Source organism: Cygnus atratus, chromosome 5 (genome assembly GCF_013377495.2).
Source record: "Cygnus atratus isolate AKBS03 ecotype Queensland, Australia chromosome 5, CAtr_DNAZoo_HiC_assembly, whole genome shotgun sequence".
Lineage (NCBI taxonomy): Eukaryota > Metazoa > Chordata > Aves > Anseriformes > Anatidae > Cygnus > Cygnus atratus.
In genome coordinates this window covers 5033231-5177409 of record NC_066366.1, presented here as the reverse complement: position 1 = coordinate 5177409, position 144179 = coordinate 5033231, and the positions used below count along the sequence as shown (strand labels likewise).

At 37.7% G+C, this 144179-nt stretch overlaps 1 protein-coding gene across 1 annotated transcript; it reads right to left on the bottom strand.

The window, feature by feature from the left end:
* Positions 1–33853: 33853 nt before the first annotated feature.
* Positions 33854–143339, bottom strand: OTOG (otogelin). Its single transcript, XM_035550201.1, has 57 exons — positions 143288–143339; positions 143144–143204; positions 142958–143012; positions 139100–139190; positions 130527–130619; positions 130159–130313; positions 129653–129771; positions 129050–129255; positions 127320–127450; positions 126371–126477; positions 125374–125483; positions 124426–124551; positions 123324–123432; positions 122403–122449; positions 121333–121478; positions 116509–116641; positions 115355–115532; positions 113759–113883; positions 112122–112334; positions 110487–110652; positions 109952–110026; positions 107617–107660; positions 106052–106205; positions 93033–93140; positions 87561–87699; positions 87172–87306; positions 85964–86110; positions 85215–85334; positions 84274–84390; positions 82667–82823; positions 81567–81593; positions 77989–78147; positions 75540–75818; positions 65985–66102; positions 65012–65091; positions 62733–64590; positions 60746–62471; positions 59963–60131; positions 58819–58955; positions 57276–57365; positions 56700–56883; positions 53650–53870; positions 52594–52732; positions 50807–51001; positions 49728–49940; positions 48875–48979; positions 48403–48513; positions 47059–47160; positions 46521–46619; positions 45824–45864; positions 44599–44674; positions 43462–43640; positions 42250–42354; positions 41707–41826; positions 40096–40141; positions 35339–35418; positions 33854–34054 (listed from the first exon to the last, which is right to left on the bottom strand). The coding sequence occupies exons 1-57, from the start codon at positions 143337–143339 to the stop codon at positions 33854–33856; spliced, it is 10479 nt and encodes a 3492-aa protein (XP_035406094.1).
* Positions 143340–144179: the final 840 nt, after the last annotated feature.

Below are 144179 nucleotides of genomic sequence, written 5' to 3'. Positions count from 1 at the left end.
CAATTTCCCTGAATTTCCCCTTTGCCTGGATCACGCTTCAGTTTACCTTTGTGCTACCTCAGTAGGTCAGAAGTGTTTCCTATCAGCTTGCTCCCTTGGTGTTCTTAAAAAACAACAACAACAACAACAACAACAAAACTAAAACAACAATGCACAAAACATCTTTCATAGAGCCCTGCAGAAAGTTTTCCAACCAAGCCTTTACTTTTTTGTTGTAAAGCTATGCAAGAGCTTAACGTTCGACTCCTCATATTCCCACTTAATTTTTAAAAATGTGGAATTCCACTGTTGTTGAAGTAGAATCACTACAACATAGTCTGAATTTCAGAGAAAAAAAGGAAATCAACTAGGGATTTAGAGTACAAGTGTTAGGGCTTGTCTGGAAAGTCATCCTCATCCAGAAAAGAATTTGAATCACAGGCAGGCAGTGCACTTCTAGTATCCTAAGAAAAGGAGACCGGGAAGTTTGTTCTTGCCCCACTATGAGAAAGAACAGACTTCAGCACAGGTTTCTCTGCTCATAGTAACACAAGTCTGGTTTTCCCTCCCACAGAAAACATTATGGAAAAAAATGGATTCACAGACAGCTACAGAAGTGGACCAAACTAACAGGTTACATATCAGCAATAGGAGACCTCACATTTCTTATGAAACATGGTCTCCATTTTATTAAAGATATACAGTTACAAGCTAGCATAGAAATAAGGATACAGGATGCTCTGCTGAAGGCTTAAAATCCACTGTAATCAATATACTGGCAAATTACAACTTTAGCAGCAGCAGTTTGGTATCTGGCTTGCTTCCTAATCCTTTAATCTTGCCTGCTACAACCAAGCTGATACTGTCAACAAATGCCATGCCATAAAAGGTGGGTATTCTCACATACTTTCCTATGCTTTGCATGATTAGAGCTTAAATCTACTCATCATGAACTTCCTGAGTGATAATGGGATTTGGGCAAACAGTCAAGATTTCATGGTGACACTCAAACTGTAGTCAAGTCTTCATCTAAGAAGCATCCCTTTAAGCATGTCAAGAATCAGAATTCCCCTTTTTCCTTCCCTTTTCCAGTTTGCAAAATTTAGCTGTCTCACTTTGCAATGAGTGATTCCTGTTCTATATTATTTATGCAATGCTTTGTGCAGCTAATAGAGCTGAGGCTGCGAGCGAGCAGTCAGAGAACTGGGGCGACCCACACGTAAGATGACCAACTGCTTGCCTAGATCTATTTTAAAGAAATCTGCAACAACTTTCTCGTATCCTTGTCCTGCAAGGTATCAATTACATATTTTGTTTAAGAGGAAAGACATCCTAGGAACAGGCTACTGTCAGTTCATGCCTCAGGAGCTGAGCCAAAGCTTCTTGTATTTCCACTGGAATTGACATTCAAAAGGAAAACAAGTTGGGAACAAAAAAAAAAAAATCCCCTTTGATTTAATCTGATGCAATTCCAAAGCTGAGAAACAAAATGTACAAGGGAAGTAGGAGAGATGGGGGGAAAATAGAGAGGCAGAACAAACACAGATCCAGAGCTGTCAGATTTAAGAACCTTTGAATATAAAATCGAGAGAGACTTCCTATCAACATTTCAGCCTGCCATCTTGGACCAAATCCCCAACTGGCACAGATCAGTGTAGCTTTGCTGAAGTCAGCACCTATTTATAACAGACCGGAGCCTGGCGCTGCAGTCACGCAGAAATTAAGAGCTGGTTTGTACCAACATGGCTTCTACTGATCCCACAGCCGAGAAGGGGACAGGAGGCAGACTTCACATACTGTCATGGTGTCAAAAACCCTTCTCTACTTCTTCCTAAACCACTGTAGCAAACTGTCTGGGATAATCCAGAGAAGCATATCATTTCCTCCTTCACCTCTTTCTCCTACAGCCTGCATACTTGCAAGGACGTTTTCGGAACAACTTCCCAACTGACTGAAGATTAGAAATTGCTCTTACCCAGCAGCAGGAAGATAGATGCATCTCCTTTTCCTCTGGCGCATGGTTTGACTATGAACACAATCATTTGTTCCATCTCTCCAGGGCTAGGCTGGGCACAATACAGTCTGTCCCACTTTAAATCAGAAGACACTCCATAAACTTGCTTAGCATATTTGCTTTTGTTATGTGGCTTTAAAGAAAAACACTGTGTGGGAACAACAGACCAGTGGAGTTTAAGGTAAACAAGCAAGTTTCTTCCCCCAGCACTACCCAGACACCATCAGGACAGTGGAAACTCAGCCCCTTGAAACTACTTGGCTTCAAGGGTTGTAGTGAAACACAAACCCAGCACTGCAGTCTTGGAGTGCACCTTGTTCCTCTTCATACAGCTGATCATCTGAAAATTGTGCTGTCATAACCAAACACTATTGTTCCCAACTTTACATCCTAAACTTTATGGCATTTTTCCCCGTGTTGCTAATGGATTCCCCTTTTCCAACCAGAAATGGCTTCCTAAGCTCATGACCCAGTAAGACCTTATTTAAAAGGAGGCCCTAGGGAATGTATGGAAGAACACAAAAAAATTCACAACAAAAGCTATATCTGGAAACTTCCCAAGTGATGAGCTGAAACTTAGTTACAGGAAACATGCCACTCCCATTCAGCAACAACCTTGGCACATTTAGATTTTTTTCCCAGAAATCAAGTCTCATGTTGCTGTGAGACTGAAGTAAATAATGACTCATTAAGTGATCCTAGGAAGAAAAGCGAAGGCTTGCTCCACTCAAAGGTATTTGCACTAGGAAATCTGATAATGTCACCAATCACAGCCGCAAACATGACTTTTCTAGGTGCACCCACATCACTGAATCAGCAGGCGGCATGCTGAAATCACCCCCCTATATGCACAGTCACCTTCATGACAAAGCTTTGTTTTTGCTTCCTCAGAGAAGGATCGATACAGAAAAAGGTATACATCAGAGAGGCTGTGTGAAACAGCATTGAAGCAGTGCCACTGCTAGTCTCACCAACACCAGGGACGCTGAGCCTCACACACCAACTCTCACTGGAAGCCTTCTTCTAATTCTTCTTCATTTGGAAGAGATAGTACAAACAATTCTTTAAACACCCATTATCATTGTGCTCACAGCTCGTTCCCTACTAAAAACTTAGGCAAGACTCTCAAAGACAAGATGCACCATATTCATTTAACAAATAGAAAAGCACAACACATGAAGCATGATACAGAGAATAGATGAGAAATGTCTGGTTTTACACAGCAAGCCTGTCACAGAGAGGGAGCTGAAGCCAGATCCAAAGCCAGAATTAAAATTAAATCTTCCCTTCATTTTGGAAACAGTGGCAAGACTGATTTGTGCACTGGCACAGGTTAAGCAGGCAACGCATTTATTCTCCCTCTGCTGCCTCACGCCTAGGATGTTGGCTTGGTTGGGATTTCAGGGGGAAAGACGCTAACACCTCTGCAGTAATACTGTTCTTAGCAGCCTCTTTAGCACCTGCAAGAATGGTGTCCTGACCTTTGACTGACTATGGTAACAAAAGGTCATATATACTAGACTCAGAACTAGGAAAGTTCAATTTAAGAACAAAAGAGACCCTTCTATGCATTTTTGCAGCTACTGATTTGTGGCATATTCAAACCATAACCTGGAGGTTTAGGCAGGTCATTAAAATGCATAATACTACTACTAATAATAGAGAGAGATGTAGCTGTCTACAGTATTTGGGATATTTGTAGATTGGCTCTTAACTGCCTTTAGATTTATTACTTTTCTTCCAACTTAGACAGTCCATCCACAATCTTCCTGCAATGATTCCTTCTCACTGCAGGTCTACAACTACATTATTTTTTCTTTTAATGGTCGTATTTTCCTGTGGGTGTTCCTCAGGCATGCACTGGCACTACAGGGTGCCATGTTGTCCAGGCCTTGAGCAGTACATTTGCCAAATGCAAAACCTGGCTTTTATCTGATTTTCATAAAACATGAGATATTTAGATTTAGGACTGATCCTACATAATAAGGATGTTTTTTGCTTTCATATGCCTTTAGGTTTCTAAACTTTCTGAAATACTTTAAATCCCATGCCCAAAGAGTGATCTTGGGCTGGAGCTTTTGGTTTTCTCTTCTCAAGACCAAACTGCTCATCTTCTCTGTGTGGCTGCCTTGGGGATGTTTAACATGTGTTTGTACACTGTGTTTACTGCAAAAACTAAGTGGTGAGGTATTCATTGGATTATAAATACGGACATGCTCTTTAAAAGCTTTTTACCTTTAAACAATCTGATCAACAAGCACCATGGTGTCACACACAAACAGATTTTCTGGACTCGCTCAACCAACTGCTTGTCAGCCCTACAAGTGGCTGCACTTTCTTGCAATTTTTTCCCTAACTCTTCCCCGTTTTACAGTCACTAGATCACAAAAGTCCTCCTGATAATTTAAGTGACTAAGCACTGAATGTTGCCAGTGCTGTGACCTTATCTATAAACCAAGTTGCTGCTCTTTTGTGGCTCCCTGACACTTTTGCAAGCTGACTTTATCACCACTGCAACCTCTTGAACATATTTTTGCTCAAATCTGCTACTGTCAGTAGTGCAGACAGTAGTAGTTCCTTCTTTAATCCAACATTTAAACTTGGAGAAGCTCTGGTACTACCTTCTCTTAAGGAGGTAGGCAGCCATTTACAGAGAGGAAATGCTCTGCCATTATCAGCGGCTTCAAAGCAGTGCATTTTGTGGCTGTTTCCATCTCAGCAAATATTTTCTTTAAAAAAGCTGCATAAGAAATATTTGTGATATTTTTATCCTGTTTAGGTTGGATAACATCAGTGGTGTTTTTCTCATCAGTTGCGTGCACAGGGTTTAAAGGCAATATTGTGGGCATCACTTGGCTTTGAATGTTTCTTCTAAATGAATTCCATTGCTTTTTCTCTTTTCTACTCCCCAACTTCTTCCCCATGGCCCACCTCCTGCTTTCTCACACCTGGCTGACAGGCACTCAGTATTCTGGTAAGGGGAAAATTTTGGTAATGGGAAAAAAAAAAGTAAAATTTGAAGAGGCCCTGAATGTCAGAAACATTTTCCTGACATACAAGACTTGTCTGCCAAGACAGTATGTCTTGTGCATAGCATAGCATTCTGAATAGCATTTCCTGTCAAAACAGGTTGTGCCCAGATCCACATTCCTGTCTCACTTCTAACCCCATCCTTCCAGCCAGGCTAGCGAAAGCTGGAAGATGCTGTCCTTCCCTCCCTGCACATGAAGGGCAATGCCAAGCACCTCCAGCTGGCTCCTTGTACTGCAGCCATTTCGTACCCCATGCCACAAGTAATCCATGATTGTTAGAGGACAACCTTCCAAGGGGAAATAAATGGGTGGCTGTGCCTGCTGCTGTTGCAATCATGCTCAACAGGTACCATACACTGCACAATCCCTAACACAACACCAAGCCACAGTGAAACAGTCTTCAACCATGCTAGTCATCTCCACTGAGGTGCATGGGTTGGTGACAATTATCTCCACCTGAGAACCTGCTTCAAAGGACATCCTGCTGGAACAAATGAGCTGCTCCAAGCTAACATCAGCAAATAAATTTCAACCCCTGTACAGCCAAAAGAAATGACTCAAATTCTCATCGGGGGCTGCTCTGGCTAGAAATACCTGGTCAGGAAAGGTTAGAAGGAGGCACGCGGCCATCTCTGACAAAGACGCTACCAGCAGTACTATTAAAAGTTTAACAACTGATCTTTCCGCTTCGTAATCCCTCACTTTCATCTGCAGAATGCTGTTTGAGTGGATTTTTCCTGAGCAGTTCAGGCACGCCCCTGCACTGCCCTTCTCCCAGCGAGCTGTTGTCCTCGGCGGCGTAAGGGAAACCAGCTCGGCCCACAGCAGGGTGGAACTATTTTAAGTAATTGTGTCTGATACTGGAGGAGCATGAAATTCAGTCCTGTCATAGCTGAGATGCCTAAGCCCCCCTTGGAAAGGAAAAAAAAATATTGCAAAATCCCTCCCAGAGGCTCATAAACTGAACGCTGGAAATTGCTCTCAAGCTGTAAGCCAGTAAGAGTTTAGTTCTGTGTCTCATAACTTACTGTTTAAAAAAATAATAATAATAGTAAAGCCACAGCTATCCACAGCAACAGTTGCACAGACATTTATACATCTATTGCTTAATGATTTGGTGGTGAGATGAGTTTTCTTGTCTCTATTTCAAGACCTGGTGTGTGCACGAAAGCAGCCCCCACAGCCACAACGTGCACTCAGCAGTACTCCTGGCTGATTTTCCAGTGCAGCAAAAAAGGCAGGGAGAAAAATGCTCAGTCACAGCAAGTATCTGCAGGCATACAGCCCTACACTCCCCCCTCCCCATTCTCTAGTACAAAATCTAGGACCAAAGAGTGCCATTGACTCAGTTTTAGTCAAATCCTAAGATACAGCGTTCCTTCTAGGGAAATTAAATTCAACTAAACCATAAAGGAAGAATAAGATCCATAATTGCTCTTAATACCATCTTCGGCATCCCACATAAGCAATGAGAAAAGCCTCTAGTAAGAAACACTCTATGTCTGCACAGTTTCCCACCAGTAATCTTCCCCCTCCCAAGAAAGCCAGAGACAAAGCAGCCGCGGGCAGTCCAGATCATCCCAGCTTTGGTGTATTCCTTTAATTTTTGTTAAACCATCACAGAATTGAACAACCAAACTAAAATGGCGCTATCAGGCCAAGGCAATGATGAAGAAAAAAATATATCATTTGCTTCATCAGGATAAACCCAGCACTGAAGTACCCCAGAACAATAATCAAGCCTATGGCTGGCACAAGACCAGGTATTTTTGTGCCTGGCCCCTTTCTCCAGCTTCTTGCATCATTCTTCCTGATTTAACATGCAATTTTAGGTTCCTGTGTCATGGATTATTGGCACACTCAGCCATTGTTTAATATTCTAAGTGATCTTTACTCTCTGTCCTAGCTTACTAATTTCCTTAACAGATATCCTAAAATATACAATTAAACACATTTCTCATTCACTGAAAATAAGACAAGTAAAAATATGATTGAAGCTTTTTTTTCAGAGCTGCATTCAGCTGATGTTACTAATCCTAATTTGCTGCACTTTTCTGTTGCAAACAAAATGCTTGGTCAATGTAATCTGAGAGTTGTGGAGGAAAGGGCAGGCCCTTTGCTGGGATAAGCAGTCAGAAATCCACTGAAAGACATAGAATTGTAGTGAGACACACCAGCTGAGGATTTGCCCTTAAACACCACCTCATCCATAAGCATAGAAACAAAATCCTTATACTGAACGTGTCTTTGCATAATACTGTTCCCAGTCTTCAATATTAATAAAATAGAAGCAGACCGGGTGCGTTTTGGAACATTATGGAGAAGCAGGGACACTGCTGTGGTTCAGTGGATATTTAGCAAACACACTGCAATTCGGAGCAGGAGGGAAAGACAATTCCTTCCATCAGTCAGGGGTATAAACTTCTACTCCCAGTGACAACCTCAGCTGTCAGTTCACAGAAGAACAGACCTGAAAATTCTACAACCACGTGAGAAATGAGGAACATCATTTCCTGGGACACTTATTCCTCTTTTGAAAAGCTCACATGATGTCTAACACACTCAGAGGCAGATGTGTTCACAAAGGCAGTGGCAGAGAAGAGCAGCACTGCTGTAACTCCAAGCTGCTGAAAACATTTTCATGTCTTCATCTTAGTATACAAGTTTAAGTACCTGTAACACTGTTGTTCATACTCAAATTTAAAATACCTCGGTTTAAACTTTGCAGTTGTCTTAAAGATAAGGAAAGGCAGAAATACTGGTAGTAGCTAATGGGAGAGGACGAGTATTATTTCGAGTATTATTTCTAAACGTTACTGTAAGGAGGTACGTTGCTACTCCAGTCATAAAACCAATAGCATGATAAAAACAATAGCATGTATTGCTGTTATTCACTGCAACCGAGGCACAACTGAAGGCAGGTTAAGGCAGTAACACCATGCTTAGCTTTTAAAAACTTTTTAAAAACTTTTAGATTAGTATTCCATTTTTGCTATTTCCTGCTTATAGGTCTTGACACATGAGCAGCTCTCTCCTCTCACACCCAGCATTTACCCTCCTCACCACGTTCAAGGGTCAGGCAAAGGCAAAAGAGGCCACCAGCAGAAGAGCAAAATGCACAGCTCCAAGGACCCATGTTAGCACAACAGCAAAGAGTCATTTTGCAGTCCACAGGCTGTGTGTAATATTTTGGGATTTCTGCCCCTATATGCCAGCACAGACTTTAAAACTTCCATGTTTAATGGAAGAACGATGAACACAGGCACCTCAAAAGGTCACGAGGGAGAAAAGCCACCTTCTTCAAAGTGTAAAACAAGCTGCTCTCCCTGCTCCATCAAAGTGAACCTAAATACTGGTGGCTCCTACCTACCCAGAAAGGGATCAGGGGACTACTTTGCCAGACGCTGTACAGACATGCTTTCCTTAGATTTCTTATGAATGAAGAAGCCCTGTTTAAAAAAAGCAAGAGCAGCTGTTAAGCTGAACACTAGGCTCTTTGAGAGTTATGTGACATCTTTAGAAGGAAAAAGCTATAACTACATCCACAGAAATGTGCTGCATATGTAAGTGATGAAATAGAGAAAAGAGTTGGAGGATTTTTTTTTAATTGTTTACGCTTTGACAAATGCAAGTCCCTTTTTAGTTACTTTCCACTGAAACAGAGTGTAAAAATCTTACCCACCTATTTGGTGTCTGTTGGAGTAAGTCACTTTGCCTGTGCCACACTATAAATATTAGTGGCAAGAAGTCAACTGCTCGAATCCTAACAGACCCCCAGCACTTCACTTGCTTCGGCAAGGAAACACCAACTCCACACATCTTTTGAAAGAGCAATTGCTGGACACTAAATATTACATTAATAATTTTTGTGGTTTTGGTTTAAGAGTTTTTCAATAATGCAGAGGGAAGAAGAGAATTTCCCATAAGTTTTTTTTAACCAATTCATTTTCTTTCTGAAAGCTTCCCTCCAGCTTTCTCATTCTGTTTTGTTTCATAATACTTTTGCAACTTGATCATAGATTGAAATAATTTATTGTGCCAAGCCTGTAATAAGAAACTCTAGAGTGTTAGTACTATGAGCACAACCAGGTCAAGTCCTATGGAACTAGGAAATGTTGAAAAAAACATTTTAGGAACTGCCTACTGTTGGCCAGTTCTCTTATAGTGAGGGAATATAAAGGAAAAAAAAGGTTTTGAAGGTGTCATGCATAGCCCAGTGTTCACTGAAGCTACATGTTTAACTAAGATATTACCTGGATTAAGATAAATAATGGTGCACTCATTTGCAAAACTAACTCGACAATGTTTTTGCCAAGAGCTGCAACATGACCCTTTTCTCTATCTGGGAAGATATGTTAAGTGAGAGCTTTAGGCCCCTGGGGCATTTCTGCGCTTCTGCTTTGAAGCAGAGAAGACACTGAGAAGCCGCAGAGTGCTGGGCAGCACCAGTAGTGAGCAACAGTGGCCCCTGGCATCAGCCAGAAGAGTGCTCTGCCACCAGACACCTTCAGTCAAGTTTCTCCTCTGGTCCCCCAAGTGCTTTTTTCTACCCAACCACATAATACAGGTGCCACAAAAAAAAAAAAAAAAAAAAAAAAAAAACAGGGCCTTTGCTGCTTTCTGAGCCTGTATTTTATCTTAACCTGCATCTGTGCTGAGCAGCTGTGTGATAGTAGCCACAGCGAGCCTCTGCTCTACTTACAGCTGTGCTCTGCCACCAGCTGCGCACCCTTATCCGCAGGAGACCCGACTTGGTGCTGGTTTTCCACAGTGCTCCCAGACAAACATTTCATAACACGGATGCAGTTCTTCATAAACTGATGATCTGCCAGAGCCAACTGCGGGATGCAGTTAGATTGTTGTTAGACAACAATTATAAATCAATATATATTTTTTCTAAAATCTGTTTATATATTTTAGTGATGCTTTGAGTTACATAAACCACTTCGGATTGCAAGCCTCTGGACGCTAATCCTTCACAGAAGGAAAGGTGCCACATTTGACTGGTCTAATATGTACACTTCCCTTTGCCACAGGTGAGGATGCATTTACACTGCACAGCCTTGAAACTGTCACCACTCCTTGACTAACAGAAAAGTTTCTTTTTCAGGCTTCACCATTTAAATAACTTTTTTTCAAAAAGGATTTCTTTTTTCTTTTTTCTTTCTATATAGCAGCTTGGCTACCTAAAATGCTATAAGTGGGAGGAATAACATGCTTGAATGGCACATATATCCACTTCATACTTAGATTCCCCCCACCCCGACTCATGCAAACAGAAGGAGACTTCACACTGCCTTTGGCTAGTCCCTTTCTGTAGTCCCTGCATTTGGCTCTGAATCCCTAACCTAAGAAAACCTCTTAATACCACAATTTCACATTTCACCTCCATCATTGCTCATTATAACAGAAAACAAAACAAAAAAATCAAAAACACAGGAAACCCATAAAAACAAAACAAACAAAATGCACAAACCAAGCAACCACAAAACCATACACACAGAAAAACTAGCTTCTATCCAAAGAAGTGACCTAACCTTAATAGTGATTTTTATCTGAAGCTGCATTAATTCACAGGGATCAGTTTCATAAAGCTCATTGTTTTAGATGGTACTAGTGTTTTGGAAGAAAGAGTGAAATATGGCTATTTTTCTCCTTCAAGCTGCAGAAAGGGAATTATGGGAGCAGATTAAAAAGTGATCTCAGCGAAAGTAGTTTTAGTTTTCATATTGAACTCAAACTGCTGTCTTCATTGTTTAAACATCACTTATGAAAATCTGAGCAGGCAGACTTGAGGTGAAGTTGCCACTCACCCATATTAGCTATGTTTCTCACGTGTTCGTTTATTTTTCCATTTCGGAAGAGATTTTAGATATGTCACTATCTGACGTCCTAAACAATGTATCTGTATTTATAAACAAATCCAATGGATTTTTTAAAATTAAAGGATTGCTTTACATATCTGAAGGATCACGAAAAAACACTGCAAAGTGCGATAATATTCATTTTGCCTACTAATGGATAATACGGTGGTCTGAAGTTTCGCCATGCCTCAGGATAAATTAAAAATAAATCCATTGGTTTCTAAATCCATTGGTTTCGGCCTACAACCACACGTCTCCTGCATTTCAGAAGTGCCTCCCCCTAGTCAAGAGGAATTAAACATTTTTGTGGAAAACAATCTGAAGTCAGCCTTGGCCCCATCTATCTAGCAAAGCGCAACACACACCCATGCCACCTTCTGGAAATGTAACCAGAGAGCTTTGCTGGGGCAAGAAGCGGCGGTGTTTCGCTGTCCGTGGTGTGTGGAGGCACCACTCTCTCCTTGCAGCCACAGGGAGGCCCCAGCAGGGAAGCAGCTCCTTTGCAGGGCTGACACGGAGACAGAGCTGTGTACTTTCCAACAAGTACACCCTTTCCCATCAGGCTGTGTTCAAGTCCATAATACCTTCCATGGGTTGAACTCCCTTTTTCACAAGGCAAAGTTAGGAGACATCTCATTAGGTAGACATCTCAGCATTAGATAGACATCTCATGGTGATAGCCATGAACTCTCCTGTCATTCACAACCAGCCTCCACCCCTCGCACTACCGCTGAGCACTCAGCTGCGAGGCGCTGCCACCCGCCGAGCACTGATCAGCTCCACCAAGAGTACAGCCCAGCTTCCTGCCACAGGGCTACCTGCTGCTCCCTGTTCAGCGCCCATCGGGGGCCCGCCAGGCTCCACAGTGTTTCACAAACACTTACAAAATGAATAGAGTGAATTAAGAACTTCAGGCAAAAAATCGAGGCTTTTTCTATCCCCAGACTTCTGAAAATTATGTTTTGACCAGAGGTTTGTAACCAAATCCTGGAGGCTGCATGTTAGGTGATACTCAGAAAAAAAGATCTGAGAGCATCTGAAGTAGTGCTAGGAGAGGTACAAATTTACATCAAGAAAAAAAGTAAAATAAAACAAGTGTTATTCTCAGACTAGCTGCAAGGCCAGTAAATCCTTCACCCACGTGTTTGCAGAGATCACCCAACTGGACATGCAGACACAAATAACAATGGACTGAGAATTATTCAGCCTAGTTTTTTCCACCTCACTTTTTATACTTAGGTCAACTAAACAAAAGCTCTTTTCAGAGAGTATTTCTAAAACTTCTGCCACTTCCCAGTCAAGCTCCAGTAAGAACTGAAGGTGTGGACAACTTTTATTTTGTATGTCTATCTTGCAGACCATGAGCATTCATGTAAGCTCCTTCTTGCATTCATGATTTAGCTATTTCCACTCAACAACAAAGACCTGTAATTCTAGCTCTCACATAGCTGAAGGCATACAAAGGAAGCAATGGTCAAATAGGAGAGTATAAAAATGTTGCGCGAGTTTGAGTTTTAGTCTTGAATATAATGGAAACCTGATATGTGAATGTGTACATAGTGTAGCTTTCTATACATAACTTTTCACACCTAGAAATCTAATTACATGGAAAGGAATTCTGAGAAGGCCATATGTATTCTAGCAGTTACAGGCCCATGGTGCCAATACGCCTCTGTGCTTTTTGGTAAATGTGGAGCATGCTAGTAGTTCTGCATAAACAGTCAAGGAAGGAAGGTACAAATAAGTAAATGGATTTTACCAGGTGGAAAACATTAACATTGTTATGACTTCTATTGAAAGATTAACCTTGACTCTCAAGAGAACGTTTCAGCAACATAGCCTTTCACTCCAGCACAAAGCTGTAAAAGACTACTCTCAACCTGAACATTTTAAACTACCTCAGCACTAGTTTATGCCCCATCTGGGCATAGGAACAGTAACAACTTAATTCTACAACATCATAATAAACACTGGTTACTATTCTAGCAGTTAGCTGGAATAGCATCTCCATAGACATAAGAAGTACTACTGATGTGAATGCCTGGGAGATTACTGCTTCCTTCATTCAAAAATCCTGCCATCAGGAAAGCCCAGCACACACCCCAGGTCACTGCCACATGGTAAAGGAAGGACACCAATGCTGCCACCACATGAGCTGCCACAGGCTCAGCTGGAGGCGTCCTGACCACAGCCCATACACCCTCCAGGCAGCCATGTTGCCTGAAGATGGTCCTCTGCCGTAGAGGTTCAAGGGGCATTTGTAGGGGAAAAGACAACACCTGAGCTCTGCAGGCAACAGAGCAGGTGAACGGGCCTGTTCTCAGGAGATTTTTTAGTGGGTGAAGTGAGAGAGGACCTTGCAGGCTCAGCTGGTGAGGAATTAAGCACCATCGCTTGGGGAAAGTGCCATGACATTACCAAGAGGGTTTAGGAGTATCCAGAAGCACCAACGGTGAATGCATTTGCATAAATGCATTACTAAAAATTGCTTACTTTCAAGCTATGAACAAACCAAGAGCTACCACAGAGCTTCTGTGACCACGCTGCCAGACCCAGGTAATAAAAAAAATACGACAGTGTAACCACTATCCAGGGTAACAACAATTTCCTGGAAGACAGTGAGTATATCATTACTTCCCCCCCAAAGAAAAAAAATGATTGGGGATTTAAAAAGATAAAGAAATCAGTAACAAAGAATAAAATTATTACTTCTCAGTATTTGCTAGTGTACAGCATTATGATAAAAAAAGTGTCCTGAGACTGGTGAGACTGCAGGCACATATGGAGGAAACAAACAGAACCCCTTCCCTAACTTACGAAATCTAACCCCTCTTCCCCAAAATCTAGGGCACACCAGATCAAGTCAAGAGCACAAGTCAAGTACAGCACTGCCTGATCCAAAAAGCACTAACCCAAAATAACAAAAATACCAGAAACATTACAGCATGATTTTTACCATTTGTTCCTCAGGTCTATCGGGAACTGGCATAGGGGAAGGAGTAGCTTTAACAAGTATAGTGCACCTTTAGCTATTCCTTTGACTTGTGTGTTACAAATAATTAGATTTGTTCTTCTATTGATGTTAATCCTAAGGATATTAACTATCATGTATTAACTAAAAATTAAGAAGGGATATTAAACATTAGTTAAGTATTAATTTTCCAACAATAAAATCTGTATTACCCTTAATTTAATTTACCCAAAATAATAAAATCCAAGAGCCTTATTTTGGCAGTATACCATACTTTGGAATAATTTAATTAATCTGGTCTTAGTAAAATTTAGAATCAAAGTACAGCTGTTGAGCCATAATGATTCCCGAATCCCTGGTATCACGGTGAAAACTCTTCTTCTCTCGCATTACTACAAGACGGTCCGACATTGCAAAGTTTAAACAAAAAAGAAAACAGCAGTCAATATTTGTCAAGTCCCGTTGCTCTTTAACATTGATAATCAGGACCAGAATATGCTGCCTTCCCCAGTCAGACACTCCAGCAATCGAAGCAGTCCCCTTCAATTGAAGCAGTTTCTTTTAGCGGGCACCCAGACAGCAACTTCTAGTGCTAAGAGCTTTGAAGGGGCATTTCAGTCAATGGTCCCTGATTCTCTTCCCCTCCCTGTTCCCTCTTCTTGCTGCTGTTTGCTTGTGCCTGATGCCCATGTTCCACACCACCGCCAAAGACCCACGCTGGAAACTAAAAATCACCCACAGCACACCCAAGTGCTGAATGCCTGTGTTTGGCACTTAAATCCTCTCTGCACAACCCCTGCATTACAAGTCCATGCAGCAATGTGTTTCCTTCACAGCGGCTTTGAAACAGCCTTCACAGTTTATCTTTACGCTCAATTCTTCGCAGCTGTTGGGGCCGGCAGCGCGCAGCAGCCACGGCTGCACGCGGGACCCAGCGCTGCAGAACCCTTCTGGCATCTCTGCCTGTCCCCGCCTAATCCCCTTTGCTGGCCGCAATCCGACGAGCGCCTCGTGAAAAAACAGATGGCAGTAACCGATATGGTCCGTAATTGTGGCTGGTTAATAGCAGAGGATAAGAGTGAGATAAGGACCAAGCCTTGTGGCCAGCTGCTGCTGCGTTAACCCTTCATAGAATCACCTCAACAGGGCTCAGCTGCTTGCAAAATCCAGGGATGAATTGTAGTAATATCCACACACACACCCCTTTTAACTTGTTTGTTCATTTCAGGGCTTTCGCGCACATCAGGATAATGATATTAGAACTTAATTCCTCCCTCCCATCTTCCAGTACAGGATCGACAGCCCCTACCACTTCCAAATTCCTTAGGGGTGCAGGTAGCCCTCCTTCCATCTCAAAGAAGGGAGCTCGGGAACAGATTTATGCTGACATATGCCCAGCAGAACGCAGTTTGAAACACAGAGCAAACTACTGTGTTTAATCACAAAATTCAGCCCTCTAAGTAATTAAATATATAAACAGACCTTCCTTATTCCATGCTGTGAAGGCCAGGCTGAAAAAAAAATACTGGAAAATAAAGCTTAACACTGAGCTAAGATACATGAAGCTCGACCATTTACTGCAAAAGCAAGCTCTACCCTAAGTCAAGAGGCTGGGCTATTGCAACTTCAGTTTCTAGTCATGTATTCCCACCCAACAAACATGTACAACACCTTACCAGGTCCTCATCGTGCACTGCTCATTTTGTCAGCTTCTCACTCCAACGACAAAAGCAGCAACAGACCAGCTATTGCTAAAATTTATTCAAAAACAGTGTGTCTATCTCCCATTTAAACTCACAGATACTTTAAAGTCAAAACTTTTGGAGAATCTTACTCAAAAACAGCACAGACAAGGTGCTGAAAATCTGATCACAAAATCTTGTTTCAACTTCCTGAGAAGGAGAAATATCTAGTTTTATGTGAGAGTTACTTCCAGTGTTACTGATATATATGGTGCAAACAAAAAAACATTACTTAAAATACAGTTCTTTATTTTTCCTAAAACAATATGGTTTTAGTATCTAATTGGAAATTGTCCTTCCCAGGAAGTTGAATTATTTTATTTCACTAAACTAAAACAGCGATTTTCCAAGACCTTTAGTCTATAAAAAAGAGAAACCCTACTGAATTTCCATATTATAATACAAGTCCACAATAGTCCTATTTCAGTCATGCAAAAGGGCAGTGCTGACCACATTCAGTGGGAGACTGCTACATACAGCTTGTAACCATAAACATACAGAGGTTTACAGATTTGATATTCTAATTAAGAAAAATTTTTCTGTTAAAAGAAAGAGAAAGAAGTAGATATGAAGTCATTTCATCATATGACAATGTCACCATTTTAGTCTAAAGCCTGCCATTTATCAAACTTCTTCACCTTTTATAACAAATGAGATTGAAGTATCTCACTTGTACATAGCCCCTGGGCACCCACAGACTGCATTCCAGTAGTTCCACTGTATATTTTTGTTTGCTACTGTGCATATTCTCCCCAAAACTATTTTTCTCAAATACTTGAATGCAGCCTGCTACTGCCATTTTCCTGAGTTCCTGCTGAAAATGCTGTTTGATCTCTCCACTGCAGAAAACATCATGCAGAAAAAGTCCAATGTTACTACCATGTGAGAAAGACTTTCAGAATATTTTACAGTAGCGTTGAACACTACTCAGTGATTTTAAACTAGTAAAGCAACCATATTGCACTAGTTGGTGATAAGGACTGAGCGCTCATGCTACCTCTGTCCCTACTGTGGGCCTACTCTCATCTCCTCCTGCACACTAAATGCCCCCAAGCTGTCAGACAGCATTTGGTGCACTCCTACAGAGCATTTTCCCTTTCAATTTGTCTGAAAGGAAACCAGGCGGTGCACTCTGTGACTACACCCTTTCACAACCAAGACAGTATATGGGGACAGTCAAGAGATTTGCTCTAGAGGCACATTCCCAATCCCACCACAGTTAGTACACTAAGGTAGGTGCACCCCTTATGCAGGCAACATCACCTTCAGAGTTATCTTGTTTTTGAGCACGCCTTAAAAGGGATTAGAAAATCCTTTCCCCTGTACTACAAACACTGATAGATGAATCCCTTCATATCTTCTCATGTGGTCTGTATCTCCCTACAAGTGAGCAGCACTCACTGTTTTTGAACATCAAGAGCAAAACCCAAACATCAGACCATGTGGACTTCCTATGGCTGCTCTTTGGGATGTATAGGGCACGTACAGCCTCCCATCTCAGCAACAGTATATGCAGTGACATATCCTATTATTATTACCACCAGCATTCAGGAAGAAAACAGGCCCCAGCTCAAGCACAACAGACAGTGTGATTGTTGTAATACAGGTCAAAGGAGAAATGACAACACAGAGAGAACCACTGCAAAAAGTATCACCTACAATTTTACCCAACATCTTACCAGTCTAATGTTCCACCAAACATTTTCATTCACATCACTGAAGCACTCTGAAAGCATTTCAAAGATTTCAACCACTCCTGCTTAACAGGAAATTCCCAGAGGGTTTTTGTCTATTAAGCCAGCCTTTTACTGATTAATTAGATTTCAGTTAATACCGAGAATCAGCTCCCAGAACATAATTTTTGCACTTGCCTTGTGCACCGTGGTGGCTCTCTGCAGCAACACAAAGTAGCTCCTGAAAATTACTGAGCTAATTTCTGCAGTGCCATAGAAGTGTTTCTTGGGTATAACATCCCAATGACTATGGTATGAGCCACATGGAGCACACAAAGATTTTGCCCAAGCACTCGGTGGGATTAGGCCAACTATGAGCCACACGAGCAATAGGAGAGCAACCGTCACTTGAAGCTTTATACTGCAGGGATTGTAACGATTATACATTTTCTAATCCTGCTTCCTTCTGGCGAAACAATAGATTCACTATGACTTTATAGCCACCGTATGTCAATCAGTTGGGTTTCCATCACCAGCATTCCTCCCTTACCGCTGACATGTTGCTTCCACTTGGCTGTAAGCCGCACACTAAACCTTTTCGTGCCTTGCAGTTTGATTCAGGCAGGATGAACAGCCCAGGTCACGTGTCCCTCTTGCAAGTGCAGAAGGCTGCGGCTGAACATCTTGTTTTTTCATTTGCTACAGACATTTGTTCTTGCAGCTGACCATGTGCAGGAGAATTTGCTCATGTTCCAGAAAAGGACAGCTGCACCACAAATTACCTTAAACCTCCTTGCTCCAGGGATTATCTGGGTACAGTGAAGTGTGTGTATCCGAGGGCAGGGGTCTTTTCTTACTATAAACAGAGTTATTAACCTCTTATTTACCAAAAGCACTTATAAACTGAGTAATGGAGACCGTTTTGATATCACTTATCACTGCTGCCTGGTGGTGTTTGTTAGGACTGTCCATCAGTCTATGCTCAAGAACTGATTTTCTTGTCTACTTTTTTAGTTTTCCCTCATGAAATGAGTCTTCTGCTAGCTACCCGTACTTAGGGGACAACACACACCTCTTTGGTCTGTGGACATGTGTCCTTCTTTACCACATCCTCTCCTTCATGAGAAAAACCGTGTTACAGTAATCTGTCTGAGCTCTTCCACCACCATTCCTGAGCAATCTCTATGGCAGTTACACCAGCCTTGGCTCCCAGCACACGTCACCTTGGCATTTACAGGGGGAACTACAGGGGGACCTCAGGAACAGAGGTAGTGTCACTAAACCCAACAAACATGTCCGTCTCTAAATTTGTAAGCATCACTTCAGCAATGCTATAGAAGAAAAACTGAGTGCAGGCGGCCTGCTCTGTGGTCAGCAGGATATTGCTCAGCCTCAGGTGAGAAGCCAGACGGGGGCAGTCAAAAAGCAAAGCCACTGATGTGGGTCCAAAGAGACTACCAATTTCAACTTTTGACAAGTTGGAATAATAATGAAAATATAAATGTATGGACCTCCAAGAAGTAGCAACGTGCTGACTACTCAAAATTAATTCTTTTAGTCTTGGGTTTTATTTTTTCCTTTTATGTTTTCCATTCATGCCAAAGTTTTCCATATAAGGAGACTTTACATGTGTTTCACATCAAAGTGTTCATACTCCCTCTGGCTGAGATCAGCCTACTACCTCTTGACTCCTGCTCTAAAACCAATACCTGCACTTTGACACTGCAGCAAATTCTCCGCTACTGCAAATAACTGCAGTGAAGCCCTATCCATTTCTACCAACAGAGGTCTTGGCTCACTCCCCTGCCAACTCGCAGCTCTTCTTCTTGCTATTCAAAGGTTCACAATGGACAAGGCTGACATATTTAATAGATGTCTGCTTTACAAAATGTCAACTTGCAAGTAATGAAGCTAAAACAAGAATGAAAAATAAGTTAGAAATGGAGCTTAATGAGACCCCTCATATAGAGCTCTGTTTTTAACATCAACGATGCAAACGTGCAACTAAAAATGTGTCTTCAGTCTAACTTCAGACAGGACTCAGACAAAAATCCTGTACATTCCCCAACTCTTCATTTGTAACTGGATGCCAGCTAAGAGGTGTGGAAACCAAAAACTTGGACCATCAGAGATAACATGCAAATAAGAATAATATAAAGAAATACCCAAAAGCACACTGCCGTGTAAGTGCTTTCTCCAATTAAAGAGTTCCTGCTTTGTTAAGCACAGCAGCCCAGATGACACAGCACCCACTGACAAGCTATGAGGCCCAGTGGCTTCCAGCTCTTGTCACTAGCAGCCAAGTGGCTACGTCGTGGCTTCAGTGCGCGGCTTGGCATTAGCCTACCTGCAACACTATTTTCTGCTGCACTTCCCAGGTGTTGAACCTCTGTGCATGAGGCAGGGAATATACCTGCAATTCCACGAGGCACCATGAACCCCCAGGCCCTGACCCAACAGGAGGGCACTGTCTCTTGAGACAATTCTCAAGGGAAAACTAAAATTTTGACTTGATCCAAAATTTTCCCATGTTTCTAGAAAATAGCTTCCAATTTGAGGCATCCGTCTTAGTGTTCACATTAAGAAAAGTCAGGTTTTTATTTCTTATGACAGGATCTCACATGTAGATCCAACAGATTTGGACATGGAATATATTTAGAGAGACATTTTTTACATATAACAAAACCAGTATTGTCGTCAATTAACTTATTATGTTCCAATAGTCGAACAATTCACCACAGTTTTTTAAATTTGTTTTTTAGTTTCATTTTTTTAAAGGTACTCAGCCTCTCACCAATAGAATAAGCTCTCAAAGAGTGGTTTTCAACAGTCTCTTAATCAAACCACTCTGACATGAGATCTGTGACCCTCCATCTTCCACATCATGATGTGATATGGCAATACACTGGCTGTTACTTCTCAAGCCAGTCAATCACCATATATTTTTATGCCACCTCACAATACTTGGTAGCCACAACTTCGAGCTGTTTACATATATATATAGTTTGAAGATCTTCTTTAATGAAGATATGAATAATATCTCTATATATTAAATATTCATCAAAGCTTTTTCAAGTACATACTGTAGCATCTTTCTAAGAAATGTTACCATCTATGCCAAAACTTTGAATCTGAATCCAAGTAGCATTATCACTGTGAGGCTTTTATCAAGGACGTAGATTGTATTACACTTCTAGAAGTCAAGGGTTAGATATTGCTGGGAAAACTATGCAACATGAATTCCTGAAGTGTATTAGCAGCCCACAGCCACATCAAGACCAGTCTAAAAATAAGTTAATTTGCTCTGGTCCAGAAAGCAGAGTAGCAACACTGGCTCCTTGAAATCGTCCTCCTTCTGCTGTTACCAAATAAGCCAGAATCACTGTCAAACAAAGAAATCCTGGTAGGAAACACAAACCACTGTTCCTTCATTATGGTAGTAAGTTATGAGCTTCAAGGTACAGTTGAAAAAGAAAATGTCAATGGTGCTTCTGAAATTAGATTTCCAGGCTGTTTTCATTTCATCACACTGACCGTTCTCCCTCCCAGCATCTTGTAGACCTAGAAGAGCGTCTTTAGGCTACATATAAATTTCAACCTTAAGAGGTCGTAAAAGTGCTCTAGCAAGCAAAGAGAAAACAGAAAAGACACCAAGAAATTTGCACATTTGTATCCAAGGCTAGCATTCTTCACTGATTTGTGCTGGAGAAAAAGCTCCAATTTTTCTATCACTATTTTCCACTGTGGCATTTAGACAAGTCTAAGATAACAGAAGCTCACAACCTTGCTAGCATTTCTTTCTAATAGCTTCCTTTTCGCTGAGTTTATAACACCAGTTCTTCTGACCTAGTGCACACACCCCCATGACAAATCTGCCAACTCATTTCTTCTAACAAGGCAGAACACTGCCACAGGAAAGCGAATTGTATCTTATTCTGGCTTTCACCTTTTTAAGCCTTTTTCTCCTCAGTGGAGTTTCAGTGATGTAACATGGAAGAGCCATTGTTTCTGCACCTTTTCCTCAAAAAAAGCCTATTCCTTACTTATTTATTATAAGCCAGCACCTGGGGATGGGGAGGAGAGTAACTGCAACCTGCCAATCCTGCCTTGGTGGGTATGACAATTAGGAGGGGGAAGAAAGAAAAAGCAATGTTTTATACTATGGATACATCTGAACTGGAATTGATAGGGACTGCCAAAGAAAGTGGATGTTGTTTGTAATGTATATTTTTGGACTATAAAAGTTTTTATGAAGCTTAGAAGCCAGGAAAAGGCCCCATTTTGGCAGCAAACACACTATTTCCTCCACCCAATCCAGAAAGGGAGAAGAGCTCAGCAACCATGGGCAAGTCCTTGAGACTGAAAGAGACAGACAAACCTAATGGGAACGGACGGTTTTCCCCAGAAAGTCTTGTGGGTTGGGCAGGGAGAAGAGGTAGGTCATTTTTCTTCTTTCCTAGAAACTGGGGAGGTAAGAAAAAAAAGAGTTCAACTGGGATGCTAAACAGTTCTAAGTAGAGACTGCAGGTGCATTTATTTCATTAACAGGCAATTTCACGGTTTAAGGAATAGAAGTTACAGGACGTGCATTGGCTTTTGTTCCCAGGAAGGAGCCAGGTGGTACCAGGATGCTTATGTCCCACATAGATACTGCCAGTGCAAAGAGGTGGTGGAGACTTTTCCCACATGAACCTGTGCCCAGGTGCCCACACCATGTCCCCACACTTAACCAGGTCAGCCAAGGACAGACTTTGCCCCTCTAATCCACCCTGTGGTTGCAGCAAAGCAGAAGATGTGCCATTTATTGCTTCCAAAAGAGCCATTTGAAGGCAACCTGAAGCACAGCTTAAAGCTCATTATAAAATATCTTTCTACATGCAGTCACACCATTGCTACAAGCACCAGCCAGGACCTTCTCAACTGTGGGACCTTTACGCAGAGCATCACAAGGTGTCATCCCAAAGTTTCAGAGCACATCCAGTGCATTCCAGCAAGAGAGACTGGCTGAGGCTCTTCCCCAGCACTCTTAAAGGGTTAAAAAAATAAAATGAAAGCTCACACTTCTACAGTACAACTACACTGTTTGATACCAAAAGAATAAAATACACCCCACTTGCTTTCAGTCTTAACACGTGTTACTTAAGGAAAGAAGGCAACATTACTGAAATAAGTAACTAGTTTTTACACAAAGAAAAAAAAAAAAACACCAAAGATTCCAACCTGGATGTCTTTTCATCTATGGATGCCAAAAAAATGTCTTGGATTTTTTTTTTGGAGCATCCTCATTTTTCACCTGGGGAAACTGAGGCAAAGAAAAAATGACAGTCAAGCGTCAGGAAAGGTGCACAGAGTAGACCATGGTTTTCCTGGCATCTCAAGTCATGCTCCATATTGTTCAATGACTGACAGCACCTTTGTGTTTGTGTATCCTCAACAAAGCACTTGAAACCACAAGCATATTTGTATCTAAATATTCTCAGCATAAATCTTCCTGCCAGCATTAGGTCTAAAGCTAAGGTCCATTTTTGTGTTAGATTCTCCGAAGAAAAAAGAATAGGGCTGAAAGAGTTAAAGAGTTTATTGTGCTTTTACACATTTTAAGAGATCATCTTTCAACAATGGCAGTAAAATCAGCATGTAGTCTTAATTTTCTATGGTTGAACCTTGAACGTGAATCATTATATTACAATGTACTTATTGATTTCAACAGGAAGAGGATTAAGCCCAGAAAATCAGGTTAGGAACCTGAAACTGGACTGAGGAAAATGGAATTTTTCTGGTACTAAAAATCTCTTATGTTATGTAAAATACATTAGAATTTTAAATATGAGATTTGACCATTCAGAAAATATTCTTAACATCTTGAAATCCAGAGATGCGACAAGGTCAATGAACTGAAAATCTAATTAGTAACTAGTGCTTTGAATAAAATTGAATAAAAAACCTGCATTATATCACATTATACAGTGATATCTGGCTTGACCTACTTGTATAAACAGATGCATATATAAAATGAAAGGTGTTTTAATGAAACATTCAACAGGTACAAGGAGAAAATATCTGTGACAACTGAGCGGTGTTTGTTGGCCACCAGTACCACTTCTCCCTTGTGTGCCTATACATATACATACATTGTACTACACATAGTGCACACACATTTGCAGTATAATCAGAATATCAAGCGAAAGCTGTTCCAGTTACCCGTTGACTGGAAGCTGACCAGGCTGACCTAGCCCAGGGTGTGGGCACTTGCTCCTGCTCCCTCCCACCATCACTTGCTCTTTGTGGAGCAAGTAACAGGTTTCAGCTAATTTTTTCCTAACTTTGGAATTTTATGGTTTTGACAAGTAATTCAGACAGCAGTTTCCTGTAAGGGAGATATGCCTCTCTGAATTTACTGTGAGTGCTGTCGAAGATCTCAGCTGAAACAGTTATTTGCATGTCCTGTATTAAAAAAAAAAAAAATCTGAGTCATTTCCCTGGGAATTTCTAACACTTATAAGGCTTTGGAACAGAAACTTGGCAAAGGCCAGCCAGAGGACAAAGATGGTCCCTTCAGCCTGTAAAAGTTCCCCTGGTTTGCCTAGATCTAGTTGCTCCCCTACAATCCAGTTCATCCAAGCTCCACCATTGTGTAGCTACTACGTGCCAGCTGGATGATGGAATAAACAAAGGCATAGAGGACAAAGAAGGAGAGGGGGCAGAAGCAGAGAAAGCTGGTGGAGGAAAGCTGTTATGATTACTTGGGGGCTTTTTCATTATTGTCTGTACTGCAGAAGCTTTCAGACTAACCACAAAGGAGACTGGCACATTGTGGCACCACAGACAAAAAAAAAATATTATATTCCCTCCACCTTGTCTGTGTTTGTCTAGCCTCTGCTGACAGTGGGGGTCCAGCTGCCTGGAGATGGGGCGCATGGCTTCAGTGGATCTGCACACTGGCACAGCCTGGCTCCATTTCCCAGCCAGTCCCCAACCACCTCTCATTCAAATTATTCAGATGAGATTTTATTTGAATTCCACATCCTATAAACACTTCTTAAGACATTCTGGATGAGCATTTTTTTTCACAGAGAACAGCAGCATCTTATTTTAAAGAATATGTTGCAAACATCACCTACTTGGGACTTCAAATGGCACGGTAACAACAACAGGCTCAGTGAGCAATGAGCAGGTCACATACTTCAGTGAGAAGCATTCAACTCACTGAAATTTCCAGCTTATTACAAATACCCAGGTCAGAATCAGTTGTGTCAGAAAAGAGGGAAATGAATACATTCAACTTTCACAGGAGATCAGGGATGCTGCTAACAAACAGGTGAAAAACATTCCTGTGGTGCTACTACTCATGTTTATTTGAAGAATCTTAGAACAAACAAAAGAGGTTAATATTTTTTTTTGTCTGTGCCAGGTGGACTGAACTAGAATATGGAAGTAATTAAGTGACAAACATTTCATCAAGAAAAAAACAAACAGCAGAAAGGGTGGGAGAAACTTAGGGTAAAAAATAAGTACAATCTATACAATCTATTTTGTTCAATTCCACATCAGTAGGTTTTATTAAAAAATATTACTATTAAAGTATTAAAGTCAGGATTTTTTCTTTGTTTCACTAAAGCCAAATATGAAAAGAAATGCATCTATAAGAAACGTATGGCCTAAAAAAAAAAATAAATAAAAAAAGGGAATGGTGCAAGCCCAGAGAAAATGACACTACTGGATCGCTCCCTCCCTGTTACAAGGAAAAGGGGAGATTTCTTGCTAAGCTGCAAATCTTATCTTGTAAGTGACCAGATGGCACTAAGCTGGCGCAGATGACATGGAATTGTTTAGGCTGAATTGCAATCTAAGGTAACTCTGGGCAAATACTTCAATTCTGTTTTAAATAGTTCAGTTGTTATTGGAGTTAATGGTTTCATGATCACTTGGGAATAAGCCCTTTGCACTGAAGTCTAAGGTTAAAAAAAATCCCCTTGTGGAAATAAACACACCATTTCACCAGTCATTTCTGCCAAGCCATACTCTAAGGTTTTCCAACGTTATAATGACAGCATAACCAACAAAAATGCATTTTTCATTGGATTTTGGCTCTCCAAGTGTAATGCGGCATGTTCCAATGCTCTAACACACCACATCTCCCTTGGGAGCCGACACTGGGCAGCACAGGAGGAACATCAGAGAAGCACACCAGGACCTGACACCTCTGTGTTAGCTCCAGTGTGGCCAAGAGCAAGAGCAACAGAGCAAGAAAATGGGTGAAGATCAGGAGTGTTGTGTCTGACCTGGGACAAAAGTCACCAAAATGAAGCTTGGTATAGACAGTCGAATGTTCAAGCTCCACAAAGGTATGCCCTGGGTGCAACATGGCCATCCAGCCTTTGAGCTTTCCAGCATGCATTACCTACCAACAGCATGGCTTCCACTTAAAGTAAAAGAAAGCAATAATGGAGTTTGCCACCAATTATTCAGTCATGCATGAAGCAGAGCATCTGAAAAAAGTTGCTGTGTTCTGGAAACACACTGCCTTACTTGATATTGCTGTATAAGCAAACTATTTTGTTTTAAAAGCCATGGTAAATTTATGAATGAAACTGTGCAAGAGGGATTTCATAAGAGATCCATAGCAAGTGTTCAGTGGTCTGGACATTGCCTGCCACCAGGGTAGCATGAAATCATTTGATAATTAGGCCATGGCTACGCAGGATTAGCATACCATAAAACTATAGGGCTGCCTTATTTTTATTTATATAACAGATGGATCTTTAAAAGGGTTGTGCATTTTTAATGAATGCAACGTCACGCCAGTGTTGACAGAAGATTTAGAAGTGCTATGGTACAGCCAAACAAAGCCTAAGGAATCTACCTTCCCTCCTTCCTGCCCTCCTCCCCCTCACCCTCCCTCCCATTCCTTCTCTCCTGCCAGCCATGGAGCTGAGAAACAAATGTGAAACAGTTCTATGAGTTTAATTCCAGAGATTAGTTTAAGTACAGTACTTACAGAGTACTAGGTCTAGGGACATAATTTCTTTTCATGTCCGTCATAGGTAATTACAGGACTCCCACTACCAAAGCTACCTGAAGGTCCCATACTCCTTATTTAAGCCCACAACATATGGATGGGACAGTGGCAAGACTACCAACTCCTACTGAACATGCAATGAAGTGCTAAAACTGTATTTTGAAAGCAAAGCAGCATTTGGAGAGCTTTCCATTAAAAACAGGTTTGGAAAGTATTTCTCCCCTTCAAAAATAAAATAAAATCTGATAATGAAAGAATCAGTTTGTGATTCCTTAAGTGACATGATGGAAATCACATCTTCTAACTGTAGCCTACAACTCTATTTCGGTGGGCAGCTCAAAGCTTCTCACCCAGGCTGCTATAGATATTGAACTTTGTGGGTGCCCGCAGCCACACAGACGAGTCCCAAACCACATCCCCAAGAAAGCACAGACACAGACAGATTTAATTCTGGCTATATCTGGCAGAAATAATTCAGAGCCAGAACTCTACATCAAGAATTCCAGAGGCATTCACTGGGGGAGAACAGCAGGAGTCTCCAGCCGCTTCCTTTCTGACTTGATCTGACCAGTTGCGTCTTATCCTCGTGGCACCAGCTAAGCACATGGACAGCAGGGACTGGATACACATGGTAAACCCACATCAGTGTTACAGTAAGGGCTGCACTCAGGCCCATTGCTACCAGAAATACACATATGTTGCTTTACCTCCATTATCAAGGGAATTTTTACCCCTCTCTCTCTGATGCTCAAACTCACAACAGACCCTTTAGACGCTGATTCTCACTTTCCCCTGTATAACATGTTCATGGGAATTGGACTTGCCAGTTCCCTTTGAAAAGATGAACTTGAAAAGTTTGCCTCAAAATCTCACACCTCATCTTCTTCCTTCCCCTGTTCCAAAGAGAGGGAAAAGGGACAGGGTGCCATGATCTAAAAATACTGGTATTCCAACAAAATAAGGGAGTTGTTGGAAAATTGTTGGAAAACCACCTTTTTATTTAAATTAAATAAAGTGATAAATTGCAGATGAAGCTGCAAGCCTGGAGAGGCAGACAGTATGACAGGGAGCCTGTGCCACATGCTGCTGCATAGATGGAGTGAAGCTGAAGAGCTCCTCTAGGCTGGCGAATGTCTCCCTGTGGTTATCATAGTTGCTTTGGAAGAGAATGGGAGAAGATATTCCCCATTAGAGAACACCAGAAATTCTATCTGTACCATCATGGCCATCACTTTCAAATATAAGGACAGACCACAGTGACAGTATCCAGTTACACATCAGAAAAGGAGTGTGGAAATTAAGCTCTCAAATCACACTACTGTCCATATGGCAAGGTGAGACAGCAGGTCTACTAAGCTTCTTGATCCCCCCCAGTTCAGTAAAATAAAAAAAAATAAAAAGTCAACATGGAGCTCAATAGGGAACTTGGTCCAGAAGAGACTGGGAGGATTAAAAGCAAGTGATCAAGAGCAGGCATGCTCGTGACATTAAGCATTACTCCAGCTATTCTGCCTTTAATGTTTCATGCTTAAGATCAGACTTCTGCATTATTAATCAAAAAGAAATCTTAATAAAGTGCTTAGGCTCTGCTATAGTTTTTTTTTCTCCCATCTTTCCGGTTTTCTACTATACAAAACACATTTTTGACAAATCTCACATATTCAGTTTATGAACTAACATCAGTCTTTAAAAAAACAAACACCAAAACTGATGTTCCTTTCAAGCATGTAACTGAGATCTGAAACTGCTCCTTGGCAACCGTATAAATGAAATGGTCAGTAAAGGCCTGGGTATAGAAAAGCCCTCCTGCTACCTAGAACTCAATTCCAGACACTCTGAAGAGCTAGAACACAAAGACACTTTGTAAACAGGTTTCATAACTTTATAAAAAATCACATTAGCTTAAACATATTGGAAAACACAAGTTGAGAATGCAAGATTGCAAATAATTTCTCAAGATTCAAGACAACACCTACACAACAAAAGGTCTCTAAAACAGAAGTTCTTTAAACTTCACTCACCTCAGAGATCTCTTTCAGCTAGTATAACACCTTGTGATGGTGATAAATGCATCACATCTTCACAAACATATCTGGACAGGTAATGAATACAGCTAGCTGTACCTCCTCATCTTGAAGATTTGGCATCAATGACATCTTTCATGGATGTCGTTTTTCTTCAGCAATATAGACACAGGTACAGTTTAGGTACAGCTGTCATAATAAATGAGCATAGTTAAAGACATACAGGAAAAACTACAGAAAGCACATTACATTATATTCAGATTTATGCAATTCAAGTATTTTCATTCCTCACCACCCATCAGGAGGGCAGATAAGATACATCATATATACTTTGAGACTAACTTATGAGCCTACCATGTCATCTCGGACCATTAGGGATGAATTTCATTCCACCTAATTTTAATGACCTAAAAATAAGGTGCCTAACTACATCTTGCCATCCAAGTTCTCTCTACAGCAAAAAGGAAAGTTGGTACATCTGAAGGATGATTCACTAAATCCATCTTAGACCCTTATTTTAGGATGGGATGAGTCATTCCCTGGAAGCACCTCTCTTTATTTGGTGATGGATGGAACCTAGACAACTGAGTTAATTCAGATATCTATTTTTTAAACAGCTGAAGTCAGCTGACATGATCAAAGCCTCAGTCAAAAGTCTGCACAGAAAGCAGACCTGAGGGGATGTCAGTCTGTCAGGTACAATTTCTAAAGAGGTTAGATGTCTTCATAACACTGAGAGGGGACTTTTCCCCAAAATCACCATCTGCATAGCAGCTGTTACCTCATTTTAATTATTCATGGATAGCCACTTGCACTGGGGAGAGAGATGATGATGTGGGCAGAGATAAAAGTAAAGATGATTTTTTTTGAATGTTATTTGTCTGACTTCATGGACTGCATACTTGCAAGGCCATCTGAGGAGAATCAAGTTATTTAACTTGTGACTAACAGTTCACATTAAACTGCAGACCAACAGATGCCAATATTCTAGGTTAATCAATTTACCAGGCAGCAGTATCACTAATTACAGAAAGCATTACTCAAGAGGCTGTTACTCTAAGACCAGATCATGTACTAATAACCCAGACAATGAGAGTTTAGATAGCACAATTGATATCATTATATTTCTTTTTAAAAGGTCTTTCTTAATGGCCAATATTCATCATACTCAAAGTTCCAGCTGCCAAATCATTTATATTGTCCTGTGATTCATGGCTGAGTAAGCTTGCTCGAGGTAACGCAAGTAAAGTATTTTTTAAAGGAGGTACAAATGAGCAATCAGCACCAGAACAAACAAGCTATGTTTTCATATGCAAATCACTGATTAAATGTTAAACAGAAAGTTCTTTATTATTATGCTAGAGATCAAGAAGAAAACAAAACCAAAAAATACTGCTGCCAACTTTTATACCCCACCCCTTCCAGAAAAAGAGTCCACTGCCTACCTTTTTGTTTGTTTCCCTTGTTCAGGACAAACAACTTTCCAGCACACTTAGTTGTATCTGTCAAAAGCCAAAAAAATGTTAAGAAATCATTTGTTCAGAGCAATCACTTGAGCTTCATTTCTGAGTTAAAGCTAAATTAAGCTGACTCTAGAAATCCATTTCTGCAGATAGCCTTAAAAATCAAAGCTCTACAAGAAAACCAGAGGACACCAGGGGCTGGCAACTGTCCTCGCATAGTAGCTACCACAGCTCCAGACTTACAGAAGCAAGTAAGTCTGCTCTCCCACCGAGACTGACCTCTCCTAGAAGATTTAAGAACCTAAGAAGCTACACCAACATAAGAAGCTACACCAACAAGCTAGTAAAATTCAGTACAGTTTTAAAAGCAGACTTCACAACACCAACAGCATTTTCATTTACTTACTGCTTTCACCTCTTGAAGTTAGCTTTTACAGCATGTTACCTTCTCAAATCTTTCTCCCAGTCCCAACAGGATGGACCAACCCTGAGGAAAGCCCTTAAAACCCCCACCAGAGCCTTCTAAGGCCACACTCCTCCTCTCCCCAGCTTTACATCCCCCTGGCCCCATATCAACAGTCCACTCGTTCGCTTCCAAAAATAGGGTTAGCTCAAGAAAGTAACCCCCACACAGCACCCTCTATTCTTCTCTTGATCACAACACAGCACCCACCACCTCCACCCTTTTTGTGGCATCAGAAGCAGGCTTCATCTAGTGTAGATAGCATTTTGGGAAGAGGCAGGCCCTTCCAGGCCACAGCCATCAGCGCCTACCTCTCTGAAAGGTGGCAAGTCTATTATAGCAGCACAAAGATGTAATCCCACTTTATCCTGCCATTTGTGAGGGAGCAAGCTCCTTCTCACAGCAGTGTGCTCTGCTTGAGCCTTTGTCCTCATTGCTATCCCAGTAGTCACCCAGATGAGGTGGCTCACCAAACTACCTAGTATCTGCTGGACAGACACCTGGTGGATTAGTACTTTTTTTTTTCTTTTTGAAGTCCAGTGCCCCTCCCTACAGAATCACTTGGTACCAATGCACAGTGCTGCTCCCTCACAGAGGCAAGGCAAGGCTACAGCCAAGGTAGAAAGCCCTGTGGGTGGAAACCCCAGTGGCAGGCACGACTAGCCTGGAAAGCACAGGCACCGCTTTCCTGGAGCAGTCCAAAAGCTCAGAGGGTGCAGACACACCTCCTGGTGAAACCTTCCCCAAGTCCACTGCCAGCAGGGCTGTGCAGGGCTGGCCACAGCAGAGGCAGCCCAAGCCTTTTAAAGCCAAGCTTGCTTTTTCTTTATTATTTTATTTTCTTTTATTTTTTCTTTTAGATCCCTAAGGAGACACTGTTCTTCTACAAAATATTACAGGGCATTTTTGCTGAATTCACTGGAGGACCCAGTTATGGTTTCATCTCTGAATAGCATGCAGCACCCTGCTGTAACACAAACAACTCTAACAATGCAGTATGTTGCTGTAGCAATACTTTTAGAAAGTGATTTTCCTTCCACTGACTTTTTTATGTGCCAAATGCAGGATTAACTTTCATCACTGTGAGAACTTATGTAGAGGCTTTGGTATTTTATTACAGTCAAGTGCTTCCTTGCCTTTAAGAGTAATACAGCCAAGACTAATAGCATGATGGTAGAATGTATTTATCCTAAAGTGCAAAATTTCAGTGCTATATATCTTTTATATTTCACCTACATAACCAAACAGAAGGCAATTGACTTGTAAGAAGGAAAACTAAAGTTGTTCTAGGACTCAGATTTTGGTGCAATCCAAGTGCCTCCTGCAGGGAAGGTCAGATGAAATCCACAGAAAGTTACGGCCTCCTTGGCTTCTGAAGATGTGGAAGTGCAAATAAGGCCAAATCCTTCTCCAGCTGAGTTGCTTTGTGCAAACAGAGAGTAAGGTAAATACACAAGAAGGGCTTGGATTGCTTTAAACTAACCACAGACAGACAGGCTAAGCATCTGTGAAGGAATTCAACACCAATCACGGGATAAAAGTGGCTTCCTCTGTCATAGGCAGTCTGGATCTTTCCTCCTGTTTCTCTCGGCATAAGCCTAATGTTTACAAAACCAGAAGCAGGGACTTAACACAATGTTTATTATTTTACTCCTGAAGTAGAAACATATCAGTATTTGATTATAGTTACTGGATATGCCACACTCTTCTTCCTGTTCTCGCTGCATGATAGAAATCGGTATTAACTTGCTCTTAAAACCACGAGTTGAAAGTCTGGAACTTAAATGGCTTTTGAAGTAACTGCCTTGTGCTGCTGGAAGCAATGAGCATTTTCACATTAGCATGAGTGGCAAGAGCAGGGAACATGGCCTCAGCTGAGAGTAGCATAGCTGTGCTAATTCCTGTCTTGTTCAGTCCCTTAATACGGTGGTTGACACTTTGCACTGAAAACCATCTTGCCTGAAAGCAAAAGAAACAGCTTTCTATTAATTCCTCCTCTCTTGGATGACATCTGCCAGCTGGTATAAAGGGCAGCTGAAGTTCACCTTTGCAAATACAAAAGCTTGCATTTTAGGCACTTGAAGACTTAGCTCGGCTCAATGTCTTGTAAATAGCACTTTTTTTTTTTTTCTGCTCCTCAGTTTGTAGTTTTCTGAAGCATATGCACTGCTGAAAAACAAATTAGTACACATCATGCATGGAATCACATGACAGTAAGCTGCTTCGACAATGACAGCAAAATTAATTGTAACAAAATAAGACTCCCTGGTGTTTATTAGATATTGTAAGAATGTAATGTACAGTATACAAAATTAGTATCAAAACTGTTCATGGCTGATTTTAACAACACGTTTTTCTTTGGATTAACTGCACACAAGCAACTTTCAAACAAGTTATGCCAAGAACTATTTTTATATTTTAGGGCCTTAAGCATATATCACTATCTTTAGTTTTGATCTACAAAATTAAAGCGACAATTTTCACTGCATCTTGGCATTAGTGAGGAAAGAAAAGGACAGCAACATTAGTTTAGAGGAGAAAAAGTATTAGTTCATTGCAACAAAACGTTAATTAAGTTCATAAACAAAATTGCTTTTGAAATTCCAAACCTTACAATTGTACATTGTCAATATCAAATGCTTGACATAAGAAGTTACATTCTCTTATATGGATGACAAAGATTTTCAACTTACGTTTTTCTTTATACAGATTCATAATCCTGGTTTTGTTTATTCCTAATGAATTTTCACATCTTTAGTAACAGTGTAAAACAAGGTTCATTCTTCTAAAGAAACAGTTTAACTGTGGTGCATTTCATAAGATGACTGTGTTCATATTATCTATATAAAGGAGTGTAAAGTGGTTTTCGTTTGTTAGATCACTGTATTGTCAGTTCATTACATACTGTTTAGCAGAAAGAAGTTACTACTAATGACTAACCTAAAGCAGTCTATCTGTCCTACACATTGCATGTTGGCCATAATGCTTTCCAATACAATATAAAATACACTACAAAAGCTGAAATTATTACCAGGGAATATTCCATACAGTCATTAGTATTGACAATGTTTCCCTGATTAAAAAAAATAATAATAATGTGTAACTTAATTTCCCATTCATATTCAGCTTTTCTATAGGAAGTAGATTTAAACTGAAAATTCTCATATTATCCAAACATTTTTTCTTAATAGACCCCGAATGTATTTGCACAATTACAATACATTCAAAATAATAGACTGCATTGATACATCTGTGTATCAATGATTTAAAGGAGGAATGGGTTCCTGACAAAGACAGAACAATGAGATGGTGTGCTTTCTTTTGTGGTGTGTCAAACATAAATCATGTTTTAAGCTGTCACACATCACAAAAAGTTTTAAAACAATCCCTGTGAAATAAACAGGAAGACAAACCACAATAAAAACAATGCAAAGCCATTCTTTAGAAATTTAGAAGAGTCCAAAAATATTTTTGTTCCTTTATCTTTTAACATTAAGCTATTAAAATTCAGTGGGTTGGATGTTTTATTTTTAACAGATAAAGTATTCAAATTATCTTATGCTGGGAACAGCTGGGCTTGCTGTTTTCTTTCCTTGTATTTATTTATTCTTAAGACCACTGGCAAGAACAGTCTGTAGGCTCTTGGATTGTATAGCTGACCCAGGTTGAATTACTGGTGCAATACAATTGCACAGTTCGTCTCTGTAGTCCGAGCTCCCTGCAGCATTTGCAGAATCTTGCGTATGTGTTGATGTTGTAGTTATAAATGCTTGCAGATGGGCACTTTCCATCACAAGAAACAATGTTCACCTGGTAACAAATATGAAGAATAACCGGCAAATTTAAGCAATTATGAAAGAAAGTTAGGAGAGTCTAAAGAAATTAGACACCCAAATCCAATTGCAAAGCAATTAAAAATGTGGGGATATTTATTCTAGCCCCTTACAAAATTCCACTATGTTTGAAAAATAAACACTAAAATATGTTGCCTAGATAAGCTTCAGTTGTTATCTTACTGAGCTTAATGATGACTTTCCATTTTCTCTTCAATAATACAGCAGGTTTTCAGTATTAATAGACACACAGAAACAATTTTGGGTTTGAATTTTCAAGTATTCTTAGCAACCTTGACTTGAACATAACACTGAATGTTCCAACAATAACTCTCTAGTATTAATTTCAGTGGTATACCAATGCAGTGCTACTATACTGGCAACAATAATATATTATTGGAAGAAAATGACGAAAAAATCCTTTGGAAAGCCAAGGATTGTTATTAATAATTATATACAAAAACTAATACAGACTGTAACAGAAACAGGCACAGAAACTGACAATTTTTTCAAGTCAGGTTTTGCATTGTTTGATGCATTTCTTATTGCTGAAGCTAAATTTTCTGGCTGCACAACAATTCACCCTACAAAACGTACTCAGTGTCATTTTGCAGGTTACAGCTGTTTCCCTATACTCTTCTATTACAGCTTTTTCAGGTGCTCTTAGACATCTCACACCAGACATCTGCACTGTTCTTGCTGCTCACACTGTCTTACTGCCCAGCAGGACATTGCTGGTGTCTTCCTAACGTAAATCATTCAGCAGACATACAGATAGTGTCTCATTCTTCTTACACATTTCAACATTATCCTGCTGCTGTCTAAAGACAAATTTCTGGACCCACGATTATTTTCATGTTGGCATTTAAATACTTTCCCTACACAGACGGAAAATTAAACACATCTACCGTAGTTTTAGCTGCAGTATACCGTTGGCAAGTGTCTGTCATATCAAAGTTAATTTGGATATAATACACTGTAGGGTGAACTAAGAGCTTGGATTTGCACTAAATTAACACGAGCCTAAATGCATTCAAAAGCAGGAGTCGCATCCTCATCTATCTTATTATTTGAAAAGATGATTGCTGAGAATATAGGGAAACATTTAAACAGTTCTATGAAGCACAGAGACTTCCATCTCCGGGAGAAAAAGAGAAATGCAGACAATACCATTGTGGAATTTTTGTTCTCTTTCTTCCTTTTTCTTTTTCTTTTTTTTTTTTCTGTCTATTAAAATAAATTGTGGTAATTGTTTACTTACTGGTGTGTTACTCCTGCAGTCATTCTTGCGAATAGTCATCCGAACAGTCACCTTTTTACAGAATTTTCCATCTTCCTTGCCTGCAAAATGGGCATTGATTGAAAAATATCAGTTCAAAACTCTAAACATTTCAGAGGCAAGAACATTCCTGAATGTTTTATGGGGTCAAGAGGCAAAGAAGAATACACCCAATACCATCAATAAATACACAAATCGGCTTTGACAAAGTGACATTTGCTATACGATCCATTTAAGTGAAAACATTCTTTTAAAACATTCTATTTCATGCATTAAAGTATCTGTCTCCTTGTATCTCCAATAACAATTCTAAAAGGTTCATTCTTCATTCAGAAGCTTTTTAAGAGTAAGCCCCCTCTACCTTTCATAAAATTTTGTAAAACTGATCAACCACTTTGGTGAGACAGCTTGTTAAAAATGTGTAAAATGTATTTTCTATTAAATAACTGTAACAAACATTAATAGTAATAACTGAATTCCAGTTGTATAAGTACTTTTTAAAATGAACACAACACCAGGATCTGTAGAAAACTAGACCTGGGGGGAACGACGACTTTGTATTTCTGTACAGCTTTATTCAATAAGAAAAAGAACACAAATAAACAATATAAAATGTTTTATTTACATTTTCATTACCATTATGCCCACATTTTTTTCTCAGAAAAGTATGTACAAAGTATATGGATGAAATAAAAACGATAAAAAATAATTCATGAAATAAAGTAAAAGCAGTTAAACTTGATTTAAGGAGAAAATCCTGGGCATTTTGATGAAAAGCAACAAAGGTCAGTCCAAAGTTCAGTTGTTAGAGGTCAGAAAGCACAGTTTCTTCTTAAGATGATCCTCTGTATGCTGAAGAAAACACACCACATTGAAGATCTGTAAGAAAACCAAACCATTCGTTCCCTTATAACTGCTTCCACAGTTTCACGGATTTTACACACAATGATGCAGTCCCACATGACTCTCCACTTACAGAACTGCATTTTCTTTTAGCCAAGAAATCCAAAGATGTCTACAAAAGGTGAATAATGTTAGCTCCCAAAAAGGACAACGAAAGACTTACTGTTTTGACCAGTATCTAACACTGAACTGTGACAGAGGTTTATTACATCTTAATGCTCAATATCCACTTCCCTGTTTTAATTGCTGTCGAACTTCCCTAAAAGAAGCTTTTTTTTTTTTTTTTTTTAAAACAACATAAGAGTCTGCTACTGACTCTGGCATAGCAGAAGTTTCTAGAATATGAAAGAAAGGACAGCAATGAATCTGCTTGTAAGCAAATAAAAATCTACAGTCAGAAATGGCTGGCTATTGCTTAACTATTATTGAATTATGTTTGCTTAGGGAAAAAATAAATTGAGAAAAGAAGAAAAGATTGCTTTCGAAAATAAAAATACTCACCATTCTTTCGTGTTTCTCACAGTCTTATTCATGTTCTTTCTTCTTTTACACAACGTGTAGGATGGGGAATTCAGTGCAACTGTGGCTATGACGTCATCTGGGCTACATTGAAAGTACATCACAACTCATAAAGAAATGAATATATGAAGTATTTCCATGTATGTGCTTTAATGTCCAGTGGCTTTTAATGAGCTCTACAACATGGTGTGCTTTGCCCTGAACAGCCTTACAAAGCATGCGAGCATCTTATATTGGCCACGTTATAATGAGATTCTTTTTCACGTTCTGCATGGTCAAAAATCCTTGTGTTTTTTGTGTCGACTCACAACACCCCTGTCACTTGAAGTGATGTCAGTATGAAGGAGCAATCTAGACTTCACAGTAGTATTCCTAGAGTCAGGAGTGAAATTTAATGACGGATGCATCACTCAGCAATGTACAACATTACAGTCAACATTATTTCTCTTATAGAAACATGGAGAGGTGTTTTCACAAAATAAATGCCAAAACAACTGCATTCATACAATGTTACAACTGCAAAAGTTATCATGCTTGATTAAAAAGAACAAAGAAAAATCTCAAATTTTCATGGAGTAAACACAGGCTTGCTATTTTCAGTATACTGTCCTAACTATAGCAGGGAAGGGAAAGAGCCACTTCTACTGAATATGCCACTGGAAGCAAAACTATATGATACAGCATTTGCAAAAACACTATTTATTAAATAAGCTGCAACAAGCAAAGCTGTTAGTCTCTATGTTCTACAGCATTGTAAACATCATGGAATTAGCTTACATTTTTTAAACACAGCAATTTTACACATGCAGCAAGCTAAAGACTACGCAGGTGCTTACTACCAACAGTATATTGTTGGCTAACAACAATGCACTGCCCACGCAGTGCAAAATGAAAAATAAAACCAAACCACAAAGTGAGTCATTCTGAACCATGAGCAAGTTGTACTACACTGCAGCTTTTGGCAGAACTGGACAACGTAAAGCCTGATGCTCCTATCAGGGAGTACATTGTTGAAAATCAACAATGATGCTGTTTGGGTTGATCCTACTTATTTACAGAAAATGTACCTGTGTTACAGTTAGCATAGGCTGTAGGAGTGACTGGGCTAACAAGGAATGGGAGGAACATTGACACTGAAGAACCTGGTAAGAATATTACATATTGAACAGTGTGTTACAGAGTATTCCCTATCACTATGAAACATTTTGGAGCTATTGGATTTCAACATACTTGAGAAATGAATTCAACCTAAAAAAGTCTATATTACTTGCATTGCATAATGTCAAAATCAGGAAGAATTCAAACATACTGCTTAGGATGCTGCATTAGATTGTGGGCCAATTATTTTAGTCATTCTTTAATTGGTTCAATCACAGATGTCTTCAGAAAATTATTTCTAACATTGATATAACTAAGACAATCTGGTACCCTAAATTCAAGTTGTTCTTTTGGTCTGAAAGAAAGAAATAGTATAATTTTTTTCTCTGAGCAGTGCAGGTAAAAACTCTGGATTTTCAAGGAACTCCTGGGGCTTACACAGACGACTTCATTTTAAAAAATAAAGCAAAAAATCACAACTGTTTCCAATGATAAAGTAAAAAAGAAAAGTTCAAAAGAAAATGACATGCTGATAACTGTTCTCATAAAATGTCTCACACAAATTACAATTGACCGATAGCTCTCACGCCAGATTTGTTCTGAGTCAGACTGAACTACATGATTCACTGACCATGCTATCTATAAAGAGCTGTGAAATCAATGACATGAATGTACTTGTAAATGCAAATTGCAGAAGTCATTGGGTATTTTTAAGTGTTTAATTGTATTCTGCGGTGCATGTCCTACGTTAATAATTTTATTTTGTCTTGAATAATTAAGAGTGTGATTATGATCTTTCTCTAAATATAGAAGCAGTATCTTCTGCCTTGCTGAAGAGGAGCTTAATAGATTTTAAACCATCTTAATAAAAATTTGTTCAGAAACTGGCTTATAAGGCTGTTAAGGCATTGAACAGTAATGTCAGATAATCTCAAAAACCAATCTCAAAGAGCCAATGCAGAATTGGCTACAGAACTAGCAACAAGTGTTTATAACACAGGTCCATTAGAGTGAAAAAATCATGAAGATATTACCATTCCCTCACAGTGACAGGGAGCAGAAGAAAAAAAAAAAGAAAAAAAAAAGCAGATCTTCCACAGTTTCAAGAACCTTTGTACTAAAATGTGTAGTAAGTAATGCATAAAAAAATAAAAGTTACATCCTGGCTGGCAATTTATATCGCACTGCAGTAACTCTACAAATGATACCGTATCTGATAGTCATGATTGTTCAAGTGCCATCCCACCCATCAGGAAATACCTGCACCTTTCTCCTGCTCTCTTCCCTACATATATCTCCTACTATCAATAGCTTTTAGCTCACTGCTGCACCCACTTATGCAAAGAGAGTGACATTTTTGCACCTTTTTGTCTTAGATAATATGATACTGCCCAGTAAATCCTCCTTTTCAATTGCTTGTAATGTTCTCAACTTCAGGTATTTGAGCATAAATTTTTCAGGTTAGATGTCTGCCTTAGGCTAAGTTCTACACTGAATCAGCCAAAATGTTTCAGCTAAGTACCAGGATCTTAAGAAAAAAAATGTACTTAGCTCATGATGTATATTAAGAATTAGCATATTTAGAACATATTCTGTAGAGAATTATTTTATTTTTTTCCAGAGCACCTTTACTAGCTCTCACAGATGTCAAAACACATCTTGGTAATCAAGTAAAAGTGGATTTTTTCTTTATAAGTTATTTTAAAAGAAGTTTCCTGAAAGCTTTTTAACTATGTTTATAAAGAGAACCCAAGATAATATTACAATTAGTTAAGTATTTATGGCATTCACTTACAAACCGCATAGATCAATCTCCATTTTTATCAAATACAAAGATATGAATGTAACTGAAGCATGTTTTAAGGCACCTTCCAAAACACAGTAGCTTTTACTATATTAAATGCAGTAATTAATATTTTGAGGAGACTTACGTGAGAACTACACCATTCTTAAGGTAGCAATGTTAGTGACTTTGACAGCCACAATCTGTATCAGTGTAGTAAAACCGTCAATGCTAAATCACTTTTTTTCTGGTTTAACTCCATTAGCTTCACTAGCATTCACATAAGTGAGACTGAAAAGAACATGTCCTTTGAGATCAGTGAGGTCAGAATCAAGCTTCCATGCAGTAAAGCATTAAACTTATTTCTAAGGTAAAAACCAATCAGACAGACCTGTTTTGATGAGTGGAAACTTGTGAATTTCATTTAATCACTTACATGTTTTGCAGCATCCTTCCAGGAATGGTACAACATAGCCTCCAACCTGACCAAGATACACATAAAAAAAGAGGAAAAAACACTTTTTTTTTTTTTTTTTCAAATATTCATTCCTACATATCTGCACTATTAGAAAAATCTTCCAGATAAAGCTCTGCTATTTACGGTTACATCTTTATAACTTTATTCAGGCAAATGCAACACACCAGTGCATTGATGAAGGTTTACATGTAAATGAACTAACTTGCCGGTTTTAAATACAAATCAGTTATTAAGTAGCTGTCACTTAATACCACTATATGTCACTAGCTAACAAAATGCCAAATTTGGAAAGGGAATTACTTAGTTAAGTTTGACACCATGGTGCTTAGAGCAAAACCTTGACTTCTTGCAGAGGCTATATCAGCAATCACAAAAAAAACGGATTCTGAATTCTAAACAGAAGTCTCATCTAAATGAGAGGCCATTCGCTTCTCATTGTGGAGTGTCATGGCTGTCTTCTGTGCTGTAGCATTAAGCACTTGACAGAGTACTGCAGGAAGAACAGCAGTAGTCTTTGTAAAACTCTCTTGGGATTACATTGAAGAAGAGTCCGATTTTTGATGTCCAACTCAGTATCTCAAGCCATGATGATCACTTTGCTTTAACTCTTCACCATGTCTTTCCTATGCAGAACAAAGAATAATTGTCTATTGTGCCTCAAAGGACAGCTATTCAATTTATTATCATTATTATTATTTTTTTTGATACGTATCTACCTTATTGCAACAAAGAAGGAACAAACTTTTACTGAGCTACTGGGTCCCAGCAGTACACATTACTGGATTCTGGGACAGGAACAAACATGAGAAACTTTATGAGAAGACAGCAGAAACTTTTCTTTTTTAATTTGCCTAGAACAGGAATAAAAAGCATTTAAGCCAGCTGTGTGACTGAGACTCTCCGAAGAACCAACACATTTTTATCAGTGAGGAAGAACTACAGCTACCTAGTTATTTTAGAACTGTTCCCTGCTTGTGTACCGTCGTTCATTAAGGAAAGTATACTCCCACCTGCATGAAAACGTAGAACTAGACAGAAGAATATGAGATATGCTTCTTGCATACATTCGCTGGTACTTAGTCTAACTTCATTTTACAAATTCAAAGCAACAGAACCTTTGCTTTTCCTGCAAAACTAGTCCACAAAGCCTTATGTCTCACTGTTGAAAAGATTTTTCTGACATTTGGACAATCTTTCATTTTCTTCAATGTTTTTGACCATCATGATAAATCAAATTGCCATACACAGAAGTCAGTTATAAAGATGTTATTCAACCCAGAAAATCTTCCAAGTTCAGACAGCTGCTTAAGGAACTATCTTGATATTACAAGCCTCCAGGAAAAGAGAAAATACTTTCTGAGAATAAGAAGTGGCCTCTTCATCTGTGTAACTGGGCAGTCTTGGTGGCACACTATACATGTACAGGTAGAGCTTTTCATCTTCAAAGATCAGGCACTGCAAGAATTTGTAATTTCTCCTTCTTGAGGTCAGAAAGTATTTGGTCAATGTCAATCTTTTCATGCAATCATAAATCATAGGTGGAATGTAAACAATGTATTAAGCACTGACCTTCACACATTCTGTTTCGTTAAAGGGTGGGCAGCCAATTGAAGATGCAACTAGAACTGGTTCTATTGCTGTGTTAATGCATTCATATCTGATGCAGTTTGAAATCCATATAGTACCAGGCTGTTAAGAATTGTAAAACAGAATCTTTACACAGCAACTCAGGAAAAACAATACTACAAATATTTGTTATACAATTCCCTTGAATGCAATCTTGTTTGTAATACTTAGAGCAAAACATGATTTAGATGCAGCTTGAAGTTCTGTTTAAGTACAAAGCTTAAAGTCTACTAAATCACGTAAAGAGGTTATAAAATAGTCAGGTTTACTATTATTCTCTGGTATGTCAAAATCCTTTAATCCTCGTAGACAGCTATATAATTGACTCTCCAAAAAACAATGTTGTATAAATGCAAAACAATTCCTAGTATTTGGCCAAATAAAGATCTTACTTGAACAATTTATACAGCAATGTATGTAGAGTGTTACATGATTTTTTCCTTTACTTCTGAATATTTTGACAGAATAAGACATTTACAAATTTACCTTAAAATTGGCAACTGTCCCATTGTTGAAAGTGTGGAGACATGACACGTTCTTACAGCTACCACAGCAAGTTGTTAAATCTTTTGGAGGTTGATAGACTTGGTTCTGCCAAAATCAAATATATTAATCCTTGTATGACACCATTGTGCAACTTGACATTTTATTAGTGTAATGGGAATTTTTTTTTTTTGGGGGGGGGGGGGGATCTGATTTTAGGGACAGTTTTTAAGTAACTTTCAAAAGCACGTAACTAGCTTTTTGTGTGCTCTGTATGTTCAGGAACCTTTTATAAAATACCTTTGATCTTGATTGAAGTAAATGGGAAGGAAGCTCCAACTTGGAGAATGAACTGGTCTTTCTATCATTTTCAAATGTTAGCCTGACAGGTTATATCAACAACCACTGAAATTTTGACTTTTTACACATTAGACAACACATACATAATTTAGAAAGTAAACCATATCATATTCCTATGATTATGTATCATATTTTCTAGAAAGACACCATTTTCTTATTTAATTAATCTGTTTTCTCTTCCCAGTTCTTACTGACCTCTTATTGAGTCTACCATGTCTGGCACTTGTGCTGGTTTACAGTACAATGCAGCTAAAGCTACAGATGCAAAGTGGCAGTATGCTATTGGTCCTTTAAGGATTAGCACTGTACTCTGCATGGGATCCTGCTGAGCACTGGCCCCCTTCAGTAGATGGTTCAAATGCATGAGATGGTACCGCAACTTGCAATCTGATGCACTGTAGGGGAGAACAAATCTGTCCAGCCCTTCAAACCATCTCTCTATCAAGCTAGTGCAAAACCCTCCCTAAACATGATCTCAACTTCAAAAAATTTAGATCAAATAAGGTCCACTTGTCTTTCTAAAGGGAAGCAATAGTAGGGTTATTACTGACTTTACTGTTAGTAATACTGTTCTGTGTAATACAGTAAACTGTTCTGTGCTCCAGTCACCCAAATTCAACCTTGTATTTTCACAGCAAAATGAGTAATTTTTAGGGAGAATAGATCACACAGTGAAATACTTATGAATTTAAGGCTTTACGAAGAGAGGTAGCACATCATTAGAGGGGGGTCTCATAGTTCCTTTTTCTATCTTGTTCCCATGACTATAGTCTACTAAGGAAAAAAAAAAAGAAAACAAAATGTAATGAAGACCAACAATCACAATATAAATGTCTAAAATCCTGAATTTCTTACAGCTTTGCACTTGACAGCACAGGCTACTGATGATGTGTTTATTTGGTAGTATTTAGTAGAAGGATCAATCACATTTGTACAAGAAGAAATACGGCAAATGCCATCTGGACTGTGTTCCACAATTTTCTGTCCAGGTAGCAGCACACCTCTCTCATTACTCAGGCAAACTTTGTCTCTCACTACAAGAAAAAAAAATACATAAAAAAATAAACAGCTCACTCAGGACAATTAGCTTGGTATCAAAATATTTAAAAAATATTTCAAACAGTAAAATGGGAATGGAAAAATCTACTCTAACTCTTCAAGAAATATAAGTCAGATTTTCAAATGTAAACTGTTAATAATAATGAACTAATGCTTCATTACAACTGTCAAATTACTTCAAAGATAACCATGGATGATGAAATCTAAGTAAATAAAATTCTATCAGCAGTACCACAAAAATGACAGTGCAGACTTCAGCTAATTTGAATTGTGCCTAAGGATAAGAAGTGTGCCTAAGTATAAGAAGTGTGCCTGAGAATGGCTATTGCTCCCCATCGATTTCTGAGGGAGCAGAGGATAAATAGCTCAGAAGTATATACCTTTGCTGTAGAGATCTATGCAAAGACAATCCCAACTTCATTGGCCAACTGAGTGCCCCCCAGGAATTATTTTTTCCTGAATTTTCTCAGACACTACTGGGCCAAGATGAATTCTGCATGGTGCTCAACGCTACCTCCTTGATCACGTAAAACACGTAAGCATATCTACCAGCTCCTGAGTAGTCTCATAATGGGTTAGTGGGACTATTCCTGGACATCAAGTATGGGTTTTAGTTTCTTGCTGGAGTCTTCCTTCCAACTCATTAAGGCTTAGGCTGTTTAGTCAACACTTACCAACTTCTCCTAAACTCTGTCTTCTATTTCCCTGCACAGACCTCCTGTTGTAGGAAATAACAGAATCCAAGGACAAGCTATAATCAACCAAATATTTAGAGAGCAGTCCTGTTCTCCTGTCTTTTCATATGCTATCTGTGAATTATCAGTCTTATCCTCTTATATACCACGTTCAAAGCTCAAATGTACAATTTATAGTTAATTACAATTACCTTGCCAAAAAGGGTGTTTCTTTCAATCAAATTGTTTTCAGACTTACCACATTTGTATTTAACACAGTTACAGATATTTTCTGTACTGTTCTGAAACTGTTCATCCATCTGAAGTTTCTGCCCCTATGGGTATAAAACCAGGAAAAAAAAAAAAAAGAAAAAAAAAAGATAAGTAAAATGACAGTGCTTTCTCATTTATATTGATCTTTTTTTTTTTTTTGTAAACACCTTTCCTCCAGGATTCAAATAACAGTATCTCTTGCCCCTAGAAGTCTACTTTGGTTTCTATTTTGATCACCCACAGTGGCATTAAATTTAGTAATGACAACAAAATGGGATTTTTTTTTTTACACCTGAAAAATAGCAGCAGTTGTTGGTGTCAGTACAGGAGACACATAGAACAAAGAAGGCTATGGCAGGCCAACAACATGATGCAATGGCTTGCCTTTATACAGAACTCTCCATACAGTGTGGAGTGTATTTTTTCATGGAGTAACTTAATGGATGTAAATAGTATCGCAACAGTATAGATGTACTTTTTAATTTTTCCTTTCACAGTTTACATGCATGCGATTGAAGACTTTCCTCCCATTCCTGATTCCTTGTGCCTAAGTTTCTTCATCTATAAAATGAATTAACAACTGCACTTGCAAAGCCATTTGAAGTTTACTGACTAAAAAATCCTCAATGAAAACTGAGTACTATTTTCAGTTCCTTCCTAGGGTTTCAAGTTAGAATTTTTATTGATTATTCCCACTGCAGTATTATTTTCTGGATAAAACATCCAGTCCTGACCGAGAACCTAATCCAGCAATGCTAATATGCATTTTTGCAATGCAGAACAAATCACAGTGGAATACAATTTAAAAAGTTTTGCTGAGTCAATGGTCTGGGTGCATAATACAGATTAATATATGCACTATGACAAATAATATTAACTAAACACTAAGCTTTAAAGCATTTAGTTCTGACAATTGAAAAAAATTCTGTCCTCGGATTCATGAAAGTAGTTCTACTCTATGAATACTCCGGGCAGCATATAGTCATAAAAAATTAAGAAATATCAATACCATACAGTCATTTTATTCTGCAAGACATTAAAACTTAAATCGCTTCATAAAAACTGAAATAATTTCTTGTAAAACAATTTAAAAAAAAAGAGAATGACATGCCAATCCATATTTTACTGATAAAACTATTAGTAAGATACTAACAAATATTTTTATTAACAAAATAATAAAAGCACAATGACAAATACAAGGGATTCCATACCAGTTTACACTGAGGTTTAGGGATTGTTTCGCATGCACATTCTAAAACAAAATACAATTACAGAAACAATGAATTAGAAAGTTATATACAATTTCTTTAAAACAGAGCATCACAGAGAACAGAAGTTCCACATTTTCAGGTCATCACTGAAGAAGCCTTGCAGGTAGGTATTTGAAATACACCAGCCTGGGAAGTCCAGAATTATATCTGGTTTTTAATCCATCCTGAAAACTATTACCAGCTTCTGTGACCACCTTTACATATCAGAACAATTTACAGCATTTTATCATCTGCAGTCCATCTGAACATGTTGAAAAAAATACGATTATTCTAGCCTCTAGCTATTTTGAAGCAATGATAATCATTATAATCAACATAAAGAAATGGAGAATTGTGTTTAAGGCATCACAGAGAGATGTATGATATACTACCACCTTTGTAAACTGTCAAATTCCTGACTTGTGAACATCTCACAATTTTTTTTTAAAGCCATAAATAATTTACTAACTGTGACTTTACAATGTCTGTTCATAAGATGTTCACCCTGGTAGAGCTGGCTTGTATGCATGGCAGATAACCATTTGCACAACTTAGAGTCTATGTCTTTATTAATTTTTAAGACTTAACCCCAGGAAGCCATAGCTCTTGTCAGTGTCTTATTTTCTAAGTCAACTAAAATAAAAAAAAGTCTTTTTACCACATGTCCGAAATGGGCAGCACTTCTCTGGGCTCCATACCTCCACCAAAGACATGCCTAGCATACACTTGAATTCGGGACAACGATGTATTTCACAAACTAAAATTAAGGGGGAAAAAAATCCAGTAAACAGAAGGTCGTCATATTTTGTTGAGCGGTAATATGAATCAAGAGATACTAAATGGCTTATTTGTACCGAATACTTTTAGAAAACATCTTACTTGAAAAGACAGATGATCAAAATTTAACTGTTAGCCATCAGGTAATAGTAGTGTTGAGTACAACTATCCTAGGCAAATATTTAAAACAGTTTTAAATCTCCAGAATTTGGGGCCTGAAATTTATCTCCATGATACATATATTCAGATAATGCTTTAGGCACGTCAAGATTTAAAAGGAAAGAGTAAACAGATTATAGTTTGCTTATATACACAATGGAGCTGTCTCTCTAATCCACCATTTTTGGCACTGAACATCCACACTACAAAATTTGCTATGTTCTCTGTTACTTAAAATATCAAAATCAAGTCAAACTTACTACACTGGTATGTAGGGCAACATCTCTCTGTGGTGTTGTCATCCACAATAAGAACTTCTCCTTCTTGGCATTTGGGTATTTGATCAGAGCAAGCCCCGCATGCTGGAGAAAACAATTATTTAAAACTAAAACACAGGAAGAAATTTTACTACTGCCTAGGAAACACATACCCATAAGTTTCTCACAGACACATATGAAAGAGAGCAGAGGTACTCTGAAGTCATTCCTTCCCTACACAAGAGGCTAGTATTCAGTGCAGCTTGCCTTTTATTTGTCCCTTCTATTAAATGGAATGAATGCAATAACTCTTTGTGAATCAGATCATACCAAACAGGATTTTCTCTCAATTTCTTTTGTTATGATTTTTTTTTTCCTAGTTTTTCTCTGCTGCCAAGTCACCCTGTTGTTTTCAGGAATGCTTCTTCTGCTAGGACTATAGAATACCTTTGATCCACAATTAAAGGCATTTCCTGTGAGCCCAGCATTATCCTCCCACTTAAACACATAGCAAAACCACAGTAGGTACATTCTGGTATTTACTCAAAGACTCATCAAATCAAAAAAGAGACAGAAGGATATTGTGCGGACAGAGAGAAAAACCAAGTGCAGCGTGCTGCTATCACATGCTCAAAGTGACTCCCTGAATACTGTAAATAACAGAAGTGTATTTAAAGTTTTCTTTGAAGGTTCAAATTTTTGCACATGGAAATGCTACTCAACATGACAGCCTATGATTCATAGAAATCTACATGCAAAAATGGAGTCCATTCAAAAGAAGCCTACAGGACATATCATTATCACATTATTATCATACAGAAAACAACTCTATGGTAACAAACAGAGCTCCTAAACTGATACCAAAAGTGCAATTTCATTACTGAATTAAGTTGTTCAGGGTCAACCCCAAGGAAACTGAATAAATTTGCATAATACTCTCATATGTTATGTTTCCCATCAAATAAGATTGGCCACACCTGATACAATACCAGGATATAGGGAACAAAAGCACATACAATTTCAGTCTTCTTTCAGATAAAACAGTCTTACAGCCAGTCCACACACTGTGCACGGAGAGGCTCTCAAAAGCCCTCAGTTGCTTCACCCATGGACTCCACCATCACTCCTCTACATTACCCAAGAACACTACTCAGTTGCACAAAACCACCCTATGATTTTCGGTGGTTGTTGCCATTTCCTATGTCCTGTAAACCTAAATGCCACTTTCAAGCCTTACTATGCTTGGAGAGTTGTAGCAAGTACAAAGAACCTTAGCTGAGAAGTTATTAGCAGGCATCATTGCATATGCAAAAACACTTAAAGACTCAGCAAGCCAGGATTCCATACCACATATATAGGATATGCAGCAGGTACTCTCCACCCGAGCAGCAATTAATGTTTGATCCTCTTGACAGCTTGGCATCTGCTCCATTGGTTCACATTTTGCTGGATCACATTCTGAAACAAGCACAACAGATTATTTCTTTATGTAAAGTACACCATTCCTCTTTAGTTATGCTTTATGTGTAAGAAATGACAACGTAGAGCAGAGAAATATTACAAGACCCTTTAGAAATCCTTTTATTTTGTATCACAAAGTGATACACACATCCTTCCTTGCCTGAACATTAAACAAAATATTCATTTATGTCCGCACTAAGGCGTAGTCCAACCCTGAGCTTTTAGATGAAAGAAATTTTTTTTTAAATTGACATATTAACAATGATGTCTATGCTAACTTTCTTTTGCTAAAAAGTTGATCTATTAGTTTACTGTCTTTTACACACTGAACTGTGTTACCTTTTCAAAAGAAACCTACCGCAAACATAGTTGGGACAACAGGATTCTTCACTGTAGTAAGTGACCAGCTTTTCCAAGCCATTACATTCTGGGATTAGGGATTCACAAAGGCTCTGATTGCAAACTATTTCATAAAGGGAAAGAAAAAAAAAAAGAAAACTTCTAAACTACTTTATGCATTTATAAGTTGAGTAGTGTAAAGCAGTATTCGCAGAGCAGTATTTGCAGTTTGATACCCCCACTACAAACTAGCAAAAAAAAAACCAAGACCAAGATCAGAAGTGTCCAGTATTTGCCACACTCTCTGTGGAGGCAAAATTAAACAAGAGCTTAATTCTTGTGAAATCTCCACTTAAAAAAAAATATATATATATTTCTTGTGGAAAATTCATTGGAACAATATCAACCCAGGTGGCCAAAACAGGAAAACTTGCAACTTGTTTTGAAGATGGCCTTTTTAAGCTAAATATGAATTAAGAAAATATAAAAGCTTTTAACCTTTTTTTTTTTTTTAGTGCTGACTTTGTAAAGTCATCTGATATCTTTTTCTAATAATTAGTTATATCATTGATTTGTGTTTGGACGTTAAAATAGATCATTAGACTGTACAACTGCGAGGAACACAATACATACCAAATAATCACAGCTTTTTCAGTTCTTAGAACACTTCTCACCTCCCTCTCCCTTTCCCCCAAATCCCACTAGACATTGAGCCAATGGTGCAAAGATTTTACAGTTTTCTGCACAATCTATAAATTCAAATAATTACCATACACTTCAAAAATAGGATGTGTAACAGGAAAATAAACCACAGGGAAAGGTTATTTGCATATTTCAGTGGGTAATATTTGTAATCATTAAAGAATACTTACTACAGATCTTCTGAGGACAACATGTCTGATCACCAGGAACAAGCAAGGCCACTTCTGCAAATCGCTGACAGTCTAAATTATGGATATCTGAACAATTGTACTCCATTGGAATAATAGTCTCACTGTCAACACATTTTTCCATACAGCATCCACTCAAAGAAGTTTTCCAGATCTCACCAACAGCATGAGGTGTTCCTGAGCTGTCTGTACAAGCTAGACCAGGACAAGAGAAGATAGAAGCGATTCCTTTTTATTTCCAGTTTTCACCACCATTTTCTTCCACAGAGGGTACAGAACTATAAAAGTTCCAGAGTTTTTAAGGCATCACTTATCCATATTACCCCAACAAAAAAGTTAAAGAGGAGACAGTCTGAGACTGAGTTTGTATGGAAATGCAAGACACTCAATACCCTCCTGAGGATCAGGATCTCCACTTTGTTTTGAGTCTCCACTGCAAAGCTAGGCATTTAAGATCCCAGTCTGAACCTTTGTTTTTAAACCTGTGATCTGAAAAGAACTTGCTTTTGTATTTCATACATGACAAAACTTTTATTAATTTACACTGCTTTGCGCAATCTGTTTTTAAAATTGCATCTTTCAGATTTGTGTTGTTAGTGTTAAGTATTGGTCCACAATTTGGTGTCCTCAGGCAGAAATGTAATGAAAAGAATTATCAATGCTGGCAGATAGAAGATAGGACGTATATAATCCAAAACGTGTAATTAACTGTTGCTGCATGACTTTTGAATTCCATTTAGTATCAATAGGTTGGACTCCTTGGCAAAGGGCAAGGTGAAAAGGAGGCCAAGACTAACATACTTCAAATAATGGAACACATAAGCTTAAGTAAAACCTACCATTTTTAAGGGCATCCTTCAGCTGAGAGAAGTTGAGCAAAGTCATATGCCACAAGGACATTTCTTGCTTGCCCACCTGTAAAGTTAATGTTTACTGAATCCCCAGAGGCCTCAGCTGAACAACATATGCAAAGCCTATGCAACATCAGACCAGGCCTGGATAATGAAGCATCTGACCACCAGCTTGCAGACAATAAAGAAGAAAATCACATCAAAACATACCACATTTTTCTTCAGGAATACAGACAGCAGTGTGAGCTCGGTGCAGGATGGTCCCTCCAGCACAGACACAGCCTTCTGTCAACACTGAACAGGTGTTTGAGTCCAGAGAAGCAACTTCATTATTCTGACAACTATCTGGAACCTCACAGGCAGCTATACAAGCCTGGTAGGAGAAGTTTTCAGAGCAGGGGAAGGCTAGAAATGAAATAAATCAGTTATCTGAAGACCTAATCACATGAGGGTGTACTACCTAAGAGAAGACATGGTTGTCTTCTTGTCAACTTGTTGTTTGCCAACTCAGTAGGATCTACCAGTCTAAAACACTGTTACACATCTTCTACATGACAAATTCAAACAAAAAGAAATTTCACAAGCACTTCACTTCTTTGCGGTAACATTTGTATCAGGCTTTGTTTTGCATTTTGGTGGTAGAGATAAAAAACCATGCAAAAGTGTTGACACAAAATAATTCATACTTGAAAAACATTTACAAATACCAGATTGATAATGGTACACAGATTAATAATGTACAGATTAATACACAGATTAATAATGCAGTGGTTTGAAACACATCAAGTACTTTGCAGTGGATAAAGAAAACAGTGATAACTAAAGAGCAAAGTATAGTCTGTTACAAAAAGATATATGTAAAGGCAAATTCAGCCTTGTTTTATTTGGAACAAAAAAGAATGGCAAGAATTCATTACTATATTTAATAGATATTCACATTAATCACTCTCTTGGATGAGGTGTGTTATTTTAAAGTCCATGGACATAATTAAACTTAACATTCTTTATACTATTAATGCAGATTCATTGGTATGTAATGAGTGCATGCTGGAATAGATTGATTTAACCTTTGCTGTCAAAAACTTAACATGATGGATCAAAACTGCTTAAATGTGGGTTACATACAAGCTGCATATGTATGGCAGAAAGAGAATGGCTACGAATGCCAACACTGTGGTTCTGTGAACAGCCAGTAGGATCCTTACCATGTAATGGTAATGGAATGATGGTAATGAGATGACGCCCAATTCACAAAGGGACTGTCTGCTCAATAATAAAGAAGGTTCCAGTTTAGACTTAATTAACTTAAAAGCTAATTGGGAGAGGAGGTTGATTCTGTTCGGCTCCACGCTACTAAAAATGGCTATAATGCCCCACAGGAAATATCTAGTGGAGCCCTGTAAATAGAGGAACTCAGGCTTTTAAAAAACAGTCCACAGCATGTTAATGCGTAGTGACCACAAAATCCAGCTAGGACTTCATTGTTCTTCCCTCCTAGGTGTGTACCACCAGATACACTGTGGTATAAAACCAAGAGAGTATGCATCCCGTCATGATGGATGGAGTAGTTAACTATATTTACAGATATATTTTGTAAGGTCTCTTTTTAAACGTATATTTGCAATTGAAATTCACACAAACTTGAATATATATATTTTTAAATCTGACTATTTTTAAGCTTTAGACTCCATGACTATTGGTTTTATTTGCAGCACATTATGACATGCCCATGCCCTGCTGACAAGTATAGGTCCCATTTGGCCATACATTTTAAAATGCTTAACTTTTCAATCTGTGAAATGGATATAATGAGCCTGATTCCTTTTGCACACTGCTTTCTATTTTATGATAAAAGCTGCTGAATTTATTATCTCAATAATAATTTCCAAGGTACCTGAAAACCCCAGGAGCAGTGACATTTTCAACTTACACTGTTATTACTAGGCAGGTTTTGTCTCAGCAAACACTAGAGGTACGCATACATGGAGAATACTTACGGCAGTAATCAGAGCTCCTCCATTCTATACAAATATTAAATTTGTTGCACATTGCCACATAGGCAGCTAGTGAGATGCATGGATTTTGAATGTACTTGGTGTCTTGAACCCATATATCACAGAATAGCTGAGGTGGAACCTAAGAAGGAAAAAATCAAAAATATTGTACCTTTGTAGAGACCCTGCTATGTAGCAAAAAGATTGACTTTTTAAAATATCAGCTACAAACAACTACAAACAAAGGCAAAAGTTCTTGGTTCACAGGAAAAAGGGACCATCTGACTTTATTGGTCTACAGAGTGTCTACTGGTATTTAAGGGAAGGTTTCCTGAACATGTTTAAAAAAAAAAGAGAGAGAGAGATGTGAGAGATGTCCTTATACTCTTCAGTTTCATCTATTATAAATGCCAAGGCAAAAGCTAATATAATTTTTCTAACGGAAGACATAATTACTAACTGGACTCCATTCTTTCTTCCTATGTGCTTTTGTTTGGTTTTGACCTCCTCTTCATCAAACCCAACGATATACAAAAGTTGAAATGGTAAATGAACTCACAGGAGCACAAATAAATGTTTTGTTTGCACAGTTTTCTACTTATGCTTACTTTAAGGGGTCCCTTTCCTCACTGTAAGCTGGAATTCCTGCTCTTTACAGCCCTTTACAGCAGGCCTTTACATTATGCATTGTGATCTGGAATTTGTTAAATTACTGAACACTTAAATATGAAATAAGTCCTAAAATTATTTTACTTTGCTGTACATCCTATTGATTCAATTGAATTATCTGGGACTGATTTATAAATTAGATGCTATTACCAAAACTAACAGAGATATATTAGGAATTCTGAAATTGTCAGTTGCTTATTGCAACTGTCCTATCAATTTGCTGCACTCTTCAGTTATTTTTATCTCACAACCGAAGATACAAAAAAGTATATATCTCATTCCATAAATGTGGTTACATGTAGTTCCACATTAATGAAACTATCAAGTGTACAAAATTCTATCACAACAGCATCTCTCTCAAAATGTAAGCTTCCAAAATAGTTAACATACATAAGGGTGACAGCTGCTGAAGGTCTGGTTCAAAACCAGTCTTAAGCACTCTGAGCAGTCCATGACTGAGCAATTAGTTTCCCGGTGCCTGTCTTCTCCAACATACTTTAATGTGTCTGGCACTTGCCAGCTGTCTATAAAAGTCGATGGAGCATCACTTTTGCTTAACACTGTCCTGTTGGGTAGCATCAGGTCATTTTCCAAGCTTCTATCACAAAGACCTATGTATTACCAAAAGAAAAGAGCAGGTTAACACTGGACAGTTCATTGTCAAGTATGTTTGAAGTGGCATATTCAAACAAGTAAATTGCTTTTAAAAAACTTAAAATAAATTAAAAAAGTACACATTTTTTCTAAAAAATGTACACAACATGACAGTATCACAACCCACAACAAACATGCAAAGTTTTGTAGGATAAAGATATGGGAACTTCACACAAAGTGAAGTAAAGATGTATCTGTGAATTGCACATGCATGAAACAAGAACTATCACATGTAAATGTGCTGTTCAGAGCCCAGCGATGACATGCAAGCTTCACTGCTGAGTTGCACAAGCACTAAAGAAAAAAAATACTTTTTTTTAAAAAAAAGAAGGGTTTAAAAAAAAAAAAAAAAGGTTACAAAGCACCTCCATGTATAGCAACAAATGAAAACTGCAAATATTATTGGAAAAGGCAACTCCCATTAAATGTCAAGATGCCTATCTGATACTGTACTTCAAAAGTGTAACACCTTCTTTTACTTATGCTTCTGGGCAGTGTTGAACATCTTTTGGCTTAAGAGCTAACATAAAAGTGCAGCTTTTGGCACTTCCCGGTACATTTATATTACCACTCAGCAGGAAGAAAGCAATCTTTTATTTAGTTTCTTCACAGAATGCAGCATTACATCTTGTTTCTGTTTAAACTAAGGTAGCTGGCATTTTCAAAACACTGGGGAACAAAGGAAGCAACATAGAGCACATGGAGAGCAATTTGGTTAACACAGAACATCCAAGTATTACAACAGTCTCTGCTGGAAAGTCTTTTAAGAGCCAGCCGGTACAAAAGCAGAATGACAAATCAGTCTACCATTTTTTCTTCCTAATCACAATTTCTGATGTTTTTGTATCAGATTTCTAGAAAGCATTCTTCTGATGTTTCAAGAAACTTTCATAATAATTCTAAAGATATCTGTTCAGCAATTACTGGTGAATTTAACCCTTTTCTAGAAAATTGGTGTTTTAGTATTTTTCACTATGAGCAAGCCACTGAAAATCAGTGATATCGCAATAAGCATTCAAGAGGAAAACAGCTTTTGAAGCTGTAAATATTAATTGACCAAAAATGTTTCTGGTTGAATATTCAGAGGTTGTGAGTCTATGCAACACAAACAGAAAGTACTGACTTGACTTCTGAGAGCTCTGAAGGGACTGCTACCCTGTCTGACTTAACTTTTTCCAGTTTTCTTGTACATTGACAAGAAAACACAGCAAAACTAAGGTTTCACGTTTGACTTGGCTGGACCTGGCTGCACCTACAATGACATGCTTGCACTGTTTCACCAGTGTTGTTACAGAGATGTCCATAATCCCTTGTGACATCCCTCATATCCCATACCAGCTCTTCACCACTTGCCATGTTTGCCTGATCCAGTCACTGTTAAAGGCACTGCTGTCTGATGCAGATACTTCCAAGGGATACTCGCTGCTACAAAACTGTAATGGTGCCTTCAGTTCCATGTTTTACCTGAAGCTGAGATATTAGGATCTACTGGTACTGCAGATCAGCCTAAAGGCATTCTGAGAAAGCTCAAGAACAAGAAGCAAACAAACACAGAAAGCACGATAGCTCAGTGTAGACTAATTTACCCTGAAAAGGTGCAGGGCAACCTTAAAGCGGGTTCTGGTGAGTCACAACAGACAGCAACGTGCAGGCAGGTTTATACAGAGAATCCCAATCAGAGATGAATACCAGAAATACATGGCACATTCTCCAAAGAAGTTGTGCATGGAACACCAGCCACAGTGACATGTTGTCATCTTGCTAATGGGCCGTGTAAACCAGGAATGTAATGTTCCTAATTCTCCCTATCACAATAATCAAACAGGTAAAGGCAAAAGAGACTTTCGAGTATAACTTGAATCAGGCCTACTAAAAAATATTATCTTTACGTTCTTATTTCTGTTTGATCTAATTACAATTAGCCGTACAGAGAAAGAATGATATTAAAAACAAAGGTCAGAGCAAATCACAGATAATAACCCAGTTTCAAAATGGCAGTAAATTCAAACTCTCTTCCTTTGCAAGAAGCATTACTGTCCACAGGACTTGGAACTTGACTGAGCTATCACTGGTATTTGATACTGATCTACAGCCATTTGCCCTTTCTGAAACTGGCAAGATTTCCACTGTAATTATGAACTCCATAACCCTGGTTTCCAGCTCCAAATTACAGCAGATAAATTTACAGATTCAGGTGTCAGAGTAAGGATATAGAACAACACAAAAACATGCTTGCAAAAAAAAAGTAACTACATGAAACGATTGAGCAGACCTAATGGAGTGCACTATTGTGGTTATTTAACCCATTACTATTAAAAAATTCCCCCTGAACTATTTCCTCTAACAGATAAATTAAGATAGATTCTCTCAAGTTAACAGTTCCTGTGAATTCTGACCTTTAGAAACTGAAAATAGCACAGATCACTTCCTATCAGATGGACAGCAAACACTAAATCTGTAAATGACCTTATTTGACATTACAGATTCATGTCTGACTTACTTATTTGGGTTTGATTACAGCAATTGTACTTGTGATTCAAATGGGCTACATTCAGAAGCAAAACTGTCAGTAAAAAGTGATTACATTGACAGGTATTAAACGTTATTTCAACAACCAACCAACTTATTAATCATTTCATGTTAATAGATTTTTGTTTGTTTGTTTAATTTGCAGTGATCTGCAATAACTCTTTTAAACAAGATTCTACAAAAGATGTAATTAGGAAAATGTGGTTCCTTATCAAAGCATCTGAATATCTTTATTTCTAGCAGTACTCTATACTTACCACATAGTCCCAAAGCTTTTGGTTCTCTGGTAGTATTGAACTCTATGATCATCACACCTGTGTTGTGAAACCACTGAATTCTGATTTTTGTTGGGGTCTCAACAGCATACTTGAAGCCTGAATCCTCTACCTTGTATCCATATTTTCTAACAGTAGGCCAAGCAAATCTTGAATTTACTGTTATCTAAAATGCACACAGAGAAGAGTTTAAAAGTCAGGCACCAAATGCTGTAGGTAGAAGAACTAAAGTCAGATTTTCAACAGTTTAAGAATCTATCTCCTAACTAATTTAAAAAGAAGCTAGGCTCATCTTCACAAAGATATCTAAGCACTAAAGAGAAAAACAATCACTTTAACTGCCTTACTCTGTGACTTACCTCATTAACTGTCCCTTTATCACAGTTTGACTCTTTGAATTTAAAAGGAGTTTACTAAATTCCCAAGTCCTAACAATAAAATATATTATCTATTGTGTCTTATGCTAAACTTCCATATCCACATGAGAAGATAGCCGATGACTACAGAAATAAGATGCTATCTAGAAGGCAGAGAAAATTAAAACCTCAAAGTACTTACTTTTCTACTTAAACGATTGATAATAATTTGGTTTGATACATAGGTTAAATTCAACATTGCAAGGCACAGGGAAGTTGAATTTGAATTATTCTGTGGAGAAAGCAAAATATATAAACCAGAGTGATAATGTGCAAAAGCTTTATACATTAGCTGTTCATTATTTTTAGATACCAGGACATTAAGGATTGTTTGTGTATATTTTTAAGACAGGAAAGCTGCTGCTGTTTGTACTTTAAAGTTTGGACTACAAAGTTCATCTGGATAGCATTCTTGCAAAATACACAAACAAAATATTATTGTGGTTAGGAACTGTGTTGTATCAAAAAAAAAAAGAAAAAGTACAGCAGAATAACTGTTTGGACATTGAAAAATAGGAACTACATATCTGAAGGTAAGCAAAAAGAGGACTGGGAATGATGAATTTATATGATCAATGAACAGTACAGAAGAAATGGATCAGAAATACATGCACACTTATAGAGCTACAAGGTGTTGAACAAAAAAGAAATAGCATTTAATATAACATAAAGCAAAAATACGAAAGTCAGAAACAGATCTGCTTTGTCATACCAATCATATTGAACTTGTAGAACTAACTTCGATAAGGTACTACACTATTCATGACCAAACCTTGTGTGAATATTCATATGGATGTCAACATTACCTAGCTTTCACAGAAGAGTCTGGAGTTAAAAGAATTTTGTAAAGGCAATTATTCCACACTCATGAGCACTTAACTCTTCATGACATAAAGCCAATCTCTACACTAGGCAAGATATTCTGTATTTGCTTCTTGTAGGGTTTTTCTCTTCCCTCTCTGAAACAGCAAATACTTGCCCCTGTCCAAGACCTAGAAATGTACAAGGTGGTCTAATTTTTTCTGACAATACTACATTCTTTTAGGGATCTCAAGATTGGTGTTTCCAGTGCAAATTTTTCCACGTGTAAATATATGAAAAGTGATACAATGAAATACATTGCTAGGCTGTGCTAGCCTGCATTCCTTGAAACAAAATTAGGGTTGAATGAAACTTAATAAGGAATTCAAGTGTGTTAATCCTCACTCCGCAAGGCAGTGCCTGATGAAATGCCAAGTGGGCTAATGCAGCTTCAGAAAGTTCTTTCAAATTCTACATATCTTCTCTTTCGCGCAGTAAAGTCAAATGAAGCTAGATACAAAAAAAAAGCACTCTGCAATGGTACAATTTACATGCTGGTGGGAGTGACTAATAAATGAATGTCCATTTTATCTCTCACAACATTGCCTGTTTTACACATAAAATAAGATAATATGGATCTACCTCTCACCTTCCAGCTGTTTCAGAATAAACTATGCCCATACAATTCTTGCAAAGTGTTGTAAAGTACAAGTACAATTCATAGATATTGCACAGGATTGAATAATTAAACACAATTGCATACAAATATTATAACCTGTTATTTAGAAAGATGTGCATTAGAGGAATATATATGTAACTCATTCCCAAGATACATCTTATTACCAGTACTGAACATCCTTTGTTAGCTGATAAACATTAGTTACCATTCTACAGTCAAGGACATGGATGCTTATAGTTTCATCTTGAGTTTGACTAACAATGTAGGATGCTTCTTTGAATAAAGCCAAATTATTTCCATCATAGGTTACAATGCTCAGATCAGAGAAAATTGTGCAACGACCTACGAAAAATAAAAACAAAATAAATGTATTTTCTGACTTAATAATGTATTTTCTAATTTATGTTACTTTCTGTAAATACTACAAAATAGGAAGATAAAATATTGAGTTATATAAGATTAACTTCTTTGCTGTACAGTTTAACATATACAGCACATTTTCAGCTATATGTCATCACCTTTGCTTGCATCTCTGTAAAGGGACAGCAGAGTCAAATCCTTCATATTCTACTGGGACAATCTGCAGTCCTCTGCAATCAGTTACTTTCTTACTGTTCTTGCCAGCACAGTTTTATAATTTTTACAAGCCCTAAACTAGCAAAAACATGGATGGCAGTGGATCATGCCAGATCCTTAGTTCCCCTTTAGTCTTGTTCCTGAGGGAGCTCTTGTTGCACGTTCCCTTCTTTCCAGGCTTACTGCTAAAGCTTTTATGTTTCAAATGGTTTGGAGTTCTACTCTTAGTTATTTCGTATTCTAGATTGTAAGTGGAAATTTGCATTGCTTATCTCTTCATTCTTTCTTTGCCATTATGGATTAAATTTAATTTTCTTTAAGGTTTGGATACATCCTGCCTAATTCTATGTAATTGAAGGGAGTGACTACAGTACAGCTATGCTTCTAGAGTCCCCAGGCTGTTAACAGTGACTGTTAATGTACTCTAGGAGTCTTCTCATCCTGAAGTATATATACAATCAACCATAAAATCCACTGGCTATATTGACTACGTCTCCTCTGATTAGACAGAACACAGGTCTAAGTCAGGCAAGTCCACTGCAGATTCCTAAAGCTGGATAAGATATTCATCTCACATTAAAGGAGTATTTTGATTTCATTTAATTGGGTGTAGAAATACATTTGCAAATCACATTTGACAACAAATAACCTGCACAATATGGATCTTCTTTTTCTATGCCATGGTTATAGAAGTGTTAGTTCTTAGCCTTCTTACATATGCATTAAAATGTTACCTAAGTTCATTTGAAAAGTACTGCAAAATTAAAACTTACATGCACATTCCCACTTTGGGCAGCATTTGTCCCCATTCATTTGAGTAGCAAATCCTAAAACTCCACAGCTGGGTTGAGTTGCATTGTATGGGCAGTTCTGCGACTTATTAACTTGGATCAGCTGTCCATCCAAGCAAATGTATTTTATGCACTCATTCTCTGTGATTGGCTAAGGCATATTTAAAAGACATAGGTTACCATTCTTATCAAGCTAACATTACAATATTGCAGAGTATTTGCTCAAAAAGGGGCTCACATTCTTCAGGTACAGAATACTTATGGTGGAAGATTTAAGTGAAAAGCATCTTTGAAAATCTGACCATTCTGAGGACAGTTTAAAATTCAGTCCTGTTGTAAAGGGCAGAACAGATTTTCTTTTTTAACTTCAAAATAAAAGGAGTTGAGAATAAAAAGTATGGAAGAACAGAAGTAGGAAGAGTAGGATCTGTGGGAAGGAGGGCTACATGACAGAAAAATATTATTGAACAACTTAAAGAACCATATTTGGCAAAAATATTCTTGTAACAATCATACTCAGAAAACTGAGGCCCAAAAGTGCATTATAGCACTTATGCACATTTGAAGCATTATTGCACTTATGCACAATTGAAGTTACCCAGACTTAAAGATATAACTGTGAAAATAACAGCTTGCCCTGTTTAATGCCGATATTTCATATCCTAAAGATCAAAACATGTCTCACAAATAATGATTTTATCAGTGTGTAAAAGTAAGCTAGATATATTCAAAACCAAACAGATAAATATGTGTAATGTTACTCACTGTACAAGTCTGAAGAGTTGCTGTTGCTCTAGGCAGCATAGAAGTTGATGTTGTGACTCCTAACATGGCTTCAGCTGTTGACAATCCATCAGAAAATGTTGTAGTCAAACCATAAAGTGGTTTGGTAGATAAATAGGCAAATGAGGAAACTGACGGAGCTGTTGTGACATTTGAATGGTCAGGTATCATTAACAGTGAACTCACAGAAAGTGTTTGTATCTCAGATGTTATTCCAAGTTTCGAAGTTTGTGTAGTACTGGCCAATGATGCAGCTATAGAAGAAGGTTTTGGTTCAGAGGATGAATGTATGGTGGACAGTACTGATACACTTACATTAGAAGGAGCTGCCGTTATGTTTGTGAAATACGGAGAATCAAATGTCTGAGGTATTTCTGAGGTAATGGTAACACCTTGAGTATGGACCGGTTGCATTTCTGTCATTAATTCCAGCTCTTCAGATTTTTCTGTGTCAGGGGACATAGGCTCTTTTGCTTTTGAAGTAACAGAAAAAAAGGTTGGCTTCACAGAGGTTGTGATGGATTCTGTTACAGCTTTTGCTTTGTCTGAGGTTGCTGATATAATAGTGATGTTTTGCTCTGTACTGCTCATCACTGAAGAGGCTGAAGCTGCAGCTGATGTATGGACTGCAGCTGAAAACACTGTACTTGCTAGAGAAGTGGAGCTGTAGGCAGTGGTTGAATGTGTGACTTGCTTTGGCAACACTGCAGTTTTCTCTGTAGCACTTTTACCCATTGACGTGGATGCTGTTGAAATCACAGGGGTGAAAAAGGCACCTACGGATGACTCACTGCCCATCACGATGGGAATTTCTGTTGTCTCTGGTAACAAAAGTGAAGAGGTCGGCTTAAATTCTGGTGAAACTGTTGTTGTTTCAGGTGTTTGACTTGAAACAAGTGATTCAGTAACTGAGGACTGCCATGTGAATTTTACACCAGTATCTGCCTTCTGTGTGGAAAATGAAGGAAAGGCGTCTTTTTTAATGGTTGAAGAGGAAGTTGCAAGCACTTCTGGTGAAGAAGGGAGAATTCTGGTACCAAAAGTCAAGTCAGCTGTTTTTCTAGCTGGGACTGTAGACTGTAAAACAGAAGTTTTTGGCACATACAGCTGTGTAACTGAATCAGTTAAATGTAACTCTTTTTCAGTTTGTAAAATAACTTGTGTAGGACCTAATGAGGTAGGTAACACACTTGAATGAATGCCTTTAGGTAGGAAGGTAGTTAAGGGGGATGAGGAAGTCAATTCTACCACAGCTTCAGTTGTGCTTAATAGAATTTGAGGCTGATCAGTGGATTTTGCTAGAGTTTCTGCAGGATGCTGGTAAATTGGGGTACTGCTTAGGCCTGTCAAGGAAGGCTTAGAAGTCTGATGAGCAAGTTTTGTATCTATTTCAGTCAAAAAATGCGGTATAGTCACAGCCTTTGTGCTCTGTGCTGGAAGTTTATCTCCTGAAGATGTTTGTTGAGGGAAGGAGCCCACTGAAGATGGAGTAAAGGATTTCTGAGTTGTAGAAGCAGTAGATTTTACTGTATCTGTTATACTTTTGACTGTAGACTTCAATGCTGTGGAAACTACTTTAGTTTCTACAGGGTATTTTGGTGTGGTTGTTACTTCCAGTATTATTTGTGTTAAAGGTGAAGAAACTGATTTATCTGCTAGATACTGAGAGGTGGAGAAAGTGTGAGACTTTGTTGATGGAAGTACAGCAGAAGTGGATAGAGCTGATTTTTCTTTGTCTGTCATTGCTTTGGTTGTTCTATGCTGAATGCTGAATTCAGAGGATGGAGAGAATGTAGCGTAAGTGGTATTTAAAATGGCTCTGCCTGGCAATTTGTCATATGATACTGTTATTGCACTTGAATGTTCTGCTATAGTGGATAAAGTAGAGAAAGCCAGGAGTGAGGAGGTCTTTTCTGTTCCTAACATGGATTTTGTTATAGTTGTTCTTGGATATAAAGAGATGGGTTCATGGGATGTACGTAGTGGACTGAGAGCTGTCAGTGATGCTTCTTTTCCGTATGTGGGTAGTGAAGGAAGAGAAAGATTTAAAGCGATTAGAGAGCTTGATGGTGAAGAAGGGAAAGCAGATGGCTTTCTAGTGGAGATGCTAGCGATTCTTTCCGCTTCTGATTCTTCAGGCTGTGTGGTTAACAATGTGGTTTCAGTTGCACTAAGGAGAGTACGTGGAGATCCAGTGAAGGACGTTGTTTCATCTGACTCTCTTTTTGTAGGTATGAAAGGAACTGTAGTGGTTTCTTTTGATGAGATAAAGGTTTTCTTTGCTGATGTTACATTACTTGAATATGCTGAAGTGCTTGTCTTCACTGTACTTAAAACCAAAGGTGATGTGTATTCAGTAAATGTTTTTCCAGAAAACACAGTTGATTTTGCTACTAATTCAAAAGGCGATGTTATTTTGGATGTTACCTCAATAGACAAAGGTGTCACTCTGGTAGTCTCAGGCAAAGCAGGATATTTAGTGTACAGTGTAGTCAAGTGCTCTGTTATGTTTAGAACTATGTGTGAGGGATACCCTGTTGTTGACACAGTTTTAAATGTTTTTTTTAATTCACCTAAAGCTGGAGAAGCGGGAGTAGGAACAGACACTGAAGGTCCTTTTGTAGAAAGAGTGGTGGGTTTTTCAGTTTTAGAACTAGGATGCAGTGAATATGGAGGCAAATAGGAACTAGATGTATGCTCCACACAAGATGCTGTTTTGAGAGTTTCCTTTCCATGAGTTGTAAATGGTAACAAAGTTGTTTCTAATGATTTCTCTGGAGTTTGCAGAGTTGTTGTCTTTGGACCTAAGGCTGTAGTGAAAAGTACCCCCGCAGTATCTGTCAGGTGATGAACCATTTCAATAGGAGGTTCTGTAATCGTCTTTCCTAATGAAACAGGCAGTGTGGATGTTGGCAAAAATACAGTCTTTGCACTTTGTTCTGTTGAAGCATGTGCTGCTTTGGTTGTTTCTGAAGATGCTGGTTTTAGCAAAGACAGAGTAGTGATCACAGGAGAAAATGATGTTACTATAACTTTACCTACTGTGGTAGAAGACTGTCCTATGCTTACTTTTGTCCTTTCTGAAGTTCCTGTTAGGTTCACTGATGATGTATAGGAAGGCAGAACCAGAAGAGGTAATGCGGAATATCGGGGCTGATGTGCAGTAGTTTTTTCTGTTCTTGATTCAAATGAAGGAAGTGTAAATGTTGTCAGCCCTTCTGTTTTTACTTGTGCTTCTTTTGTGGGAAGTGTCCTTGTGGCTATTTCTGATATTTCCATTATTTTAGTTTTGACTGGCGATTCTGTTGTTCTAAGTGTAACTGGTGTCCCAGTAAAAATAAAAGTAGAAATTGGTTTGCCTTCTGATCCTGTGCTTCTAGTCACTGCATGTGTAGCAGTTACTGTGTAAGGTTCTGTAGCCCTCAATAGCTTAGTGGAACCACTGCTGATCACTTGTATCTTTGTGGAGGTTTCTGAAGTGGCAACAAGAGAAGACAAGCTTACATTAGATTTTGCTGTCGCAGACATTCCTGTAGTTCTTCTCCCAAATGATGTCATTTCTGCTGTCTGTGAAGAAATATATGATGATAAAGTTATGTCTGGAAGCGTTGTATTAGTTGTTACAGCTGAAAATTTAGTTTTCCCTGCAGTTGCAGTGAATTTCAATTTTGAAGCAAGTGTTGTTTCTATGTCCTTTGTTTCAGGTACAGGAAATGAAGTTACCACTTCACTGATCACTGCCGAAGTTGTACTTGATGTTACGTGTGAAACTGCTGGTGTTTGAATGATGGGTGGCAAGGGTGGACTATCATCTGCAGGTTCAATGCCTGAAATAAGACACAAATAAATGACGGTCTGATATTTATAAATAAATTACAGACATAAAGCCAGTGGAGCTAGAAGGAGTTTACATTAACTCATTTAGCTCTGATTTTTTCACCTGCCTTTAAACTTCTAAACATCATAAAATTCAAAAATAAGTTAATTCAATCATTTTCTCCACAGCTAATAATACTGAAATGTTTTATGAAGAAAGAACATTTTTCTTATTTTAAAAGTACTCCAGTTTTAGAGGAGTGAAACTCTTTCTAAACCAAAATAGATGTTCAGTGAAAACTCAAACTTTGTATAATTAAGGTCATAATTACACAAATTTAAACACCTATATTTGAAAAATTGACAAAAACATAACCTCAGACATTAATAAGCTAAATATCATACATAATATACATAATTTTTCAAACATACAGTCTTCAAAATACACGCATCTTTGAGTGATTTCATCCAGCAACATATTGAGAGGACACACAGGGATGCATCCTTCCACTCTAGAAGAAAAACAATCATTATTAACTAGTTGAAGAGTATCATCAACTATCAAGCATTTAATTTTATGCAAACACTATTAATTTATAAAGTAGTTTTGAGTAGAGAGCCTTGTTCTATCTAAATCTCATCTCAGTGTACTCCTTCAAAACATCATTACCATGGCTTACATTCTCACACAGACCTAAGCTAAAGCATGAACTCAGTGATACTCAGCCTGAATGTTCACAGGTTCAATGGTAACTGTTATCACCTAAGAAATGCCAAAGCTTTTTTGCACACCAAAATCTACATGCCACTTTTGCAAAACTTAGTACAACTTAGTACAACAGAAAAGAAAAATGCAAGGACAGACATGGTTGCTGAAATGCCATAGTTGAGTGTGGTGAGGCACTGGAACAGGTTGCTCAGGGAAGTTGTGAAACACAACCGGCCCTGGAGGTTTTCAAGGTTAGGTTGTTTGGGGCTTTGGGCAACCTGATCTAGTGCAAGGCATCCCTGTCCATAGCAAGGGGGTTGGAACTAGACGATCTTTAAGGCTCCTTCCAACCAAACCATTCTATGACTCTATGATAATGAAAACACAGGGGTACAACTATCTGAAACAACGTTAACAGCACTTCTTTTTACTAATACACTATAATACCCTCCGGCATGAAGGTTACAAATATACTTGTAATTCCAAACTCTGGCAATACTCATCTAACAACTGCTGTCTAGAGACATCACTTTCATGCAGCTGCCACAGCAATTTTTATTTCACTTCTTTTCTCCTTCACTCATCTCCTTCTACACGAACACAGATCTGCTGTACTAAGCCTACGTCTGGTCACTCATATGCTTATTATGCTGTGTATTACACAAATTACATAATTTTCCATTTGCAGAAACTTACTTTGGTACTGCCTGACAGTTTTTTCCCAAAGGATCCCTGCATGTTTTGAAACAAGGACTTGCACAGGCATCATAATGCCATTCACATGCAGAACGTGATAGATATTTGTATTTGGCATCTGAAAAACAACCAAGATCTGTTAATCTCATATATTTCTACAAACACACACACATATATATCACTAAGAAGCACAGCTAGTTCACTGCAGCTCTAAAACTTCTACTGTTTCTACCTGTATTCCCTACAAATAAAATTGTTAATATTTTTTGACTGTTTAGGTCTTTGTGAAACATAGAGATACGGTATATTGCAGAGTACTGGCTCTGCAACCTGTTTTGCTCTTTGCAGTATAAAAACATGCCATGTTTACTGCATTTACAATCACTTGAAAATAAAGCCAGGTAAGTCAGAGCTGTTGTTTTGAAAAGCTTTTGAAAACCATAACAACAGTGTGGTTATTCAATTAAAATGCAAAAATAGGATAAAGATTCAGTACAATTATTGCTGTTATGATCAAAAGAAAAAGCACCAGTTGGATACACTGATATAATTTATAAAACAATGTATCATAACTATGGTTTGCCTGGTGTTAAAATTAGCTCAGATAGGTGTACTAACTTGTATGATACAATTGCATTTTAAAAGCTAAAATGAACACAAATAACCAAAGCAAATAATCTGGTATTAGACCAATTTAGTCTCTTTACGACAATGCATCTTAAAGTTGATCTTCTCAGAAGCACTTTAAGATAGGCATTCCAAGAAAATAATTGAAACCTAAATCATTTTGAACCTGAAATTCTAACTGGTGATCAAAGCAACTGAGAAATGATCATATTTTGTCTTGGAAATTTTAACTGAAAATATATATTTCAGCAAACAAAATGCTACCAAAAAATAAAACACACTATGGCAAACTGAAACCCAACAAAACCAACCAACCCACCCACCCACCCAGCCAACTTGCCTTCAGAATATCTATGCAGATAATGTTTATTGAAATGCTTCAAATCTGGATAATTGAAACCCAAAGTACAAATACAGGTAAAGGAAGAGTTAAACTTCAAAGTGAAAATAAACATAAGTAAGGATCAGCTATACAATGATTATTAAATTATGCAATAACTTTACAGAATGAATGTAAAGATGACAAATCAATGGACTCAGTCATAGACTGAATATAAAACATTGGAGAAACAAAGTTTCAGCAATCATATGGGTGGCATACATGGGGGCATATACTTGCATGTTCAAATGCATTACATGCTTTCCTTTTCACTATATCTCTGTGCCATCTACCTGCAGAATGGTTTCCCATATCAATGCTGGATGTACTCCAGTGGCTCTTCCAAGTCTGTGACTTATGCAATCCATCTGGATTTTGGTACCTGAACTACAACAGCCCACCTCAGCTCCTTCCTGTAGCAGCCAGGGTAGGGCATTGGCACTTCCCTTACATCTATACCTAGAGAAAAACACCACCATGACATATTTGTCCCCTCTAGACTGCTAAACATGGTCTGAAACCTATGTGGTTCAGAGCCTGTGAACACTAGCTGCACTTGAACAATGTTTATATTAATGACCAGAAAGAGAATGCTTACTGCTTAGGAAGACTTTCAGTTTTGGGTCCTTGTAAATCTTTTGGCTTTTAAGTTTTGCTGATCTTTACTGATACAGAGACTAGTTCTTTTACACCTTCCTGATGACACTCATCTTTCCCAGAAGATCCTAAGAAAACATTTTTCCTGCAATTTAGCAGCATCTGCACTTATGGGTAGTTACTCCTCTGCAATTATTAACCATAAATGTCTTCCTTTTTAGTACAAATAATTCTCTTAAATCAAAGGTATAAATCAAACTCAGACATCCACACCCTTATTAGAGTAAGAGTGTGTATGTTGCCATCTAGTGTTTTAACACTTTTAACAATGTTGTCCTACCCAAGGACATGGTGCTGCTTTCAAAAACATGACTCTTAATGACAATAACAAATGTATTTACAAAGTTACTGTCCTATACAGAACTAAGAACACTTCCCTGAATTAATCTGTGAACCCTTCTTGTGAAACTAACTTAAATTATGTAAATCTAATGGAGGAAAGGAATTATTTCCATACATTTTGGAATGTATGAATGACTGATGCATGGGGTTTTGCATTCACTGACAGGTCAGAGTAAAAAGGTTTAAGGACAAATGTATATACGACAAAAAGAACGTATCTGAGACCTACTGGAACAAGCAATCATTACCCATAGTAACAACCAGCTATCACACTATATTCTAGCACAGTCTAGGAAATCTCATTCATCAGACTACCTTAGACTAGGTACGGAGACAGATCCGTAGCTTTTAACTCACCAGTAATCATAACAGAAGTTTCAAACACAGTAAAGGCACAAGCTTGGTAGAACTCATCTGACAACCTGATGAAGAATACCAGTTTCTCAATTTAGCAGAACAATGATCTTGAATTAACACTTACAACTGCTGGGCTTAACATCTTTTCTCTCATTCTTCATATGAACTTCATCTTTTATGAAGTAATTGCCCCATTTCCCTCAAGCATTCCTAGAGATTACATTCAAAGAGTTTGCAGGTGTTGCATGCCTTAATAGGAAATAGCGGGGAACTTGTATATAAAGGCATATAGCATTTGCTGAGTGCATCATGAACATTGCTTTCCATAAGGAACTAACAGAATCATGCTTTTCTGCAAAATTTCTCCCTGATTCTGCAGAACAAAGGACAGACAATAGATGAATTCATGAACCTTGTCATAAAAATGGTTTTCAAAGGAGAGCTGTAGAACCAATGGGCGCTTAATTTTCTATTCAATGGATGTAAAGGTACTCAACATGCCATACAAAGCTCTATTAGTTTTTTGTAGTGTGTAAATTGCACAAAAGAACAGACCGGATCACCACAGCAAGAGCTGAACATATTCCATGAAATGGTTTCCAGTATCTCCAAAGTTTTCAGTACATCTCAAGTAAACCCATCAGATAAAGTGAAATACATGCCTTACGAATTATGGGAAAATGCCTCTACATCATTAGACAATTTTCAGCTTATATTAATTTATTTTTATTCATCATATTTTAACCTTTCACTATTGACAACATCACTTCTGGAATGTCTATGCAGCTCAAGGACCTAGCTGATCAACTGTGCTAGCCACCATGAAAAACACACAGCAAGACACAGTTCCTGCTTACAAAGTTTATGCTAAATAGAGATAAGGCAGAAAATGAACATGAGATGAAACAGGCAGTCTTGTTCTGAACTACAATGAATTCAAGACTAAGCCAAAAGAATAATAAAGTATCCCTAAACCTAGGTAACATAATACATATTTTTGCCTCTTTTCACTACCTTTGTATATAAACTATGACCCTAATACTTACAGTCACTGGGGTAAAAGGAAAAGTAGCAACAACGGGCTCTAAAGCCATTTAAAAATGCCTCTTCCTAAACTGAGGGTAATACTCCTTTCACTCTCTGTATTGATTTTAGACATTAACTTTAATGCCAGACAGAACTAGGGTACTGCTCTTCCCATCACAGAAAATACCATTGCTCAGAAACTGGATTTCACCAGCGCAGGGCATGAATGCTTTATACTACTCAGGAGGCTAATCAGCCACCTCCACTACATGTTTCCCATTTTTTTAATACTCAAATTCCCCCAACCAGCAAGCAGTAACACAAGCTTACTGTACTCTGTGCAACTGTACTGTTCACTCACAACAAAAGAATGATACACAGTTTACAGACAATGAGTCAAGATTCTTGTATCAGGTGTGATTGCCTCAAAAGGATTTGCTATGGCATTTGAAAATAACCATGTACCTCCTGGTGAAGTCTCTCAGCATTTGTCTTCTATTTGGTGACAGAGCAAATCCTTAACAAAATGACGAAGTATGCCCTGGATGGCAGTCGTTACAGTCAACATGCCAGCTGAGCCTACATTTATAGAATCTCAGAATCACAGCATGATTTGGGTTGGAAGGGACCTTAAAGCTCACCCAGTTCCAACTCCCTGCCATGGGAAGGGATACCACCCACCAGACCAGGCTGTCCAAAGCGCCATCCAGCCTGGCCTTGAACACCTCCAGGATGGGGCATCCGCAGCTTCTCTGGGCAACCTGTTCCAGTGCCTCATCACCCTCAGAGTAAAAAATTCCTTCCAAATATCTAATCTAAACCCACCCTCTTTTAGTTTAAAACCATTTTTCTTGTCCTCTTAATCCCTGACAAAGAGTGCCTCCCCAGCTTCCCTGTAGGCCCCCTATAAGGTCTCACCAGAGCCTTTTCTTCTTCAGGCTGAACAATGCCAACTCCCTCAGCCCGTCTTCATAGAAGAGGTGCTCCAGTGATCTGATCATCATTGTGGGCTTCCTCTGGACATGTTCTATTACTTCCACATCCTTCTTGTGCTGGGGACCCCAGAACTGAAGGCAGGGCTCCAAGTGGGGTCTCACAAGAGCAGAGCAGAGGGGGAGAATCCCCTCTCTTGCTCTGCTGGCCACTCTTTTGGTGCTGGCTCATGTCATCATCATTTTTTTTATCATCAATTTATTCTCATCATTTGTTATTCTCTCATTTATTATTCTAATAATTTATTTAATGGCTTTAAACTAAAAAAGGGTATATTTAGACTGGATATTCAGAAGAAATTCTTTACTCTGAAGGTGCTGAGGCAGTGGAACAGGTTGCCAGAGAAGCTGTGGATGCCCCATCCCTGAAAGTGTTCTAGGCCAGATTGGATGGAGCTTTGAGCAACCATTTTTGGTCTAGTGGGATATGTCCCTGCCTACGGCAGGCTGGTTGGAATTAGATGATCTTTAAAGTCCCTTCCAAACCAAAACATTCTATGATCCTATTTTACCTAACAGGAGCTGAGCATATAAATTGTACTGTAGAAAGCTTTTGTATGAATGTGCCTATACACTTTGCCAACCACATATGTATTTCTCTCACATGCTTGGACTTCAGAAAAGCATTTATGATCTTCATTCTCTGTGGCTTTCAAATTTAATTCTGCGGTAATAAGAACAGTTAGTACTGTAGTAGAACTACTACTGTAATCCAATGAAGAATTTTAATTTTATTTTTTACCACTGACAGATTGTGTTGTTCTGTTGAGTCACAATTACCTTTCTTAGTACCTTGGCCACTTTGTGCGTATTGACAATACCTACTGGTCACAAGTCCATCCTGCCATTTTTTATATTGACTTCTACCGCACAAGAACAACATTTGCCATTGTCAGAATAATTTCTTGCTATGTTCAAAAAAAAAATCTATTTACTTAAAAAGAAAAAAAAAAAAGTTTAATTGTACTGACTTCAATAGAAGGTTGTATTTAAAATAAAGGTTTTTAAAACTATGAAAAAATAAAAGTATTTAAACTTTCCTTCTCATCTTGTACCTTTTTATTCTGTTACTTTTCCCAAAGATTTCAAACAATTTAGAAGGAAGAAAAAAATTCTTTAGAATTCACTCTATTTATAACAGCAGCAAAACTCTGCTTAGTAACTCAGATTGCCTATCTCCTCAGTTACAAGTTTAGTAACATGAAATACTATCTACCCACTTAACACATACAAACTACCAACAAACTCTGCCCATGACTTTCAAGTTTCTGCAATGAGAAATATAAGCAAGTATCACTGAAAAGAATGAACTTTGTGCCTAGCCAAAACATCACTGAAAGCAAAATATAATTATCTACCTTTCAAATACTTTAGCTTTAGTTTACTATTATGCTGGTGGATGAATATAATCCTGTTAACGTAACTATCTAATCTCCTCCTATTTATTCACTCAAAAGCAGGAGGTCAAACATTTGTCTTTGTGGTATAAATGGGAAAGATGTTATAATTCTCCAGGAACCTCAGTTTAATTCCAAGAGCTACTCAGCAGATGTGTTTAGGGACATACCCGGAATTTGCAGGTAGAACAGCAGGTGCTCAGCATTATCCAGTCCCAAGCCCTAGGTCATGATATTTGGGACTGGCAAAGCATACAAGCTCAAATTAAACTTAAGAGCAATTCAGCGTAAGTAAAAGAGGGCATTTAAAAAAAAAAAAAAGAATTCTATTGATGGAAATGGGTATGAGTAAACTGAAGGTAACTAGTCAACTATATCATGTACAAATCTGACTAAAGACGTAAGAGACTTTTGTAAAAAAAAATAAAGAATTTTATTTTCAGTTTTGCACTATGTTTCTGTACCATATTATATCTGTATAAGATACATACACTGAAAACAAGCAAAATGCCCTGTATCAAACATTGATAAATACCTCTGTGTGCAGTGTGCATATGTCTACTGCATCTTGAGATTTTAATTTTATCTGAAAATTCTATCTGAGACAGCCCTTACACTTAGAGCAAGTTAGTTTTTTTAAGCACATAGCTAACCTTATTAAGAACTTCACCACAGGATTTACATAGTGCAAGTTACTTACATTTTTATAGTATATATAATATTAACCCACAGTGATATTGAAAGAGTAACACATCTTATGATAATTCTGTGAATGGTAAAGGCAACCAGCTTCAGAACATGATTTTTTAAAAAAAAAGTAAGGAAACTGTAGCTATATCCATAAAAAGATCAATTCCTTACTTCCTCTAATTTCTCAATGATTTCAAATGTGAATTTGAAACTTGACATCTCTGTCTCTATTGTTCTGGTCAGACTAAGTGTATTCTTTCAACTGAATGCATAACAAAGCAACCTACTGGCAGTAAAAATTCCTGCAAAGAATGTAAAATCTATTTTCTTGTGACTATAAATATTTCCTTGTTACCATACGTACTCTAGATACTCAAATTCAGCTATCAACTCAAACCCCCAAATGTTTGTGGGAACAGGAGAGCAAACAAATCTAACTATAATGAAACAACTCAATTTAAAAACTGAGGTGACTATTCATGGAAATACTTCACAGTATTAGCCCATCCTATCTGTGTAATTTATAGTCAACGTATTTGAATGTGACAATATTTATTGCTATGAAACTGGAAAAAGTGACTCGTCAGCTGACTTTAAACAACCACGTATCTATTGCTGTGGTGATCAGGTCATTTAAAATTCTTCCTTTTGAATGTGCGTCACAGAGCATGAAGAAGTCTCATGAGGAACTTTCTGGCCAAGGGGATTTACTGGGCCTATTATTCTGCTCCCGATATTTATCCTCTGATTCCGCAGGAATAGCTGTTCCCGGTTCAAGAGTTTCTGATCTAATATGCAAAGCATTTACAACAGTCAGCAGGAAATCCAATATGCTTTTGCCTGTGCTCTCTGGAGCTGGTGTAACTTTTCCATTAACTTAAACAAATGCTGCTGTATTTTTAGACCGTGTAATTACCCTACATCAGCAGGCTGGGCCTTGTGAAAGTACACTGGAGAAAGATTCGAGCCCTGTGTTTCTCTGCTTATAAAACTCTGAAACCCAAGCCCTCGGATGTGGTGATTAATGAAATGCCTCTAGATAATTTGATCTGATCCCACTTGCTGAGGTAAATTGTTTTAGTTTTCCATTGGCATAGATAGGATTTTTTGGTATAATGACTGGAAGGTAAAGACTTCACACTTGAAAAGACGTACCACCCTGTGTTAATGGATGACCACTGAGAATTGGAACATGTTTTAACCTTCTTCATTCCTTCCTCAAAGACAAAAGACTAAGGAGATATTTTTGTTATGTCCAAAAAAAGTTCTTTGCCTGAAATACTGTATGAACACCCTGGTAACAGCATTAGCTCTGTAATTCTGCTGTTCAAAAACCTCAACAGCTCTGCAATTACCAGCATTTGTCAAGGGGCAACAGGCATTTGGCAATGACAAAATCTGTCATTTTTTCTGAAGTTGGAGTGTGCCAGTCAACAGCTGCATTAGGCTGTCATCATAATGCACCACAAAACATCAGCAGATTCACAATGCTAACATTAACACTTTAATTCAATGTTTTGATAACAAGAAGCTCCACGAGGCATACAGTTGGCCTCTTCTGTCACAGAAGTCAACGCCTGCTTCAGATTTGACTATGCCAAGAGATTCAAAACGGTCACTATAAAACATGGCCAGGCCATGCTTCGTCTGTCACAATATCACGTTTTCTTTTTTTGCTTGTAAAACAAAATTTTGGTTTCAGAGAATGAAGAACTGGTTTATGAAAATTGTGTTACCAAGAATACCTATTAAAACACTTTTGCTACACCAATAAATGAGGTACCAATATATTTAAAGTTACAGCACAGTACAAAGTATTAGAACATAAAAATAATAACACTTCTAGTGATTTGGGAATTTTATATACTGCACAAAGGCCAGTAGGTTTCAGCAATTAGTAGTTGTCACTGAGGTTCATAATAAAGTCACATAGATGCATTAGAAGTATCTGATATATCAAGACAAACTGATAATGCAATAAATCATTAAATAAATCATTAACTAATAAAGCAAATGATAGTTTCATGATCAATCTGCTTTCTTTTATTTTACAGTCCAATATAACTTCTTGTATCTCATTCCTGATCTGTAAGGCCATCTTCATTTCAGCACATGGCTCTCGAGTTTGAGAGTATGTGAAAAGAGTTATTTCCTGTTATTTGTTTCTGTTACTAATCTAAATGAGACAGAGTTTGATTAATTATGGACTTTTTAATGCATGGTGTTTGTCACCAGTCCTTATGGCAGCAGATTCTACATCCTACAGTGTCCTAAGAAAATTGCCAACATTTATGTTCCTTACATCTCTGTGGAATGTGACTACCGTTAGGGAACAGGAATCTCTCAAGAAGGTAGAAACAGCCTCACAGCAGTCTACATTGCATAATCAGAAGCTGCAACTGTCCAAGAAACTTTAGAGAAACAGACATCTGGATCCCCAAGAACAGGCATCTATCACCACTTACATGGCACCTGAAACACTAGGGGATAACATCACAGAAGGCACAGCCTCTGTGAGTGGGTACATGGATAAGGTCAAGGTGTTTTTCAGGTGAAACAAGGTTTGAGAGGTGTAATCTATAGGCATGTCCTTAGCACTGGATAGCATGACTTATAAGGCCTCAAAGCTTACAATGAGAATGCACTGTACAGAAAACACAGTCAGAAGGAAGGGAAGAGAAAACATCATCCATAGACCTTAACTTATAGACACACATTCAGTTTTTTTTCTATTCCTTTTGTGAATCCATTATTCATCAGCACGAATTTTCCTTAAGAATTTCCTCACAACCCACAAAGCAAGTATTGCACAGAAACTTTGCTATAGTCTATGCATTTCCAAAACCAGTTGGCAAATACAGTGAAGTTGTGTGGGTATTTAATGGCTTGTGACAAGAAAACAGAATCTCTTCCTTACTACAAAGCTCAAAGAAGATTTTGAGCCTGTCACAAACAAATTATCCACAGCTTCCAGTGATGCTGGGGAGAAGTAAGAAATGTAGTCACCTCTGAAAATATCAGTACCAGTTAGCTTATATTTCCATGGGGAACAAACTGATGTTCATAAAATACAACTTTAATTACCTACCTACTAGTTTAAAAAGGATTGACAGTCTGAATTCCTCTGAATGATGGTACTTCAGAAGCTCAACTGAAGATGCAGAAATGTGGATGAAGTATCCTGGTTTTGCAAATGATTCAAAGGAACTGTAACCAGAAAGCCATGTATTCTTGTGAATAACAAATGTCGATTTGTTGTGAAACTCTTCGCTTTTTTCCCATTTAGAAAGAACGAGGGTATTGTTGGAGGACAACTGAAGAAAATAGTTAGGTCTCTCAGCTGTTTCAAATGAAACCAAGTTGGAATCTGAAAAAGACACACAGAACTCATTTATATGCCATAACATACTAAAGTCACTCTGATGTAACATACTGCTATCAGTAGCATGGGCAATGAAAACTGGCAATGGCCTTATCAGTGAAAATGCCCTGAATCTTTTAAGAAAATATAATTATATATGGATTTTAGAGTCCTAGATTCTGATGAACACTTGGTTTTCCAAATACACTACACATTAAAACAGGATTACAAGCAGATTAGGACATTTGCCTACACCAGGACAAAGGAATATAGCCCAGCAGTCAATTAGAACTTCAGTTTACAGCCTTTGCTAACCATTTATTTAATAAAAATGTAAACTTCACCTAATTAGCTTTGCAAGTTATGCTTGCTATGAGGAATTGATAGCTCAAGAGCTCAGCTTTTCATTAAAAATAAATTACAAAAATGTATTTTGCATTCAGCTTACAGATTTATGTATTCATTTCTAAGCAGTCAGCTCTCCAGCCCTTCCCCCAAGAAGGTTTACAGCAAAGTCTGTTTTTTTGGCAAATGTATCCACATGATACCTTACCCTTAAAACAGTACTGCTGATTTCAAGCAAGCCCCTGTACGATCAATTGCAGAGAGGCAGATTTTGAGCCTGTTATAGGCATCTGTTTCTTACAAAATTACTTCATTCTGTTTTGCTGTAAACTCTTCTATTCTGTTGAAAAAAGCCATTAAACTACTGTAAAATCAACTAACCCTCCAGACCTGGATAGCATTTCTTGGAAGAAAAAAAAAAAAACGCACAGAAAACAAATGATCTCTATTAAACAGATACTCTACCAGGTTCTTTTATAACACGTACGGAAGATCAGCTTGGTTTTTGAGCATAAAAAATTTGACTTATTTGAAAAACATAGTTGCACTTGTATCTTTTTAATAATTGCCCGTAGCAAGTAGCTATTTGTTAAGTAATGACAGACACTCAGTATGATTTGTAATACCTGCCATACAGCCAATCAGTTTCAAGATCTAATACCTGCCATACAGCCAATCAGTTTCAAGATCCAAAATTTTCAGTGTCTATGATTTGTCTGAAATTGATGAAACATATCCATTTTTCTGAGGTAGTGAAGAACCAACAGCAAAGATACATAAATGAAGACATGGGTATGAAAAATACAGCATTGATTTTACAAACTCCTCCATGGCCAAATGATGAAACACCATTCTCTTAAATTGAACTATAAGGCACAAATTCCACTTGCCAGGTTCAATCTTAAGACAAAGATTTTATACAGGACTAGAACAGTAGGACTGACCTTCCCTTTCCAAACCTAAAATGAATGCAATGTACAAGTCTCAAAACTATGACTAATACAAGCAATCTGGCCCTGGATATTCTGTTACATGAGTTCTTGTGTCAGTTCTATAGACAACAGTTACATGCTTCTCAGTTTTTCAACTGACCCCTACCCCTTGTTTTTTTTTTTTGATTACACAAAGACAGCCACCTTCAGGCTGTCCAAAGACATGATCAGTAGACTATAAGCAGTAAAATTATATTGAGGCTTCAGTGCTCTGTGGGCGGTAAAATTGGGTATGAAGACAGCTATAGCATTTAATCAATGTCACAAAGTGCCGAATATGTTCTTGTAAGTCTTCTCAACCTGTCTAAAGGTGTGCAAGACTTATTCTGTCTGCTGAATAAACAACAGATTCTTTCACTGGGAAACCTAATTCAGGACAGGAAGACACATTCACAGCACACACCTTCAGCTCAAGTTGGAGCCAATGGCCGTCTCTGTACAAGACAATAAGTGATGGTGGCAGACTGAGTGAATTAGAGAATACTTTTCATATATCACCTCTTTCCCATTCTCTTCCATGTCCCAGTTCTGCCTGGGGAAAGGTGGAAGGAGCAACACGTATCTGAAGCACTGGGCTACAATACTTGTTTGGGGGCTTCTGAAGGTTGGGGTTAGGGAAGGATTGTTAGTTTTTCAACTAAAAGTATCTGTTTCTAAAGCTAACATCATGTAATTAACACCAGCCAAATCAAAACTTTGGCAGTCAACATTAAGGTGCAGAATCAGCTGACATGGAGAGAAAAGATTTTTTGACCCAGGTCTGTAATTAGACATAGGCTAGTATTCAAGGAGAGAATGTGCTCTGCCTTACTTAAGCCTGTACATTACAGGGACTTTACCGTGTGATTTGGGTTTATAAAGTCCTGAAGTAAGCATAAAGCTCACTGCATGTCCATCTTCTTCTCTCACAGGGAAAACAAAACCATCCACCAGTTTCACTGCCAGTACAAATTCCCCACCCAAGTAGCTGACCAGTTTGTATGGGCCCTTTCCCAGAGCTGTGGAGAAAAAAAAAGCCAGAATTACCTTTCATGCCAAATATCACACATGCTTGAGTTCTACATAACAATACAGCACATGAAGAGAAATACATCTCTCTACTCTGAAAACTCTAGGTGCTACATGCTAAACTGTAATGACAACCAAAACAAAGTCACACTCTTTTAGAAAATACCCGTTCTCAAAACTATACAAATTACCTAGACTCAGGACTGAAGAGTTGATTCAAGACTCAAGACTTGAAGACTCAAGACTTTTAGACTCAAAACTTGAGACCTGAAGACTCAAGACTTCTCAAGACTCACCATTAGCTTCTCCTTTTTCTCCTTCTCATCCACTTCACTTTCTAAGTTAACTGAGTCATCCGTTAATTGATTTAGAAGTAAACAGTGTTCTACAGACCATCCTGTGATGTAAATTGTTTATTTGTATGTCTCTACCAATTCTTGCTATTATTTAAAACCAATTTTATTAGTGTCCACAGTGTGAGGCATTTTGCAGGAAAGAGTTTGTTGCTGTCAAATATCAAAGAACTCCTTGAACAAAAAGCTTGACATGAGTCAGCAGTGCGCACTTGCAGCCCAGAAGGCCAACTGCAGCCTGGGCTGCATCAAAAGAGGAGTGACCAGCAGGTCAAGGGAAGTGTTTGTCCCCTCTACTCTGCCCTTTTGAGACCCCACTTGGAGTGCTGCATCCAGGTCTGGGGCCCCCAGCACAGGAAGAATGTGGAGCTCTTGGAACGGGTCCAGAGGAGGGTCACTAAAATGATGGCTGGAGCACCTCTCCTATGAAGAAAGGCTGGGAGAATTGGGGCTGTTTAGCCTAAAGAAGAGAAGACTCTGGGGTGACTTTATTGCAGTTTTTCAGTACTTAAATGTGGCTTATAAAAAAGATGGTGAGCAACTTTTTACTCAATCAGATAATGACAGGACAAGGGGGAATGGTTTTAAACTAAAAGAGGGGAGATTTAGATTAGAGGTTAGGAGGAAACTCTTCACTCAGAGGGTGATGAGGCACTGCAACAGGCTGCCCAGAGAAGCTGTGGATGCCCCATCCCTGAAGATGTTCAAGGTCAGATTGGATGAGGCTCTGGGCAACCTGATCTAGTGGATGGCATCCCTGCCTATGGCAGGGGGGATGGAACTAGATGATCTTTAAGGTCCCTTCCAAGCTGAGCCATTCTATGATTCTATGATAACACTGGGAAGCATGACAGGAAGAAATCAGCATTGCAAGTAAAGGAAAGGGCAAATTTTACCTATAAGTAAAAAAGACAAAAGCATGTGAGGTTATCATTTCACAAATCTCACAATGCCACACTCCTTCAGTTAGTTCCAAGTTTACAGTATTTTGAAATGATTTTTGTAAACTCCTCTGTTAAAACCAGTCATTTTAGACCACACTTGTGCAATTTATCGCACTACTGTTTTACCCACAAACCAGGACATGGCAAGCATCCATCTAAGTTAGACGTCTCCTAGAACTTCTCAGCTGATAGTTGCAGTTAATACCATTGACCCTCAAAATCTGTTCAAACAGGTTAAAAATATGAACTGCAATTTGCAGCTTGCTCTTGTATTCTGTCTCTCCCTACTCTTAAAAGATATTATGAGTTTTGAAATGCTAAGGAAGCTGCACGTGGTATGAACATGTGGCCCATTAGGACACAAGCCCATGCATACATAAACGTGTACAGTGATATTTGGTTACCTTTAGTGCAGGGAGCTGAAAATTATTTTTAAAATTACTTAAAACATATATTATTCTGGATACGTTAATATAAAGTTAATTTAAAATTTAAGTTTTAGATCTCTATTCTGTTCAAAACTTGAGAAAAAGCTACCACCTGAGAATTTCCCCTTATCAAAGACAAAAGCTCCTGCTTCTAGATTCATGAAAAAAAGAGTTACAAAAAATTACATAGACAAAACCTCTCTCTAAAAGAGTTTCTTAACCTTCCTGTCTCCAAAACTAAGTAATTTTTGGCAATGCTACTGCATTTGAGGTAGAGAAGAAATTTTTTAGCGCAATAATTTTTTTTTCCCACTGGCAGCTCTGGAACATCCTATGTTGAGTATTTATGAGCTGGATTAGCAAACAGTGGGAAGATGAGAAGAAAGAAATACATGTTAAGCATGTTTATCATAAACTTTTCCAATGTACAACCCTCCAGTATTCCAAATAATTTGTCAGTGAGAATTCAGCAACAAATAAAAATAATACCACACTTCAGAAGTGTATGTTATCATCCAGCTTCACTACTAGCACACGCTACTGCCACAGATGTTAGAGGCACTGCCATTTCCATCTGTTACAACTGCAAGATTACCTCGTCTCAGACTGTATTTCATTTATAAAACAGAACAGAACAGAAACTTAAAACTGCAATCATCTCCTATTCAACTGAACTTTATTTAAATTAATTTAACAGCTTAAATAATGATTTAGCTAAAATTCCACTGCATTATCAACTTGAACCTACTAAAATCTTTTCAACAGTATATGTATCAGAAACGGTAACTGCTTGGCCAGGTAGCTTGGGGCTGATATGTTGCATAAGTCTCTCCTAACTTAGACTCAGTTCTTCTCCAAGATCTTTTTTGGAGTAAGCTGCTGCAATATGGAGTCTAATAGAAGACCAGAATATCCTGATAGACATGCTTCTATGTGAGCATGATAAAAAGAGCTATAGAATAAATAGCCGCAGTCCTGATCATTCCTTGTATCAGGCTGGCTTGCAGTGCTTACATCTATGCCATGTCTAACAATGCAGACACTCTCAATATAACTTTAAAATAGTCTGCATAGAGATTCCAGTGCTACCACAGTAGTACAGAAGCACAAACTGTATCCAGTACAAATTAACCACTGAAGTTTTACTCAAGCACCTTGTATCATTTTTGCACCTCTCTCTGAGATCCATCATAATACACCAGCAATACTTGTTGCTCAGGAATTTAAAGCTAAGTCAGGAATACCTAAATAGATAGTTCAACATTTAGTCACAAAAAGTTGAGTTATATTAATAACTAGCTCTCTCTTGTGGCTGCACAGGGGATGACCATTGGTTTAACAGAAACAACAGGTATCAAGTTTTTGACTGCAGTATGCCTTAAGCAAGGAGTGCCACTAGTACTATGGGGCTGAATATTCTATTAATTACTTAATTGTTATCCATAAACACAGAGCAACTGAGATAAACAGACATGGGAAAGACCCATGATCTACATTAAAAGGATCATGAAATTAAAAGCCTTTGGAAAAGCAAAATTAATGGGTAAAACAGATTATTTGTTACTTTAATAATATATCATTTGCAACTGTTTTCATCAACACAGTATTTTCAAACAAAATACTACGAGTAATATAAAGAAACCAAATATTCTATATTCTTATTATCAGCTCCTTTAGGACTTACCTTTGTTGAAATATTCACAATCATAAGCTAAAAAATAGAAAGAAAAGAAAGAGCAATTGCACACATTCTGCAGATAAACAGGTTTTCCATTACCCTTTATTTATTGAGTTGTAAATCATCTATTTGGCCAAGCTAGATCACACATAAGCATTTATTCAAACATTTATTATTGCTAAATATTTATTTCACTACACTGATTTAAATAAAACATTACTTTCTATCAGAAATCCTAAGCTTACGTATCTATAGCTGGCTTTTTGCGACCTCTAGTGGCTAAGGCTAAACTTTGCTGTCTTTTCACGCTCACTTTAAAACACACGCATGCATCATTTCTATCAAAAATTGAGTAATCCTCTTGCTCTACAACAAATTTCATGTGACTCTCAGAAAGCTGCATATTCTCTCTGTGCCACTGCAAAGCCAGAAAGATGGTTGTTTGTTTCCTTCCAGTCTTTCTTTCTTGCCCTCTTCCATTACATCTTCGCAGAAATGACTGTTTTGTGTTAGGCATTTGCACCAGGTGCCATAGAAAAATGTCTCAGATTTTTATTTATTTTTTTTACAACCTCTCAGCACTGCTGAATGGGGATAGTAAGGTAATTACAAAATCCTGCTTAAAATCGTTTATTTTATTTTTTTTTTTCCTTCGGAAGACTTATCTTCCACATTTGTGCTGGGGGCAGCACTAAGGCACAGCTATGTTTCCTGGACTCTGTTAATAGTGCAGCCCTCCTGAAGATGAAAATTACATGAACTATTAGCTGCAAAAGTTCAGTTTGAGGAATGTCCTGCATGCCATATCCTAATATCCATTTACCATGACCTCTCTGTTCACATCATGGGACAAGGAAGAAAAGCTAGAAGTGCATCACCCACCAATATGGAAAGAAATATGCAATCCAGCTAGACAAAAATGAGCATGGAGATCAGTGAGAGGCACACACTCATCTTTCTACCCCACAGCCACTCATGCTGTAGCTCTGCTAATTTGTCTTAAGAGTTTCATTCCTGGTTTTAGGGAACTCAGTGTGTTTGATTTTTCAATAAGGGTCTCATGAATACAGTGGCAGCCACTGGCCATGCTTGTTAAGTAAACTTACGACAAACTCTAGGGGACCTCCAGTCTACAGAAACTCCATGCTGGCAGCACTGATGGGCATATGCTGACACACTTGTACAGAAACACTCACAGTCACCTCCTTGGTTACAACCACATGTATCTGTCAAGCAGTTTGCGTAAAACCAGGTGACGTCAATCTGGAAATATAAATATCACTAATTAAAAATATTCATACAGGCACTGGCAACAATCAGCACAAAGCTGCAATTCCTTCAAAATTTAACAAATAAGACTTCTATTAAAGATTTTAACTTACAAGTCTTCTTGAAATACAAGAAAAACTGTATTAGAACGTATCATAAAATCTTGTATAGTACCCAGTAATAATTAAATCAAAGACCCACTACAAACATGCAGGCTGAGATGTTAATGTGAGCTCATTTTGCATGGCTTTGTAGTATTTAAACCATAATAAACTATACAGAAGCTTATGAAATAAGAGAAACTCTTTCTAAACTGACCACAAATAAATATATCCCAGAAGTGTTAATAAAGCTAGATACACGTAAAATGTAAGAACTAATAAAATAGATGGAAAACTTTTCCCATGAGAGTGGTTCATTCTCTTCATGTAATTAGGCAATTTTATGGGACAGCTTGTGATTTTCCCCTGATTACTCTGAAGTCTTGTCTTAAGGGAAAAAATTTCAAAGAAAACTGTCAATGTTAATTTCTTTATTGAACTGTTATACATTCTACATGGATTTACACTTAAATATTTATAGTCATGAGGAACACAACTGATACCTTTTACAGTGAACTAAACCAATGTTTCATTAATACAACTTTAACATTGCCTTCCATTTTCCTCCAAAATAATATTGTACAAAACAACCCTGCAAGATTCCTTGTTGTCTTTCATGAAGAATCTCCTTTCTCCCTAGGAACCCCTTTGACACTTACAGTTTCTACACTATGCACAGAGTTTCAACACCTGAACATCTTGGGATACGTCACTCTCCATATAACACCTAGCCCTGGAAATCAGCTCCCCCCATTCTTGAACTGAGCCTGAGCCTGTTGACTGTCTGAGCAAGTTGCACGGTTTTTTTACTTAGGTGGTTGTCTGAGTGAGGAGATGTATGCAGTTTTTTTCTAGGAATGAGTTCTTCACATATAATACTGCCTAGAAGAAGCTATGAATTTATTTAAACATGCCTTAAAAATGTGCATGTTATGTAATACACTTGAGCAAACTAAAGCGAGTTGTCACAATTACGCAAATTTTTGTGCTTAGAATGAAAAAAAAAGGTAATACAAATCGGGTATAATCTTGTCTCCACTAATTGTAAAGGTGACTAATAGTACTAACCACATTTTAAAAATCTAAACAGTGCCGAAGTGGTATTATATGGCACTAACAAATGGCTTACTGTCTAAGTTAGCTAAGTGCAGATAGTCCTTGTTACAGGCCCAGTTAAACATTCCCATTTTAGAATCAGGATAAGTATGGGTTAGACTTTCTTCATGTCCTCTTTTGCTACAGTAGTAAAAATTACTCTGTTATGGAAGACATGAGATGAAGAGTAAGGTTATCACTACTGAGATGTTCACTTTCACATCTTTTTACATGTGACCCCAACTCACCACTGGATGGCAAGCTTCAAATGCTTCACTTAACAGTATTCCACATTCCTTCTTGGCAAATGGCTCTCTAAGTGGATTCAAACTGCATGGATTTCGAATGTCAGAGCTGTCAACACACTTAACAAGAAAGCAAAATGAAGGGGAGAAACTTGTTTCATTAGAACGTTTGAACTTACAAAATACAGTTTTGTGTGTTTTTTGTTTTTTGTTTTTGGTTTTTTTTTATTATTTATTTTAAGAAATGTAAAGCACAAAAAATGCATCATTTGAGAAACTTAAGAGAGAATAAGATATGGAATTAAAAGGGTATGCTAATCAGCAGAAATGAAAAACACATAGTTTCATTTGTCTGACAGCAGCAGGAAAACACATATACACTTACAGCTTTAAAAAAGGTTGCTACAAAGTCTGAATCTGTAGTCTTTACTTACCTGAGCGGTCAGTTTAAATAAATAGCAAAGATCATTTAAATAACTTTCATTAGAAGGGTCAGAAATCAGGTCTTTTTACGCTAGCTATGATGAATTTATTTTGCAAGATATTCTAAGTAACAACTTCAGAATTCATGTACATTTCATAACATACTGCTTCCCTATTCAAACATCAATATTCATTATTCATGTAAAATATACATTTATATAGATAATGGATTTCAAACTATATTTGCTGATCTGTTACTTAAATAATGGTTACGTTGAATAACTGTGGAACTGTTTATTTTATGTTTTCTCTACAACACAGTACTGTTTAGAAACAAAGGCAATTACTTTGTTCTGCTTAATGGATTATGATATCTCTAAGAACCATATATATACTGTCTTTTGCATTGCTGCCTAATTGAGACTTTGTTGAATGAATGTCTTAATTTATTCTAGATATGTTGTATGATGAAACTACATCATATATAAATCTACTATCAAATACATTATTTTTCCAAGTACCTCTACAGCTGTCCAGCTGTTTCCAAATTCTTGTGAGTTTGTTAGTTCAAAATTATCTGGAGTCCTCAATTCATTTATTGTTTTCAAATCAAAATTTCCACATAATCCAGTCAATTCACCCTGAAACAACAAAAAACAACAAACATATTTCTTTCTACAAGATATAAAACACTACCAGTCACAACTGCTTTCAAAAGTTGCTTCATACATGTCCGTCTTCTGTTGTTCCATTATAAATTTGTCAGGATTCAATCCTTTTCAGCTGAATTTCTGCCAAAAAAGTTCAGCTGTTTGTGATAATAAAATTGTGAAAGATACTTTATTTTGACATCAGTATTATTCCCTTTAAACTATGTATCTCTAAGTCTTTGAGAAGAGAGCTGATCTTTTGTTCAGAGAAGTGACCTGCTTGCTAGGAATTTGTTTTTTCACATTTCAGCAAAACACCACCTGCTCCAGTCACACAGGGAATGAGTAATGTAGGAGAATGTTGCCCCAGGAGGTTTATTTCTGCTGTTATAGAAGTTAGACAGTAAACAGTGAATAGGGGGGAAAAGAGATTGTAAATGAGAATGATTAATTTAATTGACAAGGTAGTTGAATACCTTTCTTCTTGACGCTGCTATTGAGTTCCTACAGGCTTCATGACATATTGTCTGTTCTCTGAACAACGATGACATAAATTTACTTAATAAGACTTACACAAATATTTCAAAGAAATGGCATTAAGAGTGTTGACTTCCACTTACCTGCCACTGATGACCCATCTGTACGTGAACTGTTGTTCTCTGATCCCAAAGAACAGTGATGTGCTCATCAGGCAAATGAACAACAGTGAAAAACCCAGCTTTCCATAACTGTATTTTTTGTAATTTGTCCATGTAACTAGATGAGCTCTATTCAAAATAAAACAAGATAGCTTATAATGTAAATAATGTCTCCACAAAATTTTCACTTGATAGGAACATGTAAGTAAAACGAATAACACAAATGGTTCTTAGACAGAAGTCCCAAAACTGAAAAAAGACCACACAGGAATCAATGTTTAACCAAAAGTGGTCTGGATTTTGACTGTGAACAGTGTTGGATTTTTATGAATTTATTATTTTAAAAGTTGATTTTATATCAAATTTACAGTGAGTAATGACAATTAAGATAAAAATGTTAATGGTTCATCAGGGAGGTATAAAATTCACTTAGGTATACAGCACTGCATTCAGAAGGTCTTAGCCAGCTGCTTTTTTGAATATGTATAAGTATAGGTGTGCATGGAGCATCCTCTTGAAATAAGTGATTGTCTAAATATGCACAAAGACTGCCATCTTCCTTACATAAAGCATTTTTACCTGCATACAATATCATTCAGATGCCAAATTATTTGTAGCACAGACTAAGATGTCTGTTTTAATTACAAAATACCTCACACAAAGACACACCACTTTCTTTGTGTAGCTGGTTTGTAAACTATCAGTAGTATTACTTATTATTACTTATTATTACTTATTATACTTATTATTACTAAAATTACTATAAATACTAAAGATTACAGCAACACAGTTTGCAGTTTGGCCATAACAAAAATTAAATTTTTGTTTTGGAGCATATACCAGGAACTGCAATTTAATTTTTTGCTGAAGTATAAGAATATTCCTTCTATACAACTATACTCCAGAACTAATTAAAATCTTAGTTCTAGTGGAATTAATAGCAAGACACCCACTGACTTCAAAATGTCTGTATTTTTCCATAGACGCATCGAGGCTAAACAGAAGAATTACAATTGTCTAGCATTTTCATGAAATATAGCCAAGATTTTGTTTAAGGTTTACATTCAACAATACAGGTTTGATAAGCATTCACTGTGAAGATATTTACACCTTGGCTACATAAAAGAAAGAAAAAATACTCAGAGAGGTACATATTCTGCCTTTTAGCGGTATTAAAGACTGACACTTACTGGATTCCCAGTTTCATCATCAAATATTAGAAAAGATTTTCCAACATTAATGAAAATGTGTTTTCTGCAGATGATTCCAGTATTAAAACAGTTAATATTCTCTATAATAACTGAGAAACTGGTTGAAGAAGTACCCTGCAAAGAAAAAAAAAATAGGCACTTTTAAATATACTAATATAATGATATATATTGTTACATAGTTGAAATTAGCAGAAACCTCTGTACATTATTATTATGTTATGTATGACTTAAAGTCTAAGCAACAGCAAAGCTTAAATACATGTAGTACTCAGTATAATGTACAAACAGGACACAAGTACAAGGGTAGTTTTTAACAGGTAGTTTTTAAATCCAGTTTTACAAAGGCTTAAAAAAAAAAAAAGTCTCACCTTAACTAGATAAACCTTACAAGCTCCAACAAAGTCAAATGTAAGTCCATCAAACGTTCTGTAATGTCGATCACCATATGCAGTACACATGGAAGGGCAAGGATGGAAGGTGCATTGGAATGATCCATGCTGGCAAATGCTGCAAAATGTATGACCAACAGTGGTAATATCAGTCATAACCACAGACAAATGATTATACCTACTGCATTAAGAAGCAGAACTACTAAGGACATGTAAGTATGAGGACTATGGACAGAACCATTTTGAAACTTTAACTAGAAGCAGCATAAATAAATCAATTCCCTTTTTTTTATTTATCACGTATTGAACACACACAGCCTGTGTGTCTTCCTGTTAGACTTTATAGGTTCCAGAACATACACACATTGAGAGGGCATTTCTTCTGTCATAACGAGAAAAGAAAATGCCACCCAAGGTAACATCATTTATTCCTCAGTTACTCATACCAACAATGTGCTACAAGGATAAAGCTATCTCTATCACCTTCTCACAGTACATTTGTTTCTATACTAGCTGATTCTTAAATCCAACAAGCAATGTGTCCTACTACTACCATCCTTATTCACTCTATGATTGAATGGGAATTTTGCATAAGTAAAGAACAAAGAAAAAAAAAAACAGTAGTACTCTCCTGTTAGGTTCCTTGTAAGAACTTTTTTGTTTGTTTGTTTTGTTTTGTTTGTTTTGTTTTCCTGATACATTGGTATTGTCACATCTTAGCCTAAGAATAGCTCAGTCAGGTTCTGCCTATGGCTACCTTAAGCATTAAAATGCTTTCACCACACATACAGTAAGTGACTTTTAGGACCTTTCTGAATTACTTTTGCTTTGTAACTACCTAACAGCAAGGCTTTGCAGCACTGAGTACTGTGTCTCCCTGTGCATCAACCCATTGGCACCTGATTAACATTTCCAGAAATGTCATATTTATAAATAATGGATAAAATTTCATTTCCAGTTTCCACAAGTAATTTTTTAAAATGTTATTTTTTTTTAAATCACTTGTACACTTAAAAAAAAGTTCCTTGATAAAGGCAGCAAAGTTGGGACCCTGGTAACTTTATTACAGCTATAACAAGATGTATGTTATAAATATGGGTTAAACTAAATAGAGAACATGACATAATTTCAGCACATACGTAAGTTTATTTTCAAAATATTAAATGATGAATTACCTGATTAAATGAATGTTTCATATTTTACAACTAACGTATGAACCTGACTTACGGAAATAATTGATAAATCACTGATGTTTGACATCTCATACTAAAGCACCAATAAAATATTAAGTTTCATATAAGTATAACTTTTCCTTTTCTACTCATATTGCTATGAGATGTGACAGGTTTAGAACACTGTTGTTTGTATAAAGACACCAACAATCAAGCAAATAAAGGTAGCTGCAGTTACCAGCAGCACCATGCTTCCTTCTGCTCCTTTACTACATAACTTGTACCGACCTGAAGTCATTTTCCAGGTTTTCCAACACTCCACTCGGAAGCAAGCTTATATTTCGTATAACTATCTATATACCTACATGAAGCACTTGGTTAGATTAAGTTAAAAGTACATGTTAAAAGTGTTTGCCATAACAAAGCACAAGTAGAGTGCAGTGGGACTCACCCAGCTAAGTCCAGTCATTTTAAAGCACTGCCTAAGGCAGGCACCCAAGCTGATGGAGAGAGAAAGGCGAATGAAGGAAAGTACACATGGATGGAAAGAGTAACTGCGGCTTCTCATGCTCTCTGTGAGACATTTGGTTTCAGTTATACTCTGGTGAAGAAACATTTCTTAACATGTAAAGAGTAGGAAACTCCTTTGCAAGTATTCTCTTTCAGGAAACCTAATATATTTACAGTCCTAAGGAAGAGCTTAAGAGATATACTAGGTCTTCAATGTCCTCTGCTCCAGTCTTTTTGCATATTAAGTAAACTAACATTTCATTATCAGAACCTAGAGAGTCCTATTTGGAAAAGCAGAGCTACTAGCTGCTTTCAGACTTTGACTAGCCTTTTTTAATATGTATTTTTGTGAAGTATTTGTTTAAGAACACAGAAAGCCCAATTGAGCAGCCCATAGAGACTAAACCAGCACAGCTACCTGCACCATCCATCTCACCTGGCACAACACAGCACCCAAATGCTACTCTGGTATGTTCAGTTAGTACCACAACCATTTCTGTTTAATCTCAGAATCATAGAATGACAGGTTGGAAGTGATCTTCAAGGTCATTTATAGTTTTAACACCATCTTCCACTGGACCAAGTTTCTGAAAGCCCCATCCAACCTGGTCTTGAACACCTCCAGGGATGCGGCATCTACAGCTTCTCTGGGCTGCCTAAGCCAGTGCCTCACCACCCTCTGAGTGAAAAATTTCTTCCTTATATCTAATCTAAACACACCCTCTTTTTTGCTTAAAGCCATTATCCCTTGTCCTATCCCTGCACTTCCTGATAAAGAGTCTCTCTCCATCTTTCTTGTCCCCTTTAGGTACTAGAAGGCCAATATAAGGTCTCCCCAGTGCCTTCTCTTCTCCAGGCTGAACTCTCTCAGCCCATCTTCACAGGAGGGGTGCTCCAGCCCTCTGATCACCCTGTTGGACCTCCTCTGGACTCACTCCAACAGGTCCATGTCTTTATTATTTTGAGGGCCCCAGAGCTGAACGCAGTACTCAACATGAGGTCTCACAAGCGACAAGTAGAGGGTGATGATCACCTCCCTTGGCCTGCTGGCCACACTTCTTTTGATGCAGCCCAGGGTACGTACAGTTGGCATTCTGGGCTGCAAGAACACATTTCTAGAACACATCAAGTCATTGACTGCAATTCTTGGAGTGCAACCATCCAGCCTATTCTTTATCCGCCACGTGGTCCACCTGTCAAATCCCTGTCTCTCCAATTTAGAGACAAGGATGTCATATGGGAAAGGATGTCATTTGGGAAAGCAGCAAAAGCTTTGCACAAGTCCACGTAGATGACATCAGTTGCTCTTCCCTTACACACCAGTGCTGTAGCCCCATCATAGAAAGCCAACAAAAATGTCCAGCACAATTTGCCCTTAATAAAGTCATGTTGGCTGTCACCAATCTCTTTGTTTTCCATGTCCCTTAGCAGAGTTTCCAGGGGGATCTGTTCCATGATCTTGCCAGGCACAGAGGTCAGACTGACTGGCCTGTAGTTTCCCAGGTCTTCCTTTTTTGCCTTTCTAAAAAGGGGATTTTTATGTCCCCTTTTGTAGACAGTGGTAACTTCACTACACTGCCAAAACTTCTCAAGTATGATGGTTAGTAGCTTAGCAACTTCGTCCTCCATTTCCCTCAGGACCCTTGGATACATCTCATCAGGTCCCATGGACTTATGCATCTTCAGGTTCCTTAGATGGTCTCAAACTTGATAAGCTTGATAACTTGATAAGATGTTTAATCTAGCTGGTATATGTTCTGGCTGTAGCACTGAAAACCAAATTAGTCCACCTCAAAAAATGGCAAATACAGAACTGCAGTTCAGCCATACCCCTGTGATAGATTTGAAAGTCCCTGGGATTCCACTGGTACTTTTTCAATTTAAGAAATTACTTAATTTGCCATTTTACTGTTGGACAAGTCATATTAATAGTTATGTTGCTCATACTAAATGAGATATGAATGATAATTAACACCAGCATACACTATTTCCGTGCACTAAATAACATTATTGTCATTGTAATTGTTATGACTGTTTAAATGGTCTTGCTGAGTGTTCTCATGCTTTGCACAAGCAAAAATGCACCTTTCCTTTGACATATCAAATATACTCAAGCATACATACACAGCAGTCTCAAAGACCTTCTGCACTTTGTATCAAATGTGTCACTTCTGTAGAAAGCAGAGCTGGTTGCAGACTGCCTGTCAGTGGACAAATGATTGCCAAAAAGTCATTATCACTTCACATGTCTTTGCTTCTTGGATGTGGAAGACTTGAAAACCCATGAGGTTTATACAGGAATTAATGGGCCTGGCCTCAGAAAAAAAGACAGAAGGCTTAATATCCAGTCTTTCCACCTGCACTGCTGCTGCCTTTGGTGAAGTCTCATACAGGTTAAATGGAATATAATAGTTCTTTCTGATGCAAGCAATCACACCAGGTCCAGTTGGAGAGGCCTTTGGAAATAAGGGGGTGAATAACCCGGGTCGCTTTACCTGCCTGCCCAGTGGAGATGGCTTGTAAGTCGTTTCACCAGTCGACCAAAGGACTACAAATATCTTCTAGAGCAGATACTGAGGACCTGACGAGAGGCAGAGGTAGGCAGTCAGCACAAGGCTGGAGGGGGCAACGATATCCAGACAAGGCAGTGTCTAGTGCTGACTGGACAAGCCTTCACTGTGCGAAGCTATAGAGAGCTGCACAGGCCAGGAGCAATAGTTTACCAGGTGAGACCAGTTATATGTTCCTGGTAAGCTAATAAAAGGGGACAAAAGGAAGGAACTGCTCTGCTGATAAGCTGAAGGCTACAGCACTACTACAGGATCTTGATACTTGACAGTATAGTTGATTTTTCTGAGGCTCTGAACAAACACTTAGTGCCAGGTTGAAGCATTCGACAGTAGACAAAGAAAACAGGTGGCTCCATCAGGAAACAAGTTTGTATCGGGATCATGCAGATGTGGTATGTTTTCACATCTTAGCTTTAGTGAAGCTTATTGAAATGTTGTACCGTGTTCTACTGAGAGCACTCAAGGAAACTGCAGAGTAACATAGCTACAGAGAATGAGCTGTATTTACGACACTGGACAGTGAAAGGAACAGGTCTCTGCATATCACTGAGTGGTCCTATCAACCAAAGTCTAGTGGAACACTTCCTCTAAATGCCAATTCATTCATCAGTTATCTTACCCACACGCAAAGCCAAACAATTTATGTTACTATGCTCAGAAAATGGTATTGCTCAATACTGTCCTGAATTCATCATTGTAGCAGTCTACAGGCTTATATTTTGGGCTCTTAGAATGCTTAGATTCTATGATAAATGTTAAAATGCAGAAGAAGGAAGTTTTGATTTAACAAATGTCACACGGGTGTAATATTTGAAGAATTTTTCCTGTACTCTAGGAACACTGGACAAGGAATATTCATTTAGATTATCTTGACAGAATGACAATCAAAACAGTGATTTTTCTAAATCACGCTTTTTCCAAATGGAAAATTTCCAATTTTTTTTTCTTTTACAAATTTCCATTCCCAAACAACATATTGCTTTTTTTTTTTTTAATGTAAAAGTTTCCTGAAACAACAAACCCTAAAAAAAGACATTTTAATAGTTCTTTGAATGAGCATAAATACCAAATTAGGGTGGGTCATTTATTAGAATCTAGTGTGAAATGATTACAAAACATGAAGATAAAAAATAGAGCAATAATCAAGTCAGAGCTAAACAACTAAAATGAAATAAACACATAAATAAATCTGTACTTACCATGTATGACAGGAAGAAATCACTTTGTCACCTGGAAAGTATTCCTTTCCTTTCCATGAACATGGACATTCATCTGCTTCCAAGCACACATCCCCATGCTTAACAAGACTAATAAATAATAATTAAAAAAAGATATACATTCAATAGACGTAAACCTGATATCTACATGCAACAGTATTTTCCTAAACTTTACAATAATTTTACAATTATAATTGAGAAATAAGCCATTTAAAATCTGATATTGAAAAGGCACACTTTTATTAATATTTATGTATGTGTAATTTGGTAATTTTCTTTCACAGGTATCTGCATATTGTATCTTTAGTAATTACTAGCACTTGGGACATCCAACCCTCCAACCAGCAATCTCACTAAGCTTTTCCAGATCTCCTCCAAACTTTTCCAGATTTCTTTTAACTTAGTCTATTAAGGGTTCAAGGGCAGGTTGGATAGGACCTTGAGCAACCTGACATAGTTGAAGGTGTCCCTGCCCATGGCAGGGGCCTTGGAACTAAATGAACTTTAAAGGTCCCTTCCAACTCAAACTATTCCATGCTTCTATGGTTTTAACTGAAGCAGAGTTTCCAAGAGATGGAAGAGTCATCACAGGCTTTGCTCTAGTGGTAGACGCCCAACAAAAATCAGTAAGTTATTTATTCTAAGAATCTTTGTTAATTAAATGCATATTAATTAATTAAATGCATGTTTCTTATTCCTTACTAGAACTAGAGAGCTTTCATTTGCTGCATAGTTTTCCTGTATCCATTGTTAACCTCTTGCTTTGTGAATAATCTAATAACTAACAAAAGAGCTATCCCAGATGCATGAAATGAATTAAGTATATATTACTGTATGAATGGCACCTTACCTTCAAGCAAGAAATCATGAATATACTTAGCTTTATTAACACAAATATCCCCACAGACTTCAAGGGAAATTTTCATGATAACACAGAGAACCATATGCATAGCTTTTTGCAGTTCAAGACAAAAAATTTGCAGTTCAAGCTATACATCTGTGTTCATAATTACATCTCAGACACACAGACACAGACACAGATTTCTAGGTTGGAAGAGACCTCAAGATCATCGAGTCCAACCTCCGACCTAACACTAAGTACTCCACTAAACCATATCGCCAAGCTCTACATCTAAACGTCTTTAAAGACCTCCAGGGATGGTGACTCCACCACCTCCCTGGGCAGCCCGTTCCAATGCTTAATAACCCTTTCGGTAAAGAAGTACTTCCTGACATCCAACCTAAAACTCCCCTGTCGCAACTTTCGCCCATTCCCCCTCGTCCTGTCACCAGGCACGTGGGAGAACAGACCAACCCCCACCTCTCTACAGCCTCCTTTAAGGTAACTGTAGAGAGCGATAAGGTCGCAAGGTATCTCCTAAGGTACCAGATAAAAGCTGAAATTAAAAAAAATAATGTGGAAAACAATTCCATTAGCAGAGAAAGAATAGAGGAATTCTTGTCCAGCAAGACAACATAAAGCGACTAGTCTAAATTCTAAAGTAATATATTTTTTGCTTTTAATGATACCCAGAGAAATTGAAATATCAGAGTTTGATAAAACACAGATCTCATACAGATTCTACAAATAAATCTCAGGAAATATGCCAGAAATACTGAATGTTTTTATTTAAAAAGCTTTTTTTTTTTTTTTTCACTGAGCCTAACAACACAGTTGTACTTCTTCCAAAGCTTGATTCATTTCTCTAAAATATTTTAATGCTATTTGTTAGGCAAGCAGATATCAGGATCAGGTGCAATAACTGACAGAACACTTTTGATGACAAATTTATCTGCCAAACGAAAACTGTGACTTTTACGAATGCGAACTCTTAAAAGCTTACAACAGTGACTTCAACTTCTGTAGCTCCAACTTATTTTGTGTTCTGTATCTGTTCCTACACAGGATCCTGTTTGATACAACATAAAAAGCTGGAGTAAGTTGCTATATACCATGCTAATTACATAGTAAAAGGATTTCTTAAAGGTGACATACAATCTAAAATTATCCTTGCTTTTAAATGACAAGTTTTGAAATGTATTTCTATTGGAAAATAAACAATCTCTTAAAGTGTTGCTATTAGGTTGATAATCTTTTTTTCTTTTTCAAGCTAAATTCGTTTGGAATTACAGTACCTCTCAGGAATAATATAAATTCTATGCAAGGTCTCCTGTGCTCCTACAGTTTTCTGAAGAAAACAAATTAGACCTCTCTGACACTTAGCACTGCAATTTTGGCAAGACACTGCACCGAGGACAACAGATCACAGGTGCAAGGCAAATCTTTGACAACCAGAGCAATGATGCTGTTTTGTTTCCATGGTATCCAAAAGGAAAGATCTAAAATTGCATTCAACACAGAACTTTTTATTTACTCATATTAATGAATTTCTGTTTTGTGAGCTATGATTTAGATGCTTCTTCAGTGTTTTATTTATATCTGATGGAAACTTACAATTCCATAGCTCTTCTTAATGGGAACAGACAAACATAATCAAGAAAATAAAACTACATTAAACTTAAAAACATCCTCCCAGATATGTGAAGTGTTTCTTGTAATCCATGCTTATTTCAACTATTGTGCCACTTGAAGACAATCAACTGGGAGACTGAAATTCCCACCAGTTTAAAGGTCAGAACTGAAGAGAGCACATTCAGACACAAAGAGCATCATACTGACAAGGTAACATTAAATACAGTTTCTTCTTCTGGGTGGTTAAAACAGGTGATAACAGCTTTCTCTCTTGTGAAGCCAATCAAGTGGATAGATTTCAGTGATCTAAGAATTCACCACAATTAAATGGCAGGCCTCAGATTGCTCTACTTTGAAGTATCAGACATTTTTCTTGACACACTTACTGTCCAGCCTGCAGTGAACTGCAAAGATACAAGGACAGCTATCGTATTGCACCATCCTTAGCCAATATTCAGTTTCATTACTATTTCATTATTGTCTGTAGTTTTGTTCATCCACATACACACAAATATTTAAATACTCTCAGTAAAGGCATCATTAGAAGCAACGCGTCTCCTGGGGATGAGCAAAAATCTCTTTGCTTCTGCAAGGCCCATAGATTTGGGCCAGAATTGTAAAAAAAAAAAAAAGAAAAAAAAAAAAAAAAGAACTCTTCAACAGCCTCTGCCAGAGCAGTTTTTAACAGGTTGTGCATCATGCAGCTCTTTACCCTAGGGCAATAGCCCACTGCCAACTGATTTATGCAGCCACGAACACTTTTGCCCCACCAAAAAATCTGCTCTCTGAGTGTTCCACAAATCATCCTACAAAGGTCAGTAATACTATACAGGGTAAAAAGAATGAAATAAGCAGCAGGACATTTCTAATACCAGAAAGCCACCCCCACACGACTTCCCTAACAAGAAAACTTGATAAACAAACAATGACAACAACAAAAGCAGGTGCTGGGTGCTTTCTTAATTGTTTGGGGAGGTATTTAAAGTATACAAATTCTTATATTTTATTTTTAAATAAAGAAATATTGAGTAACTTCACCAAGCACCAGACATTTTGCAGAATGCTTAAGCGTTTTTATCATACCCCTGCTGTACCTTTCTGAGTTACCCAACTCATTTTGGTGCTTCAGTTAAGATGGTCAGGCACCTGCACTTCTGCAGTTTCATCCTGTGCTGGTAGGACCCCTGCATGCAGCTTCACCACCAGCATCATACTGGTGCTAAGCAGAGGGGGCCATAAAAAGAAATTCAAAGAAACAGAAGTAACAGCTTAAAGACAGAAGGTAGGTGAGAGCAAGAACATGAGAGAGAAGTCGAATGATCAAGATTCATCTAGACTCCTGTATTCTGCAACCTCTTTTGCAGAACCTCCCCCCCCTCCCCTTCAGCTCTTTCTAGAGGCTTCTGAATATTTGGCTCATTCAGTTGCCTGTGTCTACTCTGAAAAATCCTCAAGCAAAACGTAGCTCCTGCCTCCATTTGCCTTCTACTGATAACTGTGGATAGAGGAGGGCAAAATTACCTCACAAGTCACCACTGTAATACTCTCAGAACCATAAAAATTGGGTACTGCTTTTGGAAAGAATGCTGTAACTTCAGAGCATGGCAAGAAAGGGATTTGGTGTCAACATGTCTCATTCTAACTAGAAAAATATTACAGGCATTAAGCAGGGTGACTGAAAGAATGAGGGCAGCAACACTTCTATTGGCACTGATTTTTCTTTTTTTAAGCTTGAGTTGTGGAGAAAGAATACAAGAAGAGGGCAGAAAGTGAAGACCATCAGAGAAAACAGACGGTTCAAAGCAGGCATCTCCCCTGCCCCGCTCACAGTTTCTGCAGCGTGATAAGGTGGGACTCATCTCAGAGAGCACCGCAGGAGAAAGCAGTTATACACTTTCTTTTTCAAGTAAAGCATATCCCAAGCAAAGACAAATATATTGTCCCAGTATATTTCACAGGTAAGTCAGCCGTGGACTGTGATGGTATTGTTGTGATGTCTGATACCTTTCTACATCATTTCAGCTGTACCTCATCTCTACTAACATCACTTCAGGGCTATGTCCCAATTTTTTTCCAAGTATCTGGAAAACTATAGGTGTAATTCAGTGCTAAATATCATGTAAGACAGGACTCAGGTGAAAGGTGAGATTTTTTATATACATATATATGTGTGTATATATATATATATATATATATATATATATATGGGAATGACTAAACTGATAATATTAGCTGTCCTTGATCTGCCATCACTGGCTGAAGCTTCTTTAGACACACATTGCTTCTGATAAGAAGTAAACTCTTCTACAGGATGAAGGTTTTATTTATTTTTTAAATATATAGTTTTTGAGCATAAATCTGTATTTGAAGATATGTGTCAAAGTATATTCCTGGTTTCTGAGTTCTTAATCTGTAGCAAAAAACATGCTAAGTTAAGTGCCAGAAGACTAACAGTTTTACAGCTGAAGCAGTTTTCAACATGGAAGAGCTGGTGGCTCAGTGGATTTACCTATCTTCCCAGTAAGTACTGGCATCAGTTTTTTAAGAGTCAGATCAAGTACCTCCCTGAATGGTACTGGAAATTAAAAATGAAGCAAAACAAAAAGACAAAGATAGCTTTACTGATTCATGATCTTCTCTTCCTCTCAATGAAACAAATAAGAACAGAAATACTCCACTATTATTTTAATGGTATTTTACTATGCAGTTTTTCTGATATAATGAACAAGTTGAAATAGATAATGCATTTTGGGTAACAAAAGGAATTCAGAAACTTCGAGTGTAACAGAAATCTTCCTTTCAAAGCAGGTGACAAAGTTCAATGAGTGCCTGCTTAAATACATGTGAAAAAAACAAAGGCTATATGAAAAGGTACTCAAGAATCTGAATGATACCAGTAAAGAAATTCTACTGTCAAGCAATTAAAAGTACAGTGAGAAAAAAAATACTTGTTGGCAGCTAATGAACTAGAAAGTGGCAGGACCAAGAGGGTTTTGGAAACATTGCAAGAGGAAATATGGCACAATGAAATACATTAAGGAAAGCAGCAAGTCTGTCTAACAGAACAGAATAGAAAAAGAACTGGGTTTGCTTGTTATGGCACTGCAACATAGGTACATATACCCTTTGGAAGTGTATTCTGACCCAATACATTTAGCATGCTGCAATTCTATGGCCACCAGAAATACAAATCAGCATGAAAAACAATATGGATAAGCATCAGTTTCTGAAGCACCCAAACACAGGAATGTTGATGCAGTCTTTGCAATTGTATTTTCATGAGCAAATAGCAGAGTGCAAAGCCATGACGGTATCCCCACAGGGGTAATCCCTTTATCCTGAAAAACATTAAGTCTTCCTGAGAGATTTCTCTAAAACTCTGCTGAAACCATAAAAAGGAAAAGATTAAAAACATTTCTCACGATGGCACTGCCATCCAGAAGAGAAGGATGAGCAGGACACTCCTTTTTTCATGTTAAGAATAATAAATTGTGAACTTTACTTCTTAAAGTAAGAACCAGTAAGCCTTTTGAAAAAGACTGTGACACATCCCAAAATGAAACGACTTTGAAATCAGGTAAGAAGACATTTTAAAACAAAAAATGGATGCAACAATTTCTTCTAATAAAAGTTAGTTTTCTTACTACCTAGTTCTTACTACCTAGTTCAGTTTGTATTTGAACCTGAATTGCATTCTTCCCTCATTGTTACGTTGGTTTGTCTACAGATGTTTATAAGATGACAAAATTCACTGTTTTCTTTCTGCAAATAAGAAAATGATGATTGTTCTTTTAGAAGAAAACCTTTTGAGAATGTGTTTAAGCTCCTTACGTATTATTCGATACAGCACACCACCTCAGAAATACAGTGACAATTCAGACATTTTGGAAGAAAAATAATACGTCACAGTATCCCTTCCTCAATTACAAAACCTCATTACAACTACAGGACATTAAAGCTTTCAGTTTACTATCTTCTCATAGCTTTGTTTCATGGGAGCAACAACTGATGGAAAAAGAAACAGACCTATTAATTCCCATCAAGTTAAAATAGCCGAAGTGTAATACTGTCTGTGATATGTGAATGACCATAACTCAGTGTGCCAACACTGGTGTGATTGGAATTTAGGAGGGGAAAAAAAAAAAGGAAAAAAAACATATAATTTGGCACCAAAACAATGAAAATACAAGCCAACTTCTATTTTTTGATGTGCTAACCACAAATCAAGTCTATAGAGATCCATGGTTGTAAACTTGGTGAAAGGAGAACTCAGGGTTTTGTTTCTTCTTTTTTTTTTTTTTTAATATGGAAAAAACCACCTCTCCACACACATCCTGCTTAAAATATGGCTCACACATTTGTAGATACTTAAACCATAAGGAGTAGTAAAAATACTGATGCTGTCTTATTTTGAGATTCAAAATAAATACATAGACCATGAAAATAAATATACATACATCCAAACATGGAGCACATTACTTCAAAATAGGATATGTGTGCCTTTCACTCATAAAATTATGATCCCCAAATCAGTCTCCAGGTTCTTTTACAATTATGTTGCTTTCTTTTTATATACAGTCTGATGAGACTCTTCATGAACACAGACTTCAGCACTGGATGTTGCCAAGGTATGAGAAGTTAAGATGTGACCATATCTGTACCTACTAATAACCCTACTGCTACTGGCAGCCACTTAAGAATTAATTTCTAATTCTCTAACATTAATGACACTGGAAAAAATAAATGTTTTTTAAAAAGGAAGAAAAGGAAGGAGATTGTTACTGAAACAAGAAAGCGACAGCTAATTAACCATGAGTAGGAAGAGAATCATACAATGGTTTTGGTTGGAAGGGACCTTAAAGAACATCTAGTTCCAAAACCCTGCCATGGGCAGGGATACCACCCACCAGACCAGGCTGTCCAAAGCCCCATCCAGCCTGGCCTTAAACGCTGCCAGGCATGGGGCATCCACAGCTTCTATGTACAACCTATACCAGTGCCTCATCACCCTCTGAGTGAAGAATTTCTTCCTCATATCTAATGTAAACCTACCCTCTTTTTGTTTAAAGCCATTATCCCTTTTCCCATCACTGCACTCCCTGATAAAGAGACAAGAATGTTGTGTGGGACATTATCAAATGCTTTGCACAAGTCCAGGTAGATGATACCAGTTGCTCTTCCCTTATCCACTACTTCTGTAACCCCATCATAGAAAGCCATCAAATATGTCCAGCACAATTTGCCCTTAGTAAAGCCGTGTTGGCTGTCACCAATCACTTCTTTGTTTTCCGTGTCCCTTAGCATAGTTTCCAGGGGGACCTGCTCCATCTTGCCAGGCACAGAGGTGAGACTGACTGGCCTATAGTTCCTTGGATCTTTCTTTTTTCCCTTTCTAAAAATGGGGCTTATGTGTCCCCTTTTGTAGTCAGTGGGAACTTCACTAGACTCTCAAAACTTCTCAAATATGATAGATAGTTGCTTAGCAACCATCCTCCAGTTGCTTGAGGACCCTCAGGGGTCTCATGAGGTCCCACGGACTTCTGCACCTTCAGATTGCACAGATGGTCTTAAACCTGATCTTCTCCCACAGGGGGCAGTTCTCCATTCTCCCAGTCCTCGCCTTCACCTTCTGTGACTTAAGTGGTGAAGTATGGTTATAGATTATAGTTAAAAGAAAGTGAAATTAATCCTGACCAAGATTTCAAAGAAGTTTAAAAATACTGAAAAGTTAGTAGAGACTCCTCTGTTCAGATGAATTGCATGGCAGTTGGTTTGATTAACACAGATTATAGAGGGGACAAAACCATGAAAGACCCATGAAAGGGAAAGATGTGGAAGATCTAATAGGTAACTAAAACCATGGAGTAGGAACAGAAGTAGTAAAAATAATTACTCTGCATTTGGTGCTGTGTGTATTGCTAGCCATTGACAAAACCCTCGGAATGTGTAGTGGAGGGTCTCCTCATCTCCATAGTAAAATTGATTCAATGAATATTTATGGAAAACATTATTAAATATTTCAGTTCATGGGAATACAGATAGGTAACCCTCAGAAATAAACAGTAATGTATATTATTAAACAACTTAGTTGAATCAGCCCAAATAAAAATATCTGTCTTCAAAAAGAAGTCTTTTTCTTCTGGTGGCTTTTCAATAATGAGATGCTTGATAATGAATGGATAACAAAAACATACAGCACGTGTAGTTCTAATGTTCAGTTTTCTTCTTCTGGGATGGAGATTTAAAAGGATGAATTTAAGAAGCCCAGTTATATACTAAAAAAATAAAAGCTCACAGGAAGTAAGAAAATTCCCTTTACAGAAAAATCTGTGAATACCAACTCTTGTAATTTTTTCTTCTTTTTTTAAATATGCGTAATCAGTTTTAACCCCAAAGTGCTATTACAACATGGTGTACATAAAATAAATCCCTCAGGAAAAAAAAAAGATAAAAAATAGAATACCATAGGTATCAGATGTCACTGGTTAAATTCAAGGTGTGCAGCCTAACTAGACTGAACCAATATTGTTTAATGTTTAAAATATCTTGACAAATCCACTGCTCTGTGACGAGGTAAAGCCATTCATATTACTCCATGTTACAAGTTCTGTAATTTCTAATATTTTTTTATACAACAAATAATAATAATAAAATAGACTCCTATAGTTGTTCAGAAGTGCTCTCTAAGAGGTGTGTAAAATGGCTTTTTAAAAGATATAGAATCTCTTCTTCCATAAATTGTCTTTCTTCCATTACATCTAGTATAGCCTGCATGTTTGTTATCATGAATCATGAGACAGATAAACCTGTAATATTGTCACATTCAATCTCTGACCAATTAAAAAATATTTCAGAAGTGTTATAAGGTAATCCTTAACATGCAACAAAACCTGTCTTAGGTTTTCAGTTCTTTGTCATTTCTTTGTGGCTCTTGGGACAATTCACAGGGAACATCTGTAAATCTATGCCAGGGATTCTCAGCATTACAGTATTGAGATTGGTTGGCTCTGGCAGACCCAAGAATTATATGTATCCTTTACTACTGCTGGGTCACACAAGTAGCTTAGAAGCTGCTCAAAAATGTTGCTGAAGTAGGGTTTCATCACCCTTCTTAAATTTCTGTTCCCATCCATCTTCTAGGAACAGCTGCTTGGTAGGGAGAATGAAGAGAGGGTAGAAGAAAAATTATTTTTTGCTGCACTTGGGTCTTGCTTGCTAGACCCTTGCTTTTTGCCAGGGTTTCACAGACCACTATTGAAACAAGCAGTGAAACAGACACAGATAATCATGTATTAACATGGAAGAACACCAGATTTATAATCTATTCAGAGCAAATATACAGAGAGAAAGACTGCATGTACACAAAAACAGCATAGGGTGGATCCCTCCCTTTTACATGCAACTGATCAGTCATCTGTTACTGCTTTTGAACAGTAAGTTTTATTTACGTTAACAAAAGATGGAAAAAGGTCTACAAAGCATAAGCAGTGAAGATGGCAAGAGAACTGCACACTTCAGAATCCTGATAGATATTTACAATTTGCTTTATTTTAAGCACAAGATGAGACCATGAAACAAAAGTATATGTCCAAAAAGAAGTCAAAATAGTATTGTAAAAAATAAATACAGCTTCCCCAAAGTTGCATTCACCACATGCTATGTGGGAGGTGTACCTGAAAGGTAATACCCCTGCTTTGTACGGAAAACTGAGTAGGGAGAGAGGAAAAACTAAAAAAAGCAGATCAAATTTCCTTGTAGAGTTTTAGATGCGAGGCAAGTGTGTTTCAGAAAGAAAATAATTACATATGCAACATGACTGCAGCCTCTTTGATGCTGTGATATTGTTAATAAATCTCAGGACATGTAACCACATAAAACATTTACCTTTTTATGGTCTTTAGAACAGTACCACCAAAAATTCCAGTTAGCCTTTAACTATCAGTTTGAAGAGCTATATACAGTGCATATATAGTACAGTATTTGAAACTGTAGACTTTATAAGGTATAAAACAGCCAAATCCAACTCTTGATGCAGTCCCAGGTAAAATAATGTCAAGGAGGGAAAGGAGAAAACACAGTTAAGTTTTTTTTTCATTCACAATAAAAATTATTGTTATCAGCAACACTAAGAGCAGATTATAAACAGATTATAAGAAATAATGAATGAAAAGCTGGTGGTTTCAGAGTTCATTATTGGTCTGACTCAAGGACATGGAAAACTAATAGAAAAGGACAGGCACAAAACAGCATACGTTCAAGCTATGCTTTTTGATACGCATGCCAGTATGCAATGACACTACTGTTTTTTCCTCTTTGCAGACCAATTAAAGACTCTTGTCTTCATATCAGAAGAAGGATAAGTCATTTGAATCATAGCAACCCAGAAACAGAAAATGCAACTCCAAGGTTGAACTTACACAAACTGCGTTGTGAATAGAACATTACTTAGTTTTCTGGAATGCAGAAAAATATATATATGTATTATTTAAACCGAGAGGTGAGAAATAATGAGAAAACCACAAACTAAATGCTTATTTTAAAATGCACTGTAGCTCTAAAAATGTTAGCAAAGCAGAGTATAGTAATACTAGAATGTGTCTTTCATGAGATTTAATGTTCTATCTCAATTGCTTCTAAAACAGAAGAAAACTACATGATCATAATTTTTACATCGTAAGAACAGTAACTCAGGAATTATCTTCCATAAATTGAAGTATTTACAGCATAATTACTTGTGTCTGATTTATCCACTATTGATTAAAATAGGGTCATGTGAATGACACTCACAAAGATAACTGCTACTTTACACTATGATATGTTTATTTCGTATTTAATTTCTATTTCATACAAGTTCCACTAGAACATACTCTAAGCACAACAAATGAGTACTGTTGGAAGTATTCTGAAATATTTGAAAGAATATTTCAGACTCCAGACACTTGATAGACTAAAGATAAAAACACTGCCCTGTTGAAATCTTAACACCAAGTTCAGCAAAAACAGGACCTTTCTCCTTCTGTGGATGTATGTGTTAAGTATTTTTCAGGGTACCATGATACAATAATCACCTCACTACACTTCTGAAAAAAAGTGTAGCTTCCTTTAAATGTTTCTTAACTGTGATATATCCACTTTTCTGCACAATGTTTTTCATTAGTTTACCTAAATCAAATAAAGAATAAAACATGCTAAACTGACCCAACTACTGCTTAAGTCATGTTAGCTTACAGATAAATGAATGAGGCTAAACTGATACAAGACCTCAGAAAAGGAACAAAAGCATGAACAAAGGAATGAAACTAATGATTTCAGCTCATGAACTAATGTTAAGATCAAAGAAATTCCATGGCTATTTTTCTCTTGTAAAGTTGACAATGTCAGCTCAGTTTTGTATTTAACCAGTAAGAACCAGTTGCCTAGAAAGATAAGTAGAAACAGATACTTGGTCGTTTCTAATTCATCAGTACCAACTGGTATTTCTGGTCCAAATCCTAAGCTTGTGGTACCATTTCCTAGTTCTGCCCTAAGTGATGAGGATAAGGTCCTACACTCATACACCTACTCAGACTTACATTGGCAGAAGTCACAGTAAACTGTAAATACTGTAAATGTCTGCCTCAACTTAATTTCAAAATCTTAGCACTGCACCTTTTCACTATGGTACCATACTTTGAGTTGGACTGAATTACAGGTTCCACTTCATGTGAACAGTTTGAAATTTCATGGTTTTGAACGTTAAAATGAAATACAACAGCGTGCATAGCAATTTTTTAGCAGAGCGCAGAAAAATTTACATGTAAATGAGTGTAGGCCCACAGACTTCACCTGAGCTGTTTCAATTCAGTTTGACTGAGAATCTGGCTTTTATTCTTTGTTTTTGGGATGCTCTCAAGTTACCAATGTTAATTTTAGAGTGACAATAGTCAAAAACTTGAAACTATGTTCTTATAGGACTAAATACCATCCAAAACAGGACAAATACATAATTATTACTTTTATCTTAAAAAATCTCTCAACAATAGTGTTTGATTCCAAAAAACAAACAAACAAAAAAACCAGCTCATTTACACATTTTCAGCATAAATTCCTGAGACTGATTAAATACCCCTCCAAGGGAGACTACACTGCAAACAATGTCTAGGGATGAAGAAATATGTCTCCCTTAGTGAAATATTCAAAAACCAAGTTAGAGAAACATCTACAAAATATTATGTAATTCATATGAATCTGCTGTAGTACAAGGCTTGAATCAAATAGTTTCAAAACCCTTTCTATATTCCTGCTGTGTTGTTTTTATTATTGTGAGGTATTAGATCTTTGACTCCCCCTGTCTTTTAGATTATCATTTCTTACACATTCAATAGCCTGTACCTTTTCTGGTAAGCCTTCACGAGCAGAATGCTCACTCCTTGACACCTCAAATTCTCCAAGTAGTAATGTGGCACATCTTCAGCAGCATTAACTACTCAACCACTACTGAAGTTAGTCATCTATGTTTGTACACTAACATACAACACAAAATACTCACCCTGGTGGGCATACACAACCTGAAACGCACGGAAGGTGTGCTGAGAAAGTGAGGTTTAGCAGTTGATTCTCACAAGTTCTCTCTCTGCTGAGTTCAGCATCAACTTGTGGATTACTACAGTTAATATAAATCTGTCCAACTGGGCAGCTGTGTGCTGCAGGAAAACAAAAAAAAGACAAACACATTAGTCTTCACATCTGAAATTTTGTATCCAATACAGGTATGAGATAAATTATTTAAACAGATAACTTTATTGCATGATTGCTTTTGCGTTGTGCTTAGCATTACGTGCAACAGGAATATCCAAAGCAGTTGTGGAGCATTAAAGGAGTTTTGATTTGTTGTGGTTTTATTATTAAGATTTCTTAAGGAGAGGGGTTCTGGATAATTGCCAATCAGCACGACTACCACAATTGCGTAGGGGAAGAAATTTCAGCTAATGGCCAAAGACTTGGCAATTCTGGAACTGAAAACAAATAAAAGCCTTTCTCATTGAAGCATAAGGACCACCATCACCATAGTCTAGACAATAATATGTAACAACATACAAAATATGCTGTAATAGAGAAAGTATTTGTTACATTCTTTTTCTTATGTATGACTTTTTTTTATATATATTTGTTCGGGGTTTGTAGAGGTAAAGAAAATTTTCTGTGAAAAATTACTGCCAGCGTTCAGTTCCTAAAACCATATTTAAGTTCATATACATTACAAAAAAAAAAAAAAAAAAGAAAGAAAATTGCTCACATTTAACAGGATTTCGGACAGTTATGCTGCTGCTTGATACCAGCCTTGCTTTCAAGGTAAACATATAACTTCTAAATCAGGGATCCCATCCTGCTAATTACTCATTTGTATATATTGCACAATCTTTTACTACACTGTGTTGGGTCTGTCTAGGATGAAGTCACCTTTCCCTGCAGCAGCCCACACAGTGCTGTGCTCTGCACTCGTTGATGGAACAGCACTGGTATCACTCCAGTGTTGTGTCTATTGCTGCATAGTGCTGACACAGCATCAGGACTCCCTCCAAGCCCCCAAGAGCCAGCAGGCTGGGGGTGGGCAAGTGATGGGGAGGTGACATCGCCAGGGCAGCTGACCTAAACCAACCAAAGGGATATTCCATAACACCTGATGTCACACTCAGCAATAAAATGGGGGGCTCTCGTGGGGGAGTGGGCTGTCCTCCTGAACAACCGCTACACGTTTTGAGGCCCTGCTTCCCAGGACGTGGCTGAACATCGCTTGTTGATGGGAAGTAGAGAATAACTTTTTTTTTTTCTTCCTCTCTGTGCTTCCGCGTGGCCTTATTGTTTCTTTTGTTTCTTTTTCTCCCCATTCCCTTTCCCTTGAATTAAATCATTCTCATCTCAAACCTCGAACTCTTTGTGTTGTATTTTCTCCCCCTTCCTCTTTGAGGAGGGGGGGAGTGAGAGAGCAGTTGCGGTGGAGCTCGGCTGCCCACCCGAGTAAAACCACCACGTACACATAAAGAGTTTCACAGAGATTAGCAGATATATGTTCAGTACACCTAAAGTAATTTCTCCCTCTACTTCTTCACTCACCAATTATGTTGTTATCACAATTCATTACTCCATCCCTGCAATGGCTGCAATAAAAATACATGAAGATGTAATGAGAGCCAGAAAGATGTGAAGTATTGTTGTCTTCTGTATAATAATGAAGCGTGCAGTACAAATCAATTAAAAAAGACTACATGTTTTCACTGAAACTTAGAACCAAGAAGAAAGTACATATTGCATAAGGGTAATTAATTATGTTTCAATCTTTTGCTTTCTGTGCGACATAAGATGCAGGACAAGGCCTAAAAATAGCAACAGTCGCATAGTATAAGTGTTATTATGAGCAGTTAAAACACTAGGATTGACACAAAAATACCTACAGAAATTAATCACTATACTGCTCCCAAACAGATTAGTGCAGTAATAGCAAACCAAGCCCTGTTCATAATGGGATCGTCATAATCTAGAAAGAAAATGCAGCAATTAATAGAAAAAAAACATATTTATATAGTTACAGCAAGGTACCCTGTTCTGGGCATACACTCTTACGTGAACATTCATGATACTGTTGTAACCATTCAATATTTTTTCTTCACCAGCAGCTTAGAACTCTGCTGGAAAGCAAGCTATCAGCTTATGTGAAAATGTTGACAATAACAACAGTTGTACATACCCACAGGTAAAACCCCAGTGATGAATATAATACATTCACAAGCTATTGAGACAGCAACAAATTTTTTGTACTGAACTGGGCTGACTTTTCTCAAAGCAAAACACAGTAAGAGCATATTGATACTATTGGCTTTTCTCAGCCACTCCTATCACGAATCATTAACAAACTACCCATGTGGAAATGTCTTACAGTATCATTAATTTTTATCTCATTTATAATGAAGTCATTTGAAGAAATTTGTTTCAATTGTTTTAGAATTCTTGGCTCCCAAGAGGAAACTGAATTGCACTTGTTAATTTTTATACACGTCCCAAACTGATCTTGATTCTGTAATATGATAGGAATCTAGAGGAGCAAGTTACTGTGATTTTCTTACCAGAAATAACCAGAACCATCTGTTCATAATCAGAAACCAAAACAACCCCAACAATTCTATGCTAATGAAAATTACAAATAGAAAAAGTAAGTTAGTATATTATGAAGCTTCTAATAACATATCTTTTACATTGCAAAATATTGCACAGATGAGAACAGACAACAAGTTTTCCCTACACGAGATGCTACAGCAAAGAGAACAAGTGAACTACATAAAACTCAAGCCTTCTAATAAGATATTGTATGCAAGGAAGCATTAAATAACATAATATGGCCCACTCCTGTCTGATTACAGCCAAACTAGTTTTTAGTTATACAAAACAGTAGCAAATATGATAGCAACTACTAGGGAAAAACACAGTAGTAGTGGCCTCAGTTCAGGTCCTATGCTTCACTAGAAGAGGACCTGAGCCAACCAACTTCAACACTATTCTTCCTTTTTTTTTTTTTTTTTTTTTTTCCCAATAGTGAAGATGCCTCCAGTACACCTGCTGCTAGTCAGCTAACAAATCCTGAATTAGATTCTGCATGTACTACAGACACTCTGTTGTTACATTCAGGGTTGTGTGCACGCTACAAAGAATTGCAGGTAAAGTATTCTAGCTCAAGGGCTTGGATGTAACTCAGCCAAAAGACAAAGCAGTACCAAAGGGACCAACAGGGAGGCAACACAAATGCTAGCATGTCAGCATCGCAGTCAAGACGTTTTTAAAACAACTGGTTGAAAACAGTCAGACAGAAAGGCTACTCCATAGACAAACAGAAGAGGAAATTACATTTTTAAAGTGGAAGTTCCAGAGCAGAGGCACTTGAGAAGAAAAATGAAGATCATAATTGTTTCTAACAAAATCACTGTGTTTGAAAGCTTTCTTCTCAACGAACCTATATACAACCTGGTTAAAAACATTGCAAGTAAAAGTCATGACTGAATAGATAGAGATTTCTTGTTCTATCTTAAGGCCCAGTAGCTGTATGTATCAGTAGATGTATTTTAATAAACATGTGAAACATAAACTGCCAAATACCAATATAACTCCACTGAAATCAATGCAAAGATAATTTTTGCTTGCAGTCATTTCTTAAAAAAATCCATTTGTGGACAATCGCATGATCAGGGTGCACTCAGACAAATATTCACCACAGCATAATTAATTAGCATAATTAAATCTCAGAAAGTGCTGGAGTTTTCTGTGTCTCTTCATGGTAGCATGGATGCACATAATAGCAGTAGCTTTTCTTTCTACTCTGCACTTCAGTATATTGGACTGTAAGCACAGCAACCTGAAAACATAAGTCCTCAAGAAGTTCTGTCCAAAACAGCTTTCTTACCATTTGCCCAAAGATGTGATAACATTATCTCCAGGGGGATAGTCAATTCCTTGAAAATAACAAGGACATTCATTTCTGGAGTAGAAGAAAAAAAAAAAACAACCAAAAAACTGTTGTGATTACCTCATAAATTGAAAGTAGAAAATTCCCCTTGACTTAATAATTGCTATTCAAATTATTATTTTTTTTTTAACTGCAATAAATTGACCTAGATAACTGCCAATATATACTGCCATATATCTCATGGCATATCAATTAATAACAAAGCAGAACCTCCCTTATCAATGGACATCTTTGTATTTCTCACATACAGAGGTAGTATGTAACAATTAGGTTTGGTGTCATTGGATGAGTTTCAGTATTACAATAGAACAATTTTTGATCAACATAAAGGTTCTATGTAATTCTAAGACCCTGACAATTTTGCAAATGCGCAGCATCTACAGGTTACACGTTTATTAACTTTTCACTCTGAATTGTAAACGCAGTGGTGTGAAATAGCAACTATGACTATCAGAATTGCAACTTCACCTACCTCTCTACACATCTTTCAGTCTTGGAATTCAAGTACATTCCAGAGGGACAAGCACAGCCTTCAATACAATCACTGCTGCAAGTTTCTGGCACAGACAGTGCTTGGCAGGTTCTGCCACAGGTAGATACACAAGTACTGTACTCCTTTGTATTTTCACATGAAAGAGCTGTCCAAATGAAACAACGCTCTCAAATTACTGTGCAAGAGACTCAAATACCTCCCAACTGTTTTCTGATAAACATCTCTACTTTCATTCGCAATTACATTAAATTCCACTGAAATTGCTATCTTGGCACCATGCTGTGTAAACTAAACAGATGTAAATCCACAGTAATAACAAGTACAATGAAGTCTGTGCAGTTAATCCAGATTTATACTGGAGAAACTGGACAATTCAAGGTTTTTGCCTCTGACTCTGAAAATGCGTAGTTCTCATGCACAGGCTTTGGAAAACTCGCAACATCTTAAAGGGAACATTACAAGCAATAAATAAAATGTTTGCAGCTGTTGCACAGTACCATCATATGTTTTCTTATCTATCCTATAAAGCCCTACTTAAAATAAATTCAAGAGCTTGAAATATTAATAAGAAAACATTTTAAACCCCACAAGCTTGACTTTTTACATATGTTCTTATAAATATCTACTTTTTTTTTTAAAGCAAAAGAAAATTAAATGTTTTGAAACAGATTCATTTAGTAACAGTGAACACAGCCATTCATGCCACAATGAACTCAAGCAAGCTGTTTTTCTTTTTTTTCTTTTTTCTTGTTTTTTTCCCAGATATATAAACAGATCAGCCAGATCGGATGAACTTCCCAACTTCCTCTTTATCATGCATTATGACATGGATAATTACACAATGTGATGAAAATTATCAGATGTCAAATTGCTGAACATTCTTTAGAAAAGATTTTCAGCCTTGCTTTTGGAGCCAAGCCTACCAACACATCAGGGGGTTCAGTTAAGGGCTGCTTTACAGGTTCCCTAATTTTATAATTTTTAAAAATGCATAACAGCACTACATCTCCTATCAACATCTTTTGCATCACTTAAAAAGTTCATATAAACTGAAAAATAATATTTTCTACTCCTCTACTGGTTATTCATTACAAAGCAGATAACAGAAGTCAGCTTTGGCTATCTCCATAGTATCTGTTGTCCTCCATTCATCTTCAATTAAAAATCAGCAGTTCTCTACGTGTATTTTCAGCACTTTATACTCACCTTAGTTTCACAGACAATGAGAAAATAACCTCTTGGAGATGGTCAGAAAGAGTGGAAATTGAAAACAATACAGAGAGAATTGCTATATACACCAACATAGCCTTTCATCTCTGTCAAGGGTTCATTTAAAGAATTAGATAAACCTAACATCTACAAAAAAAAAAGAACAAATGTATTTACGCAGCTAGTGACTAATGGAAATGTGGGTAGGAGAAGACATTTAAAGACATGTTTCTTTGCAAGAAAAAGAGCCTTATCCTACTGTGATAGAATTATCTTATCTTACTGTGATAGAATGACAATCAGAAGATAACATTAGAATTAATCCACTTCTCTCATTTCAAAGTTGATATTAATTCAAAGACTCCAAAAAATAATTATTAAGAGTACAAGTGAAAGGCAACTCACCACAGTCTGGGACACCTCCTCTGAAATCTATTATAACTCCAAATCTTTGGCAATGATGAGCATAATGGGCCAGAGCAGAGCAAAAACAATTCTGTCCACATTTGCACGTGTCTCTTCTGCACTGCTCAAAATAGGGAATGGGACTCAAATAGGGGTAGCATGGAGCAAAAAGTTCTTTCGTAAGGATGCTACAAGCCTCCGCTGCATAAGAAGCTACACAAATAACAGATTAAACACTTTCAGTGGGGGAGTTTAAAAAGACTTGGAAGAGAAAGTGTTTTCTATGCAATGCAATTGTTATTAGTTATGTTAATAGTTATCTACTATTGCCATATATACATCGCTACCTTTCATATCAATACAACTATACAACAGGACAGAAAAAGTTAGCTGCTCATAGCTTTGAGTTTGTTCTTGGAATGGTTTTAAGCCATTTGGAAAACTTACAATATGCAGACAGTGCCTAGGTACAGACTCCTATCTTTAAACTGACTCAATGATGAGGGTTAGGCACAAGATGCCAGATACTAACCACTGTATTTCATAAACACACAGAAGATATTTCTCGTTTCAGTAATTCCCAGTAACTACTTCAAGTATGTCAACATTTTAAAGAATAATCTGTTGTTACCCATTGTTTCACATTGGCTAAGGCTGCAACCACTTTAACTTGTTACACCAACTCCAAACAACACTCATCTTAGTATTTCAATTCTGAATGCATTTCATGCTTGTGCAATAGTGGTCAGGATAATCAGAATGATACATTAACGTACCCAGAAAAAGAAAAATTGACACCTTCTACAATAAAAGGGAAATGAATAAACTAAGACCTCAAAGTTTCCTTTCCAGAACTTCTGACTTCCTATACTGACCACTGTTTTTTCTATGCTCATGTCCAAACCATTAAGAATTTTTGATTCTTAGCACTGCACATTGTATAAATACTCAGAAGATTGGACGATTTCCTAGCAGGAAATACGATGATTTCCTATCACAACTGAAGTTACAGGCAAAATTGTAATGACCATTTTACTCCTGTATCTTGTCTAGAAGTGTGTACAGTCCAAGATGACAAGTGGTAGTAATTCTGAGAGGAATATAACTGATGATCTACCAAGTTCATCATTATTAAATAACGTTTTTAATGGCTAGATATGGTTTTCATTGCATCAGCCACTATATCATGCTTCCCCAGTCAAACCCTTTCAGCCGAATGTAAAGGCTGGCAGAACATATTGTTCTATTAGTTTTTCTCCTCCATAGCACACGACTGGAGTGTTTCATTTTCTCAGTATTTTAAAAATGAGTACTGTAATACTTTTGAGTCTCCATCCTAACTAGCAGCATCACCAATATTAGACATACTACCAACCTTTAATGTCTAGCTTTGCACACTGCAACTGCAAACTAGAAATAAACAGGGTATTTCAAGTGCTTATGCAAGTAGCAGAACATTCTTAAGCAATGCACTACATAATTTGTTAGGGGATTGAGATAAATAAATATTACTCCATTTTTCAGCAGGGAGGACTGGTGGTTACTTTTCCTGATCAAAAAAGGAAACCCAGCACAGATGTAATAAGTAGAAATGCATTTGTCAACAATATTAACAATATTTGACCATCACTGCCCACCTGCCTGTAGATGAATATCACATGGATCCATTTGTGAGCTATCGTGCACAAGCATGCATGCTGATGAAGTTTTCCATGCGTTTCCAAACAGCTGTGGTGTGCTTTCAGTTACTCCAACTGGAGATCTTTTACAAAACAGAAGTCAGTCACAAAAGATACAGTGAATTTACAGAATAGTCTCATTTCTACTACCTTCCTCACCAGAGCTGACTGAAGCTCCCCTTCCACTGCACTTTTCCCCAAAGCACCGTCAGCTAATGTTTCAGGGCTCCTCTCTCTCTTTCCAGGCAAAGGCCCAGAAAAGAAAGAGAAGATGTGCTTCGGAACCATTAGATATTCTGTATGAAAGGATGGATCAAAACAGACCTAGTTCCATTTTCACAAGAGAGCAAAATAAAACACTGTTGTCCTCAAAGTCTGCACTCTCTTATTCATAATTCTGCCTCCTAAGTGATACCTGATCTATTCTGATCTCTCCTCTACCTACAAATTCCTGTCTGTTCCTGGTAGCTGACTTCCCAGGTTCTCTACTCCCTGCAAGAAAGAGGAGGGGGTAGAAATCCAAGGGTCCAGAGATATAGCTACAAAAGCAATTAGATACCATTAGGCCCGGGTAAGCGGAGGTGCAGCAGAAACTGAACACAGAGACTTTGATCGAAATAACTAAAGGACGGTAATATTCTGTACAGAGAATGATCAAAACTCTGCACTTAAATATGGTGTATCACACACTAGATAAAAGATGCTATTAGACATAAAACCAGTAATACTATTGGTGGATGTGTTGCACAAGACACCACTGTCTATGGAAAGTCTTTTTAACTTTAAGAAATTGTGAATATATATATATATATTTTAATATGTGGAACTACTATGGAAATTTTTGCCATTTTTCTATCAGTTCTGACAAATTCCAACTTTGAGACACTATCTCTCCTGCTTCTCCTGCTTTTTTTTTCCCCTGTTGTTAACAAAGTATTCTGTCATGCTCTAAATTCACATTCTCCTTCTCCCCCTTCCATTAGGCTGCTTCATCCTCTGGAGGCCAATTTATTTAGTATCTGCAGGACATGTGCTGCTAGGAAGCTGGGCATAAACTCTAAGATTGATTGTGATGCTCAGGCAGCTCTGACCACCTTTCAATGCATTACAAGTGAAGCTCAGGCAACAGCCAATTCCTGTTGATGGCCTGCAGGCACCGAACAATGGAGGCTCTGTTGGAGAGAGCAGATTATAGCTTGTAGCAGAGAACTGGAGCTGGACAGACAGAGACTTTCAGGGAAGGGGGATAAAGTTCCTTATATAAACCAGTCCATCTTTTGGACAAAAACAATCAGATAAACTAGTCCTCAGTAACGGTATATATTTCACTGTATTTTTATATTCAAATACTCTAAACAAAACATGTTTTGAAATTGTTTGAAGGTACACATTTTCTTTTAGCGAACCATAACCTACTATCTAACCCACTAACACCAAACTTCAAAATAAGGTATTTTTGTTATCCCCCTATTCAGCTTCAGCATATATTTGATCTACCACTCTAACTGCAAATATTCATGCATTGGCAAATAAAAATCTTGGAATTATTCATACAAAAAGTCATCTTCCATATTTCCATTGAAGGTTCCACAAAGGCCAACAGTATCATCCTTCCACCGTCCATCAGCTTGAAGATAAAGCCTCAGTCCTTCTCTGTCATACAGTATCTGTAATCCAATGTTTGTCTTTACTTGAAGAAATATAGAGGAGAGTTTCCGTATTTCAAATAAATCTAGTGAATAAGAACAGAGATTGTTGAAGGGCAAAGGAAACCTGTCTATAGTTTGCATTTTCTTTCTTGTCACATCACTTTTTTTTTTAATGTCATTCTTATATACGGCACATTTTGTCCTACTCTGGCCCCATTCTCCCCAGATTGTTCATTTATCCCAGAAGGTTATATGGGATTCAGACTTTAAAAGAGAAAACAAGAAACTAATGATAGTAAAACTCTTTGACAAAGCCAAGATACTCCAAAGGTTAACTAAAAGTAAATCAATTTAAACATGCAAACACTGCAGATAATATTCTCATTCACTTTTAGACAACCTACTCCTAGCAGCAGCAATTTTCTTCCTGGATTAAATCCCTTTTGGGGAATTCTCGAGAAGCCAAGTCTCAAAGGACATCAAATAAACTAGAGATTTGCATATATCACACTCACTAAAGCTAACATTGATCCTCACAGAACACAGTCCCATATTCATATGTAGAACACTTGATATAATCTTCCAGAGGGAGAAATTTAAAAACTCAACGAAGAAAAAAATAAAAAAGTTCTTTTCTGAACATCTGCAGATTACATGCAAAGGGTAAGAGAGGGCTCCTTCCACTTATATTCACTCAAGTTGTTTACAAAAAAGGGAAGAGAAATTAGTCAGGAATCAGAAAATTTCCCCTCAGAAAAGAATTAACCAGTCTTATAAATGTGAAGGATGGCATTTGGGCTCGTTAGAAACACAAAATATTCAATCTTAACATAAGAGACACTAGCTCAGTATATGCACAACAATTAACATCAAAGCACCAAGTACATCAGCAGGTAATTTGTGAAACATTTGGTCAAAGATTAACAACGTTAATATTAACAATATATCACTTAGCTTTATTATGTTAGCAATACCGATGACATCACAACATATACACATGGCATTAAAATACTACTTCAGTGCTTGATAGGTATTATATGCTCATATATTATTCCTTACCATCTGCATAAGGCAGGTTAATTTTGTACTGGTCATATACCAAAACGTCTCCTGAATGAGTCAGAGTAACTTGCCTCTTGGGGTCCTGTTTAAGAATAATGCTGATTGATTGGATACATGATCCATCCTGGTTCTACAAAATAAGGTAATTAAAAATATATTTGATTTTAAGTAGGATGCATGTTAATAAGAGTGCATGTAAAGTTACTAGGGAGAAATTAAAACTTATGAGCTTTATGTTGGTTCTTAGCAGAGTGCACTTGTAAAACATACAGCTTTGCAGCTAAGATAAACAAACAAACAAACAAATTTCTGTATTTCGAAAGTATATTTAAATACAACTCTACTATGTTATGCTAACACAGCTCAAGTGGGATTAGGAGAGAGATTTAAACAACTCTTCCATAGCTTAGTACAAATACACCTGCAATTCATGAGACCCACTGAAACAAGACCCACTGAGGGTGAGTTCCTACTCACAAACAAGGCTGCATTATCCACATGGCAGTGTACAGAAGTGTGAATTTGTACTTCTCCTTAATTTAAAACATGCACAGATTCTTTTAAAGCACATTTAAGGTGTACTTGTTTTTTAAAGGCAAACAGTAATGGAAGACAGAAGCATCTTATAAATCATTATTTAAAAACAGCATTTAAGTTAATTATTTCTAGGGAAGAGTTGTGGAGTACGCTCATAAGTTCCCTGGATGAATACTGAGTTAAAGAAAGGCAGCATCATATCACAGTATCCAACTGGCCTGACTTGCTTATTTTTATTACCATTGCTTATTCCTACCACCATATCAATTCTCTAAGTCAGTCAAAAATATCATTTAGGAAAACCATGAGAAGGAATACTGTATTTCAGTCAGCATGAAACATTCAGAAAAAAGAATCCTAGATCAACCTCATATACCTTACCTACGCTCATCTTCTTCATTGGCACTCAGTTGTCAGCATTACCAAAACCAGCTAGTCAACTGAAATCCTAAAAGCAAAGTATTGGGACTTACATCCTAAGGTCTCAAAACAGAAGGAAGCTAAATGGCCTACACAGGAAAGTTTCACAAGAGCTTAAAGATCAAGAATCAAATTCAGGTTAAGCGCTTTCATCAAAACTCAAGTCAACTACGGTACGTGTTCTGTGTGAAAATAGATTTCTTTCCATTCACAATTTTAGTGCATTATTTTCACATTTCTAAGGAACTTTAATACCTATGATGGCATACAGACAGATTTTTTTATTTATTTATAAACCTTCAGCTATTTGTTTTAACTTCAAGAATAAGTGTACTTTGACCTAAAACCACTGAAATTATTTTTGGAGGTGGAAAATTCCCAGGACGAAAGCAAGACATGAAAGTCTAATACAGCCAAAAATTTCTAAACTTTAGCAGAGGGAAACATCCAAATAAACAGTCAGAATTGCCTATGAGACAGCCTACGAAAAATCCTAAAGCAAGTCCTGAAACTGGCTGGTACCTAAATGAAATCTCAAGCTACTTAGTATTCCTGCACGTTTCATGTTACAGGAGTGATCTTCAAGTAGACGCCACACAGGTGGGAAGCAGCACAAGTCTGAGGCCTATTGAGTACTGAATGTTTCCAATGTATCACAACAACAAATACACCTGTACTAAATAACATGGCAACTAGCCAGAGAGATGATTAGCACCAGTCCGTTCCTATCAGAGTTTCTAGGTCAGGACTTCCACCTTTCAGAATAATTATCTGTACTTGGGCTTTTAGTACCTCTGGGAAAAGAATGCTTATTAATCACAGAAGACCATCAGAAGTTTTTTATTAGAATGAATTTAATCACTCAACAATTTTATGAGAAAAATGTTCTGTCACAGAGGATCAGGCACAGAAGTAGACAGAGATGTCTTGATGTCACCTCAGCATGCTGTAATTTACCTTGCTACATCCTGAAAGACATCAGAATCGTTGTCCACCCTTACTTTCTCTTTGCTCCAGGAACAAACTAAATTTCTGCTAGTCCTGTTATATTCTTACCTCTTTGTTCTGGATTCAAAGGCATCATCTTATTTACATTGGCTTAGTCGTTTTGGGGTAGACAAAGTCTGCCTGTTCCCACAAAGCAAAGGGGACAGCACTCAGCTGCTGTTTTGTCTGTTCCAGCTGGCATCACAAGGCCTTGTACCCATTCAAAAGGTATTCAAGAACAGTGACAAAACAAGGCCCCATCACTTTTGGCATGCTATTAGCTCATTTTACTCTAATCTTGATAATCTATCTTTAATGTCTCATAATGTCTTATGTATCAAAACACATGCAGACACGTGAAACCACCCAAAGAGTGACCTAGGTCTTTCTGCTGGAAATTGTTCGTTGGTTAGTTTCCAGTCCTGAGCTGCATTCCAGAAACATCCAGCAGAGCTGCAGGAGGTTGTGCTTCTCAGTCTCACTGCCCGCCATGAAGATGCAACTGTTGATGAAATAGTAAGATGCCAAGCATCTTCAGTACTGAAAAAGGCACTGAGCAAGACTTCCTTAAAAAATCCCTGCCTTTGGACAGTCAAGATAGCAACAAAACTATATTGTGATTAGCACCATTAACAGCACAAACTGAGATAAAGGTTTTCATTTCAAAGATTTACACTCCCACTGACTTGCACTGAAACTTGAATGACATAGGGCAAATCTTGTCCCACTTGAAAACAATCACTACAGCTGCCAGGGTCTCTGAAAAATACTAGGTGGCTCAGAGATGCTGAATGAGAACAGAGATCATCTGTCAGTCCTTCAAGTACCACGGGCACAAAATTACACACAGTGGATAGTGAAGAATAAAAATCATTCAAAAATTCCATGTCTCTAAATACTAATGCAATAATGGTCTTTCATCAACAGTTGTAATTATAGAATGAAACTTAAAAATATTGAATTCTAAGAATACAAAGCTATTTCATCAGCTCAGCCAACTCTCCTAGACTAATGGCAAAGACAACATCTGCACTGTGAAGCCATGCTCTGGCATCTTATCTTGTTGCAGCTTATTTAATTTCTGTGCATATCATTTAGCTGCAGTAACTATAAATTCATAATTTTGCCTACCTTTTAAGCCGAAAATAAAACATACCAGCTCCTACCCACAAACCAGAGCCAAGAGAACAACTCTCCATAGGATATACATTGCTGCATGCTGTCGACAAAAGCTTTATTATTCCTTCACACTGAAACTGAAGGAGATATTCCACCTGACAATTATTCTGTGTTCCAATGAACTGCTCCTTTCACAGCAGTGCCCCTGCCAACTTTCAGCAGGTGTTTCCACAGGAACGGACATTTCTCTCACTAGACTTAAAAAAAAAAAAAAAAAAGGCACAACAACAACAAAAAAAATATCTTCAGAAGACTTTCTCATCATACAGACTACAAAGCCAGTGAGGTTGTCACCTGAAACTCAGATAAAGTTAAGCTGTGCTGATCACTTGACCAATTCTCCTTCCAAAAAGTGCTTAAACAAAATTTCACATCGTTTTCAAATCACTTGTTGCCTGATGACTGTTTATGTCATCAGCTCTAAGGCACTAGATGACTGGGTTCTTTGTGATTCAAAGAGCTAAAAATCTCCTCAGCTATTTTCTTTCTGGGTTTTTAATCTTGAATGAGATGGGACTGATAACTTAAAAGAATTTTAAAAGCATACAAATCTCAAACCATCAAGAAATATGAGGTTCTACATTACAAGTCTTTTAGCTTCCCATTTCAATTCATTCATTTTTATAAATGGGAAAAACACATGGGATGGTGCCTAGGGAACTGTGAAGCAGCTCCTCTGCCAAGTGGTTCCAGCTATCTGATAGATAGACACTCGAACTGCTGCACTGAAGCCCCACACTCCTGCATTACAGTACACACAAAACTTACTACCCTCTCAACACTTTCACATTGATAACTGAATTAGCAATATTTAACCCTGGAACAAACCACATAAGCCTCTGATCACCCACCTGGCTGTAACATTCAGAATGCTTCAATCAAAGCTCTGTAAAAGTCTGTGCTTACTACAGGTTGACCAGGGTAACTTCGTTAAAGGATAGGGAAAATATGAAGCCCAACATGTAACAAAAGCCAAAAGAAGTTTATTTTTTTCCCACCTGCAAGCCACCTGAACACTTTGTCAAAGTCCCTCAGTCAGGACAAAGAACATGCATGCAAGAGCTATTCCGAGACGCTTTGTGTCAGGAGTGCTGCATAAAGCCAACTAATCTGATTGTCACTTTCCTCAACAGAAGCATCACCACAACTAAGCCAAAAGGAAAATTTCTGTCTATTTTGGATAGGTATAAGTAGTTTCTAACAGAAAAGTGAATGAGGCCTACAACACATATCTTGCACGTTGTCATAGCAGACATTTGCTTCAGACCTCTGCTGTCCATTGACAGACTTAAATGTCAGGCTAAAGGTAGGACTGTGGGCATCTGAAGGAAGTCAGTTGCCTCATCTTTCATTTGAAAAATAAATTGCTTAGAGTGTTGTTGCTTTGCTTTTATTTTAAGGATCCTGTTTTGCTGGTTTTTAGCCATGTAACTAGAGGACACAAACTTAATATACAACATTCACATGCTTCAAGGACTTTGCAAAGTTTGGAGAATTCTAAGCTGACAGAACTTAAGCTGCCAATGTTTATTCTTTGTTTCACAGCTCTTCTATTTGTGTTTCCTTCAGGCTATGATATATAACGTGGTTGCCTCTGAGCCTTCTTTTCTCCAGGCTAGACAACTCAAGTATCATCAGCCTCTGCTTATCAGACATGCCTTCAGGATACAAACATAACAAGAAGGTTCTAAGCCTTACCTGTCCACAAGGAGTATTTTGCAAGGATATGGTAAACTCTCCAGACGTACGGCTTTTTGCTAGAATATATTGGCAGGTAGCTTGGAAAGTATATTTGCGCCCATCAAAGGTCATGAAATGAATGTCTCCTGAAACTGAACATTCAGCTAGAAAATATAACAAATAATGGATTTAAATATGTTGAAAAGATATTATGCATTCTCAAGAGATATTGCTGTAGAGTTCATACACTGATACATACTATAATTTTTAAAAATGTGCTTGCACTATAACTACGTACTAGGAAAATGGTTAGGAACTGTACCCCATCTTTGCTTTTGTCGAGTTCTTATGTGACACCAGGCCAAGATATCAAAGCAATTCTCCCCCGTCTATAAGGCAATAATACATGTGCTCCTTACTTTCTGGGTGTGATGTGTGGCTCGAAAAATGGATTCGCAGAAATATCAAGCACTCTCTCAGTTTAGTAACAACTCTGAGACCAGTGCTTAAATCTATCCGCAGCTATAAGAACAACGAAGCCATGGGTTCCTCTAACTTGCAAAATCCTTTAGACTAATTTCTGTAGTTTAGTTTCCTGTTGGTGAAGTGGGAATTAAACCCCCCCCATTCCACAGGCAAATTGAGAAAATAATTAACTGACATTTGTGTAATACCTAGATATGACATTGCTAGCCAGCAATACTGTGAGGAAAAACCAAACAACAAAAAGCAATCTTGCACTTAAAAACTCTTGCATGAAACATATCAGTAAGTCTGTCAAGTGAAGACTGCAGAGGAAACTTTAGATGAATGCCAGGAACAATCAGATAGTGCCATCTATCAGAGACGTTACAGCAACCCAGGGGAGACAAATTACTGAGCTAAATCAAAAAGGCAGATATGCCTGCTATTCAGTTCACTTTAATACTTACTCTACTTTGTGGGTAAATGTGTTTATATAGAGATGCAAACAAAAATGTAAATTATACAGTGAAAATATAGTTTAAAATGTTAATATTAACAGCAATATTTTACCCCAATAAAGATTCATAGATATTTAAAAAGTATCTGAGACTTTTTCTACATACCTGGACATGTAAGATTTGTACAAATCCATTTTCCTCCAATGCAAGTGCTGAAATAAAAACAAAAAGGTTTCTTATTTAGATTTTAGTTTGAAACATATATGGCTGTTCCTCAGTTGTTTTTCCTGGACTCCTACTCCATGAAGCGAGCACTAGATGTCTAGAGTCTGACAAAATGGCACAGCAGAGCTATCACATTCACTAGAACATCTAGCAGCTGTGGCAAGATCTTGTCATGAAGATATATCGAATGAACTATCACCCACGCATCCAACACTTCTCTTTTTAGCTCCTTGATAACAACTGCAAAATCTTAAGGATTCTTAATACTAGGAAGAATAAACGCATGCCATTTGAATCTTATTACTTAAAAAAAAAACTGTTGAAGAAGGCGTTGCATGTCTGCAAATGCATCCATTTTCTCCAACTGAGTTGATTCAATAAGAGACATTATCTCTTCCTACTAACCTTTCTGACTGAAGTATAAAATTAACTTAAAAATTCCCAGAACAGCAACTTCATGTCAAAGATATTAGGCTCTCATGTCCAAGTGAAACAACAAGAGGACAGAAACAGAAGTCAAATAAATTCTCCTGTTAAGGTTTTGAAACTCTTCTGTTTTGAAATTCTCCTGTTAAGGTTTCCGTATTCCTTTTAGTCTGGGGAAGAGTTCAAGATGAAAAGAGTACTAAACATTTCAGTATTCTGTAATATGCATGATTTTATCTTCTTTCCCATTAACAGCTCTATAGTTTCTTTAAATTTCTCTTAGTAACATGTCTGTAGAACAATAGTTTTTGTATGTAGAAACTGTAATGACTTGTTAACTTCATTCAATTTTAAGTGAAATAGGCCTTAAAGGACTTCTCTGTCTTGTGAATATGAAAGGATTAAGTCCACAGCATTAAAAGAAAAATTACTAACCAGTTATTACATTCCTCATAAACCACAGAGCCTATGTCAAAAAAGCTTCCATGGTAGTCACAAGGACAGTCCATAGGCTTGACACACAATTCATTTTCATAAATTAAGCCTAGAAGAAATAAAATATCAAGAAAAAATTAAAAATATTTACAAAGAGCTGACAGAGAACTAACAAGCATACCAAAGAACACCACAAATGGACACAAACAATAATAAAAGCGAAGGGTATTTGGAAGTAATTTTAGTAGAAAAAATACACGTCGATTTTATTACATAAATATTACATGACCAAGTTCCTAAATTGCTTGAGATACAGTGAGTGAATAATAGCATGAATCATTAGTGTTTAATATAGTGGGGAAAAAAAACTGCTGTTTTATTTGGGTACCCTTCGCTTCTTTTTTGACACCTTTACAATTCTTTGTCTGTATGTTTTAAGGCATTGTTTGTCCTTATTATACTGTAGTAGTTTTTTTGTTTTCTTTGTTTTATTTTTCAGTGATTCCATGATTTAAGAACCAGAAGCTAAAAGAGATTACTATCCCATACAAGATGAAATGTATGACAATGATGACCATACTTTTAAGTTGTGAGTGTATATATAAGAGGCAGGACTTGAAGATCCATGGCGTATCATTTTCTCTAGAATGAACAGATAGGATTATGTACCCAAGGGAAGCCAGTAACAAAAGGAAAATGAGACAAAAATGTTCATATGCACCTGACCTTGCAGACATTCTTCAGGGAAAAAAAAAAAAAAAAAAAAAAAAAAAAAAACAGCAACTGTGGGAATCAAGAGGCTGGCTCCCTCTTCTGTAAAACTAACAACAGAGCATAACAAGTTTTTCACTGCACTGCAGAGCTCTACAGCTAGAATACAGATCTGTGCTGAAACCTATTCCTACTTGTTAGATTGATGAAAAGGCTCTTGTCACTGAGGAAAACACGGTCATTCATCCACACCCTGTTTGCACTGTATTTATAAAGAGTTCCTGTTAATGCCTGAATCTAGCCAGGCCATGTAGATATGTAAACCTGAGGGAAAATGATCAGAAAGTTAAATGGAATCAAATAATACATATTTGAGAATCAAAACTGTTACCATCTGGACAATAGCATCCATCAATGCAGGGAAGCTCACTGCCAACACACTGTGATTGCTGGTGACATGAAACAGGGCAACAGCTGATGCATTCATTGTAAGTCAAGGGTTCAAGACAGGTGATCACTACAAAACAGAAAAAGATAGAGAAATGAAGAGCTCTTGGGCTGCTGCCCACAGTCATAAATAGATTGCACATGTTGATTTTAGATATTTACTCTTTGGTAACTCAATTGAGTATCCTTTTTCTCTAATGATGAAACAATGGCTTTCATAACACACACAGGATAGATGTATATTCATAGTCTGTCCAGTGCAAGTGCATCAAGAAGTAATAATCTTAAATTACGTAATGGGAGGTGTGGGGAAACTTTCTCACAGCAAAACCATTTAAATTCTGAGACCAGCATAAGAAATCATAGAATATCCATTAACCAACATTTTTGGAAACACGTAGAAAATATTCCTGTCATGAATGACAAATCAATTTTGTTTCTGTCTCCAGACTGGTGGACAAAGTAGGTTCTCTCCTTCAAAATTACCTTCTGTGACTTCTAAGACGAGGACTTTTTCAACTGTAACTCAAATAGATATTTGAACACCCACAATACATTTTATATGTCAGAAATCTATGAAGTCTTGGCTAATATTTGAGAGAGTAGCTCCATGATAAAAACGTGATGGTTAATCATCTTAAAGAATCTCTGATGTTTCAGTTAGAAGGTTCTTCAAATCTCCAAGCTTATTAAAATGTGTTTGATATGCTCAGCACAGATCACACTTAAAAAAAAATCTAACCCTTACGTAGCATTGGAGTCCTCGGTTATGCTTTTACTGATAACTGTATTAGTTCTTAATAGGAGGAAGGACAAAGTAAAACTATGAAGAGCAGTCTTTTCAAAATATAACCACTACGCAGTATTTCCAAATATGAAAGTGTCTGCATACCACACTGCTGAAAGTGCTTTCGCCATCCCTGCAGTGGCTTTCCTGCTTGGGCACATGCTCTGGCATATTCAGTTAATGCTCGACACCAAGTTGCATTATCAACTGCTGACCTTACACAAATAAAAAATTACATATTATTTTCTCCCTACATTCAAATACACAGTCATAACCTCATGAATGCTTCTGCACTGCATACATCACATTGTTTGTATTTACATTAATAATATTTTAATGTACTGTGTTGCTTGAATAGCTTAAAAGCCTTAAATGGATATGACATTCTGCGACACTTGAAGACAGCTGATCAATATATTTGAAATCTGATGCTAATTTCCTGAATAAAAACATGAAAACCAGTGATGCAGCAATGTAAAGAGATTTTCATAGAGATCTTGATTTTTACAAGAGGAGTAGCATCCAACAGGAGACTTGCAAGAAGAAAGCATAAGATTTCCACATCATGGTACAGGAAATTGAAATTTTTTTAAGACCCGTCTGTTAGACAGTCAAAACTGCTTTGACAAGCATTATTCCAGATTGTGAAATGATAGCATAAATTCAAATAGTTTCTGTGCATGCAGGTAATCCATTTCTTCTTTTTGTTATGTTACTGTATACTGCTTAGAGATGCCCAATTCATCTATTCACTATTACTTTTCATTAAGATTAGAAACACTAATGATGTCACACGTTCAGCATGAAAACTGATGTCATATTCAAAGGAATGTAAACTGACAAAGTTATTATGAAAATAGCTGAGCCTGGTTTTGCCCACCCTTACACCAAGGAAAACAAGCAACTCCACAGAAGTCTCTGCCAGTAAAACTAAAACAAGTGAGAAAATCAAGGCATTCTACATTATTACAGGAATTTTAGATATCAGCTGGCATGTAGAAAAAGAATCACATCACTTTTGTTTATCATGAGAATGAATTGTACATGTTAAGGACAATGTTTATTCTAATAACTTTGGAATTACTCAAAAACATTCACTTACATGCAAAGATCACTGGTACAGCTTGCCATAAAAGGAAGAGGACTCACATATTCATGACATTGTTCAAACGGAGGATGTAACAGAATATTACACAGAGTGTATGCCCTCTGAAATTAAAGAGATTGCTGTTGTGAAAATGCTTTCAAAAAGTAAATCTAAGCAGAAAAATATATTATGCAAAAACAGAACAGACACCTCTCAGGATATGGCTAGGAATTCCTTCCCTCTTATCAGCTAGAAACAGTGGCTAGCAGCGTATTACTGTCCATGACAGAGTAATCTTAACACTGAACCCTTTATCCAAGGTTGTGCCAATGCTACTAAAACATCCCTTCCTAAAAAAGGGCAGACAGTGTTGCAGCTAAGCCTAGATGACCTGAAATAGTTTTTATTTTAGTTAAATCACGTAGTAAAAGGCAACAGAGATAAAACACATCTTGCATCAGCTTTAGCTTCAAAGCATTTCATTTCAGGGTTGTAACTTCAAAATATTACTTACAAGGAAAACTACTTTGATATGGCAGACTAAAGTAACAAAAATATTTTTTGAACACTAGCAAATAAAACATGCTCTCATTCTGGTTTCAGATGCCTACTTCTTCCTATCCTTCCTAAGAGGAAGCAGTGGGAACCAGCAAAAGAATGAATTCCTAACTTGATAACTTTTCACTCATTTAACCCCAGATTCAAACGCTTCTTTTGGCTGCTATCCAGAGAGTATAACATCTCCAAAACATCAAAAATTAAATTATGAACTCATACAGAAAACTACTTGGGGAGGAAAAAGGGAACAAGGTAAACACTGTTTTAGCAGCCATCTCAATCCAACTCTCCAAAGGAGAACTGAGAATACTTCCAGTCTCCTTCAAAGCACTGAGTCAAATTCTGGTTCTAAGAAGAATCTAATCTACTAAGAATGCTGTAATAATCCTTTTGTGCAGATCCAAACCTGTAAAGATTCATGGCTTTGTGTCAGGCAGGGTGGTTCACTGAGAAAAGAGTTATCCCAACTGGGTGTTCCTTGTGGAGGATTTTCCTGCCAACTCTCTACAAACTCTGTTACATCATCTGTCAGTTTTCCTAAACAAGACACACATACAGTCAACAGTGATTTGGCAGAACATTTCTATAGGCTTTACCAGGGAAATATATCAATAATCATAACACTATATTAAGTAGAGAAAGCCAAACCCTATCTAAAACTAAATGAATTAGGTGCAAGTCTGAAGATGATCTGGTCTTTTAAGACACAGAAAATCCTTTTGAAGTAAATATAGGAGAAGGTTTTAGAATAGCAGAAAGAAGCAAACTCAAGTCACGTGATTTGGCAAAAAAAAGGCTTTACGAAGTTGAACTGTGCCTGTTGTAGTCCTTGAATGAAAGAAAGGAAAGAAAAGTTGTAATAACCTGTATATGCACAGTTCTATGCTGCTCCTTTATATGGAACTTTTGATAGATAGCCTAAAGCCCCAAGAATAATGAAGTATCCCTAGGTCACTGCAAGGGTACAATATAATGAACTATATTAACCAAATAAAAGTGTGACCTTTTCATACGAGTGGAAATGACCATGCTAGCTTTAAACAAGTTAAGAAGGGTATTATCCATCATAGAGACATTGATTAGTATTCAGATTACCCATGAATGCTATCATGCCTTTTCTGTGTTACTACTACTCCCCAAGATAGTTGGATAAAGGCAGTAGTATACAGTGCATCTACTTGTGGTCCAATTACAGCTTTATGCAACTGAGATATCCTCAGAAGGGTGAGAGGGTAGGGAAAAGTCTGATGGCAATGAGCACAACAAGCTATTGATCTTGGTATTAATTTAAGCATTTTGTTATAGTGAGTAAGCTGTTCAGTAGAGTTAAGGTCGATCCTAGTGCAGGGCTGATGCTTTACAAAATTGAGTGGCATGCTTAAACAACAAAGGAAACCTACCATATATTGTACTTTAAGCTTTAAAATAGTACTCTATAGAAATATTCTAATTTTAAAGAGCAGGAGCAAAAAGTTAATCATTCCAAAGCAATCATTTCCAGAAGTTTTTATTGCCTCATTTGAGACACCTTTTAAGGGGCCTGATTTCTTCCTCTGGTTCTTTCTAATTTTATAGAGGTCATCACTCAGAATTTTTTGAAAGCCAAGACTCTTGTAAGTGTCTGAGGTTGGCATCCAAGGAACTGGGACTCCAAGAATCACTGGTCACTTCTGAAAGCATTAACATAAATGAAATGCCAGATCAAAAAGAGATTTGGCAGTCTTCACTAATTAAAATTATTCATTTTTCTTCCACTAGTAGCATCATAGGCTTCCACAGGCTGCTATATAAAATTGCTTAGAGGGCAATGAACATTTAAAAGTATAATTTTATCTTTTAGGTCCCAACGATTTGAAGTATAAATACCACTGTAAGTAACAGAGTACCCAGCTATAAGCATGCTTTAAAGATGACCCCCCTCAAGAGTCCCATCCGTACTGATATCGGCCCTCTTCATCAACGTTATCATCTACCAGAAGTATTTCCATATCATATTTTTCATTTCAAAAATTCCAAGTATTAAATTCAATTAGCATTGCAATTAAAACCTAAGTAAAATAACATTTAGTTCACCTGGGGAAAAACAAACAAAAAAACCCACGGTATTACACAACAGGGATTAGTTCAAATACTCACCATAACTAGTTTCAAGATCATCATGCAGGATAGCATTATTGTTTCCACACAGTCCATGTGTTTTGCCCAGGTACTCTGGTGCCATTTTGATATACACTGCAGATGTACCGTCCCAAGCCAGAGTAAAGGCATATTGGTGCCTGACTAGAAAGTACCCAGCTAGTTTCTGGATGTGTAAGTTTCCAATAATATAAGGTAACCGTAGTCTGTGAAACAGGACAGAATCAAAAAACCAAACAAACAGCTTTTAATGAAGCAATAACACTGTTAAAAATGTTACTTGACAATTTAATGACTTCTTCATACATCTTAAAACCGCTAATGTAAATATTGAGTAACTGAACTAAAAACAATGAAGTTGCAAATAAGAGCCAAAAAAAATCAAAGGGTGAATGTCAATAGTTGTATTTCTTGATAATGCCTGCTGCTTACTTAGACATTGCCTTCCATCTACTCTGTAGATGGGGAGTGCTTATTACAGCTATGGTCTGGAAAGTTTTTAAGCTACCAACAAATAAGTCACCTTGTTTACATCTCTGTTATCAAAACTGTATCATGATATTAATTCTATCATTACTGCCTCGGAAACGCAAGTATGATTACCCAAATCCTTTATAGGTCACTTCACTGCTCATCTTTATCTGTTCATCTCCAGAAAAGAATAAACTAATGGACCGCTTGCAAGAATAAGGAGAAGAATGGCATTCAGGATCATTATTCACCTGTCAAATAAAATTATTAGTGTCAAAGTTAAGATTTAATTAAATTATTCATAATCCACATGCTACACAACTAATGCTCACAATCCCACCCTCCGCATGTGGGCAAATAATCCTACTCTTCCCAAAAACATGAGTAAAATTTTCCATTCTTTTGGAGCAGTCTTTTCACAGCAGCAGCAGGTTTAGAAAGTACACATAACAGTTTTCTTCCAGTTATTTATATTTTGTGTAAGATTAATTGGTAGCATATATTACTTTAGAATTGGATCTAGGTTACATTCCAGACTGCCAGACTATCATCTAAAATTATTTTTAATCTCATAAAATTATTGCATTATTTGCATGTTTAATAACAGTAAAAGAGAATGTAGAAGTGCAGTCCCCTACCTGTATAGAAAAACTCTGTTCATCTAATTCAGTATGTCTCACAAGTGCATATGTAGATTTCCCAGAAAAATAGTAATACAGTCCATCAAAAGTTTCAAAATGATATTGACCCCATGTTCTGCATATATGATCTCTTTCAGCACCTGTGTTATAAACTAACAAAAAGAGAGTCACTTGAGAAGTACCGCTGGCTTTTAGATTTAATCTGTAGTTGCAATGTAGCTATACTGTGATGAATCATCACAGAAAAGAGAGGGTAGAAAAAACAGCGGAGGATGAAGTAACGTTTAGGAAAAGGGTAGTCATTCTCGCAGCTGTCGGAACCTGCATGCAATCCCAGAAGCCCACTCTGTTTTCTTTCTACACACCTGTCTGACATCTTGGTCCAGTTGCATTAAATCGACTGCAGTTACAGAGTTCTCTGTAGACACACTCACCTCCATTAAAACATGTAAATGAACCTGAGTGGAAAACCAAGGCACATTAAAAATAAATGATAATCTTCATTCTCAAGACACGGTTCAGCTACTGATTTTAACTCCCAGAATGCCAGATGTTAGCTTAGAATTTAAATGCTGTGCTAGCCCAGCAGAATCCCACAGGTCACCACAAATAAGAAACATACTTAAAAAGCTTCACCATAAGACACATAACCAGATACTGCAAATTCATTGCATGTTTACAGAAGGCCAAATCAAAATGGCTATGATACCTTTTTGTTAGTTTGACATATTTTTAGTCCATTTATTTAGTTAATAAATAAAGTCAACAGGTATCACAAAACAAAACAGCATGGTGCTTACAGCCCTACATAAAAGAATGCTGCAAACGTTGCATGGGTAAACTCTACCAGAATAAGACCATGCTACCCTAGAAACACAGATGTCCAGATCCCAGCTGCAAATCTTTCAACTGTCTGTCCTCCCTCCAGGTCGCAACTTTTAGGTACGCTTTTTTCTAACTTTTTTTTTCTAATTTTATTAGACACAAACTTTTAAGAAAATAAAAGAAAAAAACTTCTATTACAGTGAAACTGCTGTAGAGAGAGTAAACTTTGAGTTGCAATGGCAGGTGTGAGCGAGGAGAGAGGCAGGTATCTGTTTTATTGCAGGGAAGGTGGTACAAGGGGGCAAGGTATACGTTTTTTTTTCTTTCCCCGGGAAGATCCCCACAAGTCAGCCAAGTCAAGTTTTCACAGTGCAAAGAAAGGTGCACACAAGCAGAAAAAAGCTTCTTGCTACCAAGTTCAGATGTGGTGATGAAATGATTTTCTAATCATTATCATATACTCACTTATTTTGCTAACACTTGACCTTTTAAAGTTTGCTTGGGAAAGCATTTGTATTTTAATAATTGCATATTATGCAAAAAAACAAACAAACAAATAAAACCCACAAAACTATAGTCCTTCTTAATTTGGAAAATAAATATACTAATATTTAAGGACTAGAACTAAGCACACAACTTAAAAAATATTTCAGGAAGAAAAACTGAAGTTTCATCCTTTTTGGTTTTTTTGGCTTTAGAAATACAATATTCTTAAAAATAATCTGAGATATGAATTGTGTTAATGATGTCCTGAAAACCAGAATTTACAGAAAAGGACTTTTTCTTCCACTTCAGTAAAACGCTGACTTACGGAATGTTTAATCAACAAAGGTGTACAAAGAAGGCCTAACATTACCTTCAGGGTTTTGAGAAAGCTATACTAAATAGGGTTTAAAGCTTTGTTGATGCAGGCAAACTCATGCAAGCTCCACTTCCAACAAAGACTACAAAATCTGCAATTTAAACAGAATTAGGAGGAAAGCCTGCTAGAATACAGACCACTGTTTTATGATTGCGTGGCTCACCACACCTTTAAGTTTTATTCTCAGTTTTGTCTTTCACTAAATATACAAACGTCAAAAGTAGATTCTAAACTGCTTTATAGAATGGTTGACATGTTTTTTCCATAAACTGATTGTAAGGTAACAAATGCTTTCAAACAAGGCAAGAGCTGAACACTGACATCCTACTGCTATTGAATGGATGCTGAATTCCCCACGTCAGCAATAACAATATAAATCAAAGTGGCTTTTCCTCCCTACTTTTTCTGTCCTCTTGTAGAAATCTTATTTTATTGATGGATTAACAATACCAATATCCTATCAACATATTTTATAGCAAATATTTAGTTTGTCTTGCCAGCATTAGAGAACTTGAGTAGAGACACCATTACAGTAGCCAGTGAGGAGGTCTAAATAAATCTGAAAGCAAGATGCATATGAATAATATCCTGTGAGAGCAACCAACCCTCTAACAACAGTCAGAATTGGAATTTATTTTTAATGAAAACAGGAAAAAAAATGTTATGAACAATCTTGAGTTTCATTTTAAGCCCCTAATTTAGCTTGCACAAGACTTTCAAATGCATCTTTAAAAACTCCCATGATTTGTGTATGTATCTACCACACACAAATCGCTTTCAGATGTACACACCATGTAATTGCGCACCCAACATCTAATTCACACCTTAACTTGTCAGTATTTATGAACTCAAAGCTACTAAAACATTTTGCAAGGCTGCCTCAAACCTCATCATCACCTATTTTACATAAGTATTACAAGTGCAGAAATTTCATGGGGAAAAAGGTCATATTTAAAGTTTCTTCTGCTTTGTGAGATTGTGTGCTCACAGATGGTTGTAAAGCTAAAATGTGGAAGACTTCAAGAAACTTACATCATTAAGTAAAAAGAAAAAAAAATCTTTCATGCTCATCTACTTCAGGCTAAACGTTTCTACATATTATCGTCTTCAGTTTCAACCTTACAGAATTCTTGCTTACTGAAGTCTGCCACAATTTGTCAGTACAGGATTTTCTTTTTGGTATTTCCTACAACCATTCTTATTTGCAAAAACATAAATACAATAACTTTCATATGAAGACTTTTTAGATATCCAAATGATTAATTTTGATTCCTTTGTTTTCAACAATCCTGCTGCAACCCTCTCCCTGCCCCCCCCCCCCCCCCCCCACACCTGGCCAGTGTGAGTTCTGTTAAAAAAATAATGCAAGCACTGTGTATAAAAGTCCCTACTTATTCTGACTGAGCCAACTCATTTACAGACTCGCAGCGATCAATCTTGTCACTAATGCAAGAACCTTACTCCTCTTGTCAAGGAAGACAGACATTGATCTCTTTCATCTAGAGTGTTGTGAGACCTGTGTAATCAGAGCTCAGGTCTCTGTTCTTTGCTTCTCTAAGATTATGCCCTAGTGCCTGTCCAGCTACAATAATCTGCCATTAGACTGCAAGTCATGTTCCTCTTAGCTGTAGACAAAGTTAGCCCCCTTTTGATGTTTCAGGTTGAATGATTCCCCTTTAAGCACAGCTCAGGTAACCTGCTTCAAGCTACACTTATTTCAATTGTGCATACAGTTAGCCGATGTGGAGACGTTTGCCGTAACCAGGAAGGATGCCTCATGCTCTCTTTCAAAGAGAAAAAGGGAGTTATTCAAATCCAAATTAGAAATCAAATAACTCCGTAGGAGCATTTTTTTTCCTTATGAAGTCATCTTCTATCTGTGCATGTACAATTCTACAAACATGATAAATATAACTGTTGTATCTACTTATATCCCTTTTTACATCACTGCAGAGTATCTTTCTTTCCACATCATGGAAGGGCTCTGTGTATAAAGATGAGTAATTCTTTAGCAGGTAATAACAGAAACATAGTGTTGATTCCAATCATATCCACTGATCTTGCTGCTACAAACAGCGTGGCCTCCTTTAATCAGGAACTGGGTGCATCAATTTCTGCTCAATTAACAGAGCTGAGGAAGTATTTCTATCAGCGATAAACATCCCATAACAAAGGGCTCACTTAGATCTTTGTCATTAAAGGAAAATAAGCTCTCTAAACAAGACCACCCATACGATCTCTCTATCACAAGTTGACGTCTCTCTTACAAGGAGATGAAAAGCATTGTACCACCTGCAGAAAGGGAATAAACATCAAGCTTAAGCCAATGTTAAAAATAGGAGAGCTTACAGAAGATTTTTGTATCCTTGGTTTACTGGAAAATAACTGCTATCAAGTCTTTAGCACCTTCTTTTTTTTCCTTTGACATTATGCCAGTTGAGCTCGTTGAGTTGGAATCTGAAAATCAGTGAGACTGGTCTTGCATAAAGTGGTAAGCCCCAGTAATAGGATTCTACTCCAAACAACAGGGTGATTTCTAACCAATGAGGCCACTACAACCTCCAGGTCACCCTGATAGCATGGCCATCATCAGCACAAGGAATGTGTCGTAAACTCCTTTATCGATCAGGGTGAAGATGAAGAATTATCTTTTAAAGAAGGTCTGAGCTCTTATCTGCTCTTCTCATTCCTTCAATACTCCAGCGGTCTCGTAACTACTGAACAGGCTGCATCCCCACTCAGTATGTGAAATAAGGTCACTTTAGTACCTTGAGTACCTGGGTCTCTTCTTTTAGTTCATCCCACTTCTTATTGTTTCAATGTCAAGCAATTAGTCTCAAAGAGAAGTGAGACTGTAATTTAGCCTATTTGCACTGTGTTTCCTGGAGATTAGTGCCCAAGCTTCAGAGGTGACTGCTCTAAAAAAAAAAAAAAGATCTCTAAAAAAAGATGCTTGAATGGAATCACACAGACCCGACAACAGTAAGTTCTAACTTCCTTTTTGAAATACTGTATAATCCTTCCCAACTCTGGCCGACTTTTCAAGAGTTCTTCACCTATGCTCTGATGGCAAGTTCTGCTGATTTTATATGATAACCGATTAATGACAGCTTGCATCTTTGTCAAAATAAGCATTTACTTTGCAATATTATTATTGAGCCTATTTATTTTGTGGCTGTGTATATGATATTGTGCCCAGTTAATTTATTATAGTTTCTTATGCTACTGCTACTCTGATGAGCATACTTTGGTTGCCAGCCAATTATATGTCCGGGTTTTCTCACCCAAGGTTAGTTCTTCTGATTTATTAATACACTTATAGAGAGGAAAAGGATAGCTGAAAGTAATTTATATTATGTAAAGTCCTTTACCATGAAGTGGTATTCATCCAATAAAGAATAGCTCTCTTCTCAGAGCACAAAGATATCGGCAAAGAAAGTTATCTGTGCCTCATACAAAAGATAAGATAACTAACTCAAGGAGACATGCAAATTAAAGCTTGCACAAGTGTAAAAGCAAGCCAAAACATTCAAGAAAATGTCTGACATTCACATTAACAAGCAAATCAACTTTAAAATGCTTTATTTTTAACTATGACAGGGAACTGGGTTCCTACCATCCACATTTTGACCTCACCATAATACACCATTATCATCATTATACTCTTGATTCTTAAGTTCTTGATTGCTGTGGACCTTCATTTGTCTGCCCTCCCCCCCCACCCCCCAAAAAAACCAAACACATTAGAAAGCAGAATTCCAACATGAGCAAGTGCTTGTTACTGTTATTTCTAAGACATGGCATGAAAACTGTTTAATGCAAATCAGATTCCCTTCAAAAAATTTAAATATGGAACATTTATTTGGAGGAGATCTCAAAATGAACAAGTTTTACTTAAGCTAGGTAAGGTAAAAGGTCCAGCCTGTTCCTTCACATTCTTCTAAGTCTGCCTGTTTACAAACTTTGGTCCAAAGATGGCTTAAGAGTCTTCAGAGTCTTCTCTTCAGAGTCACTTGCAGAAATTGTCTAGACAAAGACTGTACAGTTTTGGGGATCCTTTGAAATATGACTTTTAAAAATTCTTATGCAATTGTAGAGAACTGGAATGGACAAAAAACACAGCAGGCTGAGATCAGAAGAAGCATCAACTAAGACCTACTCTCATATCACAAAAAAATAGAAGGCATGCTTAGAATCGAGTACTTTAGCAGTCAATATTCTTGAAACTTCATATTTTGTAACTGCATAATTTCCACTGCACACTTTCTCTAGAATACTTTCAGGTGCCTATGACTATGGGGAACTCTTTCATGCAGTATCTTTTATCCTTCAACAGGATAGTCTTTGAAAGCATCTACCAGTAATGACACAAGTTTCCTGAAGCATATAGGCTTCAGTAGGATGCAATGCAGCCTTGGAATGAGGACAAAGATCTCATTACACTAGGAAGTACAGTTTTCTTCAAGATTCTGAGGTGATTGAGTAGGATGTAATTTTCATCTTTCACTACTTAGAGCCTTCCAGTTAGCTGCAGGTTTTCTGTTACATTACATCTCTCGACATCAGTTTTGGAGCACACATAAGGAACAAGTATCTTCTACAGAAATGGTGACCTTCAGCATTAAAGACTCATGCCTCCTGCAGCATTTCAACACAAGAATGTTTGCAGCATTTAACTCATTAGGAATTTTCAGCAGTAGTTTCAAAGTTACTCCAGAAATAATTTGTGTTGCTCTTTCCAAGGTCTTCACAGGTTTTTTTTTTTTGTTTTTGTGGTGCTTGTTTGTTGTGGTTTGGTTTGTTTCATTTAGAATGAAAAACAGATTCATGTGGAAGGTAGTTCCAGCTTTAGCAGCTATGTAAGCTGCATGTTAACTGCTGTCAATTACTGTGATTAACATTTGAGAAGACCAATCCCATATTCTTTGGGTACAAGAAACTAACAATTTATCTCTTGATATTTACTTGTACTATACCTTTTTTTGTTCCATTGACAAAAAAACATGAGATTACTTCCTAAATTGCCCATATCTGACTAATAGAACACAATAGTAAAGAGACTTAGTGTATAATCAATCATGCACCCATCATACAAAAAGTTCATATGAAACATTCAGTTTTATCTACACAGACAGTTGAAGGAAGCAAGAACGATGTTAATGTAAGAGTGACTCCAGCAGGATTAAATAAGTCTCTGGCAATCAGTTTTCCAAGTATGCTGCAGACTGATTTTCAGAGACATCACAAAACTAGAGAAAGAAGATAACTTACCTTGCTGGTTTAAAAATAAAAAAAAAAAAAAGCTTTACTATTTCATATATCTCCAAATTGGTGCAAATACCAGTCCATGGCCAAAGCTATAGCAGCTTGCATCTCTCTTCAAACTGGAAGAACCAAGATTGATCTACTGTTCTAAGCATTTAGAACACTTTATCAAAATTCTTTCAAAAAAGCAGAATGGATTGTTCTTGGGTTCTGTTTTTCATATGTGCCTTTCACAAACATGCAACAGAGAATTTACTTGGATTTTAAAAAGTAAACAGTGGAATACCTACACTCAGAAGATTATCAAGTGTAATAATCCTGATTTTCTTTGCCTGCAATTACGGACAATCATCAGTTTTTAAAGCATGCTTAACATTTTATTGCCAAAGCAAGAACATCAGAAACAAAGTCTTTATGAAATATTTTGACCCATAGAAATATGTTGGAGAGAAGACAAAGTTCATTCCATTGCATTTACAGAGGGCAACAAAACTTAATTCTTTCTGTCGTAACCACATCTTCCTTTAAAAGCTCAGACATGATGATTTAGCATGAAATACTTGCTACTCTTTTCATTCTCCCTACTTTTAGATTTGTTCTTTACTTGCTTAAATATTAGGTCTACTTAAGAAGTGATTTAAACTCACACATGGACCTCCTGCAAGAGTTCTGTTAAAGTAGCATAGCACATCTTGAAAATCTTTTCTCCAGCTGGTTTGTCTGAAGCAGAACATCAAATCCACTTGTGCCATTAAAAGAATTTTTCACACAGCAAGAAATACAACAAACCAAGTAATTCTACACTTATTCAATTATTATAGTAACACATCTGGACATTATTTGCACATCTCTTTGGAAGCTGCTTTATTTGCTTTGAAAACACAAACAAAGAAGTAAGCAAGAACTTAGAGACAAGGAAAAAGCTACTTTCTGGTCAACAAGCTGGTGCAATTCAAAGGCAGAGGGAGTTTTACTAGTGTAGACGGCTGTATTTCTAGAGCAATTTTATCATAGCAGATGCATGTGCATACAGTATTTGCTCATTGACTATACAGGTTCCAAAGTAACAATCGTTATTCAAATAAGATTATCCTTCTTTAAACTATTCTATTATTCCCCCACATTCCAATACGTGCTTCACAAAAACTTCTGAGAATAGTATTAATTAAGGACAGATATTGAAGCTTTTGGAGATGACAACCCTAATCACAACTGGTAAGAATCCAGTCCATCCAGTCTTCATAGCATTTTGCACTATAAAGCCTGCAGATGCAAATCCAGATGATACACTACTAGGTAGGTTCTACATCCAGTACAACCAACCAGGATTGCTGAAGAGAAACCTGAGGTTTCTCAGCTAAAGAAAACTACTAAGCTACTCTGAATTGCTGTGAATCATCTTTCTCCTTTGTGCAGGACAAGCATGAAAAAGCTGTACTGAAGAGCTAACACAGAGGATATTTACCCCTGAGCAGAGATATTTAAGCCTGTCCACTTTACTGCTGAAAATAAAATGAACCAAACAAGCAAAGATGCAAATTCTTCAAGTGCTCACCACCTGGTGGCTTAGAGGACCTCATCCTGCTGACCTATAGATTGCACACACAAAAAACACCCATAGATTACATCAGCCAAAATGTAACAAGAAACCTCGGAGCAGGCAACAGACACAAGACAAGTGATTTAACAGCACCTAGGCAGCAATCCACACTTTTAGGTATATCAGTACAAGAGCAGATTGCCCTGCTAGAAGCTTTGTCAGAAGACACAGCAACTACAGACAGCCTTTTAAATGATCAAACAAGAAGCACCTGTTAACTTAAAGCTAGGTCAAGCCTCGTGATAAATAGCCATACTTCTGTAGTCTTTTGAGACCAATCAAGGTAGAGCCTGGTTATGCAGAGCTTTGTTAGTTTTTCTTCATAGGAGTAATTAAGTCATGCAGAATATACATTGAATTTGTTTCATGTAAAAACTTTAACTTACTAGATGGTCCACATTTCATACTGTGAAGTCTTCTGTTCTGAGACAAGGATATTGTAGTAGATGAAGCATTATGAGCTGCCATTCCAGGCTCCTTTCAGAAAGGACAAGAGAGCTATTTAAGCAGCTATAACCAAGAGTTTAAACGTCTCTTCATAGTCTACCAATCAATTGACCATTTTTAGTAAGCTCACTACTTGATATCAACTTAACAAAAATTTATCAAAAAACCATATGGTATACTTAAAAGTACAGTCACCCTGTAATGACTCCAGTAAAATAGTATCAAAGTACATTATGCCTGAAGACAGCATGCAGATTCTAAGCCAGTTAAGCCAAAATACCCAAAATTGCCTATAAACTTTCTTCTGTACCCCCTCCATATTCCTTTCCACCCCCAGCATATAAAGGCTCTATACCAGCACATATACTTACCATTATTCTCAATGTTAACATTCTGCTGTTTTGAAAATTCATCCACTCTGTTACCGTTATTTAAAATCATTTACAATATAGGCATGCACAAATCACTAAACATTCTCATTCTAAATTTTTTAGACATTCTTAGACAACACCCAAATTCTTTAGACAACACCCAAATAAGTTTTCAAAAATGTTTCCTACCATCATATTAAACTTTCCAAGTTGTTCTAACACTCCAAAAAATATATGACAAAAAAAATAATCTCATTTTCTTTCTCCAATGCCTTCAAACTTCAGCAGCAGGGCATCTCAAATTTTCTCGTATGAATTATCAACATTGTGGTGAATAAGCTTTCTTTCTCCAATAAATCACCCCTTCAGAATCCTAATGCTTATAGCCCACTTCACTTTGGAATCACTTCCATAAGTTGTCACGTGACAATACTTGGATTCTGTTCCCACCAACCTCTCCAATACCTCCACTCTTGCCATATTCATCTATTAATCCAACTTCCATTTCATCCTTTCATCTTCCACCTATCAGTGGTGTCAATCACAGCCCCATCACTTTCAAAACTCAAATTATTTACAGTGGCACTTGTATCACTTCTGAAGCCGGAATAGACTTAATTTCAACCAAGTCCCATGGCAGGAACTTGCATCAATACCTAGGGATAAGAGGGATGAGAGAGAACCCACAGGACAGCTGTCAACAGCTTAACAGTCAGTCATGGTCACTATGCATCTAACAGGTAAATTAGAGGAACAACATTTTTGTTAGACAGCTTTACCCAAGGACAGCTCACAGCTAATGGCATGGCATGGGAAGGTAACAGTATCTTCTTCTCTTCTTACAGGGGCGAAGTTTTAGCACTGTACTTCAAATTTATGACCCTGGCTACTCCACTTACAGAGAAGCAGCACTACATCAAAAGCTAAATTTATACACAGAGGTGATGTTGATATGACTTTGGAAGGACCTTTGAACATCCATGGTCAAGGAAACTTGTAAACAAAAACAACCCATCTTAAAGGAAACAATTTAACAGTGGAAAGAAATAGGACAAAACACAACTATGTAGACATTGTTTTCCTACTTTCAACAACTTTTTTTTTTGGGGGGGGGGGGGAACGGAGGGGGAGGAAACTGTATCTGAGAATTGGCACACTGCTCCAAACATATTTGAATATCAGCTCTTGTAGAAAATGTGTTCTAAGGAAATAATGTGTTTATTATGCACATAATCGCTCCTGCAAAATTTACTAGCCATCATGCAGAATGGAAAGCAGTAACAGCATGGATCTTGCTTCCAAATTTCTTTAAAGAGTTTCTCATAACTTAAATATTTACATCTCCTCCTTAGAAAAAAAAAAAAAAAAGGACAGGAATACATCAGATTACAGAAGACAATTCAGCCTATATAATCTACTCAGTAAAATGGATGAGCAGATCTACTTAGGTTACACATAATCCTATAATATTCTTGTCATTATTATACTGCCGTGCTCATTACAGGTAAAAGTATGCCTTTGAATTATCATACCTTAATTAAAAATGCATTACTTATCTTCACAATAACCTCCCATCTTTTTTTCTAGAATTGCCTACATCTAGGGCAAGCACCATGTTTCTCAAGTCAATGTGACCATTTCTATCCCTGGAAGATTAAGATAAGACTTAACTTATTAGAGATGCATTTAATTACATTTGTGTAGCTTATTTACTGCAGTAACAAGTGTTACTGACATGTCATTTCATTTCTTCGTCTATTTCACCTGGGAATTTTAAAGAGCAACAGCTACATCCGCACAATGGTTATATTTCAGTGATGTGGTAGTTTATTGAGTACAGATATCATTAACATATTCATCACTAAGTTTTCTTTACCTATTAGTATAGAGCATTAACTGATGTAAAGAATGATACAAGTAACCAAGCAAATATTTCCAATGAAATCATAAACACCAGCTGTGCCTATGTAACTTCATCTGAGGATGTTAGATTTATTGCATTTAATTTTCACATCCTGAAGTTTCATCACAGTTTCTCAGTCCTGTGCATGACTCTGCAAAGCACTTGTAACACATCAAGCATTTTACGTTTTAAATATTCATTTACGTCTTTGACTGAGAACTGATCTTAAACTATATCATCAAATACGTCTTCATGAACATGAACTCTGCAGAAGTTGTAACCAACACTTAGTGCTGCTGTGCCTCTTCCTCTCAAGAAAGCTTATGGAATGCAAAATCATGTAAAAACGTGTGAAAATGTCTTACTCTTAGTTTCAGACAGTTCAAATGGCTAGAAAACTACTCTTCATTGTCACTATTATTTTTCCTCTCTCCTAAACGTATTTCTTACAGAAGATTAATTGAAAGATTTATCCTCAGCAGCCCAGCACAGAACAAAAACAGAGTCTACTGCTATATGTTGAATTCTTGGGGGTCCCTCAATCTGTAAGCACTCGGTCTTATCAGTGGTTGATTCTGTTACCCATTTGCAATTATGTGGCACATTTTTCTCTCCATTGAGGTTTTTCCCTAAAACAGAGGAGAGAAAGCAGAAACAAAAGAGATTCCTCTGCAGAGCCATGAACAAGGGCTACAAAGCAAACTTTCCTTTTCCCACCCTCAAACAAGGGAGTGGGAACCACACACCCTAATTACATTTCAGCAACATACCATGAATGATACAGTTGGGTTGCCAAGATAAACCACATCCAAAAACCAGTACCTGGTTGTAGCGACCCGATACCACCAGCTCATTTACTTTTACAGGGAACTGAAAAGGCTCACACAAAGTAACCCCTGCTGGATGAGCCAAATCAGACCTCAGCTTTCCTCAGAGCAAGAGTACTTCCTGTGACACACAACTATTTCTGAATGGACTGAAGCTCTAGCTACCTTCTTCCCTCGCTACTTAGCGCTTGAAAGCTTAAGTTTTGTTCTGTTCATGACTGACATTCCTTACGGCAGAGATAAAAGATGTTCAATGCTGCTTGAACAAGTCCTGAAGAACCACAAATGGTGAAACAGTCACCAGAAACACTGGAAGCATCATGGTAACGTACATATCTGTCCAGGTAAGATATGAGGAACTTTATCCAGATGAAAACCCAGACATCTCTCAGAGCAGCACTAGTAATCACTCCTCACAGGAGCCTCACTTCACACCAGCGCTAGGTGGGAAATGCAAGGCACCATCTTGGGCAACAAACAACAGCATCACATCACCCCTTGGGCCCTGGTCCCCCTTTGGTTCAAAGCCACCAACCACAAGAGAAGGTTGCTCTATTCCCAGGTGACTTCACAGAGAAAAGCCAGACACCCTGGCAGCCTCAGCTCCCCTGAGGAGCATCGCAGCCCGCTCCCCACCGCCTGACCCCATCATGCCCGCCTGCCGCCCCCTCACGACGCCCGGCCCATACTCCCTACCTGCGTGGCCGCGACGAGGCCGTCCCCTCTCCAAGGCCCAGCAGCGCTGCCTGTGCTGAGGGCAGGAGAAGAGGGCACCGTTTGCTCGGCTCGGACAGCCCACCCCACCCCGGGCTGCCACCCCCTCGGCCGCGCACAGCGGCGGAGGCGAGAAGGGAGCCCCGCTCCACCCAGGCTGGCTCTTACCTGAGGAGCGGCAGGTGTCCGCCGGGAGGGAGCTGCGCCCTGGCTCCCCACGGGGACAGAGCTGGAAGGCAAAGGCACTGGGTTAGACGCTAGCGATGGCCGGGGTCGCCCCGTCCTCCCTCCTGCCCCCCGCTCGACGCTCACCCGGCGGCAGCCAGGTGCACAGCAGCGCCCCGACGAGGAGCTGAGCCTCCATGTGAACAACAGCAGTGGCCTCCCCAGAGCCGTAGCCCTCAGCACCAGCCGCTACTGGCACCCAGGGCTGAGCCCTACCGGGAGGGGCGGCCGGGGGTTTATCAGCCGCCCCCGGCCCGCCCTCCGGCCCCGGCCCTTCCCCGGGCACCCAGCCCGGTCGCCGCCCCTCGCCCCGTACCGGGGCCTGGCTGAGCGGCTCCGGCCCCGCAGAGCCCGGCCTCTCACGTCTCTTTTCTCTTTCTTGGCTTTTTGGGTTTAGGAGGCACTCGGTGCCTTGGCAGGAGCTGTGAGCGCCGCGGTGGGGTGCGGCTCGGGGCGTCTGCACCACCGCTAGCGCGGACAAAAAGGGGACTCGACACTGCTGCTGGAGGGAATGTCTCATAGCTTAAAGCCCTCGGCTTCCACACAGCTGTCTGCATGTGCAAGCCAGCAAACCGTGTTAGTACCTAACACACTGAGCATTGGCCCCGGTTCACTGAAAGTCGTGCTAGAACTTGAATAACCACACGAGTGAGACATGGAATGGAGCATGCCGCTAAGGCGTAGTGATAATTTCTTTGGCTTCCGATAACTCTTTACTACTACAAATTCAGTCTTGAATGTGGAGCTTTCTGTAGACTCTTTTCCAGGTTTATTCTTTTTCCTTTTTCTAGTGACTTAATTTCTGTCATTGCTAACCTTCCTTCAGCTATTTTTCTTCCCCCTTTCCCTCTTCCCGTCTCTGTTGCCTTGTTTGTTCTTTTCCCTTTCCCATCTGCTGCTGTCTCTCCCCGTCATTCTTCAGGTTTGCATATCTTATAACAGAAGCTTTAGAAGCTGCCCATACCAGGTGAGAAACTGT

What these genes read in the sequence shown, in the direction of transcription:
- OTOG (XM_035550201.1), bottom strand. Translation starts at nt 143,339, where the DNA reads ATGGAGGCTCAGCTCCTCGTCGGGGCGCTGCTGTGCACCTGGCTGCCG. An exon ending in GAGGTCCCCTAGAGTTTGTC is followed by an intron (nt 81,594 to 82,666) that starts GTAAGTTTACTT and finishes TCTATTTTTTAG; the next exon opens with CTTATGATTGTGAATATTTC. An exon ending in GAGGAGCTCTGATTACTGCC is followed by an intron (nt 51,002 to 52,593) that starts GTAAGTATTCTC and finishes TTTCATTTCTAG; the next exon opens with CCTTCCCCTGCTCTGAAAAC.